The following is a 144,179-nucleotide window of genomic DNA, read 5'->3' as shown; positions in this document are numbered from 1 at the left end:
TTTAAACAATTGTTTGGACTAGGTCAAATCACTTTCAATTGAACATAAATATCCCAAAGATGTTTTCAAAATGCGTTACTTTCCTCTCGGCTTTCTGGGTAGCTCCTCCTTTTTACTTCACCTTGAAAGCTTGAACGTGGGCTTTGTCGCACTTCCTTAAAGCAAAGCTCTCATTACCACCTAGTTTTTTTCTGTTGAGAACAATGTTTTTTGACTTCTTGTTTGTGATCTGAAATGAACCTCGTTTTAAATATTTCCTATTTCCTGCACCCTAAGCAAGTTACAGAAGAGACAAATGCACAAAAACGAAAGTTCACGAACCAAAAGAAAAAAGGATGTGAAATCGTACTCGTGAAGGAACATAATTTTAAAAGCACGCCCCCTGCTGGAGAAGTGGGGACATGACATCTGGAAAGGAATAAAATTAGAACCAAAGAACCGTTCAGTCATATTGACTGCAATCTGACACCCAGAAGGCTCCAATATCACTTAAAGACCCCTAAAATTAGAGTCTTGCTGCCTGTTCCAATTAACCTCAGTCACAATCTCAGTCCAGAAAATTCAGAGTTCAAGAGTAAGATAACACACTGTTGAGTCCTCTGTAGATAGAAAAGTCCATATTAGACCAAGGGATTTTTCTTTCACATACTATTTATGAGAACACTTTAGAAGCAAATAAAAAATTTACCTCTTGAAAAGTTTTAAATAACATTTAGAAACAGAAAGCCTACTAGCTGAAATATTGAAAAATATCATCTTCCTCCTCCTTCCTTCTGTAGCTTGAGAACTCCTATGTGTCTCTCAAGACCCAGCTCACGTGTCGTCTTCTTTGTAAGCTTAATCGTACCCTCTTAAAGAGGATTAGCCATCTTCTTTTCTGTGCTCCTATAAATAAATTTTGCATTTATCATACTAGAGTGAGATCGTTTATGTATCTTTCTCCCCAAAGCAACTCCAGAGACATTAAACAAGAACTACAAAAATTATATAGAGTTCTCCTTACAACTGAATTTCACACAGTATTTTAGAAAATTATGGATTATTAGAATGAGAAAGTATCTGAGAGTTTGCTCATTAAAATATACATCTTCCCCAAGCTTTCCCTCCCATTTTCATTATCTAGATGAAGAAACAGAGTCTATCAAATATCATTCTATCAAAATAAGATAACTACACCCATTCCCTCACCCAAGAATTAGCAAATTAAAGCTATTATCCCTGTCTTTTGATTCCAATCAGTGTTCTTTCTGCTTCAACACAACCACCTCCTCTCTACGTGATCCCACAATAATACATCCTGCCAAGCTCTTCAGGGGTACTTAATTTCATGTCCTTGAATTTCCTAAAATTATGTGCAAAATCTGTATGCATATATTTTAAGGTCTGCCTGTAGAAGAGAGGCCTTCCGTCTGTAAACATGCATGCATGCATAATTCATGCATTCAGTCAACAAATATTTGTCAAAGACACTATGTGTGATCCTCAACAAAATACAAGCAAACTGAAACCAGCAACAAATAAAAAGGATTATATATCATAACTAAATATGATTTTTTTCTAGGAATGCATGATTGATTCAACATCCGAAAATCAATCTCATAATATACCATATTGCTCTAATCAAAGTCAGAAAATAATATGATCCTCTTTTTGTAGACACTGGCAAACTGATCCCAAAATTCATGTGGATATTCAAGGGACCCACAACAGTCAAAATGATCTTGCAACAGAAGGACAAAGCTGGAGAACTCAGACTTTGTTGTTTCAAAACCCACTATCAAACTACAGTATGGACCTAGCATAAGGGTTGACAAAACGGATCAATGGAACAGGATTGAAAATCCAGAAATAAACCATCCCACTTATGGTCAATTGCTTTTTGACCAGGGTGCCAAGACCATTCACTGGAGAAAAGATAATCTCTTCAACAAATGGTCCTGGAACAATTAGATAACCGCACACAAAACAATGAATTTGGAGCCTCTACTTTACACCATATACAAAAATTAACTCAAAATGGATCCAGGACCAAAATGAAAATGCTAAAACTGTAAAACTTTAGGAAGAAAATATAGAAGTAAATCGTTGTTGGATTACGCAATGGTTTCTTAGTTACAACGCCTAAATCACAAGTAATAAAAGAAAAATAAACAAAGTGGACTTTGTATAAATTAAAATTTCTTGCGTTTCAAAGGACACCATCAAAAAAGTGAAAAGACAATCCATAGAATGGGAGAAAATATTTACAAGTCATAAGGGACTTAGATCTAGAATATACCATAAAGAATTTGTATTTAGAATATATACTTACAATTAAACAATAAGAACATAAATAACCAGTTTTAAAATGGACAAGGGATTTAAATAGGACTTTCTCCAAAAAAGGTATACAAATGGCCAATAAGAACATAAAACAATACTCAACATCATTCATTAATAAGGAAATACATATCAAAACCACAATGAGGGGGGCGCCTGAGTGGCTCTGTGGGTTTAGCCTCTGCCTTCAGCTCAGTTAATGACCTCAGGGTCCTGGGATCAAGCCCCGCATTGGGCTCTCTGCTCAGCAGGGAGCCTGCTTCCCCCTCTTTCTCCGCCTGCCTCTCTGCCTATTTATGATCTCTCTCTCTGTCAAATAAATAAATAAAATCTTAAGAAAAAAAAAAACACGATGAGGGGCACCTGGTTGACTCAGTCTGTAGAGCATGTGACTCTTGATCTCAGGGTTTTGAGTTTGAGCCCCCCATTGGGTGTAGAGATTAGTTAAAAAAAAGAGAGAGAGAGAGAGAGAGAGAGAGAGAGAGAAAGACACACAAGATACCATCTCACACCTATAGGGTAGCTAGAAGAAGAAGACAACAGCAAGCATTGAAGACGATGTGGAGAAATAGAGACTCTTGTACATTGCTGGTGGGAATGTAAAATGGTGCAGCTACTTGGAAAAATAATCTGGAGGTCAGGCATAGTTGAAAGAATTTTGTTCATGGCTCCTCCACTAAGTAGTTTAAACTCACACCTGGCCTGAGGGCTGCACTTTGAAGTGGGGTCTATGCTTTGGTAGCCCCCAGTGCCAGACACAGTGCCTGGCATTTAGTGAGACTCATTCAGTATTGGGGAGGTGGGGGTTGAATGCTGAGACACCCATTAGAATGTGACTTAGCTAGAGCAAAGCTGAGTCTCAGAAAGGGCAGCTTTACCCCATTCCCCCATTCCCAGCTCTCCGAAGATGTTATGTGTACCTTGGGTTGATCAAACCTTCTCTAAGTCTGGGGAAGTTTGGGGAACCCCTTAAGATACAGTCCTTGTTCATGTAAGACCTTTCCTGTTCATTACTCTTCTACTTCTCCTTGCCCATCCAACCCTCGAAGAGACTACTCAAATATCCCTGTTTGGCTGAGGTCCAACAGTCCCAGGGGAAGAACATGAACTTTCCCACAACTGAAGTTCACGCACACTTGTGTAGCAGGAGGTTAAAATTCAAATTGCGAAAGACGTTAAGATGTAATAGCTTTGCATGTCCAGTGTGAGGCACTAAATTACCATGCACGGAATCTTAAAGGCAATGAATAAGAACTTGCTACGTGATCATCACAATCTCACACCACTCTAAGGACGCGAAGGGTATGCAAAAGGCCCCAGGATAGTGGGGAAGGGACTAGGTGAAGATGCTCTCTTTGGAGAGAGCTGGACTAGGAGCCCCATTTCCTCATGAATCTAGAGTGGGAATGGATTCTTCAGTGGAAAATCTCAGAAGGTCTGAGATGCTTCTCTGGGGAGTTGAGGGTCTGACTCTTGCCTGGGTCATTCAGTGGGTGAGAGAAAAATTGTTTAACTGCTTTGATGACCATGCTGGGAGAAGTCTGAAGCACTGGTTGGGAACGCCAAACGGTTTCAGTTTCTTGGGTCAGTGGATAAATGGGTGCCTTCTACGGGCCAGAGGTGGGCCATGTAGCACCTGGAGCTGGAAAAGGTCATCTTGGGCCTGATTGGAGTGCCAGGAGAAGGAGAAGGTCTGCAGCATCAGGAGGCTAGGGCAAATGCTGGGGCCTGAAAAAGTCACAAGTCATATGTGGAACAAGCTGCATCTGCCCAGGCTCAGGGCACTCGGGAAGGGGGCAACAGCATGAGGGGGAACATCTTGAAAGCAGATCCTCCAGCCCCGGGCAAGACAATGACGGCCCTGGCAGACATTCTGAAGTTACCCGAACTAAAATCACTCAGCTAAGCTGCTCTTGGATTCCTGATCCACAGAAAGTATGTGAGATAACAAATGTTTATTAGTGTTTTAGGCCACTAAATTTTGAGTTAATTTGTCAGGCCATAGTAGCTAGCAAATACAGAGTAAAAAAAAATGGGCAGTAGCTCTGGGTACAGGAGAGATACCAGCCAGCAGAGGGAGCACGTTCTCTCCCTGCCACATGGTGGCTACTGACCCAGTCCACAGCCAGACAAACTGAGGAAGTGCCCTCACCTGGGGCAGCCTTGCAACAGCCAGCCGTAAGCAGTAATGTTGACTGGAGACCCTGATGAGCTCAGGACAAAATAGGGAAGTAGATCAGGTTTTTTTCCCAAAACTATCTTTAGAATCTTCCTACTGATTTATAACTCCCCCTCCAGGACCCCCATCCTGACATCTCCCCGCAGCACGGCTCCCACCCTTCTTTCACTATCTCGTTTTATAAACCACCTCAAATCAGCACATACTGAGAGTCGGCTCTATGCAAAGCCCTCAGAAATGAATAAACCACTGTCCCTCTCCTTATGGAGACTTCTGTGTATAGACTACTTGGTGTTAGAAACATGTTTTTTTGCTTCTAATGTCAGTGGTGGGTGTTAAATTGCAGAGACTGATGCAGTAGGTCTGAGATGAGGCTCGAGAGTCTGGATTTCCAGGAAGCTCCCAGGTAAGGTCACTACTGCGGGTCCTGGGACCCTGCTCCGAAGCCCAAGGCTCTGATGCACTCGGCATGCGGAGAGATGGAAGACAGCACAGAGCACCCAGCACGTGCATGAACTCTCAGAAGCCCTCGCTGCCTGCAAATCAAAGCACATGTACAGCTCTTGTTCCTTATGAAGAGGTACAGGTTGGTCTGGTCTTGTGTGTTTCTTGTATAGGAGGTCTTCACTAAGAAATAAGCAGGGCACTACAAGAACAAAAGCATTTTATTTGTTTGGTTCCTAAGTCAAGACCTCTAGGTTGGCAAGGACCTTCACAGTCCTCTTCAATCACCCAACCTGTGGCCAAACCCACTCCATGTCATCCCTACCAAATTACTGTCTGAGCTATATTTGGATACCTCTAGTGATGGCAAGCTCGCCACTCCCAAGACAGTCTACTTCCCCTCAGGGCAGCTCTGATTTTAGAAAATTCTACAGAATGAACCAAAATATTTTGTCTCCGAGTTTCCAACCACTGTCTGAATTTTACTTGTAAAGTCATTTAAAACAAGTCTTCATACAGGCAGAGAGAGCTCCCTGATCTGTGTCAAATGTCCCCTTCTCCACGTTAGAATATCTTCAGTTTTTTTACTTGGTGCTTTTGGGCCATGCTGCTGGATTTTAGTTGATTCTTAGATGATTCCACTGAACATTCTTCAGCATGTTTCCATTTGGAAACAATGACAGGGTCCATGTAAAATAACAAAAGAAGAAATTCTGGAAGAGGGAAGAAAAGTGAGAGTTGAAGGCAATTTTTAAAAAAGATTTTATTTATTCATTTGAGAGAGAGAGAGAGCATGAGCAGGGGCAGAGGCAGAGGCAGAGAAGCAGACTCCCCACTGAGCTGGGAGCCGGAATACTCGGGCCCAGACTGCGGCTTCTCCCAGGTCACGGTTTCTCAAGGCAGTGTCCTCAGAACACCTGGATTAGAATGACCTCAGGGGCCTGTTTCAATATGCTGATTCATATGCCTCATCTGCGTCCGACGAAATCAACGTTTTTGGGGTAGGGGCCCAGGAAGCTGCGTTTTAAACCAATTGTCCAGCTGATTCTGAGGAGCATGGTTTGGAAACCATTGCTCCAGGCCCGACCCTGATGGCTCTTTGTTGCACCAACTAACGGAAAATAACAAAGGGCAGGCCTCCAAAGAAAAAGGTCAAACACTGCAAGCCTTCTGAGAGAGGGAGAGACTGGGAGAGACTGTGACAGAAGTCAAAACTCGAACTCCTTTTCGTATAGCCCATGATCTTCCTGCCCTTAAACTCCACCCAGAGTCAGCACACCTGTCTGGGTTGCCATCAAGGGCCTCCGGCTCCCTCTAGAGGCCAATTGGCATAAGGGCAGGGAGAAGAGAGGTAACTGAAAGTGCTTGGAACAGAGCGCGAAACCCGGGAGAGGTTAGTAACTAACCATAACTAATCCATCTGGCACTCACATCCCCTACAGCCTTCTAGCACAACAGTTCTCAAAGTGCTGTCCAGGGACCCCCAGGGGGTCTACCAAGTCAAAACTTTCATAATAGTACAAAAATTTGCCTTTTTTATTCTCATTCTTGCATGGCTATGAAGAGATTTTCAGAAGCCACAAGACATGCTGGAATCACAAGAGATTGCCTATAGATGCAGCTTTAAGAATCCAACTGTCTTTCATTAAGCCAGACATTAAAGAGACTGGAAAATGTATGTAAAACAATACCATTTCTAAATTTTTTATTTTGAAAAATACAGCTGTTTTTCATAAAATTATTTATATTACTATACCATGGGTTTATTACCACTGTTTTTAAGTGAATTAATCATTCTTTTTCTGTTTTGACAGCTCATCTACTAAGTATCTATAGAGATGATGCACGTAAACAGAAACTCTTCGGGGTCCCCGATAATTCTGAAGAATGAGAAGCTTCTGAGGTTGAAACACTTGAGAATCCCTGCGCTCAACCTCGGCTGTCTGCTGCGATCAGCCTAGGAAGCTGGAAACGAATACTGATGCCTGGGTTCTATGCCCAGAAGTCCTTATGCAACGAGTCTGGTGTGTGGCCAAGGTATTGGGAATTTAAAAAATCGCAGGCAATCCTAATGAACAGCCGAGGTTGAGGACTGCTGCTCTAAGCTTCAGGCTTTTACTGGATGTCGAAACAAGCTTGGCCATGACCCAGTAACAGAAAAGCAAATACAATCCTCAAAGGCAATCTGGGGAAGAAAAGCAGGAAACAGCAGAGCTTTTGAGTTTCTCCCCCCAAAAGAACAACAGGAAAGGGAGATATTGTGTGCCTCTCTTTACCCATCGGAGTTTTTCTCTGGCCAAAGATGTTGGGTTTATTCATAGATCACTGTGTCACTGGATGGGACAAAAGAGGATACATTAAAATGTGACCCAGGTGAGGATTAGAGCAGCTTTTGGGGACATAAGGTAGTAAAATCTATCCACAGAGCTGTCTCCAAAGAATAGGAATCAAGACAAATCAAAACGAAACACGACGGATCATCAGAATGCTATTCTGATTGGGAAAAAGCCAGGAAGCAGCTGGGGGTGTGGAGAAGGAGATTTAGGCCCCATAAGGAAATACATTCTCCATCGCCTGATGGAGACAGGCGAGTTTTCACAAGCTCCAGCAGCTCTCAGGTGACCCACTACTTAACATGACCAGGGTGATTCGAGGAGAGGCAGAAGGTGTAGCTAAGCCCTCGGGAGCAGGGGTGGTGTGAACTGGATGGCTGGCTATGAACAGAGTGATAATCATACTTTATGGCTCTTAAACTGGGAGGACTCTCGGGGTTTCAGGCAACCTGCTGCTCTTACTTACCTTTTGCATTGGTTATTCAATTCAGGTAGAGAGCCGCCTCAAACTCTTTCCATAATACGGCCCCTAATAAATATAAATTATAAGTATACAGCTGCTACGGGGGGCACCTGGGTGGCTCAGTCAGTTAAGCATCTGCCTTCAGCTCAGGTCATGATCCCGGGTCCTGGGATTGAGTCGCACATTGGGGTCCCTGCTTCTCCCTCTCCCTTTATCAAATAAATAAATAAAATCTTTTTTTTTTTTAAGTACACAGCTGCTCTGAAGATGGTCTGCTATTGAGTAGAAGGAAGAAAAAGGAAGAAAGAAGTTCATAATAATAGGAGTAACTAGTATTTATTGAGCATTTACTATTCCGGGCAAAATATTAAGAACTTCATATGCATTATCTAGTTTACTATTCTCAACAACCCTTTGAGATAGTCCTATAATGATTCCTGTTGATAAAGAAACTGAGGCTAAGTGGAAGTCAGTTTCCAGATGACCCCCAATAATCCTCCCCCCTGGAATTCCCATCATGTAGACTTTCCCACATTGAATCAGGACTGGTCTGTGTGCCAACAGCACACAGAGGAAGAAACAGTGTTGACTTTAAAGGTGACCTAATGAAATGCAATGCACATTCCATCTTGGCCTTTTGGATCACTTGATTTGGGGAAGCCAGCTGCTATGCTGTGAGGGCTGTATGAAGGGAGCTGAGGATAACTTGCCACTTGAGAGTGAGTCAGTCCTCTTAGAGAAGAACCCTCCAGCCCTAGACAAGCCTTTGGATGACTACGCTTCAAGATAAGGTCTACCGGCAACCTTATGAAAGACCCACAATCCAGAACTGCCAAGCCAAGCTCTTCCCAAATTCCTGATCCACAGAAACTGTATACTTTTCAGTGTTCCCAGCAGGAATGAGCTCATGGCCGTAACCTTGATAGTGCACCTTTATACTGGCTTTTCTTCCCTCTCTGTCTCTCTCACTCACACTCTTGGGTCCCTCACTCCTGCCTGTGGGGACCACCTTTCAAAAAACTACCTACATTCAAGTTCTTCTCTCAGGCTAAGTTTTTAGGGAGATCCCAAGTGAACACAAACATCATGCTAAGTGGGCTTTTTCACAGGTCCAAATGATGTTCTATTAAAAAATGTATTGGGAAAGGAGTTTAAAGAACAAGTTCATGCCACCCCCACAAAAGGTTGGTTTTTTGTTGTTGTTGTTGTTGTTGTTGTTTTGTTTTTCTGGTTCCCAAGAAAATAGATTCAGGAATTCCTGAAAGTAGAGAGCTTCGCCCAAACTGACTTGCAGGACTCAAAAGACTTCGAGTTTTGTTTCATTAATGTCCGTTAATTTTCAACCCTGAGCCTTACCGATCTGCAGAGTTGACCTTGAAATGTTGTTGGTGACAACATTTCCCACAAGATTCCAAGGGCAGCTGCCCTGCCGACCGGGCTCCTGGCCAGCATGGTCTCACCGGCCTGTTTGGAGTGAATTTTGACCATGAACCAGAAATTATCAAATGTTTAACAAGAAATCTCTAAAGAAAAACTCTAGCCATGGCTTGGCTCTTTTTGTGGGCCACTATAAAATATTTCTTTGACTCAGCCAAGACACATCTTCTCTTAATACCTTCGGTATCCTAGGTTTAGTCTATATAAAATGTTCCTGAACATTAAGAGTCCGGTGAAGCCATCAGAAAATCATATTAACATCCCTACATCTGCGGACTTACAAGCCAGATCCCTCTGAGCAGGTGGGTCAAATACTTTCCAACAGGATGTCTCCAGAGATTGTAATCCCTGAGTTGACTTGAAATCAATTGTTTGAAGAATGTATTTCCCCACAAAAACAGTTATGCCTAAGGTAATCAACTCACCGTGGTTACTGAGGACTTTCCCAGTTTCAGAACTGATTGTTCAACATCCCAGAAACACCCTCAGCCCAGAAAACCAACAGTCCTGGCAAACCAAGACAGAAGGTCACCCTATTTATTTCAGATGGTTATGTTTGGGGTTCGTTGATAGAAGCCTGTTCAACCCTTGGTCTGACTGAAATTTAGTCCTGATCGTAAGTTCTGAATAATGGACAAGATAAGGCAAGGCACATCAAATAAACAAACAAAAAACCCCCGAAATCTTGACATGGGCAACAATGTGGATGGAACTAGAGGGTATTATGCTGAGCAAAATAAGTCAATCAGAGAAAGACATTTATCATATGATCTCATTGATATGAGGAGTTTGAGAAACAAGACAGAGGAACACAGGGGAAGGGATGGAAAAATAAGACGAAACCAGAGAGGGAGACAAACCATAAGAGAATTTTTAAAAATTTTATTTTTTCAGTGTTGCAAGATTGTTTATGTACCACACCCAGTGCTCCATACAATACGTGCCCTCCTTAATACCCTTCATCTCAGAAAACAAATTGAGGGTTGCTGGGGAGTCGGGGTGGGAGGGATGGGGTGACTGGGTGATGGGCCGTTCAGGAGGGTACGTGCTATGGTGAGCGCTGTGAATTGTGTAAGACTGATGAATCACAAACCTGTAGCCCTGAAACAAATAATACATTATGTTAATTTAAAAAAAAAAGGAAAGAAAATAAAGAGATAAGGCAAGGTGCCATGGTGCATTGGAGAATTTCAGGGCTGATACAGGAAAAAACAGGACCAGGAGATGGCAGTATGGCACAGCATGCTTCTCCGGCAGTGGTAGGATGGGCTTGCTTGAGAAAGGACGTCCCTCTCTGCTGGAGATCTTCCAGATACTGCGGGGAGGGGCCGCCCCCCCGAAAGGGTACTAAGGCCAGGGAACTCTCAGGAGAAGGGGCTGTGTGTCTAGGCAATGCCATTCAGCTGTAAGGTGGGAGGCTCTGATTCAGAGTCCTGGAGGGCAGCGGCAATTTGGGGTCTTGTAGAGCCTACGGGGTTTATCTTGCGCATGGCTTGCTGTTGCTGGGTGCAGTTCCCTGAGGTATGCACACCTGGCAGGATCTAGATCCTAAAAATATACTTGTTTGGGCTATATTTAAAGCAATTGGCTGTGTAAGGATTCGGGGTTCTTGTCGGCAGGCTCTGGGCTAACAGTCCAATATACAGAGCTCATCTCTGCATCCAGACTTCTAACTGTGGGTATCAGAACACATAGCACTCCTGCTGCAGCCTTGGCCGTGAGAACAAAAAGTCTCCTCTGCAGATGGCCTTCTGCCTCCTCCTCCTCCCATCCTGGGCTTCCTTCTGCAAAGACCAGCCATGCCTGGCTCTCAGACTTGGAGGGAAAGCTCCAATGGGAAGGGGGAGGGGATGGCAGTGGGGAGCATCCCCCACTGATGGATCAGGAGCACTGGGACGAAATAATGGGACGAGTGCAGACAGGATGTAAGGAACACGAGTGTTGATCTGGGACGTGAGAGGAACTGTCAGGGGACCTACAATTCAGAATCTGCCTGCACCCCAGGGATGAACATTGTAAACAGTTGTTATCTTTATCCTGACTGTCCTCTGACCCACCACTTTTTTAATTTTCAGGAATACCCCACTCTGTGAGGTGTCCATGGAATGTGGTACCCCACCCCATCCCTGAGGAATGTCTGGATGAGGTCTTCCTATTTCAGGGAATCCAGGGGCCCAGGATGCCCGCGGATCATCAGATGGCCAGGAACCAAAGTGGAATAGCAATTAGAATCATTCCCCAAGGCAGTGTTCTCTGATGGCCCTGGTGGTCACACTGGCAGTGTCCCCTGAAAGTGGTGTCCACAGAGCGCTGAGCACACCATTCCTGTAGCCTGATCTTCGCTGTGGTTCCAGCCAGTCAGCTTCACATTGGATCATGCCTAATTTCTGTGATGAATTTGTCAGCTATCCTTCAATTAGTTGGGGTCATTCTGTTGTTTACAATCAAGAAACCTGATCAATACAAGTGCCAAGGCCTCTTTCCCACCCAGAAGTTGTAGATTTCTATGTCTCTAGGCTAGTCCAGATCTGTCCTCTAAGTCTTAAAACAAAGATCACATTTTTTTCCCCTGAAAGACAAATTCTTTTGATCAGTCCGCAAAATGTAATGAACAATTTCCATTATAGTAAGTAGATAGGATATGTATCAAACTCTTCTTTTGATGGATAGGAAAAAGATCAATTAATTAGCAAATGTGAAAACATTTTTATTGACCTGAAGATACAGCAATTTGAGAAAAGCAAAATAGTTGACATTGTTTTCAATTATTGTCACAGCAAGATGCCTATAAAATTCATGTAATTGGATTGAGTGGCACTGTTAATGACTCTTCGGATATGTACACACCCAGTCATATACTTTAGAATTTGCAGAGGCAAATCAATTTAATATGCCTTATTCACTTTCTGGGTTGGGTACTGGGTTATATCTCACTTGAATAAAACATCAGATGGGCTCTAGTTTGCATTTTTGACCACTAACATACTTTCCAATTATGCCTTTTTTCCCATCGTTATTTAGCACTGTGATTGTGTCAGTCATTTTTTTTTTAATTTCATTTATTTATTTGACAGAGCACAAGTAGGCAGAGCAGCAGGCAGAGGGAGAGGGAAAAGCAGGTTCTCCACTGAGCAGCAAGCCTGATGTGGAGCTCCATCCCAGGACCTCAGGATCATGACCTGAGCCAAAAGCAGAGGCTTAATTGACTGAGCCACCCAGGCACCCATGTCAGTCATTTCTGAGACAGGACATTAATCACATTCATTACCAGCTAAATTATTTTATTCAAAGGGCAGTAACAAATCACCCTCAACCTAGACAACTGAGTATCAAACCCTTTTTTTTTTAAGAATTTTTTTTTTATTTGACAGAGATCACAGAGAGAGAGAGAGAGGAGGAGGAAGCAGGCTCCCTGCTGAGCAGAGAGCCCGATGTGGGGCTCGATTCCAGGACCCTGGGATCATGACCTGAGCCGAAGGCAGAGGCTTTAACCCACTGAGCCACCCAGACGCCCAAGTATCAAACCCTTTTAACTGTGGTCTACCTAGGTTGGCTGAAAGAATGTTGGCCCAGCTACCCTAGCTGCTCCTCCCTTCCAAGGAACAGCGTCTCAGCGGCATTGTCAAGTTTGACTCCACACTCTCTCTACTGTTTTGCTAGTAGCTACGGAGGGTTATGCATGTGTGAGAGGATGTGGATTATTTGTTCTCCTGGTGAACAGCTTATATATGATCATCAAAACAAAAATCTACAGGAATGTGTGTCAGTGTCAAAGGCAAATTGTGGGTCAGTTTGAAGGCCAAATCACAGGGAATTCACTGTTGCCAACCAGGAGTTCAACAGCAGAGAAGTACAATTCCATGACCAACCTCTCTTCCCTTCAATCGTCCCCCCTTGAAGAAAATATTAAATATATATATTTAATATATATTTTATAATTTCTACGTATGTATTTAATATATATGGTGCCCAAGTGTGAAGAAAGCTTTGTCCCACAGGCCTCTAGCAATCATCCAAGCACTGGAAAGGAGTTGCTCTCCCCAACCTAGTGCAGAGCCCCCTGGAACCCTTCCTCTTGGACTGTCTTTCTAGCGCCCTCTAAGGATGAAGCTTAACACGGTGCCAGAAAAAGGAAGAACATTTAAAGGGACAGGGTCACTTTTTCCATAGATAAGGTAACAAACCATGAATTTGAAATTAAGAGGTCATAAATTGAAAACTGCTGGGATGCCTGGGTGGCTCAGTCATTTAAGCATCCGACTCTTGCTTTCAGCTCAGGTCATGATCTCAGGGTCATGGGATGGGGATGGGGCCCTGGGTCAGGCTCTGCATTCTGTGTGGAGTCTGCTTGTCCCTCTCCCTCTGATCCTCCCCCAGCTCATGCTCTTACTCTTGCTATAATAAATAAGTTAAAATCTTTTAAAAAAATTAGTAACTGCCATAACACTGTATATATTGCTCCAACCATTTAAGTCTAACTATTGGACTAGAAAAAAAAAATCCCTAGTCGAGTGCTTTAAAATAACCACTGTATGATTTTCTCTCATGGGTCCACAGATTCCTGGGGCCAGCTGGGCCATTCTCGTCTCCACATTATTACCTCTGGGGCTGTGGTCTTCTGGAGGCTCAGCTGGGCTAGAAGAGCCAAGGTAGTTTGCTTCCATAGGTTACATCACCCAGAGATGACTGGAAGGCCGGACTCAGCTGAGATGCTGGAAAAGCTGAGTCTCTGTCTCCATACAACCTCAGACCTTTTTCATCTCCATGTGCCTTCTCCATACGGTCACTCCACATGGTCTCTTTAATAGGTCTTTTTAGCCAGACTTCTTAAATTGTGGTCTGAGAATGGAAAGAGCTTTGGGACATAGCCTTGAGCTCCCTATCACTCCCCAGGCTTAAAGGAGGTTGAATATTCATTGCTGGAGATTTTAAAGAAGGGATTCAAGCGTCAGCCAGCTGGCCAGAATGAAGGCCCTTCCAAAGCTGAGATTCAAGATTTCTAAGACTTGACATTCTTCATCGGACTATGACAACACCAACGTCCCAATTTCCCGGCTAATGATTTCACTGGACTAATTCTAGCAGAGGACACGGTGCCTGCCAGTTGGTAATTGGTTTGCATAAGCTAGATTAAGCTGTATTTGAATCATGCATGTATCTGCAGAAATTGAAAATAATTGACCAAACCACAAGCGGTGTTGTTGAATTTCGTATTTGGTGAATATGTAAGACAGTTTGCATTGCATTCTCACTTCTTAAGCCACATTTAACATACCCATGGAAATTTGTCATTGTGAAGTATTTCCACATGCATGATTCCTTTCTGATGGACACATCTTTGCCTTTTATCTTCTAGGAACTGAGGTGACTGAATTAAGCAAGCCTCATTTGAGATTTTATAATTTTGTTTCATGTTCTCCCTTGTGAAACGATCTTCACTAAGGATGGCGAGTAAATGACATCTGTTTGCATTGAGAATACGGTTTTCCTTATGTCTGGTCTATTATCAAGTCTAAGAGATTATTCGACCTAAGAGATTATTCAGTGTTTGCAAAGGAAAAGAGTATGTCCTGCTTGCTGCTAGAAAAACACTCTCCCAGATTTTACTGTATTGTCTCAGTCTTTTATGAAAATTGTGCAATTGTGTCCTGCTGGGTGTCAATGTAAAATTAATTCGGTCTTTTTCTCCCTCTGCATCTTGACTTTTTGGTGGGAGACCTTGGTTGTTGCCCAGAGCAGTTTGTTCAAGTTTTGGCCACTAGGTGGTGCACTCAGTAAACATCTCCACCTCCTGGGACCGCTTGCAATCTCACCTCTTGTTCTCAAAATGCCCATTTTCTATCTTGGGCCAGAGGGCCAGTTTCATTTCACTATGAAATAATTATATTTATCTCAGCATTTAAGCCACAGCGAACTATAATTTCTTTCAACCCGATACATCCCCTTCGAATTCATCTATGTGGTCATAGAATGAAATTGAGCTGCTTAAAATGAGTTCCTCATCATTGGAGGTACGCAAGCAAAGGCAGGAAAGCCATCTGGTGGAGCCAAGTTGGAAACACGATGACACTTTATCTCTGAATACTTTTAAGTGTATTTTCAGGTCATGATCCTGGGGCCGGATCGTTTCCACCACACTGTAGGGGCTATTGTGTCATGGAACCTGGACTGGATCCTGACGGAAGATCCGAGAGGCACTGGGAGACTTTGGAGGTTTATTTAATACGGGGGGGGGGGGGGTGAGGGGCGCCTGGGTGGCTCAGTGATTAAGCCTCTGCCTTCGGCTCAGGTCATGATCTCAGGGTCCTGGGATCGAGTCCCGCGTCGGGCTCTCTGCTCAGTGGGGAGCCTGCTGCCCCCCCGCCCCGCTGCCTACTTGTGATCTCTGTCAAATAAATAAATAAAATCTTCTTTTAAAAAAAAAAATACGGGGGGCGAGGTGAGGGTGGTGGTGGCAGGGGGTTGAGAGGAGACTGTTCTCCAAAGTTCTGAGCCCCGAGCACAAGCAGGGAGGGTAATTTATACCCTTCTACTTCCACATACTTGGTGCTTTTGGTGCGTGTGGGCAATGGGGTAGGAAAGAAGACCCCGGAAGGGCTCTGAGACAGGGACTGGAATTCCCGTGCTGGTTTGGCTGGCCGTCTTAGAGTACAGTTTTTTCCTTATCATTCCTCTTCGATGCCCCTTTAAACACCTAGTTTAGAGGGCCATCATTATCATCTACTATGGGCTGATAGCCCTGCACGGCTAGTATCTGGGCAGCTGCTTGTCTGGTATGAGTGCTTTCTGTGAACTTAGCAATCCACCTTAAGGTTCCCAAGGTTGCCCAATAAGCAATACCAAGTTTCTGGGAGAAAGTCCAGCCAGAGGGGCAGCGGCGTAAAGTCCAACTCCTGAGGTGAGGGATACTGCACCAATGATAGCCAGGGACCATAGCAAACAGATGTCCATCTGTCGGTGGGTCTCACCGAAGGTCAGCTGGGGCGGGTCCATGGGTTTGGTTGGGCTTTCCACTGGTGTGATTTGTCCGACTGGTGACCCTTCTTTACTCTAGAGTGGGGTACCCACTGGTTGACACCTGAGACCTTGAGGGTAGTAGGCGTGGTCAGAACAACAGTGTGGGGCCCTGTCCACTGTGGGTTTGGGTTTTGAGGGTGTCCTTTCTAAAACTTCTCAGGAGATGCACCTTAGAGTTTTTCCCAGGGTTTGGAGTTGTTGGGACACTTCTAAGCTTCCAATCTGTTCGAGGTCTCCTCTAAGCCTGCTTATTACGGGCGGTGGCCTGCATGGAGCCTTTGAGGTGAATTATAGCTGCGGCAATCTTTTAAATCCCGTTGACTAGAATAAACAGTATCAATGACCTCCAACAGTCATGCTGTACAGAAGTATGACGTTCAGGTCCAGCCATAAGGGTAGCTGGGTTTCAAGTCTGACAGGTTTTAGGTATTATTTCAGGTGTATCTGCAAGCGTAGCCTGGTATTTAATAAGCCAGCCTCCATCATCCATGATGGCCTTTGGTTTCTAAAACAAACCTGGACCTCATGTGAAGTCATTACACTCAGGGACTGTCCCACAGTGAGCTTTGAGCATTCTTTTACCAGAAGGGCTGTTGTATAGCTTAGCCAAAGCCTTTGTTTGCAATTGTACCTCAATAGAGGTGGCTTCTAGGATAAATATGAATAAAAATTTTAATACCATTAAGAAGACCTCTTTGAGGTAAAGCGTTAATCTAATTACAGAGAATCACTGGCGAGTGGGAGAAAACTTATCTCAGGATATAAGGGCATCCCCAAGTGCATCATCCAATCCAAGCACAGAGAAAGTGGGGCCATCCATTATCTCCACAAGTCTGTAGTTAACCCTATGGAGTGAGGCATGCTCTGGCTTTTAGGGAATGATTTCATCATTCCAAACACACAGAATTGGTCAAAGTGCTAGTTGAGTTATACAATTGTTGGAAAATTAATCCCATTTTCCAGCTGCTTAAATAATTATGTGCTCATGGGATTCTGTTATTATCCCCACAGAATAACAAGCAAGAAGATTGTCTAAATGAGCTATTGTGCAACTTCCCTGAAGTTTACCTCAAGTTCTCTAGCTCAGGTAAACAACAAACATTTGAAGAATCAAATCTAGGGGCACCTGGGTGTTTCAGTGGGTTAAGCCTCTGCCTTTGGCTCAGGTAGTGATCTCAGGGTCCTGGGATCAAGCCCCACACTGGGCTCTCTATTCAGTGGGGAGCCTGCTTCCCCCCCACCCCTGCTCTCTCTGCCTGCCTCTCTGCCTACTTGTAATCTGTCTGTCAAATAAATAAATAAAATCTTTAAAAAAATAAAGAATCAAATCTAGAATTTAACATCCACAAAGGTGGGTTATTTAAATGTAATTTTTCTAAGATAACCCTTATTTCCAGAGATAGCCAAATTAGGACTTATTTATTTGAAAAACAAGTCCAGGGGCACCTGGGTGGCTTAGTGGATTAAGCCTCTGCCTTTGGCTCAGGTCATATCTCGGGATCCTGGGATCGAGTCCCACATCAGGCTTTCTGCTTGGCAGAGAGCCTGCTTCCTCCTCTCTCTCTCTCTCTCTCTCTCTCTGCCTGCCTCTCTGCCTACTTGTGATCTCTGTCAAATAAATAAATAAAATCTTTTTTTTTAAATGAAAAACAAGTCCAGTTTTAACAAACTTGACCTAATTATTTACATAAGCTCAGCAAGAATAGTGAGTGATCATATAGATCTTTTAGAATCTGCTTTGCTAGAACTTTTATAAGGAATCTCTAGGTTGAACTTTTAGGAGCCTCTCCAAGGCAGAAACCAGGCCAAGTACTTGTCATCAGACATGCCTGCAGTACCTGTAAGATTTGGGCAGATTTTTCTTCACAAGGTCCCCAAAGTATCCTGAGGTTCCTGCACCCACCAGGAAGTGACATTCTTTACTCAGCTGGTGAGGCTGCTGGGAGCTCTGTAAGCAAGGTACCAGGCCAACATTTCCAAGGGGCTTTATGGCTCCAGGTTTCAGAAAGCTGTTTCATAAAGCTGTTCATATAGCTGTCCATTCCTTAAAGCTGTTTGGTCCTATCTGAGTCTATGCATGTCTCTCTCAAATATAACATTCCAGTCAAAGACTTGGTAAAATAACCAATGTTTCCAATGGTGTCCTGTTACATGGAGAATAGATTCTTAATGAACTTATGCAAATGACTAGGACTACCATGGAAGAAGGACTACTTAGGGAGACTTTTGAGTTTCAGAGAGTTCAGATAGAAAAGTTGAATGCTTTAATTTGCTTACAAATGATTATTTCATCATGTTTCTGTAAGTCATAGAAATCCTAACTTTCCTTAATCAGGAAGCGCGAACATTAAGGAACCAGCAATGTTTTTCGAACAAGGATCACAAAACTACAATCGCATTTTTAATTCATTCAGTCCCCATCACTGATTCTTGTTCAGTCTGAATGCAGCTTTTACTTAGTTCTAGAAATTCTTTATTCATTTCAGTTCTGGTCTTAAAGATACTGGGTAACTGCATTGTCCTAAAAGTCCTTTATATTAACCTCCTTGAAAGATGAAACTCATTTTGCAAGACATTAAGAACAATTATAAATGACAAAAAACTCAGAAGTGAACATTGTTAATGATCTGACAGGAGATTCCACTATGATACAATTGACAAGGAAACTCAGTTATTCTGTGATACGTAACCCTTCAACAGCCAGAACCAGACGGCTATAAACCAACCAAGCAAGCCTAATTAGTCGACAAGACTTTTTTCAGGATTTAAATCTTGGGGAAGTTTGTTAAAACCTTAGAAAGTTTTAAAGCACCTAAATAAGATTAGGGATGTGAAAGACCTAATAAACTTTAAAGACAGAGAAACTGGTTTTTCTAGGCAGGCAGAGAGAAAACAACTACTTGCATTTTCTTACCAAGAGCAGACCAACAATTGGAGAATACTTTCTTTTTGAACCGAGAGAAAGCAAACTTTCAATCTTATACCAATGCACTTTAAAATCCATTCATTTCAAGCTTGGTCCATCCCGACTACATCTAAAATTCCATTCCAAAGTTTTCCCTCCATAAATCCTCTACAACTTTCCTTTGCATTCAGATTTTGTCCCAAGCCATTTGTTTCCAAACAAACATCTCATTTAGGACAAAATTACCTTCTTTTACCTTCATCAAAAATGCATTCCCATTCCTCATTTTTCTTATGTATCTCCTACTTTTCCATGTACAGAGTTGGTTCCCTTCTTTCCTATCAGTCTTAGCAGAATTTTACACTCCTTAGAGACCTTTATCTCCAGTGAAGACTAAGGAGTAACCAACTGTAAATTGTTACACCAGAATTCTTTAGATGGCAAATCTGTGAATCGGTTAGGCACAAAACACGTTTACCAACAGATTTAAATATCCTTAGTTTCTTTCTTTTTTCTTTTAAGATTTTATTTGACAGAGAGAGACAGCCAGAGAAGGAACAGGGGAACAGGAGAGAGAGAAGCAGGCCTCTCGCTGAGCAGAGAGCCTGATACGGGGCTCGATCCCAGGACCCCAGGATCATGACCTGAGCTGAAGGCAGACGCTTAACGACTGAGCCACCCAGGCATCCCAATATCCTTAGTTTCTTTGCAGTAGGAATTCAAATCACAAATCTATGTCCAGTATTTAATGATTTAGCACTTTATCCTATTTGGGAAAGACCTAAATGTCCAATGAATTCAATTCCCATTTATCATCCAAGCAAAACTTTAAAGTTTCAGTTTACCAAAGACTTTGAAAGCTATTTCAATTATGCAAGAAAACTTCAAGACCATTCACCACCAGGGTAGTCATCCTTTTGCTAACAAATTCCAACAGAGATAACACGAGGTTATTTCACCTTCAGTAACCTTTGACAGGATAAAAGTTTCACATTTACTGCTGATAACTGCAAAGACACGTCTATCTTAATTAAACCAACAAACTTGAACACTTAATTATGTTCCACCTGGATCCTCCCCACGATCAGTTTTCACCTGAGACATGTGGGGAAATCTGGAGAGGGTGGTGTCAGGTCCAGGGGGCGCTCTTCTTACTCCTAGACCATGAAGGGAGGAACCGTGGCGCCTGAGGCATGGAGGACGGTTCCTTCCTTCACCGTCTAGGAGCTGATGAACTCCTGAATGGGGAACCCTTTCTCTGCCCTCTGGCAGCACCTCATCTCTTCTGCCTCCCCATGCCCCGTCTCCCAGTTCTGCACCACCTTGGGTGCGGCTTGCACTACTTTGGTCCTTCCTACTAGCACAGAATTGGACCCATGGGGGCAGAGTTTGGGCTACCTGAAGCCAGGAATCAATATATGGGAATTGGGCAGGGTGTCCGGGAGTCCCAACCATAATTCTGTAAATGACCTGGACAGTGGGTGGGTCTCCGGGCACCCTCAGAGGGCCAGTCGACCCCAAAGGTGGCCCATTCCAGTTCACATAATGTGCCTAATTTTCCAGGACACGTTTTGATCCCATAGTCTCCTGAGAAACCCTTCTTAAAATTTTCGAGCATACAGTCTAAGACTGTAGGTTTTAAAGAGCTTCCACCCATGATGAGCAGGGGCTCTCTCGTCCACCCTGGTGTGTGCCCTCCCTGTGTCGTTGGCGCAGAGACAAAGGGTGGGTGTCCCTCCAGAGGACAGACCAGTCAGATGCCTGCCCGTCCGCCCTCCCAGGGGACACCTGGGTGCCTCCTGGAGTTAGCGAGTCCGTATAAACTCTGGACTGGAGCCCCAGGGGCTCGCCTTAGACCTTATGAGGTCACCACGGAAACAGGTTAGGGCCCACTCCTTAGGCTTCTGGGGACCCTAAAGGTGTCCGCCCGTGGAGCCACAGAGTCAGTCCGCCTGACAAGCCAGGTCAAACTGCACATGCGTTCCCGCATTCACTCCAGAAGTTTTTACAGTTCCTCCCGCCCTGGGAGGCCCTGACCTGTGGCATTCCTTGTGGAAATTCCTTCCTGTCCCCACCTTTGGAGGGGGGGGGGTGAGTTCCTGACCCGAGGGATCTACCCCTCTCCCTGGCAGGCCCTACCTGTGACACCTCTAAGAGGTCTCTGGGAAGTAATCGGTTTCCCCTTCCACCCTGACTGGCCGGGAGCCGCGGGGAGCGCTGACTGATCCTGGGGGTCCCAGGCCTTACCAGAATCCAACGTGGGGACCAGGTCCTCAGAGGCCAAGTCTCCTTTGAGTCTGGGTGGGAACAGCGGGGCGGGGCCGTGCGCGGGCGACCCGGCGGGAGACTGCCGGAAATCAGCCCGGGCACGCCTTCTCCTTTACGACCCTCGTTCCGTCACCACTCGGCCGTGGCCCCAAAGCAGTGGCAAGCAGGGGCCAGTGCAGTTGGGTTACCAGGTTAGGGAGCCGGACGTTATGGAACCTGGACTGGATCCTGGAGGACGAACTAAATGGCCCTCAGAGACCTTGGAGGATCGGAGGTTTACTTAACACCGGTGGGCTCAGAGTAGGCTGTTCTCCAAAGGTCTGAGCCCCAAGCACAAGCAGGGAGGGGGGATTTCTACTCTTATACTTCCGCACACTTGGTGCTCTTGGCACACATAGGGGAAACGGGGTAGGAAAGAAGAACCTGGAAGGGCTTTGAGACCTGGAATTCCCGTGCTGGTTTGGTCGGCCATCTTAGAGAGCAGCTTTTCCCTTGATCAGTTGTAGCTACCGATGCTTTCAAATAATTGAGAACTACCTAACAAGTGAAATTTACATGAAGTTCTAATTTTAGTGCTGCAGAGAGAGAGTTGAGTAGTTGTGACAGAGACTTCTGAGGGGCTCTCATTGCTGGCCCACAGAGCCCCAAGTGCCTACTCTCTGGCCCTTCCCAAAGACAGTTTGCAGACTCCTGATCTAATCTGCAAACATTATTCACATCTTGTCAATTATCCCACCAGCGTCCTTTACCAGGCCTTGAATTGTTGGGTCCCTAGTCAAAGGAGCAAGACTGCTAAAAAGCGAAGGTCAAGCAAAGCTTTATTTTGCACCAAGCATTAAGAATCAAACCCACTGTCAAACAGACCAGTTGAGGCTGCCCGGTACAGAGAGGGCGACCCCTCCCTGCCTCACAGACTAACTTTTATAGAGCAAAGGCCATGTGGTTGGGCCTGGCCACACACAGGTGGTGAATAAGATTGTAACACAGAGAAAGTTGCATAGTTATGCTAGGTCACACATGGGTGGCCAATTGAATTACAATTTACCCTATAGTAGCTATTTGAACTAGCCTATCACCTTGGTCAGAATTGGCGCCCAAAAGGCGGGGCCCACTCTCCTTGGTAGCTAGGGAGACAGTATGAGCCCCCCACTGATTGGATGTCTCCACCTGACCCAACTCATCCCTGCATTCTGGCTGTTATCTCCACCTGACCTGACCCACCCTTGTATTTGGGCTTTGTTACCTGGGACTGGTTTCCCAGACTTGCTTTAAAGTAAGTTCCGGGTGTGGGGGGGGCAGGGTCAGTTTAAGTTTTACTGCATAAACAACAAAATGGCTGTTCAACCGAGGTGGGGCCCCTCTGGCTAAATAGGCCCTTACAGAATCTGACCCTGTTATTTAATTTTGGGGGGGCCTCAATCTCTGTTGTGAAAGTAAGACGATTATGGTCCCTTCCCGTTAGGTTCTTGTGAAGATCGAGTGGCTTCAGTATGAATCAGTTGGAACAGTGTGTGGCATAAAATAAGTTCGCCTCTCATTACATCAATCTTAGTTTACTTCTCATCTTTTAAAGAAAAGTAAGACGTCAGGAAATTCTGTTCCTTTTCACAGAATGGGGGGGTGCCCCTCGTTGGGTTGTCCTCCCTCTCGGGTATTTGTGTCACCCCCCCCCAAGGACTGCAGAGTCCTGCATGACTCACATGTCCCCTCCTCTTAGAAGCTAAGAGACATTCTCTCCTGTCCAGAGTGTAGCTGAGAAGCCCGCAGGACAGAGCAGCTACTTAAATGCAAAGGATTAATTTCACAGGTGGGAAGTGCAAACGTAAAGAATTTCATCTGCTAGCCAAACCAACTACGGTCTGTGTTTCACCTCATCAAAGAAGAATCCTAATCTAACTTGTGTGACTGTCAGAATGGCAGAAGATAGACCCCCACGCCTGCCTCAAGGCGATGGAGTGTTATTAAGCGAGGATACAGAGAAAGCTCTCAGGAGTGAGAAGGGGTCCCAACTGGTTGCTGTTACTGAGAACTGGCCCAGAAACATGTGGCCCTTAAATTCCCATGGCATGGGTTGTTTTGTTTTGTTTTGTTTTGAATAAGGATTCATGAATGGTTAACTTCTCCTTTGAGGCCTGGTCATTTTTTGTTTTCTATGGTCACAAGTGTAATTATTAGGAAAACACTTGAACCCTAGCAGTTGGGACAGGGTGGTCTGGTTTTTCCTCCTCGTCTTTGTTTTTGTTCTATCTTGGTGTCTGCATACCTGAAATACCTTCTGAGCCTACTGAGGGACCTCTTACCTCTCCGTCTACACCTGGACCCTTTTCCAGCTCAAGTTCAGCTGCATTTGCCAGGGTGATAAGAAAGGATCACAGTGTTGCATTTAATGGCATATAGGTCTTTATGTAAGAGTTGTAGGATTACCCAAAAAAAAAGAAAGAAAGAAAAGAAAGGAGAACGGGTGTAGAGGATTTAATACAATAAATCTTTTGGGACCTGCAACAAGGAAGCACATAGAGATCTTTTGGGAGTATTTTTTTTTTTTAAGATTTTATTTATTTATTTATTTGTGAGAGAGCACGTGCGTGCATGCACACATAAGCAGGGGACCAGAGGCAGAGGGAGAAGCAGACTCCCCACTGAGCAAGCAGCCCAACACAGGGCTCAGTCCCAGGACCCCAGGATCATGACCTGAGCTGAAGGCAGATGCTCAATGGACTGAGCCACCCAGGTGCTCCCTTGGGGATCTTAATTGGGGCCAAAAAAAAACCCCCAAAATTACCAGAGATCCAACACAGCTTCTCTTCTCTGCTTCTCAGCACAGGCCTGCCCTGGGGTCCTATTTTTCTCTGCTGGCCTAACCTACTTACACATCTGGCACACCCACGGTTTGTAAGAGCCAAACCCAGAGGGAAACACACCCTCGGCCTCTGAATACAACTGTCATTAAGGATCCTGCCCTATAACCTAGTGTTAAGTTTATTTTGGCCCTGAATCCTAATTCCAGGAAAACAGCATTGGGTTGGCCTAGGTTGGATCAAGTACAAGGACTAATCATCTGTGATGGTGGGGGATAGGGTGTCCTAGGAAGGCATCCTGAGTGGAGAAATGACCCTAACCCTTTTAGGATAGACGGTTCAGCATTGGCTGCCTGCACTCAAGAGAGCACATGCCTTCCCCCCTCCCCACAAATGAGCCTTTTTTGACTGCATAAAATTTGAGATGTTTAAACAGCAAAGAATATCCTTAACAGGATAATTAGGGCTAAAAAAGCATTACAAAAGGAACAAGTACTTGCAAAATATCAACTCCTCCAAAATAACATAAATTTAGGATAAAACTAATAAAAATATTCCTATGTTTAGCTGGGAGTGTGGTTATTTGAGGGTTTTGGGCATTGTATTTAAAACTTATTGATATAAATATTTAGTAACTTCTTAGGTTTCTGATAAAAACTCACAGCATATACACATTATCTTTATTGTTTTAAACATCTTTATCCAGTCATGTCAAACCTCTCTCAATTTTGGGTTAGTGTAGTGGACTTTTTATTTCAATCAAAATAAAGTACTTATACTATCTTAGAGAAGACAGAATTGAAGTGGAAATAATATAGTCATAAGAATTGGGGCCCCTGGGTGGCTCAGTGGGTTAAAGCCTCTGCTTTCGGCTCAGGTCATGATCCCAGGGTCTTGGGATCGAGCCCCGCATCGGGCTCTCTGCTCAGCAAGGAGCCTGCTTTCCTTCCTCTCTCTCTGCCTGCCTCTCTGCCTACCTGTGATCTCTGTCAAATAAATTTAAAAAAAAATTTAATATAGTAATAAGAATTATAATAAAACCATCTATATTGGGGGTGTTGTTACTTTAAGAGAGAGAGGGAGCTTTGGCGGGGAGGGGCAGATGGAAAGAGAGAATCCCAAGCAGACTCCATGCCCCAGTGTGGAACCTGGTGCAGGGCCGATCCCATAACCCCGAGATCATGACCCGAGCCAAAATCAAGAGTCAGACACCCAACCTACTGAGCCACCCAGGCGTCCCTAAAACCATCTATATTTGAAAAACACTGCCTTTGGCAATAAGAACAAATGTAACACTGATTAAATAACTGCAGTCAAACTCGAAAAGAGCAGAATCAGAGTTATTCCTAAAGAGAGAAATCAGGTGATTGCAGATGTTCCGGGTGACCTGTTGCACACCTGACCAAACCCACAGGTGACCCAGATCCTGGCCTAATGCTGCCTTGGGGACCTGATGATCCAGGAGATTCTCTGACACAGGGCCTCTGCCTTTGGCTTCCTGCGGAGTTGCAGGGAGTCATGAGGGAAAGAGCTGGAATCTAAACTCAGCTTCAGCCAGTTTGTGTCTTTTGGGACCATGTTCTTTGCTAGGTCATTGAGCTTTCTCTCATGGACAGAGCTGCCCACCAACTATCTCTGGGGGCAGGACGTGGTTCTTTCCAGTCCTTTCTCCGAGGCTTCTGCCATCTGCCAGTAGGGGGCGCACTTCTGAGGGCAGTGGCTGATGTTTTCACACACCGTGAAAAGTTTCTCCTCTCTCCAGCGGTTACTCCCTCCTCAACTGGTTTTCTGTCAAGTTGCGTTACATTCTTGAGGCAGTTGAGGCAGTATTTCAAGGCTTAGCGGAAACTCTTGAATCTCACTTCCGAGGTGTGACTATTTACCCTGTAAACATACTTGCCCAGACTGCTGACTTTTTCTTTGATTTCTGGGCTCCTTATTCCGTTGGCTTTCTTCACGTAATTCTTCACTATGTCTTTGTTTTTCTCGTTCAAGTCTTTTAAGTGAACAGCGTCAATGAGTTTCTTCACATCAACTTCTGCTTCACAGACCAAGCGACCTCCACTTTCTGATTTATTCTGTCTATTGTCAAGTTGCCATCATGTAATGTTTTCTGGAAAGAACAGGCAAACTTACCATCTTCAGTGCAGTTTTGAGTATTTGACCAGTGCTCGTCATGTACCCCCTTGCTTCCTCCTCAAACATTTGCTTCTGCCCCTGCGGTTCCTGCACCGCCCCTTCTCGGAGCTTCCCTACTTGGGTAAGTTTTGGGCTTCCCTGAAAATGAGTGTTTTCAGCCAGAACATCCATAATTTCCCTCAAAAGTTGTTCTACGTTCTTCTGAGATGCTCCTAAAATAATGTTGCCATCAGTCACTAGGGGGCGACGGGATTTTGATGCATTTTCAAGTGATTTTGTCTGTCCTTGAAGTCAAGCTTTTCTGTTCTTTTTGGACAAGGTATACCCTGTCCTCCGGAGAAGATGCTACCTGTTGGGATATGCACTGACTGCTGCTGGACTCAACGTGGGTGATTCAGAGGACTGGCCTCCTCCCGGATGACTCTGCGGCTCCAGCAGCCTCTTGTGGAATTTTTAGTATCCTTCAAACCGAGCAGAGAATCTCTTACTAGCTCTTTTCTCTCCTTAAAGTGAGTTGATTCTTTTCTGGAACAAAAATCATGGCAGCTTAGACCAGAGTCTCTGAGAGAGACCCGAGGACACTCAGGCCTGACCCAAGCATTTCTCCACCAGGGCACTGAGCAGCGCCCCAGGGCTGGCTGGGGAGATGGCACATGGCCTTCGTCAGGCCCTCTGTGACTCCAAAGGGGCCGCGGCTCTGTCTCTGGTTGCCAGTATCCTGTGGGCCACCACTGACCCACGTAGGTGCCTGGCAGACAGGAGAGGCCATCGGGGGGCTGGAGGTCAGGCTCTGTTAGAACGTGCTCTCTGATGTATGCCTGCTTCCTGCACAAACAGAAAGTGATCTTCTTTGTCCACTGCCATTTGCACTCGTGGAAAACACTGATTGGTGCCAGAGGAGTCCAGCCGTGAGCTCCGAGCACTCCAGACCTGACCTAAAGTTGCGGGACGCTGGGGAGGTCAAAGCAGTGCCATGTCATTACCCATTCTCCACCCAGGAGAAGGGCAGGGCATAATGACAGGGCACACAGCCGTAGAGATTCCTGGCCCCACACCCAGGGGTGAGGCTCACTCTCCTGAGTGCAAGTTTCCTTTGGCAACAGGGATGCCTGACCCTGTCTACCAAGGTCACAGGGGTCTCCCTCCCCTGGAAGCTTCCCACCTGGTTTTTTGGTCAGTCCAGCTGGGTAGGGGCAGAGCCCTGAAAGGCCTCAACACAAGTATTAACTCACAGCCCTGGATTTCAGTGTCAGAACAGCTGTGTGTCAACAGCTGGTGAATTTTCAGTGGGGCCAGTGTTCTCCTTTACATCCATGGATTTCTGGATCAGGGGTGCTCCACTGGGAACTTGAGCCAGGCCACTTCCATCATGTGGCTGTACGATCTTTAGCTCTGACTCCCAAGGTTGTCCCCCAATTTTCCTCCACTCTGTGAAGTCCCTTTTGGAGAGGGAACAGGTTCTTGTTTTGGCTACACTTGCTGCCATTTACTTCTTTAAGCAGAATCTGACTCTGCTGGTATCCCACCTGGGACTCTGCCAGGAGCAACTTGTCCCTAGTTCCTTTATTGGAGTGAAGCTAGAGAACCATGAGTGGAGGCTGGTCTGGGGTCCCAGAGGGCACCAGGTTCAGGCCCCGGGGGCCCCTATGGATGTGGAGGAGAGAGAGCCTCTGAGCAGGCTTGGGCTGTGGACATGGCCAGATTCCTTGTGAAGTGATCGTTTCTTTGTTTATCCTTCAGTCCTTTCTTTAAGAAGAAAGTTTATAACCTGTTCCTGAAGAATTCAGCCATATGAGGGGCAAAGAGATTAGAGGGATGTTAGTCTCGGCTCTTTGATTTGCAAGTGGCAGAAACAAATCTGGCAGGAGCATGAGCCCCCGGAGGACAACGACGTAGCCCACAAAATGGCAAAGCATTGGGAGCCCCAGTAGCCCTGGGGTCTCTGGTTGGGTCAGGCAGCACAGGAGCTCCTCAGTCTCCAGTCCCAGAGTCAGGAACAGGCATCTGGATGATTATGGGCAGCGTTCACCCTATCAGGTTTCTCCTTGTGGCAGGAACATGGCCGCCGGCATCTCTCTCCCTACCCGCTGGGGTGCAGGTCTGTCTGTACTGTGAGCTCATCACGTATTTGCCTAGTGAACAGGTAAAGGACCCTTGTTGCACACAAGGCTCCTAGTTCTGGACTCAGTGGCTGACACGTCTTCTCTCTTCGCTTTTCACGCCTCTGATCCCATCTGGTCCTTGTCTTCACCAGGATGACCCTTGTCACTACAGCGGCTTCCTGTCCTCACCAAGGTACTTTTTCGTAATAGAGTTTGGAGGCTATAGTCCAGACCCACTGAATCAGAGTTTCTAGGATGAAGGACCTGGAAAACTTCGCTTTGAATCAACACCCCTGGTGACCTTTATGGTCAATGGATTGATTAGTCCACCTCAACCTTATCTTACTTTTTTTAGAGGTCAAGCTCGTGGTGACTGCTGTTGCTAATGCCAAATGCTCCTTTGGGAATACTGTTTGGAGAATCTTCACATAGAAAAGTTCCTGTTCTTCACAGCTCAGACACTGTTTCCTCTGTGACACCTTCACCACTAGACTTTGCCCTCTGTTTTCCCTGTCCACCATATACACAACAGGCCCTAGCTTGCCCCTCTGAGCACTCCATACCTCTGTCATTGACTTCTCTACATCTCTCACCTACCATTCCAGGTTGACTTCCTCAAAGAGGTGGATGTTGTTTTTAACCCTCAGCACTGGGCCATGTGCCTAGTATGTGGTGTGTATTTACTAAAACATCGCTTGAATGAACATGGTCTAAAAGGTACCAACTTCATGATCAGCAAATTAAACATTACTTGATAGGCTGTTATTTATGCTTCCTACAGATACGGATTTCTGTCTTTTTTAAAAGAAGCAACTCATTAATCTTCAGTATTCAGTTTTACCAACACATGAAAGGCCTAGGAGAACAGCTATGTACATTTCAGGGCAATTTGACTTATTATCTGCAATTTCTGTTAGAAGCCATCATGCCGTGAGACATGGCCTGTAGTACCACAAACTAATGAAGTCTTGCACATATATGTTGATTTCTCTCTCATTCTATCTGTGCAGTAATTTTACAAGGAACATGAGGATTTTGTACAAGTTATACATAATGGGTTCTTTTCCCCCTATAGGTTATAATAAAGGACCCACTTGTGAGAGAGGGCACAGTTGTCCTGGGCATCAAAAAAAAAAAAAAAGGAAATAGGTGTCCCCGAGCTGAACAGAACAGCAAACCCCCCAAAACCCCACAGCTTCTCTTTCCCACCCATACGCCTGAGTCATCACTGTGTGGTTTTACTTGGATGCAGACATCCCAGACATGTTCACGATGCTGGAGGGTTGGTGGTGCTTACATAAATTAATCCAGAATATGTAATTGGTCAAGCCTGATTCATCTGTCACAGCTCTGCCTGGAGAAAAATGTACATGAATTTTGAAAGAAGTGTGCGCACTGCTTTTTCTGAGCCTCTGAAATTCTCCTTTGAAATAGCAAAATTCTCTCATTTCCTTATCTATGGGTTTGGTTTCCGTGACTCAGTAGAGATTTCAAAGTGCTTTCCAAGCACAAAGCCGTCCCTTGATTTGTTCTCAAGTTCAGGTGGCAAAGCAATCAACTTTTGCAGGAAAACAAAAAACAAAAGCCACCACCAAAGCTGCTTACAGCCTCTCAAATGCTCCAGGAAGCAAATTGAGCCATTACAACACAAGAGTCAAACTCTTCCTTGGAATACTCACGTACGCACTGTGGCTTTGTTGGACAGAAGTAAAACACAAGTCTGATTTGGAGACCGTCCAAAGTTAGAACAGAAATTAATTTCACAGTGAAGCTACAAGTTTCAGTCTTCAAGCAGATATGAGAACCTTTTTTTTTTTTCAAAGATTTTATTTACTTATTTGACAGACAGAGATCACAAGTAGGCAGAGAGGCAGGCAGAGAGAGGGGGTTGGGGAAGCAGGCTCCCTGCCGAGCAGAGAGCCTGATGCGATGTGGGGCCGATCCCAGGATCCTGAGATCATGACTTGAGCCGAAGACAGAGGCTTAAACCACTGAGCCACCCAGTGCCCTTGTGAGAAACTTTTATCATCAAACTGAATGATAAATCTTTCCAGGGACTTTATTTCTTGTATGTTGGCTTTTTCTGCCATGACTCTGAGCTCTCTTCCTACAAGAGAAGAGCGAATGTTTGTTGACTTCCCTGTAAGGATGGGCAGAGTCCAGGCAATCGAGGAGGGCTCAAGGGGCCTACAAAACTCCATGTCAGCTTTTCATATTTTCTTGATCACTTTTTATGTTTAGGCAAAAATGCTTTTTTTCTGAGTTTCTGTGGAAAAATTGCCCACTAAAGGTTTTCCCATATATATATATATATTTTTTTTTAGCAACCTCTCTTCCCACCCGGAAATACAGACTCAACCAATGCAGAAGCATGGAAAAACCCAAGAAGTATGACAGATCTAAGGTAATTTTACAGTGATGGTGGAGGTAGGCTTGATCGTAAGAGGGGATGAGTCTGAATTCATGAAAAAGTTGAATTATACTCTAAAAGAATGTTCTATCGCTTTAAAGAACAGAATACTTGGGGCGCCTGGGTGGCTCAGTGGGTTAAAGCCTCTGCCTTCGGCTCAGGTCATGATCTCAGGGTCCTGGGATCGAGTCCTACATTGGGTTCTCTGCTCAGCAGGGAGCCTGATGTCTCAGGATCCTGGGATCGGCCCCGCATCGCATCATCGGGCTCTCTGCTCAGCAGGGAGCCTGCTTCCCTTCCTCTCTCTCTGCCTGCCTCTCTGCCTACTTGTGATCTCTCTCTGTCAAATAAATAAATAAAATCTAAAAAAAAAAAAAAAAAGAACAGAATACTTTCCTTAACTCATTTAATTTTTTTCTCTTATCCCATTTTAAAGCAGGATTTTTTTTAAAAAGATTTTATTTATTTATTTGACAGATAGAGATCACAGGTAGGCAGCGAGGCAGGCAGAGAGAGAGAGGAGGAAGCAGGTTCCCTGCTGAGAAGAGAGCCCAATGTGGGGCTCGATCCCAGGACCCTGGGATCATGACCTGAGCCGAAGGCAGAGGCTTTAACCCACTGAGCCACCCAGGTGCCCCTTAAAGCAGGATTAATAAAAAAGCCCCAAAATCCAAAACCTGCTCTTATTGGTGACAATACTTAAGGGTCCTTTTCCTCTAAATGAGTGGCCTCTACATGTGGTCCTGAAAACACCCTAGTACAGGTCCTACTGACAAGTATTTTTATATCTAAACCTTACTTCATTTAAATGACTAATTTAGTACCATGCAATAATTTGTGCACGCCTGTTGATTAACTATTTACAGAACTCTGTGCCCAGTTACAAATTTGGTGTACTTTTTTTTTAGATTACTCACCTGAGAATTCTGAGTATTTTTTTTTAAGATTTTATTTATTTATTTGACACAGAGAGAGAGAGAGTGAGAGAGAGAGCACAAGCATGGGGAGCAGTAGGCAGGCAGGCAGGCAGAGGGAGAGGGAGAAACAGAATCCTGCTGAGCAGAGAGCCTGATGCGGGGCTCGATCTCAGGACCTGGGATCATGACCTGAGCTGAAAGCAGATGCTTAACCGACTGAGCCACCCAGATGCTCCTGTGTGAACTAATTCTTGACGTTAATGTGCATTTCTTACTCTGTTGTGACTTTAGAAAATATGAAATTTAACTATGCTGAAATCAAAAGCAACAGCAATCTAAACGGCTGACTTTCTATAGCTTAATTTTTAAAAGTTATGTATGTTGTCTATCGTAAAATGGAAGATACACGTTGGCCCACAGCTACATATTCTATTCTATTTTTAAAAACTCATGTTAAAAGGAGAAACACATTGCAAGATTAATCTCCCTCTGTCAGAGCTATAGAACTCACCACAACAGAAAAATGTAAACACAAAATCTCATTTATTTTTGTCTGAAGCACAAAGGAGCTCACTCAGCACATGAACGGGGAAGCAAATCACACAAATACGGAGTAAAAACGTCCTCATGAATACACGCATACATGTCCTTAAGAGCAGCAGTCCAGAGTTTGACATATAATGTAAGGTGGTTTTTGATAGAGAATGCTTTCTGACAGGCTCCTGAACAGGAAATAAACAGGCAACTCAGTGCCCCATGACGTCTGTTCCCCATGGACGCTGAAAGCTGTCTTAGAATTTACACGAGTTCCGACAACAAACAATAAATAAAACTTGTAATTGGAAAAAAAAAAAAGGAATTTACACAAGTTCCATCACTGGTCTCTCAAGTTTTGCATTTCAGTAAATTTGGACTAGATTTACAGACTAACCCCTCAGCTCTCACTCTCTCACCTTTGGGACTGTGGGCGGGAAAGGGAGAGGCTGGGTGTGAAAATACGCATGGGGTCCAATGTTCGGTCTTTCCAGTAGTGTCTGTTCATCTGTGTACTTCTTTACACACTTTCCTTTACAGACACTGAAAAGGGTCAGGGCCCAAAATCATACTGAAAGGGGCTGGGTAGATCTGAAGTTGCAAATATCTCTTCTAAGACTCACCAAAAAACCCAAAAACTTAAAAATTCATAACAATCCATTTAATTTGAGAATTATTTCAAGACATCGCCATGACACATTTCTTAGTCTACCTTTTAAAAATTCAGAATGCTCCTTTTAGACATGTGAATATGTCCAGCAGCATCAACAACCTTAAAAAATGGACAACAATGAAAAGATGTCCACTAGGGTACAAAAGCGTCCAGGTCTGGATATCTTCCGTGTATGCTCAAGGTAGAACTGATACAATATGCCTTCCAGCTTGCCTTGAAAGCTTTCCATATGTCTGGTTCTGAGGTGAAAAGATTAAAAATAGGAAGAGTCTGGAAGGGAATGAAGATTCAGAATACACTGCTGGATCTCACATCCACTGTGTTACCTCTGTGACATCCCAGCTGTAGTTGCCAACAGGGACACTCCAGGATCAACTCAAGATCACCTAAGTGTAACAGGAAAGTTTCCAACCACTTTCCTCCCTTTGCTATGCAGAATTCTCAGGGAAGTGAAAAAGAGATTCTGTGGGGTTCAGTGCTCACAATAGTAACTTAGAAAGACTTCCTCCTGGCATGAAGGGAGCTAGGTCCAAGATATTCTCTTGGATTCTAGAACCTTCGACAATGAAATCAGAGAAAGAACCAAAGAAGGGAGCCGATTCTTAGTCTCAGGTTACGATTACCAGGACAACTTCTCAGTCCTAATCCCATGTTTCATTCCCTTTTGGAAATTCACCTTACCCGATCAGCCCCCTTTTGTTTCTGTTGTAGAAAATATCTTTCAAACGCAGGACTGTCAGCACTATTAACTCAGTTTTTACCTGTTAAAGTGTATTCCATTAACAAATGCCATGAAACCCGAGGCAACCAGTACAGGGTGAGGGGAGGGGGCTGATAAGAAGCCTTCATTTTTTCTTTCCTGTCAGAGAGCAAAATATTCAAACATAAAGTGACAAATAGGGTTGGCTTGAAAAACCGCCTCTCCACAATTCAGAAAGTCAAGCCACATGAGGCCAAGCTAACATTTCAAGGTGTAGAGCCTGTGACCACATGTACGGCCAATGTCTGCCATATTGCACAAAGCCTACGCCACATTCAGGACCACTGTGCTGGGAGCCACGAAAACACAGAAGTTCTAAGAAGAGATGCAGGGAGAGCGAACTACATGTAAACATTTCAACATATCCTATTTTTACCAGAAAAGATAGTCAGGTCTTAATATACTCCTGGGGCTAAATGGAATGTTTGACAGATCGGTTGTAGATGGCCACTCTTCTTGCTGCTGAGGTCACACCTGTTTATATACAGAATCCTTCATCTAAGTGAAAGCTGATGCTGGACATCAACACATACCTCCTTAAGGAAGTTACACGTGTAGGATCTTGCAAAGGCTGGGAATGTAGCTGCTGCCTATGAGAGGATCTTACACATCTGATCCAAATTCTTAAGTCCACTCCTGTGGGTTAGACACCAGGGAACCATGTTCCTTTGGCCACTGGAAGCTGAATTTACGGAGTCACTTAATATCCCACAACACAAACTGCTTGTGTGTTTTAAATAAGATCAAATTGTGTGTCAGCTATATTCAAATAAGAGAAATTCTTTAAAAAATGAAAATAAGGCCAAAATTGTGTTCCGTCATTAGATGTTGTGTGTACACAATCAAATCTAAAAGTGTTTTCAGCAGGAAAAGCAGAAAACACAATGTGGGCAAATGACTGCTGATTTAGTAAAACTAACTGAGGATCAAATTTATAATACAAGAGGGGGAATTTTGTTCTTAGGTCTGTAAGAACCTAATATAATATAACTATATTATATTCTCTACTCTAAGGTAAATTATAAGGAGTCACACTTAAGTCCTAGGTGTGAGTGTGAAGATACAGTAAGAAAATCTATTCCTTTTCCGTGTTGATTCATAGTTTTTGAAATTAAATGAGAAAACTGTAGTATTTAAATGACGTTCACATCAATACTTCTTCAGAGTTTATAAAAAAATTTGCTTTTAATTATAGATTATGGAAAAGTACACTGTACTAGGAAGCATAAAAATACTTTTTGTTTTGTGTAATGTTCCTAGATGTCTAGTGCAGGTTAGTCCTATTACTATAAACCTTAAGTGGGGCATGTATTTTAATTATCCTAAAATTCAAATGTCCCCAAAATTATTAGGAATTAAAAAGGCAACAGGATAAAATGGAAAAATCCAGTGCTTTCAGTAAGCAGGGTTTAAAGATTTTTAATAATGTATTTAACTGAGTTTGTCTTTCATTTTAAAGTACTACCAGACTGAGATCTGAGGATTAAATATTCAGCAACCATGGCATACCTCTTGGGGAGACCCCACCATTGCCGTGAAACCCTTCCTTTTAGTATTGGTAGCTCCTTACTGCCCAGCACGTGACCCAGTTTATGAAGACTCCAGTCTACACAACAGTGGAGTATGGAATTTGTTTATTTTCTAATAACACTGAAGCAATAATAGCATCACACATTTATACATTAAGGTGATTTTAAAGTACACAAAAATACCACTATTTGTACCCTGTAGTTATATGAATAATATTCCTAAGAGACTTTAAATCTTTAACCTCTGTCAAACACTCTGCAGCACAGAACTATATGAAGAAAGCATGTGGCATTCAATTTCTGACATTTCATCCCCAAAGAAGGCAAAGCACAACAATAACATGTCTCTGAAATGCAAATTCCATCAAGTGCAAATTTCCAGAACACAAGGTCAATCTAGAAACACATTTTAAAATTCAACAAGTTCTCCTCTGAAATTAATATGCTCAGTACATAATTTTCAATCATAATCTGAAGTGTTTTTCCAATGCATGTTTATAGTCTAACTTTTTCTCCCTCATAAAAATATATTTACTAGTTCATTTTCCATTTTCTGATTTTTCACATTTATTAGCTCAGCATATCTAGCCTTACAGGAATACCTTTTCTCTCCACATTTCCAAATATGAAATCGATTTGACTTAAATCTCACAATAAGAACCCCACCAGGAATAACATTCCCTTATATTTGAGCTTAAAGTAAATCCAAACAGCTCAAAAGGGAGAGATTTTGAATCCTCCCAGCCGGAGGGCTGGGAATTAGCACGACCCCCTTCAAACGATTTGTCAAGTGAGTACTGTAACTAGACACAGAAAGAGAGAGTCATCCCAAGAACAAGATACTATTTTTGGACTTTCTAACTCGGCCTGGGCACCAGGGAGATGCAGAACCACGTGATCCCAGGAGAATTTGTAGAGGCCGAGGGTCTTACACTGAGCTTGAAAAGGGGACCACCTGTTTTCCGCCCACATAAACCTCCTCAATATTCCGGTCATCTCCTGAAAGAAAAATGAAGGAATCATTCATAAAGTGTTTTTATGTCAATAGGTATTTTTAAAAAAGATTTATTGATTCGAGACAGAGAGAGAGTGTGTGAGTGTGGGGGGAGGGGAAGGGCAGAGAATGGCGAGAAGCAGACACCCCACTGAGTGTGGAGCCCGACCTGGGGCTCAATGCCATGACCAACCAGAGATCATGACCTGAGCTGGAACCAGGAGTCCCAGGAGCCCAATGGACTGAGCCACCCAGGCACTCCTATGTCAGTAAGTATTTTAATTGCCACAGGGAGGGATTTAAAAACAAATACCACTTCTAAGAGGGAAAATACAAAAAGCTACATTTTTTTTTCCTCTCGGACTGTTCATAATCTGGACAAGGGGACATGACCAAGACAAGGGGCTCCATTGAACTGGAGGATTAGGGTCTGAATTCTGCACCAAAGGCAGAAATCCCGGAAAGTTGAGTTCACTTTCTGCGGCAGCCCTGTCGGCTGGAGCGGTTTGCATTTCCAGCCCTGACGGTAAAGGAAATGCTTATCTTTACAGGCCAGAATCATCCTCAGCATGGGGAGACGCGGAGGGCCTCCAGGAGCAGAGCTCTGGAAATGGTACCTGCATCTCTCTTCTCAAGTTCACCCAGTACTCACAGCTCCCCAGACCAAGCGGGGACCAAAGTAGAATCTCCCGTACTATTTATTTCTCTCAGTGAACGGAATCAAATGTGAGTACGCGTTAAAACAAAACAAAATACACACACACCAAACCTAGGTGGTGAGACTCCACCACAAACTTATCACAAATAGAACATGGTAGGAAAGACTGGGCGGGTGTTCAGAGTGAACGGGGAGGAAGGGACCCAACGGCCTCTTCCCTGAACCTGCCGCTCCTCAGCTTTGGATTTATCTTCCAGAGGAACACGGGCATTTCAGATAATGCCCTGAAATGAGCTTGATGCTGAGGAATGTTAAAATAATAAATGAAATGGTCACGCATAGAGTTTAACCTATGGGGCCACACATGCAGGGAGCCATACCCAAGAAAGACCAGGAAAGATTTTATTTAGCACAGAGACATATATCCACCTACCTAGGTAGAGGAACTTCTGGATTACAGCCTAAAATGCAAAATGAAGTAATAATAAGAAAAAATATTCTGTGCATTTAGAAGACTAAATTCATAGTCAACAGGGGTTGGTAAAGCGCAGACATATAAATTTATTTCTCAGAGGCAAAAATCTACTTCCGTTAATGAAAAAGAAATGGACTTATTGTAGTCAAATAGATTCAAATATACAAATATATTCAAAGTACAAGTTTTTGTCAGTACCATTATTCTTAATATTACACTGACAAATTGAAAAGGATCTACTTTCCCTTTTAAGATTCCCCTGTATTCCCTTAAAATATTTCCATTTCTATTTTTTTTTCCTCCGGAAGACATGAAAAAGATGCCTTTTGACGAAATTTGTTTTACTTACTTCAGATATATCACCAGCCAGATCCCCAGAAAATAAGTCAATGGGAGAGTCAGATGCTTTGGGGTTGATCAGGAGGGCATCAAATTCCTTGCCCACTTCAAAGTTTCCAATCTCTTTATCTAGCCCCAGGGCTACAGAGTGGAATAAATTAGTAAACAGTCAGTATTTGGAGCCATCAGATGGTGAAAATGTCCCCATTTGCAAGGACAGAGTCTGTCTTTGCAGACTATCACTAGAAAAAAACTATCTTAATGGGAAGGAGAGAAGCTCTCATTCTAAGAAATCCTAAAACATTGACACACAGGAAGCAGAAGCAGCATGTGGAAAGCAAAATCTGAGAATAAAAACAGGTCTCCTTATCACCACAATCCCTAATTCAGATGGTGTCTGTCTGTTTCAGCTCTATTAGCGCCCTTCACAGTCCAGCTGGCCTATGATTTCCACTCATCCCTCTAAGAAACATGACGATTGACATAATGTCTTCTTCTCCCCTCCTGTTCTCCCCCGACACTCCAACTCTTGCCCTTTTTGTTCTGTGAAACAGCTGACGGGATCTATTTTCATGGCAGTGAAATGAACCTCAAATAAATAAGTATCCTTTTGCATCTTCGTCAACGCAGGCCTGCCCACCCTAAGTTCCTTAGTTTAAATCCACTGAATGGAGAAAATTGACTTCTGAAAGTAAGTATGTCCTCCTAACTCAAGAGTGCCAATGCTTTAGAAAGCAGACCAATTTCTCGGTAACCTCAAGGACTTTCTGGTTGCCAGGGAAGAATGGTTTTCTAAAATAGGTCAGTACTATCTATTGACTTGATCCATCTCATAACGAGAATTCACGTTCCATGAATATCAGATGTCAAGGAGGAACATCTGTCATTTTTATGATTTAGTTTCAGAAGATGGGAGTAGTTGGCTTTCCGAGTCAATAAAGATATTAATTCTAAAGCTCCTTAAAGCCTGTAATCTGAGTGCACGCTGAGCTACGAAGGGGAAGCGTGCACAGACGAAGGCCAGCTGGAGGGCTCCATTGTTTATTTGAATTTTTGCATGTGTTGGCTGAATTCTGTCCCATCAAGATAGAGTCCGATGTGAAAATATTGGATCAGGTACCTCCATTAGACACAATCTGGTACATTCTCTTTCTCTGTATGGATATCCAGCAGACTTTTTGGCAGTTCCCTAAGCACTGATTAAGAAACCCTACTTGTTCTTAAAAGATTGTTTAAAGGGTAACTCTTTTATTCTCAGAAAAGAGCAAGATTGTATAGCTAATGAACTCTTACAGGCAGACAGGGGTGCAAAAGTAATTAGAAAATGTGAAAGGCAGTTAGGTGACTCCTACTAACTGTGTGGGAAGTACTGAATATAGTAGAACATCATTGGATATTCTCTCCTCCTTTGCCAATTACAATCTTTTTGCCTTTGATAAAGAAGCTTAACAAAATAGAAGTTTTTAATGACTGTATTCAACATAAAATTGTTGTGTGTTTAATAGGTCAGATGACCAGCTTCATTTGCCAGAGTTTTGATGGTACGTGTACGTATAAACTAACCGAGTGGATTGTTCAGACCTGGAAGGTCAGGCATGTGCTAACCCAAAAAAGGCACAACTGCTTTTACAAATGTGTAAATTGGTCTAAATTCAGATTATTACAGAGAGGCCCAGGAGGGCTGGTAAGCAGCTCAGACGCATTTCAGGAAATGCAGTCTCGCTGCCTTGGAGCACAAGTGCCTGTGAAGGGGATTTAGGCACATCTTGGTCTTGAGAGTGAAGGAAAAGGTTGTGACAAGCTGGGGAGATGCCACAATTTAAACAGTGATCCAGTCATCTCATTTTACTCAGAGTCTCACAGAGACACACACTTAGGAGAAGAAGTTCCATCACAGTAAGCTCAGGGCCCAGAAAATAGATCTAAAAGCTACACAGCAAGATAGACATGGTTTGGTAAGCACCCCGTGCCAGCTTGATCTCGTACAGGACCCCGATGAAGCACCTCGCAGAGAGCCTAGAATACAGAAGGCACTTAAGCAACAGCCCACTGGCACCATGAAAATCAGATGGTGGGCCAACAATACCAACAGGGAGGGGGAATTTAAAAAAAAAAATGGATGATTTAAAACTTGGAACTTTAGAAAACAAAATCATAAGACTTAAGAAAATGCAAAGAGCATGACCTCTGCTTGTTTCCCCTGAAATGTTCTTTATGGCATTCATCATAGCCCAGAACATCCAAAGAGCCAGAAGGTTTCTCTTCCCAGGACACTCTCAGCTTCTATCATCCTCCATTTTCTAAGACCCCGGGTATCTTTCATAAATCTCTCTCTATATCTACACTGTCTCTGTTTTGATGTTTCCATTTCCTAATAGCTACCTGAGTTTCATGCTGTGTTCACCATCATCCATCCAGATCACACTAAAATACGGAAGTGACTAAAAGCAATACAATTACCAATTTCTATTTTTTCCCTAAAAATACGGTTACAGGTGAGAACTGGAAAAAGCTGGTAAGCAGTCTTTACATATCAATCAATTGCACTTTTACATCTTTTTCCTTTTAAAGAGCTTTGGGTAATTAGTGTCCTTAAATATACCAACAAAATGCAGAGTTGAAGCTGGAATTTCCAGAGGAAAAGTAGGAACCTGCACTCTGGCACCAGATTTTCTGGATTCAAATCAGGGCACTCTGTAGCTTGACAACCGTGTACACCTCACTCAGATGCCTCGCTGGTCGGGGGGAATTAGCAGCGGTTGTGAGGTTGAAGTCACAACAGAAAGCATGACGCACACTGCCTCTTACCTGGTAAGAGTTAAGTCTGGGCTATTATTTTTACTATTATTATGAATATGATTACTCTCATCCCTCAGGCCAAAAGAGAATGTTTTACTTGACTCAGTGGGAAAAAGCTGATGATTTTCAAGAACTCACCCCCATGCGACCATTGCAAATATCCATCAAAGCATTAATATAATTGTGTGTTGAACATGTCCCCTGCCAAAGACAGGGGACTTGCTGAAGAAAGGATACCTCCACCACATGTCTGAACATTACGCACTAAATCTGGGGTCTGGTACATGAGACACAACATCGGGGTATGAATAAGGGGTGCCTGCTGACGCCACTCTCGTAAGCCCTCATACTGTTTCCAAGGACACAGACTGGCGCGGTTGTACACTGCTCAAGAAAGAGACAAAATGGTCATTACCTTGGCTGCCTCCAAGAGTAGCTAGTCTGAAGACCTCTTTGAGGGTAAGGCTTTTCTCGTTGATCTTATTAATTAAAAGGATATTGGAAACCATCACTGCTCTTCTGATCGCATCCAGCATGGAGGCTGAATAACCACCAGCCACATCTACGGGAGATGAAATAAAGCCACAAGAGTAACCTCCTTCGATAAATGGGATCGTAGGTATATGACGTTGGTTTTTGGGTTTTAGTGAGTGATACTCTGTCTGGAATATACTTCCAAGAAAAGATCTTATCTAGACACAGAACAGACACAGACTAACTGTTGAAAGAATTCAAAACCTGCAATTGGTATCTAATGCATATCAAATGTATTCATTTCCTAGGGTCCTTACAAAAAATCACTGCAGATGTGGCAGCTTAAAATAGTAGAAATCTATTCTTTCACAGTTTTGGAGGACAGAAGTGTTAAATCCGAGTGCTGGCAAGGCCGTGATCCCTACAGAGCTTCCAGGGAGGAATCCTTCCTTGCTGCTTTCAGTTTGAGGCTCCTGCAACGGTTCCTTGGCTTACCGCAGTATGATACTGGTACAACATCTGCTCCTGCCTTCCAATGGCCTTCTTCTCTGTCTTTACGTGTCATTCATTTTCTCTTGTGAGACAGTCATCATTGCATCCAGGGCCTACCCTAATTCAGAATGACTTCATCTTGAAATCTCTACCTTAATTGTAACTGCAAAGACCTTTATTGCAAGTAAGGTCACGTTTTGTTCGGTAGACATCTTTGAGGATGGGGGGCGGGGTAAGGAGTGCACAGTTCGACCCAGTGCAATGCCCAAATGGCTAATAAAGCTAAGAGAAGAAACTCTTATCTGGACATTCCCTGCACTCTCACAGAAATACGCCTGCATGGTTACGAAGATAATTTGGATAACATGAAACTTAAAACAAGCTCACAGTTCTATACCCTTAAAAACTCATCCTAGCTCTATTCTAATACAGATGAGAACTTTGGGAATTAAAAGCTACTTCTTTATGATAATTTTTCAGGGAGAGCTTTTAGAGGGAATTGTGTTTATATTTGTTGTTGTTAACTGACTTTATTTTTTGAGAGCAGTTTAAGGCTCACAGCCGGCTAACTTTTTTAAGGTATTACTTTAATACTGTACATATGCTCTCTTAAGATACATTTTTGATTTTTGCTTTCATTTTTTAAACTCTTTTATAACTTTTTATATCTTATTTCTGTTTTAACGGACCTCCCTGATATGCTGTTGTCCCTTCATTTCCCTTGACCTTGGCCCATTGTTTTGTCTCATAACTCACTGAATGCTGTAGATTTTCAAGTAATTTTTTCCAAGAGTTCATGGGGAGCATATTTTCCAAGACTTTGTATATTGGAGAATTTTGTTGCCTTTGCAAATAAAGGAGGATCTCGTCAACATAATATTCTTGGGAAACAATGATTTGGCTCCAAACTCTTTCTTGACCTTGCTATTTTTCATGCCAGCAAAAACACCCGAAACCAAACTGATTTTTAATTGTTTTATTGATAACTGACTTTTTTCCCTGCCTCACTGTTTTCAGATTTTTTTTTCCTTTTTCTTTGTAATTCCAATGTCTTAGCAATCAGTTACGATTTAGCGTAGAACAGGGTAAGTTCTTTGAATATGACACATGGTTCTTTCTTAAGCTCGGAAAAGATTTATCCTTCACAACTTCTGTTCGATTTGCTCTGGGTCCTGGGTCAGGAAAAGCCCCACTGTGTTGTTATTCTTTCTATGCTCCATGTGGATCATTCTCAAAACACCCACTTTGATCTTTGATCGCTGTTGTTTTCCACATCATTGATTTAATTTTCTGCAATAGTTCTACTCATAGCTTCCTACACTGTTCGTTATTTTTAAATTGAGTTATAATTAAGACAGCATAAAATGCATAGAACTTAGGTGTCTAGCTTGACGAATGCTAACAATTATACTAGCCATTTAACTACCTTTCAGAAAGACAAGATGTTAAACATTTCCATCGCTCCAGCAAGCTCTCTCTCAGTCCTTTCCGGTCATTTGCGCTCCCTGCCCCCATCCCCAATCCTTGGCAACCACTGTCTGATTTCTATCAACATAATGTTAGCTCCACTGGTTCCTAGGTTTCATGCATATGGAAACATACAGCATGTGGTCTTTTGTGCCTGGCTTTTTTCACTTAACAAAATATTTGTGGATTTACCTTTGTTTCACATCGATCAGTGGTTTCTACTTTCCTGAAAGCCGAGCGGCATTCCACTCTAAGAATACACCACAGTTTGCTTATCCATTCCCCAGTCCACGGGATTTTGGATTGTTTCCTGCTTAGGGCTATTACAAATACAGCTGGTATAAACATTCATGTACAACTCTTTCTGCAAACATATGTGCTCATTTCTCTAGGGTAAATACCCCAAAACGGAATTACTGGGTCATATGTTGATGTATATTTAACTTTATGGGAAATAGCCAAACAGTTTTCCAAAGTGGTTGTAAAATTTACCCTCCCTTCAGTCATGTAGGATTGTCTACATGCTCCTCACTCTTTTTTCCCCCCTAGTTTTCTTCTTTCATTTAAAAAATTTCTTTTTCCATCACAACTTGTGGTCTTTTCATAGTACCATGTCTTTTTGTACTCCAAGGATGATGGCAATCATCATCCTGAGATTTTTCTTCTAAATCCTGATGTAGGTCAGTTTCAGAGATAAGATCATCTTCTCATTGTTTTTTTTGTTTTTATTTTTGAGAGAGAGAGCATGTGCACGTGCACATGAGTGGAGAGGAGGGCAGCGGAAGAGGGAGACAGAGAATCTTAAGCAGCTTCCATACCCAGTGTGGAGCTTAATGTGGGCCTCGATGCCAGGACCCTGAGATCATGACCTGAACTGAAATCAAGAGTCGGATCCACCCAGGCACATCTCATTCTTTTTGATATGACTTTCTCTGATTTTGCAATACTTTTGTTAAGCTTCATGTGAGTTTCTCCTATCTAATAATTGAGAAAGTCCAGATCTGCCTCTACTTATTGTAGAAAGAGTGAACAAACCACTTTTGGACCTACTCCCGGCCCACAGTATAGGGTTAAATGATCTTCTGAAGCCTACAGGAGACAGCCAGGTTGATATTTAAAGGTCATGTTTCAGTGGAATGCAGTGGGGCTATTGCAACAGAAACCATGTAAAATGCAGCAGCATTCTCCCAGTTCATAAGTGAATATGTCATATTTAATCAAACCTTTGGTCAATACACCAGCATTGCTCCTTCCCTTTAAACCAATCTTGATTGACTAGTGCAATGTGTCAAGTACGTGCTAATAACCATTCTGTATGCACTTTTTTCTCATTAAGCCTCAAAATAAGCTTATAAGATAGACATAGTTGTAACTATTGTTATTGTTACAGAAATTAGAGAAATGAAGTCTTAGAAAATTAAGGAAATTTGCTCCAAGTCTTACGGCTAATAAGTGACAAAGATTTACCTAAACATTGCATCCACCACTGTACAACCCAAAGTCAAGAACTGGAAGTCATGTGATGAACTTAAGTCAGGGGGACAAAATCCTAGAAAACTGGAAAGAAATCCCTACCTGATTTTTGGCTATCTACAAAATTTTTCATTAATAGACTAGTGTGTAACAAAAATTCTTGGCCATGTTTTTTCTTATTCATTAAAGCTTTTCTCTGACCATAAAATAACTACCTTAACACCTGTGACTATATCCAAGTATTACCATGATCTCAATGATTGGCGTCTTACATGAGAATTTTTTAAAAATCATAATTCTTTTGACTCACATAAAATTGGAGTGAACATCTAATCTAGCACACCTCCTTAAAAATATTAATAAGTCACTTCATTTTATTGTATATCTTCCCGACATTGCTGGTATAAAACTGACGTGTGAGTTATTGCAAGAAATGATGACAACCATCTTCACCATTATGCAAACATCTCAATGCTCTTAAGTATCAGGAAGGTAAATGCATCAAGAATGAAAATAAATCCTTGTGCCCCATACCCATTTAAAAAATTTTTTTAGTTATTCATACACAGAAATAAAAGGTTCACAGAGGATATGCCTACGCATTTGGGCCTGTCTCATACTTTCAAAGTGAGCAGCACTGCACACACTCAGGAAAAACAATTAAAATGTATTGTGGGGGGAAAAAAAGGCACCACTAATTCATCAGCCACCTAGGATGTCCTTGATCCAGCAAACAACAGACGGCCTGTGGGAGTTGGAATCTCATTTTGTTAAACACAGATCAAAAGCGAAGCAATTCTTAATATATCTTCAAATTCTCAATGCTGGCATGGACCGAATCTCTGCTCCCTATGGCAAGGTCAAATAATTTTCTTTTGAGATGGTATCTGTAATGACAGAGTTACGGAAAACTAAGACCATACGAATCCAAACCATCAAAACCTAGCCAGAAGGACCAAATGAAAGGGGGGGAAAAATCAAGGACTTAACAACAACAACAAAACCGAAAACAATAAAACTCTACAACACCTTAGAAGGACTTACCCTTTGTCAAGCAATCCCTGATGGCCCTCAGGAGGTTAGCATCATCAAAACCTCTCCCTTTCCATATAGTTTCTTCCTGCTGCCATCCCACCATTTTATTAGCTCAAGATAGGACTACCAGATAAGAAAACTAAGTTCTTTAAACTGTTACCTGGAAATTAGTCACATCATAAAGTTATGCTCAACCACTTTGCCCATATCCAAATGGCAAACTACTGACCTGTACCCAGCCCTATTTTCACTTCATGTTTCAAGACTTCGAGCACATTGAGAAAGCCGCTGCTGAGCCTGTAGAAAGAGGAAATAGTCAGGACAAGGAGACGCATGTGTTTCCAACAAAAAAAGGACACCAACAATAATGATGGTGATTTCACTAAAATTGTGTTTCCCGTCATAACAGCTCTCATGTTGACACAAACACATTAGTCAAATCAGATCATCTGAGTCCCAAAGTAAAAAAAAACAATCATAAAGGAGCTCTGCTTATTGGGTTGAGCTTAATCTCAGGAGGGTATAAAGCAGCAAGAAACAGAAGGAAAATGGGATCATTTGTAAGGAAAAATAAATGAAGGAATTCAATCTTGCCATTCATGCAAAAATCTACTGGTCTTCAGTGTTTTTTGTTTCTGTTTTTGTTTTTAATAAACTCATCCTTCTATGTTCAAAAGTAGAAATTGCAAAACATTGTCTTTCCTCTGTGTCTGGGATACTTTGTTACCCTGAATGAGTAGTGACTTGCAAAATCAAAGAAGGAGGGTACTCTGGGAAAGGGGGTGCAGGCTGATGAGTCAGGACCTGACAGGTCGCAGGCTGCAGCTGAGGACCGCAACAGCTAGGAGAGAAGGTTCCAGACTGAATTCCGGACGTTATGACCCTGAGCTTACTAGATGTGCCGCCTTTCTATAGAAACAAAGGAAAACCAAAGCGTTTCTTAGAAGTCTGAGAAGAGGCAAAGGTCACAGTGGTCTCCTTGAAGATGCACGTAAATACCACTGTCAAATCCCCAGTGCACATGCAATAAATCAAAGTTGTTGGAGAAAGAATAGCAGCGACCATCTAAACAGAAACGTACCCATGAGGAAATTGAACCTCCAACCTCAATTTGCAAAACTGGATTATATTTTAATTTGGATATCGTGTAACTAACCCCTGGAAATGTTAAATCCTTTCCCTATCTGGTCCCCAGACTGTAATTATGGTCACTAGCCATACATAGGCCAGATTCCCTGTCATGTGTGACCACATAATGTCTGAAAACCAGAAGGCTCTGGAACCTCTCAAAAACGCACCAGAAATATAGCTCTGTGGCTCTCATGTCTTTCCTATGCTTCTATCTGACATACATCTCTTTTTGCTGGCCAACTCCCTACACTTCCAACTGCCAGCGCCTCTGACTCTACCTCGGGGCTCTTTCCCCATCACAGAGCCTGCTCTGCCCTTGTTCCCGGCAGGTCAGGAGTTCCAGGGAATTCGTACCTCTTCACCTCACCCAGCAGCCTTCCACAAATAACTGATAGGTATGTGGGAATAACTATCCCCGCTTCCTCACCCCGAGGGCAGAATGACTTTGAGGTATGTTTTGTACATTGCTTCCCTGAGGTTTCTGGAAGAATTAAACTCCAGGAGCCCACCGTGGTAAGCTGCTTGATGACGCGCTCTTACTGACCCCCTTGCCTTCTCCGTCTTACCCATGGACATCCTGAGATCACCTCCACATAAACTACTTGTACATGAATGGTCTCATGGTCCGCTTCTGCAAGAACTCAAAAGAACAGAGGATACAAAGTAACCCTCAAAAAACCTAAAACCTAGCAGAAGCGAAATAAATTTGCTGAATGAATATATGAATGATCTATCTCAACCTGCTTCCAAGTGGAAGGAACTCTATTCTGAATCAATTAGCACTGGAAGTGAGATCCTTTCTGTATTGAATCCTGGAGCATGGGTTCTTAACCTGGCACCCATGGATCAGCATCATGGGATCTATGAATTCCCTGAAAGGAGATGTAATGTTTCTGTATCTGTGAGCTTTCTTCTGAAAATACAGGCCATCATTTCCATCTGGCTCATGGATCTATGACCTTTCAAAGGGTTGAAAACTAGTTATAAATAAAGCTTCGTATTCCAGGGAATTACAACAGGACACAGTCCCTCCTATGTGAACTGGTGTCCTGTTGGATCCGGCAGCACGGTATACACTGTCGGATGCTGGCTTGTGGCACCTTCTCCTGACCGCAGAGCATGCCAAGTAATGGGAAGTCAGTACCCTCTCCCTGGAACACCTGGCTGGCATATGCGTTCTTGCGGTCCTTAGTTGCAAACCCTGAAATGCTGGAGGTTTTGAACTCTTTCTGTTATATTTCCTATTGTCCCATTTTGGGCAAACGCAGAAATTTTAAGAGATGCTGTGTTCTTCAAACGCATACTCTGCAAAAAATATCCTCTACTGAGTGCTCTTTCTCCCCACTGAGGCAGAGGTTGGCCTCAATGCATCTACCTGGTTCCTGTCCCAATTAAACAGAACTCTTGAAGGGGGGACCCTGGAGGCAGGGCTGAGAAAACCGAAGGTATCCGGGCTGCTAATTCGTAACCCAAACACTCACCATTGACAGACTGATGATTGTCTACTTACGATAAGTTAGAATTGGGGCAATGGGCGATGGCTGCTCCCCGCTCCTTGAACACCTGCAGCTCTTCTGCTGAAAGGTAGCAGCCATGAGCCATCACTGTCTGGAGAGAAGAGTGTCCTGTGTGGAGTTTGCCACTTAAAAAATGTTTCCCTTAGTCTCGACTCCCAGCAAGATGTCACAGGTGCAGACTGAAGCTGTGACTTATCTGTGAGCCTCTTCCCAAGAGCACTTATGATTACTTGTATGTTGAAAATCCCTGTGTACAAGTTACCCCTCCAAAAAGGCCTATAAAATCACAAGGGTCCAGGGGATCTACAGGCTGGGATAGCCATCCAGCTCAAAGATACATTGTTGCCTCCAGGCATGCCACTTTATTTCCTAATTCTACATGGCCAGCAGCTGGTGGGGCTGTGTTTGCTCCTATCTTAATCAGAACTTTCTAGAAGTAAGCTTTTCTTTGTCAGCACATGGAAGCTGTGGGTGTAATCCTGGAAAGAGCTGTTCTCATTTCTGCTCCTAGTGAAATACAGGCACCGACGCTCTTGATACACAAAAGCAAATAATCTTTTTTTTTAAAGATTTTATTTATTTATTTGACAGACAGAGATCACAATTAGGCAGAGAGGCAGGCAGAGAGAGAGGAGGAAGCAGGCTTCCTGCTGAGCAGAGAGCCCGACGCGGGGCTCGATCCCAGGACCCCGGGATCATGACCCAAGCTGAAGGCAGAGGCTTTAACCCACTGAGCCACCAGGTGCCCCAAAAAGCAAATAATCTTTATTTATCTATTTTTTAGGTCTTTTTTTAATTGGAATATAGTTGACACAACCAAATAAACTGTTTTACCACCCATATTTATATTTCCACAAAAATTAGGAAATATAATATTTTATATGCATTAATTTGGAAGATGAAATTGATCCAAGAAGGCAGGCACTGCCCACATATAACACTTCTCTGTTTAGTCCTGATGATATTTGTGGGTTTTCCTGAATAGGATTTAAGTCTTTCTTGTGGTATAAATACAGTGTAATATTACTCAGCAATAACAAAACATGAGATCATGCCATTTGCAACAACATGGATGGACCTTGTGGGCATTATGCTAAGTTATTAGGCTAAGTGAAATAAGTCAGAGAAAGACAAATACCACATGATTTCTCTTATATGTGGAATCTAAAACAAAGAAAAATTAACAAGCAAACAGAATCAGATCTGTAAACACGGAAAACAAACAGATGCAGAAGGGAAGGTGTGGAGGGATGTGCAAAATGGGCGAAGGGGAGTGGGAGACATGGGCTTCCGGTGATGGAATGAATACGTTATGGGACTAAAAGGAACAGCCTAGGAAATAGAGTCGATGGTGATAGGTTGTGCAGTGACAGATGGTAGCGAACTTGTCATGAGCATAGCATAACATAGAAAAGTTAAGTCACTATGTTGTACACTGGAAACTCATGTACCATTGTGTGTCAACTCTACTCAAATGAAAATAATTAAAATTTTTTAAAAAAGGCTTTACTCTTTCAAAATTCTTCTTCTTTCAGCATAAAACTTGTTTCTAATAGCTTTCTCCTTTGGGAGGCATAGTTCAGTGACCAAAGAATTATTAATAAAATAAAATTTTCCTGGAGCACCTGGGTGGCTCAGTGGGTTAAAGCCTCTACCTTCGGCTCAGGTCATGATCCCAGGGTCCCGGGATGGAGCCCCGCATCAGGCTCTCTGCTCAGCAGGGAGCTGCTTCCCCCCTGCCCCTCTGCCTGCCTCTCTACCTACTTGTGATCTCTGTCAAATAAATAAATAAAATCTTAAAAACTAAGTAAGTAAATAAATAAAATTTTCCCAAGCTCTGTGCAAATAAAATTAATATGCAAATGGAAGGTTGATTTATTAATCACATGGAAATATACGTAGAGAAGGCTGAAAATTACAGTGTAGCATTTACAAGATCTATGTAGAGTATTAACCTTTCAAATTAGTCATATTCAGCCCTCCCTTCACAGTCTCGAAGAATTTATTTGCTCCAGTAGATTCAACTCTCCATGCAGTTTGTACAAGTCATTGAAGGCCAAGACCCAAGGCCAAGGGGTATATTGTTATAACAAAGGGTCTCCCCACTATATTAACTTTAATTAATATGAAATTATTTAATTATGAAAGTACTATACACTCATTTTTTTTTTTAAGCATCACCACAGTGTCTAAAAATAAAGACTAACTAGTCCCATTTTCTCCCTCAGGTGGATCACATTTAATAGTCAATGTTTGTATTCCAGATAATTTTTTTTTTTAAGAGACGAGAGAGAGGGAAAGAGTGTGTAAGTGGGGAGGAGCAGAGGGAAAAGGAGAGGGAGAATCCCAAGCAGGCTTCATACTCAGCACAGAGCTGGAGGCGGGGCTTGATCCCTGGACCTGGAGACCAGGACCTGAGCCCAAATCAATAGTCAGATGCTTGACCAACGGAGCCACCCAGCACCCCAGATACAGCTTTCTAAGTGAGCATGTACCCACACATCCATACACACACAGCAAACAATACCCTGTAAACATTCTTCCTTGCAAGCCCGTATACATCGCTCTTGTGAATGCCGGATAAAATTTTAATCACGAATGCTCTGTAAACTAAACAATCCCCCACTGATAGACACTTCCTAACTTCCACATGAGTTAACATTCCTATTCATATTCCTTACAGAACACATCCTTAGAAATGCATCTGCTAAGTCAAGGGAATGTGCATTTACATTCTAATGGATACTGACAAAACGTCCTTGGACCAAGAGACAAGCTCACCCTCAAAGAAGCCTTGAGAGTTATTTACTGGGATGAAACGGCAGGCCAATTTTTAACTGTACACCCATGCATGCGCATCCTCTGGGCTTTAGTTTGGGAAATGCGTACATATTGGAAAAACCTGAGGATTACCATTGAGATTTTATTTATTATTTCATTTTGTTTCCCGCTACCCCCCGAATACTGAGATTTACTGAGATTTTAAAACATAGATAACTTCCCCCTCCATGATACAGATTATGTCATGATATACAACGTACCTTGTTTGTCAGAAGATTGTTCCTATCGTACACATCTGTGTAGTTTTTATAATCTTGAAATAAGTTCTTCACAGCTTCAACCTCACAGACAGTTTCACTTATATGGCTCTACAAGAAAAGAAGTAATATTTTCAATTTTCTAATATGAAATACCATTAGAAATTATATTTCCTACCCCAAAAATGGTATGGATGGTGTCTGCTTGCAAGGTAACACAACAAAGATGCTACGTGGGTTTTACTGAAAACAATTATATGTATTATATACATACCACCTCTATATGAAAAAGAAACTATGAATGTCAACATGATAATTACATGAATATGTAATGTTCTAGCCCTAAACTTAACCCATGTTACATTCTTTCTATAGCTAGTGGGAATAAAAATAAGAAGTACTTGAAGAGAGTACTTGAACCTAGCTATTTATGAGAACTTGCCTCTTCCCATTTGGCCATTTAAGAAAAAGAGTTTCGTGGCCATAAAAGGACAGATAGCATGGTTCACTCATAAGAAACTTAGAATTTGAACAAGGAGAGCTGAATGTTAGCCCAAGTTCTGAGCCTGGTTATGGGTCTTAGGGTGAGTCAGTGCTTTCCTTTGGGTCTTTATATTCTCACATCTCAAATATAAGGGTTGGTTTAAAGGAGTAATTTTCTAAACTCTTCTAGCCTTGAGTATGTTATCCATATAAAAATTTATAGAAATACAATATGTAAAAGGCATAAACAGGTTTCCTCTCAGGAAGAAGCAAAAATTGGGACTCTAGAGCCCTGTCCTCATTCTGTCCCCTTCATCTGCCTCCAGAATGAGTTCTTCTACAGAAAATGGTTTAGAAAATAACAGCTAGACAATCCTGCCATCACCAAAAAAAGAATCCATAAAAATCCACATCCAGTCAAAACAAATGAGTCCTGGCTCCCACACCAACCTTTCCTGAGAGCACCATAAAGCCTCAGAAGGCAGAAAGTACTTTGGAGACACAACACTTAAGTTTAACCACCCCACACCCTTGCCTAAAACAAAAATCCTTCCAGACCAACTGGTAATGAGTACATATAATGGGAAAAAACTCGTGAGCAAGTTGCCACTTCCAAGAACGGCAATGCCATTTCCTCTTTTCCATGACGTAAAGTGTGCGCCAAAGAAATCAGAGAAAAAAACAGTAATGTTCTGAACACAGAGTGTTCCACCTAGAAGGTGAGTTCTGTTCTCGCCTGGAGGAAATCTAGACCACTGAAGAAATGCATGGGCAACTGAAGAGAAAAAAGGACAGCCAGATGATTCTTTTCACTTTGATAGATTTGAGCCAATGTAGGCACACACGCTTATACCCCCAGCACTCGATTTTGTTTTGTGTTCACAGAGTTCTGGACACACAGCCTCCAAACATGGCACCAGGGCACAATGCATATTTTCAGCTGAAGGAAAATAGCTGAAGGTCATTCCGACCTTCCCCCACCCCTCCTCCCTGAAACAGATCATAAAGCTGTTACATGAGGGGGGACCACCCTATCCTTGAAGGAAAGGAGCATCCTTATCTCCTAAGACAAAGGGATGCCCCAAAGAATCCAAACAATTATATTCCTCCATGACTGGGCACTTGTCACCAAACCTAACCTACAAATGCTCCTATCTCTTTCTTTGGGTCTTCATTTCCTTATGAAGGCTCCTTATCATGTAAAACTTTTATTAAATACATTTGTATGCTTTTCTCCTATGGTCTTTGTCAAGTTAGTGTTCGGACCCAGCCAGCGACTCTAAGTAAGTCAGGAAAACTTTTTCCTCCCCAATGACTGTGTGGGATTGAATAAAAAATACAAATGTTGGGACGTCTGGGTGGCTCAGCCAGTTAGGCGTCTGCCTTCTGCTCAGGTCATGGTCCTATGGTGCTGGGATCCAGTCCCACATCAGGTTCCCTGCTTGGCCGGAGCCTGCTTCTCCCTCTCCCTCTGCCTGCTGTTTCCCCTGCTTGTGCTCTCTCTCTGAGAAATAAACAAATAAAGTCTTACAAAAAAACACAACAAATGTCACAGGACCCCCAAAAGGGAGGAGGGGATGACGAGAATAGTTAATGAGCCCCAACAAAATAAATCTTATCAAGAAAACAAAACAAAATACCCTCCATCATGATAAAGAATCAATGTGTTGCCTTTCCCCTAACTTGCCCTTTGTTGTAAGATAGTCAACTCTTAAGAGGGAAAATTTTAGTTCAGTCCGTCATGAAACTTGGGTGGGGAAAGGGGAGCCTGCAACTTCCAATTTTAAACCAGCTGGAAGCTTTAAAAAGTGTTTCAGTCCCAAATCGCAACCGTTTAATGACAAAGTAAGATATACTTTCTTGTTCCTGATTTTTAAATTAAGGAACTCAGAACAAAAGGGTTTTTAAATGCATTTCTGTAAGGTAGAAATTAGGTTCTTTTTGCTTTTCAAATAATAGGTGGTTCCTCCAAAAATGAAAGACTAGAACACTGAGGAAAGGATCAAATAAAAGAGAGAAGTAGGAAAGAAACGAATTAAATTTATCCCACGGAGAACAGGTAACCAGTGCGTTACCGATCTGGCTTTGTTACAGATGACGTCCTTGTCTTGTCTCTCTAAGTCTGATCAGAGAGGTGCGGGGGGTTGGAGGGGGGAGGCGGCGGTGTTAAAGGAACTTTAAATTTCTTATCTGAGAAATTAAAGAAGTGGATTTAGGTGACGTCTGTAAGAACTCTTCCTATCTTACGATGTTATTTCTCTAGGAAATCTCAGAAGAAGAACTAGAGAGGACTGACAGAATTTGGGGTACTAAAAAGTCTTACAGGCCTGGACAGGGGCACAAACAGGAGAAAAACACCCACCTGAATATGCAAATTATGAGTCTTCGCCATGTTTCCCAGTTTACCCAACAAAGTGTCGGAGCAGGAAAGGGAAAAACGTGGTGTCACTATGGGCTTCACTCTAGAATACTGGAAATAATTTAAAGAAAAAACTGATAAGGAAACTATAGCTATCGTGAATGTGTGACATACCCCAACGTGCAAATCATACAACATGATAATTTCATATCTTCATTTAGGGAGATAGTCCCCCATTCTAAGAGTGGGTGGAAGCAGTGGGTTTCATGGAAACAGTTCCTGGCTGAGGACAAGAGAGAGAATATTCTACAGCACCAAGTTCAATGGAAGAAGATCCTGTCTCAAATGACAGATAGTCCCAGTCCTACATCCACGTAAGGTTCAGATGAGGCCTTGACTTGGTGGCCTTCCTGGAGAGAAATGGGAAGCAGAAGAACTTCTAAAGGGGGCTGATATGGGGAGACTCAGAGAGAAGTGGTGTCCTATTCCCCATCTACATCTTGGGGAGGAGTGCTGGCCATGGCCTCCTTCAGGATGTTTGGTGGTAGCACTGGCTCTAGTGTCACCCAAGATGAAGGTTTAGCAGGACAGAAGGGCTCAAAAGAGGGGTGGTGAGCATGAGGACCCACAAAGCTTCACCTAGTTCTCCTGAGATTAGACTGAAAGTAATAGGGTTCTCACAATTTCCAATGAGACTTCAAAAAAGGTGGTAAGGGAAGGGTCTGGCTTGCAAATCTAAGAGATTGCACAATGGAGCTACAAACTGGCCTGCTGGGAATGGGGGGAGGAATCAGTAGTGCCTCCGTAGGCTCACCAACACCAGGGCAATGCAGAGAGGAGTGGCTGGCTGAGTGTCTGCGGGCCATGTGACATACCACACATTAGGGACCAAGGCGGCCAACGCCTGGGGCATCACGGTGGACACCACGTGTGCTCTAGACCATATCAGGATGTACAAGAGGCCAGAGCCAATGCTGATGTAGCCAACTTCCCATTGCTCCCAATCTGTCTACATCTGTGAAGGCCTCTCTCACCTCCCCAGGGACCAGTCCTGTGTGATTAGAAGGTTCCAGAGAAAAGGAAGGGAAAAACCACTGAAGCCTGATCGCACAGAGCTGAGTTGATGGGTCCACTGTAAAAATAGTCGAAGGCTCCGGGGAAATATTTCTGCATGCATGGAGTAAGCCAAACATACATGGACTAATCTTTACCAAACACCTTAATGGCCAATCTTACAAACGACACAAAAGCAATCCAAAACCAAGCTGGGAACAAGCTTACTTACATTCTTTTGGAGCATCCGTGACACAAATCTGAAATAAAGCAACAAATGGCTAAGACAGAAAATTTTGGCATTTTTAAATAGATTTTTTAAAAGGGTGAAAACATGATCCTTACATATCTTAATTTCCATGCAAACATTTCTAACGCCATACATGTTTCCCCAGCACTAATTAAAGATTAACAAGTAGTAATTACTCTGCTTTCTCATTTGCAGCCAGAGAGATAGAGTGCAAAATCACAGGGAAATGCAATTTTACCCCCTAACATCAGCTGGGCTGTTCATGAGTATTCCCATATCACTCAAGGCATTCCACTGGTTTAAGTTCTATTTGGGGAAATACTGCAGGACGCTCTGTGGATATTGGATCACTGGCATCCTATGCACCTGGAGGCATTTCGAAGCGTAGGGCTCTATGAGTACAGATGATGGAGTAAGGCTGTTGGAAGAGGCCAGAGACGGCTGTGAAATGGAGAGGGCAGGTCGGGGGAAGGGGGGGGTGTTGAGGAATGAGACCAGATGGGATGGGGGTGGCAATCAGGGATGGTGGTATCCCCAGAGCATATGAAACGGCGGTTTGTGCCCCAACCGAAAACATTTACTAGCTAGCTTTCTGCTTTGTGGTGGTCCTTTGTTTCAGAATAAAATGTGGATTAAGGCTTGCTATGACCACAAGATGCTATGACCACACATCCATAGTCAGGTTCAGCATGTGGCCAACGGTAAGTGGAAGGTGATGCTTCCGTCCTTCTGTGAGCACATGGTGGTTCCTAAGCCATCCTTTCCAGAGGACACAGTTAAGGTGAAGGAAGTTTGGAACTGTAGAAAGTTGGGCTTCCAAAAGTTGCATCAGGATAGGGTAGGTCTTGGAGAAGATTTACAACTAAAGAATGTTCTTCTATAACTCTTGGGTGTCAAATGTCAGACAATGCAATTCCTTGTCAAATCAAATGCTCAGGGGACTATGGAAAAGCCATTAAATAAAGGAAATTAAAGCCATTAAAGAAAAAGAAATGTAGATAAGGTACTTTTGGAATCCACAGACTGTCCCAATGTAACCTAAAAAAATATAACAGAAGCTCAAGATCTCAGGCAAGAGGATGATCCCGCCACCAAAAGGAATCTGAAGCACAGACCATACACTTAAAGCAAGTTCAATTTGGGTGCCTGGGTGACTCAGTGGGTTAAAGCCTCTGCCTTTGGCTCAGGTCATGATCCCAGGGTCCTGGGATCAAGTCCCGCATTGGGCTCTCTGCTTAGCAGGGAGCCTGCTTCCTCCTCTCTCTTTGCCTGCCTCTCTGCCTCCTTGTGATCTCTGTCAAATAAATAAATAAAATCTTAAAAAAAAAAAAGCAAGTTCAATTTGCAGGAAAAGCCTCCATCTGTAATAAAGGAGAGGGAAGTGGTAAATCATTAACTTTTAAAAAGAATCCTTCATTTCATGAAGGGATTCACCATAGGACTCCTATAGCAAGTTCCCAGAGGCTTCGAAATGGTATTGACATGCACCATTTTCTTTAGGACCAGACCACCTGCATAAAGAAGGGGAAACCCACACAGTGCCTATGTGCCTATGGGCCCGGTTCACAGAGTTGCCTCTCTCTGTCTCACTCCATCAGTGCCTCAGAGGGACCGCCCACAAGACCACTCCAGATGCATGTACCTCTCCATTTCCTTGATTGACTCCTCAGTGGTTTCCCTGTACTCTGGAACAGTAGCATTCATATCCATGCAGACCTTGCCCACAAGCGCCCGTTGCCCAAATTTATCTGTGAGAGGCCACACAAAGAGAATGTGAAGTTATGTTTTTTCCCCCAACAGTATATCCCTCCCGAGCCTTTAGAAAACACACTTAAATTGAAATCATCACGAAAACACAAGTGCAAATGTAAAAGGTCCTCACACCATAAAAGAACAGAAACAACGACAACAAACCACACCAAATTCTGTAAGTAGGTCAAGGTTTTCCACTGACTATTCCTTGGGTTACTACCAGGATGATGATAATATTTGATTAAGGTCTAAACCCGTATGTGCCCAGCGTCCTCTGTTATGTGTAAGGTTATGAGGAATACACCCAATAATGTCTATAAAATGTCTGGCACATAGGGCTTAGAAAAGATAGCGCTACTTTTCTTAATGGTAGCAAGGCCAATATTATCATAGGTGGGGAATTTGACTTAGTCCCCTAGCAGCTCTCGGCACTAAGGAACCGGTCCTCACTAGAGGTCCTAGAAAAATTTTATTTCTGCTAGAACATTGAAGATACCGTCTGTCTGATGTCATAAGACTCTTGCAAAGAAAGATCTTTTTCCTCTCTCTTTCCCCTGTAATTCACTGTGATACCTGGCCACTAGATGACTCTTCCTGAACCACCACCTTCACCATAATCTTTGAGTATCTGGTGCATATTCAAACCTCTCCATGGTCTGAACCATCCCATCTGCCCAACCTCCTCTCCCGTCCCACCACGCGGTGAATCCTGTCCTCCGGTTCAGCTTTTCTGTTCCTTGCTTCCTCTATCCACTCTGGACGTCCCTGTCCCCATACCTTTGTCCATGTCATTTCCCCTGCCGGGAAGACATTTTCCTCCCCCAATTTGATGTTCCTGTATAGTCCCGTTCAAAGGCCCCTCTCTGAATTCTTTCCAGATGATCTGATTCTGAGTCTTCTCTGTCTCCTCCAAAAATAGCAATACATATTCTCAGCCTCGGGCAGAAGCTACCTTGGCCAGCGAGCAGAAGTATCAGCACATCAGCCAGTGGTATTTACTGAGCATCTGCGACGTTCTGGGCGCTGTGCGAAGTTCGAGTTTTGGAATTACTAATCTAAAGCCAGTCTCGGATCTGCTTACTAGCCGTGTGACTTGGGCATTATGACCTCTGAGCATCAGTTTATCCATCTGTAACACGAGGGCATGAATGCCTACTTCCAACGGCTGCTTGCAACTGAGCTGAGATAATCCACGGTGAGTGCTCTGGGCGAAGCCAGGCATCTAGCAAGAGCACAGCCGCTGTTAATACAGTTATTAATCAAGGTGTGTGGTAATTAATCGTTAATCCCGTCTGGCTCCTCAAGGGCAGAACTATTTTCTATTTCATTGTGTTCCCAGCATCTAGCACAGTGCCCTGAGCCCAGCCAACAGCCAAGACATGTCTGCAGATTATAATATAATAAACTGTTACCACAGTGAGAATTAGTAAACCTGCTCCCAAGCGCCCTAAACTAAGACACAAAATTCACACCCGTACGCGTCATTCTGGAACCAAAACCATAAATAAATAATCAAATTATGTACACAATAAAAAGCATTCAAGGGCCATACACATACACCTAATTACTCACAAGAAACGTGGCGCTCAAATTCTAGCAATTAAAAGGCAGGACAGCCCACACGTGTAAGTCACTGCCGGGCACGGTCTGACTGTCTTGGCTTGATGTGCCCATAAATCACGCTTTCGTTTCCTCACCTGTAATTTCTGCAAGGAGCAGAGATGAGTCAGTGTGAATTGTTCCAAAGTAACAAGCTGTGGTTGTTCCATTCTTCAGTGTTCTCCTCTAAAAATAAATCACAAAAAACCATGAATCGCGTGTGCCCAGAAAAGTCACATGGCAAATAAAGATGAAATAGAATTCTAGTTTTTAATTTAAAAATGTTTTTATTTAACGGTATGCCATCTTGATATGAAATACGGTTAAGGTAAATGGCAAAAGTATTTATATTCCGGAAGTGTGAGCTGGAGAAGAAGCTGGTGCTTCTGATTTCCTAGATTTCACACTGTTCCGTGCTGCAGAATTCACAAAATGTGATACTAATTAATTCCTTGGTTTTTCTGGGATTATTTAAGGATATCCAAACTTTATTGTATCAAGGGATGAGTAAATGAGAATTTTTTTCCATTTTCTACAAGAGGGCAAAATTATTCAGCCAGATTTCTAGTTTAACCTAGCAGGTTAGTAGCACATTTCCACTAACCTAACAGTATAGGAGTATAAAATGTATTAACCAAGAAGAAAGAGACATGAGCAAGGGAAGCAATTCTTCATCCTCTTAGAAGACAAAAAAAAAAAAAAAAAAAAAAAAAAAGATGAAAACCTGGAGGTGACTCTAGAAGGAGAGAAAGAAGTGTAGAGCTGTTAATAGAGAATTGGCTAGCCTTCTGTATACAGATGATTAAACCTGGCAAGACCCTTCTCCTCCTTGCTGAAATCAGCCAACCACCCCAACCAGATACTTGCAGAAGAGAACTGCTCTTGCAGAAACTTGCAGTCGTATTTGAAGACTGGACACCCACTATGGCAAGGTATGGCAGAGACTGGAAGGAGTTTTAAGTGGATAATCTGGCTGGCCCTCTGGATCCTTGGTCACTTTTTCCCCAAAATGTCACATATGCAAGTCCCACCACTCCTGGCAGGACTCAGGAACTCTTTCCTAGAGAAGATGAATGGTTCTAGAAGGAAGATACCTCACAACGGCATTTGGGGCCCCGAGTTGAGAGGGCTGTTCACTGCCATCACTGTTTATCCTATAATGAAGTTCCCTCGTCAACAAGTGCCACCCCAACTAGACTTCCAATCAGTATTTTAGAGCATCACACTTAAATATGAAATGTATGCTCAAGGATTGGAGGAAAGGTAGTATAAAAAAGAGGAGGGGAAAAAAGAATCTGGAGAAAAAAAATCTCAGAGGAAAGAGGCAATCTGTAAGGCTAGAAGGAAGCTTGATTAAAAAAAAAAAAATCTATGGGGGCACCTGGGTGGCTCAGCTAAGTGTTCAACCATTGATTTCAGCTCAGGTCATGATCTCAGGGTCATGAGATGGAGTCCCAAGTCAGGCTGCGTGCCCTAACCAGACTAAAGTGAACTCAAAATTAAAACAGAAGTGTAATCTAACGTTTTCTATACTCTCAAAATTTTACACACATCGTAGCTTGAAGATGAACTCAAAATAGAAAGAAGGACAACGGAAGCGCCACACAGACAAGGACATTAAGTCTTTCTAAGGCAGGGGAGGATGGTTGTTTTTACTAGATGAGAATTGCACTTTCACGTTGGACTGTGATAAAATAGAAAGTTCAAGAATCTGCCCAAATTATAGTTAAAGAACAGGACAGAGAGAAACCACAGAGAAAAAAAGGGCAAACAAAGGAGGGAGAGGAGAAAGGAAAGAATCCCCAAGCTACTCTTACTGGTTCCCACTGAGTTCAGCCCCTTTAACAAAGCGGCTACATGTGTGCGACTTACGTAATTGCAAGAAGAGTTTGTCTTTAAACCCTAACTGAGGAGGCCACCTAATATACAGCCGCTTCCCTTCTTCGTTTGTTCTATATTTGGGCATCCTGGACCCAATGCCACCCTAGTTTCTCACAAGCTTTCAAGAGGGCTCTTCCGTTAGTGATGAGTTTGTATCTTTCCCATTTATAAGAATCTACCAAGAACATCAGGCTGTGGGTAGTGTTTCTCAATCCTTCCCCAGCCTTCAGTTCTTGACAAGAAAGGTTTTGAGACCAAGCTTTTTGAGCTCAAAATAGATGCCAAACATGGGATGACTACAAACTTCGAGACGAGTAGCGCTGGCTTCTTAACAGAGTAGATGATCTGCATTTCCACTGGGCTGAAAGAGGGAGCAAAGAGTGGCCTATTTTCTTTCGATGCATCTTATACCTCCATGGTTTGACAGCTCTCTGGAATTAGCTGGATTCATCAGTTGAATTTTTGACAACCCCATAGAGTAAGCACATTCCTTCTGTCACCCAGAATATTCGCAACCAGTTTATCTTGGCACCTTTACCAGGGATCTCACTCTCCAATCCCTCGACTGCAAATGATATGATGTATAGATTCCTGAGCCTTTAGTGTCTTTAGTTTATTCCAGTGTAATTGGAAACTGTAATTTCCCATCCATTTGCAATGTTTTTTTTTTTTTAAGATTTTATTTCTTTGACACAGAGAGAGAGAGCACAATTAGGCAGAGAGGCAGGCAGAGAGAGAGGAGGAAGGAGGCTCCCCGCTGAGCAGAGAGCCTAATGCAGGGCCTGATCCCAGGACTCTGAGATCATGACCTGAGCTGAAGGCAGAGGCTTAACCCACTGAGCCACCCAGGCGCCCAGCAGTTTGCAATGCTTAAAGGAGGATAATCCAGGCTTGCTTTACTGGGATTTTTTTCCTAAGTAATCTCGGGAGATGTTTGCTAATATATACTTTAAATTGCTTGCATAGTAAATGATCAACATCATCTATGGCACAAAACTCTAGGGTCTTGATTTACCCATTTGCTGAAGTATAGATCTAGAACTGTTTTATGAGGGAGAAAATAAAACAAACAAACAAAAATGGCTTGGATCTCTTCATACGTATGGTTTTAGCATCCCTGAGCCGTCTTCAGTCTAAGGACGGGTTCTAGTTAACAAATCTCAACTTCTACAGATTTCAGCAATATCATCAGCTCATCTGACTATTAAAGTATGCAGGCCTACCTGCTCGTCACCAGAAACACAGGAGTAGGCAATGCAAGTGTCTGTCAAGAATAAAATCTATTTTGTACTCACTGACATTAAATACTTAACTCTCTGTTACAAGAAGTAGTGTTTATGGAGTACTGCCTGAAGGATATATGGTACTAGATACTCTAAATGTCTAAACAAAACAGTAATATATTTGTTTTTTTTAAATACTATAGCACCTTAATAACATATATTTTGACAACATAGCATGCATCTATATGAAATATTATTGAAACTAATTTTTAAGAAAATCAGTATAAGGAATAGAAATGCTTTGCCTTAACAAATATCTTCTTTTTTATCATATACACAGTGCAAATTACATCACTGATTTTCCTCCCTGGGTCAGCGGCTAGAAACTTAAAGCTGAACTTGTGGCAAATTCTAACAATTGCATGGACCCCCATGGTAAAACCCCTCTCAGTTTTATTTTCCTTTCCCCCTTTTTCCCTCTGCCATGCTTTCGTGACTCATTTGCTTCCACTGTGTACTATGCTATTTTAAGGTATCTCTAACCCTTTTAAGAACAATGAGAGGGATAAACAAATTTTGAGAAAAGATCTGGTGTGGTTAACACAATTCATTGCCCAGCAATTTCATGCACTGTGTTAGTCCTTCTCAGTTTTTCTGGTGTCATGTGGATGCAGGCTAAATAGGTAAGAACCACCATTACACTGAATTTATGATTAAAGAAGTCAAGTATACACAGGATAGCCCTCGCTTATACTCCTCAAAGCTTGAATGATACGAGGGGAAATGGCAGAATGGTTAGGTAACCGTATAAGGCTTATAATACTGTCACCATCACACAGCCTTCACACATCACACCATCACACATCACACATCACACATCACACAGCCAACACTTTAGAAGAAAAACCCTCTATGGGTCCAACAACAATGCAGAAATATTTAGACTAAGCGCACTGCATGACAAAGGGTAGGGGTCAGATAAGAAGGTATTTGCAAAAGGTATTCTCCATTGCAGAAGCTATTTCTGGTTGCTGAGTGGATTTGGAACAGGGTTTAGGGTAGAAAGAAGGATTTCCCTGAGAGAGTGGAACTAAGGACATCTTCTGAGCCCTCACTATACAGTTGGGGAACTCAGCAGTCACTGGTCAATGACTTGAACCAGCTCCATCGCTCTCTCTAGTGGTGTTAATGCTCATCACATTCCCAAGTACCCCGCTATAGGAAACCATCCTATTTTCCCTCCTTTGGGAAGCTACTAAAATAACGTGAAACCCTGTTAACTGTAATTTACAGTTAACTGTAATTTTAACTTTTAATTTTAAATTTCCTTACATTTTTTAAGGCAAACATATACAATGCTTACCATGTGTCAGGCACTATTCTGAGAACTTCACAAATATTAACTTATCATAACAATCCTATGAAGTAGTTATTATCATGATCTCTACTTTATATTACAGATGGGGAAAATGAGTCACGGAACTTTCCAAAGGTTACACAGCTATTCCATATGGTCCCCAGAACAGCACTGTGGATTGGCAGGAGTAAGGGAACACACACGTGCATGGAACTCAAATTTAGTAACTTGAAACACAAGAAGTAACAGATCGAGAGTCAAGAGAGCCCACCGGATAGGGGATTTGAGGACTTGGATTCAAGTTTTCTCTCTGCTAGGGGTTAGCTTGTGAAGAAGACATAGATGGTCCACACACCCCTGGGGCTGTGAAAAAAACTGAAAATGTCTCCACAGTCCACTCTAGCCCCAACTGCCTGTGCTTTGTAACTAAAATATGCCCCAAGAAATGGACGTGTCTACAGGGGATTTGGTCGTAACACACTGCTACTCACAAGCAATATACTTACGACAACTCTGGTATATACTTCTTCCGCGAAGTCAATGTTCTGGAATTTGAGTTCTGTAGGAAATGTGTACGTGGTCAGCCAGTCCAAAAGTGGCAGGTCCACATTACTCCCAGCAAAAGAATACTGAGGGGCATGGATATGTGTATCAACCAGCCCGGGCATGAAGAACTCACTGGAAATAAATACAAGGGGAAAAGAATTTAATAACATCTTCAATCATTTTCCATATCTTTAAATCCCATTTTCTCTCCACAGTGATTTAATTGTTCACCCCAGGTAGGTTACAGCTAACGCAATCAGATGACTGTAAATTCTCCTCTTATCTAGGGATCAAGAAACAGAAGTGAAGCTCGCTGGGAGACCTACGGCTCACACACTGGAACGGCGGAATGGCTGGTGTGAGGTTAACCAAAGATGATCGAGGCAGGCAGAAGCACCACGTGGAGAAGAAGCAAAGCAGTCATGGAACAAGACATCCGATGACTTTGTTCTCATAACTGGCGGTTGTAGGATGGAGAGCAAAGATGAGAAAAAGGGTCTTTAAAGGTTTTAGAGCCATGCTGAGGAATTACTCCCAAGTCATTAAGGATGATGGGCAATGATAAACAGTGGCCGCAGTGCTAGACTCACGGGTCCTCTAGACCTTGGCTGACTCCTTTCCCCTGTGAGGTAGGGACTGGGTTCTGAAATGAAGCAGCAGGAGCAAACTGAGGCTGGTTGGCGACAGGCCATCTTGGGAGATGAGACTGCCCCTGGGTGGGGGTGTCGGATGGGTAAGTGAAGACACGGCCCCCGGGCTCGGACAGCCTTCTGCAGGTGCTGCTGATCCCTTCTGCTCATCCCTTGGACCACCAACTAATTTTCATATTTCCACGGATTCTTGTAACAGAAAGTCCTGGAAAGATGTTTTGAAGGGTTTTCAGGGGCACTACCCACAGATTCGAGGCAGCCCCCAAACTAACAGACACTTAGAACGAATCCAGTTCACTGGTGTCTGTTAAGTGTCTACACACATCCAAACAGATATCTGTCAGAAGACTGCATGTACCACCACCAGCACCCCCTGAGAAAATATTAATTATATTTTAACATGAAGAACTTGAGCTCAAAAGTTGACATAACAAAGAATCCCTTATGCTATCAATTCAAATGTATACCGCCTCAGTGAAAGGCAAACAAAGCCTGGGGTATCTATAAAATGCCTTATGTTTAAAGAAATGGGAACCAGGAATGGTGGCCATAATGTTATTGGTGGCCACAGTGGATAATGCTTACTGAAGAGGTACGTGTACTGGGCACGCCATCCGTGTGTGTTGCGGGAGGCAGTCTTTTACAGGGGTTAAGTATATGCATTCTTGGGGCGCCTGGGTGGCTCAGATGGTTAGGCACCTGCTTTCAGCTCAGGTATGATCCCAGGGTCCTGGGATGGAGCCCCAGATCCGGCTCCCTGCTCGACAGGGAATCTGCTTCTCCCTCTGTCCATTGTCCACCCTGCTTGTGCTCTCTCACTCTCTCTGTGAAATAAATAAATAAAATCTTAAAAAAAAAAAGAGAGAGAGAGAGAGAGGTGCCTGGGTGGTTCAGTGGGTTAAAGCCTCTGCCTTCAGCTCAGGTCATGGTCTCAGGGTCCTGAGTTTGGGACCTGCATCGGGCTCTGTGCTCGGGGGGAGCCTGCTTCCCCTTGTCTCTCTGCCTGCTTCTCTGCCTACCTGTGATCTCTCTCTGTCAAAATAAATAAATAAAAGTTAAAAATAAAAAGAGAGAGATGGAGCGATTCACAGACCTGTACCCCTGGGGATAAAAATATATTATATGTTTATAAAAAATAAAATTAAAAAAAGAGAGAGAGAGACTTAAAAAAAAAAGTATATACATTCTTGACTCAAACTGCTTGATTTTGAATTCAGACCCCACCATCAACAAACAGTGGGATCATCGACATGCTATTTAACTTCCCTGTGACTCAGTGTCCCCTTATGTACAACAGAGATAGGAGTTACACCACAGGGCTGTTGTGAGGATTGTTAGCAAGTGTAAAAACAGTGCCTGGATAATAAAAAGCACTCAAAAAAAAAAATAGTAGTTATGATGATGTAATGCTCACAATAAACTTAGGAAGTAAGTTATCCTCATTGACAGAAGAGAAAACTGAAGCTCAGGAAATGTAAGTAATTAAAAAAAAAAAATCACTCAACTAGTCAGCTTTGGAGCCTAGATTCCAATCCAGCCAGTTTGTCTGTAGGCTCAGTACTCTCGGTCACTACCCTTCAGAGGACAGAGTTCGTCCTCCGTTTTGGCCGGGAAAAGCCGTGACAAGCTCTATGGCAAGAAGGTGGCGTTAAGTGAGCCTACAATGTGGGGGGCGCGCAGCACGGGGGGGTGAACTATGGATTCCTCTCAGGCGGGAGTTGCTGACCTCTCAGGACACCTCAGTCCTGGGGCTTTTCCTGTCTCCAACACCACGAAATGAAAGGGCCGAGTGATTTGTTCATGTTGTTGTATTGTTCAAACAAATAAAATTTCCAAAATATCTGGTAAATTTTTAAAACTTTCCTAAACCTTGTGGGAGGTCCCAAGAGAAATAAGACATCTTCAAAGAGATTATAATCTAGTTGAGCAGATTAGGGGTGGGTGAGGCTATGTTTGGGGGAGGGTGGGGAGACAGAAGAGAGGGAGATAGAAAAGCAGATCTGGTCAAAATATAAAGGATCTTAGTGGGCAATTTCACTCCTAGTGGTTTACCCAACTGAAATAAACAGACACTTACGAAAAAGCACCGTACAAAAATATTTAGAGCAGGTTTATGTATTCTAGCCTCGAACTGGAAACAGTTCAAATATCACAGGAAAACAGATAAACGAATTGTGATATTTCAACACAATGGGATACTATTTGGCAATAAAAAAGAAAGAACTACTGGTATAAACAACAAAATGGATGATTCTCAGAAACATTATGAAGAATGAAGAATCCAGACACAGGAATTACTGATTTATTCCAGTCATATGACACTTAAAAACAGGCAGAAGTAATCTATGTGATAGAAAAAAATTGAACAAGGGATGAGGGGCTGGAAGGGGCACAAAGGAAATTTCTAGGCTGATAGGAATGTATCATATCTTGACTGGTATATATTGGGTCACATAGTTACATGTGTCTGTCAAAATTTACCAATGTATACATCTAAGATCTGTGCACTTTACTACATTAAAAAAAGTTTCAAAACAACAGCCTCCGCACCCCCCCCAAAAAAAACCATCTTAGAAAGGGTCTTGAATAATCAGCTCAGTGAGTTAACTGGTATTGGCTATTCTCTAGCCAGGAGGGAGGGGATGGTGAGGATACTTGTTACTTTGTTTTTTCTTCTCTTTTGCAGAGCTGTGACACACTGAACCTCGGCTGTAGGATATGAATTTGGCCGTGGCAGGGATGTGCTGGGAGACTCCTTCCATGTATGTCCCAAGCATGACATTTCTGAATAAAGATTATGGTGATAAGAACAGAAAGGAAAAGATGAATGCAAAAGAAAAAGCTTGATATTTTATTAGCTCTGGGCAGCAAAGGAGAGGAATGAGTCCAAAAGAGAGCTTTTGAGCATGTGAAGCTGACTATAAGACATGATGTGCAGGGAATGTAGGAGGAAATCCCACGTTGAGGGCGGGGTGATGTTATTAAGTCTAGAGTCTGCGTGATCTCCAACGGTCCAAAGAGCATCAGAAACATGGGATAAGAGGTGACAGATTCAGGTCTGAGAGTCCACTCTGTGGAGGTAAGCCTTGTGTTTGGTGGTGCCAGCGATTTCTGTGGATAAAGAACAAAACTGAATCTTGAGCAGTACCGTCCACTTATAAGAGTAAGAATGAGGAACACAAGGCCATGCTCATTCTGGGCAGAGCTGTCAGGAGGACTGAGGGAGACCCAGGAAAGAGGGGTATCAAGGACAGCAGTGAAGGGAAAGGAGTACAGGACAGAGATTGTCAAGGGCAAGGGTGAAGGGCAAGTGGTCTCAGGCAATGAGAGCCCTCATTTCTAGCAGTGACTGGGGAGACACCTGATTTCATGTGGATTCAGTCCCATACCGTAGAATACTTACCAGATCTCTAGAATGGTTTAGTTACTGTCCTACATGTGGAAAAGAAACCCATGAACACGAAAGATCAGTGTTTAGAGAAAGTACCGGGCAGAGGGAGAAATCCCTTTAAAAATATTCGGTAGTGGAAGAATGGGAAGGTAGGGGGAAAGGGAAAGTCATGTTTTGTTGAGGATTTTGTTAAGGAAGCAGAGATGAAGGAACTCTTTTCAATTTTGCTCACTCACTAGCTTCATTGCCTTAGAAAAGCTCAACTTCCCCATGGATCAATATCATTAATTTCATATTCTAGACCTGCAGTGTTGGCCAGTCTGTATCTGAATCTGAGGACAAAGAAGACGGTTTGCCCCAAATACACTTATCAAAACACCCACTCATATTTTAACAAGTGGACAATGTTCACGAAAGCTCTACCATCAAAACATATGACAATCTAGAAGGTTCTGAGGTGCCCAAGCTGTTTGCTCAACATCGTCAACCCTCATTCACCTGCCAGCCAGGAGGTGTGATGGTCTTGTGGGCTTGGGAACCCCAGGCTCTTTGAAAATGACCATTTACTTGTCCAACAGTGCAGGGGTGTAAAACAATAACATCCTGTATTTACTTAAAATTTTGGTATTTTGTCCATTATGGATTTTTTGCATTAATTTTGATTTTTAAAAATGGTGCATCCAACTATTATTTATCTTGATTCATGAGCTTTTCCCCTTCCCGACTACCTTCAAATTCCTTGCCCAATGTGAATGCCTCACTTCTTTCAGCCTAATCCTGGCCCTGCCACCCTCTCTATGGTCCATGGTCACAATCTGATCTACTTCCATTAAAGCTCTGCTCAGAGTGCTCCGGTCGTAATTTTCATTTAAGAAAATCCACATCCCGGGCCGCCTGGGTGGCTCAGTCAGTTGAGTCTGCCTTCAGTTCAGGTCACAATCCCAGGGTCCTGGGATCAAGCCCCACATCAGGCTCCTGGTTCAGCGGGGAGTCTGCTTCTCCCTCTGGCCCTCCCCTTGTTTGTGCTTGCACATGCACTCTCTCCAATAAATAAAATCTTAAAAAAAGAAAAGAAAAAGAAAATCCACATCATGCTGAAATAGACCTGCAGGTACAATTAAACACACTATCAGAGACACCATCTTCTGTGGTATCTTCATTGTGACTTACAGAAATTCAAGTGCGCATATCTGTGTGTTTGGTATGAGGTTTTCTACAAAGACCTCAGTCTTCCACCAAGGTATATGTTTTTTCTTACCTTACCACTTCTCTGTGTGTGGTGCCTACAGAGGCCCCAGAATCTCTATTTGTCTGATGGACATTCCTGCAAAAGCAGCCTCAGGAAGAGGGGCCAAAGGATGTGAAGACCCACAGCAGTGTTCGCCCCTCCCCCCACCCTCAACCACTCCACCTCTTACCCTCAGCTCATCTACTCCCCCAGCTTCTGCCCCCTTATCCTGAAGGCCTGCTGGCAGGAGACCAAATGTCAGTCACTCCTTAACATACATCCTCGTACCAATCTAGCAAGAGGAAGCAGACAATAACACAGAAGTGGCTAGAATTAGCTCCCTGCCCACTGGATTCACTTCCGGGCCCGCTGCCCAAGACCTCCCAAGCCCAGAGAGGCAGCAGGTAGGAAACCTGAACATAAACACAGGTGCACCAAACTTCATTATGAACAGTCACCCCATCTGTCAGGACTGGGGCCAGCCCCTCTGCCTCCAAGCCTTATGGGTCACCCCAGTTCACAGAGCTGCTGCAGGGTCCTTAGGAGGCAACCACCATCGCTGAGGACAATTATTTTGCTAACAGCCTGGGAGACGGGCTCAGAGAAGGGAAGTGCCTTGCTTTCAAGCTGCAGCGAGAGGATTCAAGCCAGATGTTCCGGTTCCTAGTTCACTGGAACGTCACTCTCTGAAGTCACTTCCCAAGTTATAACAATGCCTGTGGGGGTGCCTGGGTGGCTCAGTGGGTTAAGCCTCTGCCTTTGGCTCAGGTCATGATCTCCAAGTCCTGGAATGGAGCCCTGCTCAGCGGGGAGTCTGCTGCTTTCTCTCTCTTCCTCTGCCCCTTCCCCCTGCCTATTCTCTCTCCCTCCTCTGTCTCTCTCTTACTCAAATAAATGAATAAAATTTTTTTCAAAACCCATAATATAAAACCACAGCTCAAATGCACTTGGGGGATGGGTGTTCCCTAACTGCGCTGTCACTTGCTGCTCCCCAAGCCTCCATCTCCCCTCACCCCTGGCAGTTTCTCTCCCTCCCTCTTTATTTCCTTTCTTCCTTCCTATATACCTTCACGGAAGGTAGCACAACCTATCACTGGCGTGCCTCCCTATCTGCGTACCTGCTTGCTCTCTGAGATCCCCGTGGGTTGTAAACCCTGCGAGGGCGAAGACTTTACACATCATTTTCTCCAGATCCTGGTTGTCGCACACAGTAAACTCCACAAAGATCTGCTGGAGAATTAAACGGATGATGGCAGCCTCCTGTTCTCAAAGCGTCCATCCTTCAGCTTCCTGTTCTCAAATTCCCTTCTCGTTCTCACCTCGCCCCACAAGGAAAAAAATAAAACCTCTCCGTCTCCGAGGCAGGTCTATAATCACCTGAGACTAGTGAAGGGCATTATTTAACAGCAAAAGGGAAGACGTTGGCTGTACTTACTGGTTGCTTAGTTCTCTTACTTCACACGGCTTAAAGCACCATTCTTTGGCCAGCTTTTCTTGTTGGGATGCCTCTTCTAAAAACACTATCTTTAAAAGAAAGAAAGAAGAATCACAAATCAATAAGCCATAGGCATTTGTTGTAGTTAAATATCTAAATTTTAAAAGGTGTTCGATAACCAAATGGGATAGAGTTCAGAGACAAAAGGACAGGGGTTTGCCTTTGCTTGACCAAGGAAGCAAACTGCATGAAATTTCTTTTTTGCCTTTCTACAGATACACATAAGACTTCAAAAATTCTAATTTGAAAACACAGGGTGTTAAAAATGGCTAATTGATATCTATTTTTCCCCACATCCCAAAATGATTAAAGGAAACAATTATTTATAGAAAGTGTACCTCACTGAAGATGAATAAAAGACTTTTGTTAAGCTGTTAAAGGAGACTCATGTCCAGAGTATGGTAGTAGTATATCATGGGGAAAGTTATTAACACTGAATATAATTGCACATAATAATTGCCCGACAATCAAATCTTAGCATGAATTATGTTGATGCTCTGGTTCTGGCCATCTGCCATAAAGAAGTCTGCTATATTTTTCTAGTACTGTGGATGAGAGGCTAACAGAGCAATCTCTTATGCTAACAGAGTCCTAACAACATGCGCAACAGCGGGGGAACTTTGGAGGGAACTCTTAATTCTCTCTTGGTCTGGGTTCCCCATCTGCACCCTGGGGATAACATCAGTACATACTTCACAGGGTTACTGTCAAGACTCAATATGGTAACTGTGGTAAAGATGTTAGCACATCCCCAGAATATATTAAACGCTAGACACATTGTATCTATTGCTGATTCTTTTTTAAATACAGTATTACTGTCTTCTCTATAAAAGCGGACTACTGCAAAGCCAGAAAAAACAAGGGACAATGGAATATATATGCAGGAAATATCCTGTATTTCATTTATCAATGTAATATTGGGAGAATAAATGTTTTATGGTACATAAAATATTGAAAAAAGACTGCTAAATAAAATGTATCTAATTAATTAGAAGCAAGGCACTATACTGTGCAAAAAAACAGTGGAACTGAAAATAAAGTAAAATATGTTGATTTCTTTATTCATTGATGATACACTTTTTTTTAAATGGGATTTTTTTTTAAAGATTTTATTTATTTATCTGAGAGACCGAGATCATAAGTAGGCAGAGAGGCAGGCAGAGAGAGAGAGGGGGAAGCGGGCTCCCCGCTGAGCAGAGAGCCTGATGTGGGGCTCGATCCCAGGACCCCGGGATCATGATCTAAGCTGAAGGCAGAGGCTTTAACCCACTGAGCCACCCAGGTGCCCCTAAATGGGATTTTTTTAATCTCAGAAAAGAAAATGAAAATGTAATTCCTACAAATGAGAAAATATAATATATATATATATCAATATATAATAATATAATCCTGAAAACAGACTGGAATCAATAAGTATCAAAGCATATCCATAATTAATTTTAAAAACACAAAAACAATTTATCTCTATAATTCAGAGGCAATTTACCGTTAAACACATAAATACATACACACATACCTACATAAAAATAGTTTGTAAAGCACCTGTATTCACACATTTGAATATATATTTGAAATAAGTGTTTTTTGAGGAAAATATAAATGATCAAAAAACTTATTCTGGAGAGACAGGGAAACTGAAGGAACTAGTAACTCTGGAAGAAACTGAGTAAGTTTATTTGTTGTTTCTTTTGGGGGGGGTTGTTGTTGTCTTTTTAAGAGAGAGAGTGCGAGCAGGTGTGGAGGGGCAGAGGCAGAAGGAGAGAATCTCAAGTACACTCCTGCCGAGCTCAGAGCCTGATGCAGGACTCGATCTCATGACCGTGAGATCATGACCTGAGCCAAAATCAAGAGTCATTCGCTTAACTGACCGAGCCACTCAGGCACTCCATGAAGAAGTTTTACTAACACATTAAGTAAGCTTGTGGTTCAGAAACACGCTGTCTAATAGAACTAAAATCCCTGTCACAAATACAAATTCCTCCCTTCTAATAATTGAGGCTCTCCCCTGAGGACATGGTTTTCCCTGTGCTTCTCAAATGGCAGGTGTTCACGCATCAGAGTCAGGGAATGAATTGGTTCCTTCCATATCCACCACAATCCTTTCCAAACCATTTCTCCTGAAGCTCCTTGTAAACTAAATTCTTTTAAGACCTGCTCCTTCCAGCTTCCAAGAGCCCCTTTCTCTCATTTTCTAGATTTGTTGATGTCTGGCTCGTATTCTTTCTCTCCACTCTAAGCCCTGCCTTCATTCCTTTGAAAATCACTGTGGACTTTTTGACACCATGACAACCCACTTCCATAAATTCATTTTCAGTGATTTTTGCATAAACAAATGAAAAAATGAAGTTCAAGAACTTCATATCACAGTCATAGCTCGGACAAGTTCATGACCCACAACTGCTCCACCTCCAAAACTCCTGCATCACACGTCAGACAACAATGACCTCTCTTTCCAGTTTGCTATTTCAAGTACTCCAACCAATCTCCCACCTGGAAAAGCCCTCCTTTTACCCTCTCCTCTCCACTCTTCCCCAGTCCATCAGTGGTCTTCTTCCACGGTGTCCTTGTCTGGCTCAGATTCTGCCTCCCTATTATTTTATATTTCTTATGTCTTAGTCAACACACATCTGGTAGAAATTCAGCCTTAACTGAATCCAACTCTCCTCCTCTCTGGGCTACACCTGTGGACCCAGACAGTGCTGGAGCAAAGCACGTGACATGATAGAGGGAATATCCATAATCATCAAGGTCAAGTGTGCTCCTACCAATGCCTGTGCCTGGCACCCTAAGACATCTCTCTAGCACTGCGGTCTTTACTCTCAGTAAAACTTACAGAAAACATAATTGTATAGACACCAAGAGATCATTAAAAATGTTTTTTCAGTAATAGATTTATGTTATCAAATAACTCAGAAGGAATTCAAAGAATTGAGAGATATTGCTGTAAAAAAAGATCCTCTCAGTCACATCTACTTGATTTATGTGAAAATGTTTCTCAGCACTTACATCTACAAAAATGGAAAATAAGAAAAAAATTGATGGTGCTCCTATTTCATTCTACCAACAAGTAACACTTGTCCATACATATATTATCTAGTTGGAGGAAAAAACAGCTTTTTGTATTTTACATTTCACAAATTACCATATGGTCCCAGGAAATTTTAAATACATTTATCCACATAAATTTGATGGCAATGCTTGATTAATAAAAGACTTTCCAATATAAAACTATATTGCATTAGCATAGACCCTGTAAGGAAAGTAGAATAGAGTTAGTAGTTCAAGAAGAAAAAGGGACTATATAGTATTTTAGATCATTAAAGAGAAGCTAGTTCATGAGTTTTTAAAAAATAGATTAAGGTATATATCAAGTCACTATATTTTTATTCTATCAGATAGATTTTAAAAAGTAATGTCACAGTTCAATTTTAACAGGTACATATTTACAATCTGCCAAAAATTATGAGCTTTAAATGTATTTAAATTTAATAAAAACTATGCATATCAACTTTTAAAAGTGTAAAAGCAAATATATTTTTTAAAATTCCTTTAAGAGGCACACTAGTTTAAAAAGAAAAATGTAAACAGCCTTTCTCTAGTCAACTCATTCCAGCCCTCCATCATGAAGATTTGAAAGCTATCCTCTCTTCGAGTTTCTCACCGCACTTACCCCCAAAAGCATACATCACACATGCACAAGAGTGAAAAACTGAAAACAATTTCAAAGTCAGTCAATAAGAGGTTGGTTAAATACAATGCAACAAAAACTAAGAGCGAAGGGGTGCCTGGGAGGCTTAGTTGGTTGAGTGTCTGCCTCTTGGTTTGGCTCAGCTCATGATCTCATGGGTCGCGGGAGTAAACCCTGCATTAGGCTCCGAGCTCAGCAGGGAGTCTGCTTGAAAGATTCTCTCCTTCTCTTTCTCTCTCATCAATAAATAGATCTTAAAAAAAAAAAAAAGTTACAATGAAGGCTTAATATCTACCTAATGGAATATTATCCCTGATATGATCTTATGGTGTTTTTAAAAATGCAGGTTACTAGATAACATGTATGGTATAGTCACATTTTAAAAAATATTTTGTTTTTCTTTACTAGTCTCTCCCTCCCACCTCCCTGCTCTTTAATCACATTTTTTGGTAAGAATATGGTGTGTGTGTTGGCATATCTGAATGTTGATAGTAGTGATCATTTCCTTAAAATACATTCTTTGGGATTCAAAATTGTTAATAAATGGTTTCTTGTAACAAAATCATCAAAGTTAATTCCATTTTAATTGTACATGAAAATGTAAAGTAAAAAAAAAAAATAGAATACATAAATGTAATCTCCACTCATGGAGCCTATGGTTGGGGAACTAAGATTCACAAAGACAGATGATACGTGAGATAAGGAAGGGATAAAGAGAGAGCGCAGTGCCCTGGGGTTCAGATGGACAGACAGGGGGTGTGTTCAGTGAAGGTTTCAAAGTCAGAACTCTGGCCAGAGTATCTGGGGTTGGAAAGAAAAGGATGGAAAGGGTAAATAATGACAGGAACAGAAGCACAGAGGCAAAAAACTGCAAGACGTAGCGTAGACAGGAGTCTTCTTTAAATACCATTGCAACACTGGGTTGGAGAGAACTTGAATCCACAAATCAAGTACTTATTAGATGGTTTTCTTGCTCTAGCTCATGTATTCACTCAACAATTACTGTCTGCATGTCAAACACTACTCCAGGGAGTAGAAACAATTAAATCGATAGGTGAATATGAGATATATTGCTTGTATTAGTGAGCGCTGTGATGAAAGATAAAGCAAGGTAAATGGATGAGATAAAATGTGGTACGTGATAGATCTCTCTGAGCAATGACGCTTGAGCACAGACTTGCATAAAGGAAGGTAGTAAAACGCTTGCATATTCTGGGAGGAATAGTCCAGGCAGAGGGAATAAATCAGGACAAAGGCTCTGACACGTCTACTTAAATTTAAATTAATGCTTGGCAAGTTTTGAGACACCAGGGATGCCAGTTAGGGGTATGGTACAAGGACTAGAAGAACCGAGATGGTAGCCAGGGGCTTTGTAGATCATGGTACAGCCTTGAGATTTATTTTTAAGGAATCTCTAAAATTATTTTAGAAAATGAATACGGCAAAATTTTAATATATCACTGATATTCTCTTTATGGGGCAATGGCTCTTTGATCCTGAGTTTCTCTGGGCTTATGGGGCCATTCATTCCCATCTTTCCATCTTTCACCATTTCATGGTACCTGTTATAACTCACGACCTTTCTCCACAAGCCACAGTTTAGGTGGGCTGTCTGGCACATAAAGAAATCATTAAAAACCAGGTTTCATAAAATCATAAAATCAGACATGGTGCCAGCTGACCAGAACCTTCTCATCTGAGTTCCTTGTTTTCCAGATGAGGAAACTGAATCCCTTCTGTTAAAGAAACCACTCCAAGTGCTCTCTCACTTGAAACTGTGCTGTTTAGGATGAGCAGTACTGAGAATGTCAGCAATACTAAAGCCAAAATCAGATGAGTAATGACTGTCAGCTAATGAAAAAACTCTCTGCAAGATAGAGGCTTCAAACACCAGATGGCAAATTTGGGCAAGATGTTTGTTGTTATGAAGAGTAAACTGCTCTTTGGGTCACTGCAAAATAGCTGGGTCATCCAACAAAATAAGTTTGCCAAACTCTGCTACAGACTCCTAAAAAGACTCATGTAAGTTAAAACTTTATAATTTGAAAACCACCCCAGTGGCTTACACAAACGTCCAAAAAGCTTTATCCTATTTATGACTGGTTTTTTGATTGGCAATAGCTTTTAATAATTATTCCTTTTAACTTTAGAGTTTAATAAAATAATCTTGGAGGGGTGCCTGGGTGGCTCAGTGGGTTAAAGCCTCTGCCTTCGACTCAGGTTATGATCCAGGATCCTGGGATCCAGCCCCACGTAAGGCTCTCTGCTCAGCAGGGAGCCTGCTTCCTCCTCTCTCTCTTTTTGCCTGCCTCTCTGCCTACTTGAGATCTCTGTCAAATAAATAAATAAAATCTTAAAAAAAAATACTCTTGGAAAAGTGTAGTATTTTTGGCTGTCTTATTTTTTTTTTTCCTGGCTGTCTTATAAAACCTTATTTTGCTATAGAAAAAATGTGTTTCTTGATAGATAAAAAAGTAATTTTAGTAATTCTTCTGATCTAATGACATCACTGGTGATTCATGGGCATTTAGTAACTTTTTATTAGAAAAATAAAACACGTTCTAAAATGATGGGACATCTGATAATAATAATAATAAATATTATTAAATGTACTTATTGTATGCAGACACTGTCCTACACATTTTACATGTGTTAACTCATTTAACCTCACAAGAATCCTTCTGAGGTAGGTAGTATCACTAAACTCATTTTACAGATGAGAAAACTGCAGCACAGATATATTAAGCATTTTTCCTAAGATTACGCAGCTGGTAGGTATCTAAAATTCGAACTATAGTCATTGTCCAGGCTGAGGGCTATTAAACACTATACATTTTTAGAAATTGTCTTTCATGCAAAACTTTTAAAGAGAGTTCCCCCTATAATTTCTTTTTTCTTTATAATATATTTCTTGGTCCCTTCCCTTTCCTTTCCCTTCCCTTAATACATCTCAGGCTGGTGAGCGAGGCCAGGAACATAAAAGCAGTTGGGGTTAAAGGGATCATCAAAGCTGAGAAGGCTAACCGGGCCACAGGGACTGGGGGTGAAGAAGTACAGAGTCAAGGAGGCAGGTTAAGTGGGCAGGGATGGTGAGGAGGCAGCCACCAGGGTCAAGAGATTGATTCCACACAGGGTATCCAGCAAGTATGTAAATATATACGTGGTTAGTGATAGTCTTCTCAGAGGTGAGCTACAAATATGGAAAGGAAGGACTAGCATATGGTGGTACTGGATTTGACTTGGAGGTACTGGGGTCAACTCATAGTTTTAATTTAGACAGATCAATAAAGAATGAATGAATATATATGTATACACATACATACTTACATACATATCCACATGCATACCTAAATCCTAACTCTATCTGCTAAGAGGCATAGAAACAAGGATACCATAACAATTAGCACCCATAATGCTCAGATCATGATTTCTATATACTATTCCCCACTACAAAGAAGCCGATTGACTCCAGGGCTGGAGCAAAGCACAAGATAAATTGGGAATGTAACTCTGTACCAAAAAGGAGGCACAAAAAAAAAAAAAAATAGCCAAAGACTGGTAAAAAGCACAAAGGGACCACCTTGAAGAAGTTCCAGCTAGCAAAATATGGATCAATTTGAACATCAAATAATAATAATTTTATTATTTACAATTATTTATTTATAATTTGTTACTATGATTGTGAATTAAGTCCCAATGAATAAAAGATGTATTCCTGAATCCACATGAATGAATGAATGAATGAATGAATGAGGGAGAGTTTTTCCTTACAGTAAAACACCAAATAACACATGTGGAAGGAATGATAGAAAGTTAGCACTTGGCAACCATCATTGTAATAAATGACTCATGCAAAAATTATCAATGAATATGGTGCATAAACAATGAATTCTGGAACACCGAAAAGAAATAAAATAAAATAAAATGGAAAAAAAAAACTAGTGAGTGAAAATTTTTGTAGGAGAACAGGATATTTATATAAATTCAAAATATCTCCCCACAAAATTTATTTTACATAGAAAATAATAACTTCTCAGTGGAAAAATCTGGCAATCACTACCTGAACCAAGTGAACAAAGTTAACATTAAGAATAATGGGATTAAAAAAAAAAGAATAATGGGATAAACCAGTATCATGCATCTGGGCTATGATGCACCAAGAGCACAGCTCCAGTTTCTGTGGTATTCCTGCCAAAAAATGCAGAATCTGAGTCTAATCATGAGGAAACATCGGTGAAGCCAAACTGGAAGACATCCTAAAACAAAACAAACAAACTGTCCTGTCTTCTTGGAACTTACTCAGGACAGTTAAATCTTGAAGACCCAAAAAAACAAAACAAAGCAAAAAAAACCCCAAACAAACAAAAAAACCAAACAAGGGTACCTGGGTGGCTCAGTGGGTTAAAGCCTCTGCCTTTGGCTCAGGTCATGATCTCAGGGTCCTGGGATCGAGCCCTACATTGGGTTCTCTGCTCAGCAGGAAGCCTGCTTCCTCCTCTCTCTCTGCCTGCCTCTCTGCCTACTTGTGATCTCTGTCTGTCAAATAAACAAATAAACAAATAAAATCTTTAAAACAAACAAACTTGAAGACCTGTCCCAGGTGAAAGGCAACTAAAAATTCATGGTAAGTATATACAACTTGTAAAGTTAGTGGGCATCCTGACCCAGAAGGAGGAAAAAGCTATCAGGGACATTACTGGGTCAGTAGGCAGGGTTTGAAGGGATCTGTGGACAATATGGCAGATTTAGATCTACATTAATTTCCTGATATAGATGATTGTACGTGATTATGTAAGACAGCATCCTCATTGTTTTTGTTTTGTTTTGTTTGGAAATACATACCGAAGTATTTAGACTAGAACAGGATGTTTGTAACTTACCCTCAGTTAGTTCAGAATAAAAATATGTATATATACATACAAATATATATACACATATAAAACATGTATATATACGTATTGGGGCGGGGGAGAACCATGAGACAATGTGGTAAAATGTTCACGGTAGGGAACCTGGGGGAAGGCTATATGAGAGTTAGAGTATTCTTGTAGCTTTTTAAAAGAATTATGCAATGATTTAAAAATAAAGAAATCTTTAAAAAAAATTTTTGTCTATTTATTTGTCAGAGAGAGAGAGCATAAGCAGTGAGAGAGGCAGGCAGAGGGAGAAGCAAGGAGCCAGATGTGGAGCTCAATTCCAGGACCCTGGGATCATGACCTGAGCTGAAGGCAGAGGCTTAGCCAACTCAGCCACCCGGGCGCCCCTAAAATCTTAACTACAAAGCAAACAGTGTACTGCTTAGAAATACAAATATTCAAATGAAAGTATAATCACAAGTAAGGACATGATAAACAAAAAATTTAGGATAATGGCTCCCTTAGACGGGGAAGGGAAGGGAATGGGATGGAAAGGGCATCTGGGAGGCTTCAAAGAAAGCTGATGGTTCATCGTGTCTTCATTCATACCCCACACACAGGCATTACAACTTTTCTTTTTTATGTGAGCAAATATACAAACAAAAACAAATTCTCTGCTCATAATAAATGTTATTTTTTAACGTTGAATCTTATAGAAACTGTTCATGCTTAGCATCTGTGGAACACTCAAATCACCAACAGGAAACACTGCGAGCAGGGTAGAGGCAGTGGGAAAACAGAATGACACAGATCTGATATTTACAGCACCTAAACTAGCCATCTAAAGTGAAGTCATATTGGGGCACTTGTTTTGGGACTCTAGTTTTGGCTGAGGTCATGACCTCAGGGTCCAGGGATCAAGCCCCATGTCAAGCTCTACACTCAGCAGGGAATCTTCTTGAGGACTCAATCTCTCTCTCTCTCTATCTCTATCCCTCTCCCACTCACACTTTCTCTCTCTTTCTAAAATTAAAAAAATAATAATAAATCTTTTTAAAAATTTAAAAAAGAATTAAGTGAGATAATATATGTCTCTTTAAGCAGTCAGTAACATGGTAGACGATCTCTACATGCCCCTGATAGTTTGTGAATGGCTTTTGGATACAAATTGTTACACCCTAAATTCAAAATCCCTTGAGGCCTTAATCAGTTTCTGGAATAGGGGTACAACTGTCATCAAAATTGAGTCGAATTCACCCCAAATATCAAAACTAAGGTTAAACAACACATTTGGATCATTAACCCATTAAACAACCCAATAATTTCATGTCTCACAAAAGACATCTTCAGAAACAAATTCAGCAAGTGGACACCTGAGCATGAATTTAGGAAAAGCATTCATTTTCTCTTTTGAAAACTGAAAGGTGAAAGCAATAGTCTACAAAGTTTATTTCAACAGACTGTAGCAGGCACATAAATACTGATAAGAAAATGCTGGCATGCACGAAAGTACTGGCCACACAAATTTACTCCTTTGTTTTTTTTAAACATGAAATCTGCTTAGGGACATGTTATAGGTTGGAGTCAGTCTCCCTAAAATTCATAAGTTGAAGTCCTAAACCTCCAGTACCTCAGAATGTGACTGTATTTGGAAATAAGGTCTTTACAGAGGTAATCAAGTTAAAATTAAGGTCATGAGGATGGGCCTGAATTCAATAGGAACTGTGTCCTTATACAAAGGGAAAAAACACAGGAGGGCATCTGTGTGGCTCAGTTGTTAAGGATCTGCCTTTGGCTCAGGTCACGATCCCAGGGTACTGGGACTGGGCCCCATATAGGGCTCTCTGGTCAGTGGGAAGCCTACTTCTCCCTCTCCCACTCCCCCTGCTTGTGTTCCCTCTCTCCCTGTGTCTCTCTCTGTCAAATAAATAATATTTAAAACAAAAGCAAAAACAAAAACAGGGAGAAGATGCCATCAACGAGCCAGAGAGAGAGGCTTAGAACAGATGCTTCCCTCACATCTCTCAGAAAGAACCAACTCTGTTGATACTTTGATCTCAGACTTTCTTTCTTTCTTTTTTTTTTTTATAAACATATAATGTATTATTGGCCCCAGGGGTACAGGTCTGTGAATCACCAGGTTTACACACTTCATAGCATTCACCATAGCACATACCCTCCCCAATGTCCATAACCCTCTCCCTGGCTCCCCTCAGTTTGTTTTGTGACATTAAGAGTCTCTTGTGGTTTCTCTCCCTCCCGATCCCATCTTGTTTCATTTATTCTTTTCCTACCCCCCAACCTCCAACGTTGCAATCTCCACTTCCTCATATCAGGGTGATTTCAGACTTTCAGTCTCTAGACTAGGAGACAATGAATTTCTGTTGTTTAAACCAACTGGTTTGTAGTACTTTGTTCCAGTACTCCTAGTAAACTGGTACCAGACTCTATAGGAGGAACGACTGGAAGACTAATCTAATCAGTAAAGGAAAAACACTGCAGAGACTCTCTTTATTTTCCTTAGGCACCTCATCTGAGAAGTTTGAGGTAGTTAAAAAAAATACTAGGGTGCCTGGGTGGTTCAGTGAGTCAAGCATTGGGCTCCTGATTTCAGCTCAGATCATGATCTCAGGGTCATGAGACTGAGCCTTGACTTAGGCTCCATGCCCAGCAGGGAGCTGCTTGAGATTCTCTCTCTCCTTCTCCCTCTTCTGCTCCCCAACTAAAATAAATAAATAAATAAATCTCTTTTTTTTTTAGAAAAATAACACTATACTGAAGAATCGAGATTCTGCTATTTAGGAGTTCTGTGAAAACAGGCAAATCCCGTACCCTTTCTGACTTACTGCTCTCAAAAATGTGGTAATAATATGTGCCACATTTTTCGACCTTAAAAGACAAAATAGTTTTAAATGGATATATATAAAACACTCCATGAAGTGTTAAAGCTCTCTGTAAACATCAGGTATTGTCAGTAGTGTTAATTTTGGACACAGTAACCAGAGTAGTATTTCAGGAGACAACTGCTGACACAGTGTGCCTTGATTTCAGAAAGGCATCTGATGGCCCCAGTTAGCTTTGTTGGACAAGACTGAGAAAGGCAACTGGGTGACAACAGAGTTGGAGATTTCATATCTGGTTATATATTTCTACTCAAAGAGTTGATTAATACAATGACCAACGCATGTCTGGAGATCTCAAGAAACATCACTGAGCTTCACCCCAGCTGTGTTCTTTTTCACAGCTTAGATGTGAAAAGGATAACAACTTGGAAGGGATAATTTATTCCCCAGATAGCAAAATCAAGTTTTAACAAGACATCCATAGGCTAACACTAAAAGGAGAAAGCTTAACCAGAATGTAAGTAGAATCTGACATTTATATTTAAGAAAAATCAAATGCACAAGGTAAAGATGTTTGAGACTAGATAACCACAAGGACCAGGAGTTCAAAATAAGCAGTGTGGAATAACTGCCCATAAAAACAGATTCTAACTAAGGTCAGATATGTAGAAATATAGGCAACCCTTGCTTTGCATGGATCTGATACACATCAATTTCAGATAACACAGTTTAGTTAAACAACAGCAGCTCCCCAACGATGTGGTTCAAATAGCAGTTACTATGGTCTATCATCTGTTACTCAGTTCACACACAGACAGCAAAGTGTGCAGTTGTGTTCCCTCCTTGACGTCTAGCAATAAACTCATGTGGCATTTTACAAAAATAAGAATCGAAAGAGTGAACTGACTAACACAGATGAAAGTTCAGCAGAGAAGTGAAAAGCAAAAGCACAAGTGAAATTTGGATCTAACACAAATGGAGTTAGAGAAGAAATAGCTGAGTACGGGAATTTTGACGGTAACAACATTTGAAAAATTCTAGATCTACAGCCAGAGGAAATTAGCAGAGTGGATGTACCAATGAAAAGGAGAATAGTGATTGTCTTAGAAGAAGTGATACCAGCAAAAGCTTCCCATTAAAGGAACTCTTAGAGAAGTATCTCCGAGAAATTTCATAATACTGAGAGTTCAAGAGATAAAATCTTGGAAGCTGATCTAGAAGTTGGATGACAGCTTGCCAAGGCAAACGAAAGACATCCACTCTGTGTAGTAAATTATAAAATTAGATGAAAAACATAAGCACTGTCCAAACTACTCTTGCTAACTGCTTTTTAATGAAGAAATAAAACATTGTAATTCCCTATATCTAATGTTTTAAATTAGAGTGTACTAAATAAATACTAGTTTTACTGTTGTTTTTTTTTTAATTTCCCCATGTATTCAGATTGGAAAGAAAATCTTTCAGGTTTTAACAAAAGCTTTTAAAGATCTCAATAATCATCATTTTCTCATTGATCTGATTCTTCTTCTTCTTCTTCTTCTTCTTTTTTTAAAGTAAGCTCCATGCTGGGCCCAACATGGGACTTGAAACTTGTAACCCTGAGATCAAGAACTGAATCAAGACCAAGAATCAGACATTTAACTGACTGAGCGAACCAAGTGTCCCTTCTCGTTGATTCTTAAGATTACTTTGCATGATTTCAGTTTTCATAGTCATTTTTTTTTCAGTCCTGCCCTATTGTGCCAGATGAGGAGAGCTTTTTTTGGCCATGTCCTTTTAAGAATGGGGTACAGAACTAGTTGCTGGTTTGCAGTTGTGGAGGAGGGATGAACTGAATTGAGATGTTTTCAGGAAGGTGACCAGATTGTGGAAAAACCCTGACATCAAAACATGAGAGGAAATTCTAAGTGGAAATGACAGTATTTCTCTGAAGAAGAAAGAAGGCGAGAAGATTAGCGTGTTTACAAAGAATGGATACACCATCACATAAATGTGTCACTCCAGAGCAGCTGAACAGCTTCAATAATAGAATATTCATCAACAGAGTTTTTCAATTACATGAATAGAAGAAACTTCTAACAATTAAAAGCGGGTATAAATGGAAGTCACTGACTCACAACACAGTGAACTTCTCCTAGTTGGAAGTGCCACACAAAGGATGACTGACCATCTGTTCGGTTTGTTGTAGCAGAAATTAATTTCTACAAAGGGTGAGAGGGGAGGCTCCCTCCACAACTCAGATATCAAACACCCATGTGGTGGCTCAAAAACATGTCCACAGATTCTTCAGCACTCTTCTCTTCAAAAGGTGGAGTCTGGTTCCCTTCCCCAACCTTACAGTGGGCCAAACTTAGTGATACACTGGGCATGAAGCATGTATGACAGTATGTGCCTTCTAGCTTTCACCTGGCTCTCTCACTCTTGGGTTGTTATTCTGGGGGAAGCCTCCAGCCATGCCATGAGTTTACTCAAGTAGCTCTAGGAGAAGCTCTTGTGTGGAATACCATGGATTGCTGCCAACCACTGTAAGCACTAGCATAGAGTAATGTAAATAAACTTGAACATTGGAAGTGGATTCTTCAGCCTGAGTCAAGCCTTTAGTCTTGGCCAACATCTTGACAGAGACCTCATGAGAGATCCTGAGGCTGAGTCTTTCAGCTGAACTGCTCCTGAATCCTTAACCCAAAGATACTGTAAGGATAATACAGTTGTTTCAAGCCCCTCCATTTTGAGGTAATCTGAGATGCAGCAATAATTAACCTAGACAATCCATTTTTGATCCGAGCACTATGGGTATGTTGCAGTCTCGAGAAACCTGCTCACACAACCTTTTCTTTCCTTTCTTTCTTTCTTTTCTTTTTTTTTTTTTTTTTGCCACTTCTCTTTTAATAGCTCCAAACCACAACTGCCAAAAATTAGTTCCTATCACTGAAGGATACATGATTATACAATGGTAATCTGTTGTAAAAGTAGAAAGTAGACAAGGAATCTAAAATTAATTCCTCCCACTCTGCCCGATTATTACCCCACATTCAAATCTGCTGAGAAAGATGAATACAGACCTCACAATTAGATCTTTAAGTTCTCTTTAGTAGGAATGAAGCCTTTCAATAGTTCATCTCTTAGGTGCAAATGGTCAGTTAAACAAATGCTGAGCCTTTTTACTCTTCATACATAAAGGAACCAAACTTAAAGGTCTAACCCAGACTTCTAAGAACTCCAGATTGATGTATCTGACATTTTACTTGATATCTCATTAGTATTTCTCACAAGGGACTTCAAAGTCAACATGTCCAAAATGGAATCCATGACCTTAGTCCCAAACCTAGTTCCTTTCCAGGGTTCCTGTTCTAGAGAATGACACCTCATCAATTCAGCATACAATGAAGAAGCTTTTCTCACATCTCTTTCTTACCCTCTGCTTAAACCCTCAATGGCTTCCCAATTCATTTAAGATGAAGAAAAGTTTATAACATGATCTACAGGGTGATGATGGATGGTTGCCTAATCCAATTTCAGCCTAATCCAGTGCCTTGTCTACACCTCCCTTACTCTCTCTGCTCCACCACACTGACTCCATTCAGACCCTGTAAGCACCGTACTCTCCCCACCACTGGGCCTTTACATAAACCTTCCCTCTGCATAAACACCTTTACTTTCCTTTCACCCAATTAACCCTACACCTCTTTCTTATTTCAGTTTAGCTGTCTTTCCTTAGGACACCTTTCCTGACTACCTCAAATTCCCCATCCCTATCCCCAATTAATGATTCTCAAAGCACCAGACACCTTTTCTTTATGGAAATACAACATTGTGACTAAATGGACAAACTATAGAACCAGTCTGCCTGGCTTAAGTCCTTTCCTGTTGCGTGACTTTTCAGCAAGTTACTGAAACTCTCTGCTGTTCTCTCATCTATAAAGTGGGGGATAATAGTTATGAACACTTTGTGACAATTAAATAAGATAATGCACATAAAGTGTTTAGCATGGTGGCCAATACATCATAGACATCATGAAAGCCTGAACTATGGTTTGATTACAGTTGCAATTTCATAATCTCACGTGTTTTCATAATTAATGTTTTATTTATATCTTTATCATAAATGGCAAATTTATCATTAAATGGCAAATTCCACAAGGGTGGAGATGTCTGTTTTTACTCGTTATCATACTTCCATTTCCTGCCACAGTCTTAGCATATGAGCAGTGATTGCTAAATCCTGGATGGATAAACACATGAATGTGATGTAGTGCCTAGACTCTGGAGAACCTTGAGATGTCACATTAAGTTTAGACTTTATGCTCTAGAAGTTTTCTTTAACAAGAGTCACATGTAAAAATTAATGGAACAATGACTGTAAGGTAAGTTGGGAGAAGAGTTTAGTGACAGAAGAAGTCTTACTCTACCCTTTGAATGGTTCATTTGGGTGAAGGCAATGGACAGTGTAGAGTAGCAGGATGTGGGCAGAATGTTAAGGGAGGACTCACACAATATGATAGTACACAGATGTGGGGGAATGGTTGAGGAAATGTGTGTGTGTGTGTGTGTGTGTGTGTGTGTATACATATACATGTATATATATACTAAAGACTCTGAATGAGAGAACGAGGACAGAAGGATAGAACTATGGAAGTATAGAAGCTAGGAGGAGATGTTGGTTTGTGGGTAGGGAGAAGAGATGGGGTGGAGGAACAAGACTTGCAGACAGAGCTGCCCCTAAAACAGGGGCGGCCACAGGACTGAAGCTCTGATGGTATCCAGGTCTGGAGACAGAGACTGGAGTCATCTGTACAGAGGTGAATGCGAACCCTGGGCAAGAGGCTGACATCTGGGAAAGACAAGATCGTGGGAAAGGATCAACAGGAGAAGCCTAGGGTTTACAGCTGATTTAATGAGCCCAGAAGGGTGAAAGAAGCCAGGAAACGAACTGTGAAAGGGAAAGCCAGAGAGACAGAACTGGGGAGTAATGACATAGAAGCTCATTTCCACCCACTCTTTTAGAATTCAGGTGAAGGGTCAACCACGTACTCCCTGCAACCTTTTTGACCTATGCCCTCAAGCAAAACAAGGTGCTCCTTTGGCACTGTTTACATGCATCTGCCGACAGCAATGTGGAGGGCTGAAAAATGGCCAGTCACAGCCAGTTCCTAATCCTTGTAACCTGTGAATGTTATCTTATATAGCAAAAGAGATTCTGCATATGTGGCTAAATTAAGAATCATAATATGGGGAAATTATTCTGGATGATCAGAGTGGGTCCTAAGTGTAATCATGGGTCCTTAGTAAAGGGGAGATAGAGATTTGACACAGAAGCAGAAGCCAAGGTGACCACTGAAGCCAGATGCTGGTTTGGAAGATGAAGCGAGGGTCCATGAACCAAGGACAGCAGGAAGGCAGCTCTGGAAACTGGGAAGGTCAAGAAAACAGATTCCTCCTTAGAACTTTCAGAGGGGACAGGGCCCTTGATTTTGGCCCAGTAAAACTAACTGCAAACTTCTGACCTCCAGAAATGTGAGAGAATCAACATGAATAGTTTTAGGCTACCAGGTCTAGCTAATTTGTTAGAGTAGCCATAGGAAATTCACACAAGCTCTTCATTCACTGCATTGTCATTTTAAGTGAGGGTATATGTCTCTCCATTAACATATAACCTCAAAAGATACTGATGCTCTCAGACCTTGGTATTCCAGGTCCAGCACCAGACACACGAAGACACTCAAATAAATATTTGGAAAATGGCTAGAAGGAAGGAAAAAGAGAATCAGAAAAAGAAGAAAAGAGAGGGAGGGGACTTCAAAATAGAGGGATGGTTGACAAAGGCCAACTTTTAAGCTTGAAACCCATAATTCAAGTGCACAGAACTTGGGCATGGTTGAGCTTCATGCCCTCCATTCCACTCCCCAGAAGCCAGGAATCCCAAAGCAAAGTGGGAGCAGGCCATCTCTAGGCAGGACATCAGGGCAGAGATCAGGTAGACACCAGTAGATCCTAAGGTGAATCCTAATCCCAGCCTTATCTCTAACCCTTGCCCTAGGCCAAAAAGACAGGCTAAGCATATCGATTACTCTGAAAACCCAAAGGTAGCATCATCTGAGTGTGCAGGCTCAGGATCCACAAAGACCTGGGTCTGCATACGAGCTCTGCTTCTTACTATTTGAAAAGCCTTAGATAAGTCACTGAACTTGTGTAAGGCTCAGTCTCTCACCTGTAAAACAAAAACGATAATTCTTCCCAAGATTAAGCGAGATGATGAATGAGAAGTGTCAAGCATGGAGTAAGAACTCAAGAAATATGACTTTCTGGCTTTCCTATTTTTATGTTTCTATCAAAGCCAGACAGCACAGAATCAGGTAAGGCCCAGTCCCATGAAAACTGGGGCTGGAAACAAGGTGAGGAACAACAGGTTCTGGTCAGAGCTCGAAGATTCCAGGGCAGGCCATGGCCCGTGCCTGCACTGGAAAGAGAACAGAGGTCCCTAGAGGTGAAAGAAGTAGGAGGTCACATTGTCTACATGGTAATCAGGGAAGTGGGAATTTGTGGTCATTATTGAAAAAAGAACCTCTCTGCTTCCAAACTCATCTCCATCTACACTCTCCTCCCTAAGGCCACAGGGACTATCCTTCGAAAAGAGAGCACTGGTCACATGTCACTCATCTACCGAAAAACGTTTCTACCAACCACATGACTGGAGGGTTAGAGTTTTCAGTCTTACACCCTGACTTCCAGGAGGCGAAAGGGGCTGGAGGTTAAAAAAACACCCATGGTCAGTGATTTAACCCATCCTGCCTACATAACGGAGCCTCCACAGAAGCCCACAGGGGTGCAGTTTGGAGAACTTCAAGACCGGAGCGCTCCACGTCCTTTCCCCACACCTCTCCTAAGTATTTCTTCCATCTGGCTGCTCTTGAGTTGTTTCCTTTTACAATAAGCCAGTAATCTAGTGAAAAATATAAGTAAATAAGTAAATCAATAAGTATGTTTCTATTCCCTCATCATTTCCAGAATATAGAACAGATGTCCAAGACAAAGCATTAACAGTACATTTAGGGTACCACTATTTGCTGGGAGAAGAAAAGAACACATATCAGTATTTTAATATATAACATATATATTAGCTTGTATGTTTTGTACATGATCTTTAGAAAAATACATAAGAAATTGGAAACAGAGGGGCATCTGGGTGGCTCAGCGGGTTAAGGCCTCTGCCTTCAGCTCAGATCATGATCCCAGGGTCCTAGGATGGAGCCCCGAGTTGGGCTCTCTGCTCAGCAGGGGACCTGCTTCCCCCCTCTCTCTGCCTGTCTCTCTGCCTACTTCTTGTGATCTGTCTGTCAAATAAACAAATAAAATCTTAAAAAAACAAACAAACAAGAAATTAGAAACAGAAACCAGTTGCCTGTTGGAAGGGGGCAATACCATACCATGTCTAGGCTACAGGAACAAGGAAGGGCACTCTCTAGTCACTACATCTCCTTTTGTGCACTGGAGATTTCCTATCATGTGTGTGGACTTTCTCTCCAGGTATATATTTTTTAAATCCCAGTTCCAACATTTATCAGCTATTTGACATTGACAACTGGTTACTTAATCTCACTAGACCTTTGTTTCTACCATAAAATGACAATAAAACTACCTCCCTCATAAAGTAGGCATGAGCATCGGATGAGATAACACAAGTAAAATGCTCCAAAGAGTGCCTGGTATAAAGTAACATCAGTGCTACCGGTTTCCATAAATCCACTGGGCAAGACACTCTCCCATCCAAGGACTAACCAGGCCCAACCCTGCTTAGCTTCCGAGATCAGATGGGATCGGGTGCATTCAGGGTGGAATGGCCATAGACTGGGCAAGATACTCCAAAGGGCCCTCCAGTTACAAAATAATTATATGTTGCCTAAGACCTTTTAAGTAGTGCTTTTAGGTAGCACTTGTAGGACAGAGGGGAAGCATCAGGGTCTTTTTTTCTAGTCTGAAAGAGGAGCAGTGAGCAGCAAGCTCAGATGAAATGCACAGCAGCCCCAGAGGTCCCCAGTTCCCAAAAGAAGAAAATAAAAATCCTTTCGAGAGGACCACATCCCTGTACCCATTTCACAGAGAAGACACATGAAGAATACTGACTAGCCCATGATCACACAATCGTCTGAATAACAGAATCCCTTCTCCAGTTCAGGTATCCTAACTTCTAGACTAATACATTTCCCCATAATATTGAGTTTATAAAGTCCCCTTTACACACAGCTCCACAAAAGTCCAATTCTTAAGGTTTGAAAAAGATCTGTACTGGACGAAGACAAAAATGAGCTTATTTTTTCTCAGACTTTATGTATATTCCTTGCCTCTTGCTGTATCCTTTATATAGTTCCAGGAGAGTCATTTTTGCTAACGAGAACTCTATCCTTAAAATTCATATGCGCAAATCCCCTCCCCCCGCCCCAAACTACTGCAACTGGTTCATTTCAAGAGATCGGGGATAATTATGTGTTTTCATGAACACAGCATCATTAGTCAAACCTGTGGGTCCAATCCAACTTTCCTGTTGTATTTTTGTGGCAACTATAGAATGGTATTTGACGTCATATTCTCTAAGTTTGAAGGGGGAAAAAAATGTATCTTTCTTTATGTTTGTTTGATTTACAATTCATCTCTCTTCATCCCATTTGCTCCCTGGATGGGACCCAGTTGTAAGAAATAATAAAGATTGCCTCCTCCTGGAGGTTCAGATGTAGGGCACCATTCCCGGGTCTCAAAGCCACATTTTTTTAAATTTCTATTTTTTTCTATCATATATAGTGAAATTGAAAACATCTTTGTTTCAGTGGTCACCTTAATCACAAAGCTTTTCCCAGTTCCCCTGGAAAACAAAATGTTTTTCAATTTCTTTTTTTGTTAGTTTGGATTTTTGAAGGTTTTTTTTTTGTGTGTGTGTGTATGCTTTGTTTTGTTTGTTTTTCAATTTCTAACGTCTGGTTGGTTGTTGTTTATTATTTGTTTGTTAATTAGAATGACTGCATGTGGAAAGTTGGATGAGAGCAGAAACGCAGTTTGGGTTGGTTCTTTCTGCCAAGACTTCCTACCTGTGATTTGGGGTAGTTCTTCAAAAAAGTCACACCAGGACAGTTGCTCCAAGGTTTGATTTGCGAAGCCTACTTACAACAAGGTCGATATGAATATGTAACAAAATTATGGTGGCATCCAGACAGCATGCATTCACAGCAACTAAATTAAGTCAAATCATGGCTCCATTGCCAAAAGAGTAGATTTAAAAAGATCAAATCTAATTCTGACAAATATTTCATGTGACTTAAAACTCTCTCCTTCATTTGCCTGTGCTCTCTTTATAGTAGCTCTAAATACACCTGACGTTAGGTTTCACATGCCCGATGTATTGTAAGCTTCTCTGGACTCCACAAACTCAACTCCCAAAGCTCATGAAAGAGACTCAGAAGTCCAGCTCCTGGCCTTACAAATTCCTCTCCTGGGTGAAGATGGATGGCGGCTATGAACCAATCCTAGTATACTTCCCACCCCTCCCAAAGCCAAACTACCCACTGTTTCTAAAGCTCTCACGTGTAACAACGCAACAGTGTTGTTGAAAACCTGGTTAAGAATTAGCTAATTGTGGATCTCGGAAAGGACACAGAATCGCTTTAGAAGGTGCACTGACAAACTGTCAGAACACCTTAGGAGTTTTCTTTTGTGTGATAAAAAGCCAAAAGCAAGCAAAAATTTTACCACAGAAACTGCTGACTATACCCTAAGCCTGCCGTGTATCCCCCCCACCCCGCAACGCCCCCGGCACAGCTGGGCAACAGCGTAGCTTTTCACTGGTGCCAGAGCGGCTCAAAGTACAGACTTAAGAACTAGACCATATGGATTTAAATCCTAACTCTGCTAGTTACCAGCTATGTGACCTTGAACAAATGTCCCTTAAATTGTTGAGACTCAGTTTCCTCACCTGCAAAATGGAGACATAATGGTACTCAAGTCCCAGAGTTGTTGCAAAGATTGAGTTAGTATGTATCAAAGACTTAGACCAGTGGCTGATACATCAGAAGTGCTATACAATCTTTTGCCTTTATTAGAAATAATCATTTTCCTGGTTATTCATTCCCCAAATATTTGCTGAGCACATTCTATTTACTAGATGAGCTTGGAGCTCATGGCAGCGGCACCACTAGTGAAAAGAAACTACTTTGATGGCGGTCCGTCTTCCTTTGCTTATCAGTTTTCTCAAGAACATTCCAACATTTTTTAAAAATGCCAAGTTTGGGTTGTTTTCCAACTGTTTCATGGGAGTTACTGCATACACACACACACACACACACACACACACACACACACACATATGCCAAGGATGGGGAATTACACTCAGGTGCGGGTGCTGACAAACCAGGGCAGCTCGTGTGCTTGCCAAGTGATACCAACCAGTAGGCCAACATGCGGCTTCTGGAATTCAGTCATAAATCTCCATAAAATCGGAGACACCTTCAGATTCATCTGTCAAAGTCACATCTGTGCATGCCCAGAGCCTGTGACTGGGCGCCTGACAATCAAATCACTACGTACAGAGTTGGGGAGGAGAAATCCCAAGATTTGGCAGGAAGTTGCTTAAAACATGTTTCTCGACCTCCCTTTTGTCACATTGTGTCATGCATTTCAACTGGTAACAATCCAAGGCAGCACACACTGTTGAAATGCACATATATGCCCATCAGACTGCTAAGGATTCTGGTATCTGTAAGAAATAATCCTCACCTTTCAAGAGTTTATCTTCTAGCTGAGGAAATAAAATATGGGTGCATATAGGAAACTGAAAACAACGCATGGTGGCATGTTTGCACGGGCCAAATTGGCATTACAGACCGAGCTGAGAAAACTCACAGAAGGGAAAAATAATCAGGGAGAACTAGAAAAATCCGGTTGTTTTTAGGGGGAGGTGATGGGTAAGGTATGCATAGGGGAGAATGAGAGATAAGAGTATTCAAGCTATGGACAAAAAGATGGGGAAGCCCAAAGACAGGACTCAATGTAACTGATGTGGGTTTTTATTGCCATTTGTCATTTTACTGTATTTCTACATCCTCTCCTCTTACTTCTTACTCTATCTGTCTAATGATTTGGCATTTTGGAAGCATCCAGTCCTCTCCAGGTTTCTGGGTATAATTCTCCTCATTCTAATTTCAACTTGCATAAATCTAGCATAAGTTTTCCTATTTTTCTCCTTCTTCTACTTGATTGTCTGGACAGAGAGAGAAAATGAGAATGATTACATAAGTCTGTGTTCACACATGAAAGGACTGCACTTCTCCTTCTTAGCATGAGTCATTTATAGTTGTTTTTCTCAGCTGGATTAAATCTTTTGTAAGCAATCCACCAGGAAGGAAGGAAGGAGTGAGGTTTTCTCAGTTGTGTTAGAGAAACTGGAAGTCCAGTTACTCTGTTACTCTGCAATCCTTGCTTACATATACATTTTTCAATGCAAATCTGATCTATCTTCCTCTACCTAATATCCTTCCCTGGCTGCCCACTGCATTGCCCTGGGATAAATGAAAAAGCCTACAATAGCCTGATGCTTCTCTCTCTGGCCTCATCTATTTCCACCAACCTTTCTTCTCCATCCTCCGCCACAAGTGTTCCCAGTTCTTTCTCCCCATTGAGTCTCTGCACAGGTTCTTCCTCTATCTTTCTTTGCCTAATGATCTCCCTTTGAACCTTCAAAACTCAACTCCAATGTCACTTCCTTAGGGTTGCATTCTTGAAGTGTCTCTTTAAAATAAGCCAAGTCCTCTGGCTTCACACTTCATGACACTCTGCAGCTTTCTCTTTTAGAAATTATATACTTTCCCATGCTCATTTGGTTTTTGACTCTGAGCGCAAATAAAGCAAAACCTGCCTCTCTTTGGCTCCCCCTTTATCCCAACCCCTTGAAGTCTTTGCTCTTTCCTCACCAGCTATCAGTTTGTATGTGCTCCAAGCGTACTAGCCCCACAGGACTGTGGAGGCCACAACAGGCTGCATCATGGAGGTTCCCATGGTCCTACTGCCCGGGGACCTAGAGTGGCTTCTCTCTGTGCTTTATACTTCCAAAAAGGGTTAAGGTTTCCATGAGACCACTTTACACATGGCAGGAGGAAAACAACTTCTAGATGAATAGTATGGAGGGAAACCTCTGCCCCATCTGTGCTCCCAAAGGAATAGGATACATAGCACAGCAGTCTGTTCTGTACTTTCTTTTATTCACAAGCGTTTACCGAATGCCAATTTGTGCTAAAACGCTAGGGACTAGGAGGAACAGGAGATGGATAATAAGAGCTATTATTCATTGAGGGCCTACCATGCTCCAAGACTATAAATTGTAGGTGGCAATTTACAAGCAATATTTTAAGAAAATTACCATTTTATGAAGAAGTGAACACTTCACAACCCACAATATAAAACCAAAGGGAATAAGCAGGTCTCTATAATCTACAATATCCCAGATCCTTAACATAGTCCGAGCTAAAGACATTTGAGAATTTTATGAGGTCTCAGAGTTCCAATTAAAACCTACTTTTCCAGGTTCTTAATTATTCACTAGGACATGAAACTAATTACAACTCCCAGTGGCCAAATACGTTGTATCAAGCGTCTAGATTAGAAAAACCCAGAGTTCTTATTCAAACAATTGGTTATTTGGAAGATATTTTTAGCTAGCTGCGCATTTTGCTGATTCCTAAAGTGAACTTTTCCAACCTGGCTATCTTGTGATGAGAAAATCCAAACACCATTTATTTATCCAACAAATATTCATCTGAGTGCCTACCGTATGCTAAGAGTTGTGGATACGAAAGTGATAAAGTCATAGCCTCTGCCTTCCACGTGAGGTTACAGGGGATATTCAAGAGATAAAATAAAAGCTATAAAAAAGTGTCAAGCAGGGGCACCTGGGCAGCTCAGTGGGTTAAGCCTCTGCCTTCAGCTCAGGTCATGATTTCAGGGTTCTGGGATCGAGCCCCACATCGGGCTGTCTGCTCAGCAGGGAGCCTGCTTCCTTCCCTCCCTCTCTCTGCCTGCCTCTCTGCCTACTTGTGATCTCTCTTTCTCTCTGTCAAAAAAAAAAAAAAAAAAAATCTTAAAAAAAAAAAAAAAGTGCCAAGCAGGGGTGCCTAGATGGCTCAGTGGGTTAAGCCTCTGCCTTCGGCTTGGGTCATGATCTCAGGGTCCTGGGATTGAGTCCCACATCAGGCTATCTGCTCGGCAGAGAGCCTGCTTCCCGCTCTCTCTCTGCCTGCCTCTCTGCCTACTTGTGATCTCAATCTCTCTCTCTCTCTCTGTCAAATAAATAAATAAAATATTTTTTTTAAAAAGGAGGGGATTGGATGCTGGGGATATGATACTGTTTTGGTAATATAGCATTTCCTACAGAATCTAAGTTTATACTTTGGGAAAAAAAAAGAAGAAGAAGTGCCAAGCAAAAAGTGGGGCACAAAGAGATTAGCTAGGCCTGGGAACAGGAGGGCTGGAGTGATAACAATGACACCACTGAGGAAGTGACACTTAAATTAGTCTTGAAGGGTATATTCATCCAACAGGTGGAAGGCGAAGGAGGAACGTAAACAAAAACACAAAAGCATAAACGATATGGAAAGTTAGGTAAATACTCAAAGAGGCCAGGTGTAGGTTGACTCCACAGTTAAGCAATGGGGAGCCATAAAAAGATTTTAAATAATAAACTCATTTTTTATTTTATTTTTTTAAGATTTATTTATTTATTTATTTATTTGCCAGAGAGAGAGAGAGAGAGAGAGAAGAGAGAGAGACTGAGCGTGCCCAAGCAGGGGGAGCAGCAGGCAGAGGGAGAGGCAGGCTCCCCACAGAGCAAGGAGCCCGATGCGGGACTCCATTCTAGGACCCTGAGATCATGACCTGAGATGAAGACAGCCACTTAACCAACTGAGCCACCCAGGTGCCCCTAAACTGGTTTTTAAAACTTGCACAAGGATAGTGGTTGTGATAGCAGTGATAGCAGAACTGTTGATGGTAGGCAAAAGGTAGAAACAATTCAAACATCCATCAACTAATGAATAAACAAAATATACCCATAGAGTAATTATTCAGCCATTAAAAGGAATGGCACTCTGACTCATGCCACAACCTGGGTGAACCTTGAAAACATTAAACCAAGTGAAAAAAGTCAGGCACAAGAGGTCACATGCTGTATGTGTCCATTTATACGCAACATCAGGAATACGCAAACCTAGAGAAAGCAAGCGAATTAGTGGTTGCTGAGGGGGGAAGGGAAGAATAGGGAGTGACTGCTCCATGGTTAATGAGTTTCCCTTAGGGGTGACAAACACGTTCTGGAGCTAGGGAAAAGATGTGGCTGCAGAACATGGGGATGGTCATAAATGACACTGAAGTGTGCACTTTAAGATCGTAAACTTTACATTAAATCATAAAAGTGAAACAAAAACAAAAAACTAATAATACAAAAAGTTATGGAGTACAACATAAAAGTTCTCCTCCACATTCCCAACTCTCCATTCCTGCCCTACAAAAGTATTATCTAGGTTTGTAATATTAAAATTGCCTTCTGGAAATGTGTTTTGTATATAAGGCTGTGGGTGCATGGGGGTGGGGGTCTGTGATCACAGGATACCCTTTTTCTGTCCATTTCAGTTATTGGGGAACACTGGGCCTTTAACATTTCTAGAGCATTATACGTAAGCCTAGAAGAAGCCTTACTTTTAATCAGTTACTGTATCATTGCTTTTCCAAGATGTTTTTTTAACTCATCAATCAGTAGCTTGTCGATAAATTGAGATAGATACAATTGGGTTTTCAGGTGCAGTTTTTTTACTGAGAAAGGTTCATTCTGTCAAAATAATTTTTAAAAACCCAGTAACATTGGGGCGCCTGGGTGGCTCAGTGGGTTAAGCCTCTGCCTTTGGCTCAGGTCATGATCTCAGGGTCCTGGGATCGAGCCCCGCATCGGGCTCTCTGCTCCACAGGAAGACTGCTTCCCCATCTCTCCACCTGCCTCTCTGCTACTTGTGATCTCTCTCTGTCAAATAAATAAATAAAATCTTAAAAAAAAAAAAAAAGTAACAGGCTGAGAAGAGATAGAGCACTGTGACTACAGAAACAGGAGTCATAAGGGCACCAAACCGAGCAGGGCCAAGAGGGGAAGAAAAGACTTGAGGGTAATTTGCGGTGAAATGGTTTCAGGTAGTAGTGCCTGAATAAATAATGCCTGGTGAAGGGGGAATCAGCATTTCACAAGCAGAAGCACCTAATACAATAGCTGAAAGGCTTTGAAAACCAGATCTCAATTAGAAGTTAAATTTAAAGTTAATGTGATTTATCGTTTAGCCTTAATAGATCAATTTAATAAGGTTAACCAAAAAATGTCTTCAAAAAGGAAAAGGATATGGCTTTTTAAAAAGTACGAAACAATGTCAAAATCATGTGTGAGGTAAGATCTTCTGGGAAATCATCACCTTTTATTGCTCACTTTTAGAAAATGATTGCTGAGAAATTCCAGGAACAGGAAATGTTAGAGACGCAGAAGGGAAGCGGACTGTTTATTCCCAGCAGTGTTTCTCTAAAGCCTCAAATAAATCCAACTTTTTAAAAATCTCTCTGGGGGGTACCTGGGTGGCTCAGGTGGTCAAGCAACTGCCTTTGGCTCAGGTCATGATCCTGGTGTCCCAGGATGGAGTCCTGCATCAGGTTCCCTGCTCAGCGAGGAGTCTGCTTCTCCCTATGACCCTCCCCACTCCAATGCTCTTTCTCTTGTCCTCTCTCATTCTCTCTCCCAAATAAATAAGATCTTTTAAAAATTTCAAAAAAAAAAAAATCTCTCCGGGATATCATTTTACACCTGTCAGGATGACTAGAGTCAAAAAGATAAGAAATAACAGGTGTTGGCAAGGACGTAGAGAAAAAGGAACCCCTGTGCATTGTTGGTGGGAATATAAACTGGTGCAATTGCTCTGGAAAACAGTATGGAGATTCTGCAAAAGGTTAAAAATAGAACCACCATACGATCCAGTAATTCTACTACTGGGTATTTACCCAAAGAAAATGAAAACACTCATTTGAAAAAGATATATGCACCCCAATGTTTACTGCAGCAATTATTTACCACAGCCAAGATATGGAAGCAACCCAAGAGTCAACAACAGTCATCAACAGACGAATGTGGTATGAATATATGACGGACTCTTACTCGACCTTAAAAAATGAATGCGATCTTGCCATTCGCGACAACATGGGTGTAACTAGAGGGTATTTATTATGTCAAGTGAAATGAGTCAGACAGAGAAAGACAAATACCATAGGATTTCACCTGTACGGGGAACTTAAAAAACGAAACAATCGAATAAGCAAACAAAAAGTAGAAACAGACCCATAAATATAGAGAACAAACTATAATTGTTGCCAGAGGACAGGAGGAAGGGGGATGGGCAAGACAGGTGAAGGAGAGTGAGAAATTCACGGGGATGAAAGGCACAGTGTAGGGCGCCTGGGTGGCTCAGTGGGTTAAGCCACTGCCTTTGGCTCGGGTCATGATCTCAGGGTCCTGGGATCGAGTCCCGCGTCGGGCTCTCTGCTCAGCAGGGAGCCTGCTTCCTCCTCTCTCTCTGCCTGCCTCTCTGCCTGCTTGTGATCTCTCTGTCAAATAAATAAATAAAATCTTAAAAAAAAAAAAAAAAGAAAGGCGCAGTGTAGGAAAGAGAGTCAATGGTATTTTAGTCACGTTGGATGGTGGCAGATGGTAGGTACGCTTATGGTGAGCACAGCATATAGACTTGTAGAATCACTGTTGTACATCTGAAATTAATGTAACATCGTGCATCGACTACACTTTCATTTGACAAAAAAAAAATCTCTGGAATTAGAAATGTCTTTCTTTTTTTACACATGACACATGAAAGTCTTTGTATGACACGTCACATTCAACACACTTACTGACCACCTAATTTTACTGAAACAATAGGACAATGCTGAGGGGCACCGGGGATGATAGAGGTTCAGCCCTCCTCATGATCAGAGGCAGTAGGAACTCCTGGACAGAGCACAGACCTTGGAAATCAGACCGGCAGGGGTGTGGATCTTGGCTTTGGCATTTCCTTGCTGTGACTGCTGTGACAGCAGCCAAGACAAAAAACCCTCTGAGCCTCCATTCTTCATTTGTAAAGGAGGGATGACGAAGAAGAAAAAGATGATGATAATGCTGTCTCATCTCAGGATTGTTGGTATTCAAAGAATCTGTCAGAGTCCAACGCACAGTATGTTACCTTCTCTCTAGCTCACCTCCCATTTGTCAAAGAACTTCACATCAACTCAGTGAGTGAGAACGTTCTATAAAGTTAAGCATGATGAAAGGTAAAAATGCAATAATTACTTTAGTGAAAGAAAAATAAGAACTGGGGCCAATATTTATTGTGCAATTGCTAGGTACCAGATGCTTTACACACACTATCTCATCTGTGCTACCCATTCCTTCAGGTGCTGCCGTTGTCCACATTTTGTAAATGAGGCTGTCACAGCTCAGCTATGATAGAAAATTCATCCAAGTAAGAGGCAGAGCTGAGATTCGGATCCACATAGTCTAACTCCAGAAGCCATGCTCCTGACTACTGGAAAGACACTGGTTTCACCATCCATGCCAACATCTATGGGAGAACGAAAGGTAACCTATTCCACCTGAAGGATGATGGCCAGGGAAACTGGAGAAGACAATATCAGAATGGCATCTTGAAGGAAAAGCAAGATTTTATTTCAACAGAGGTGGAGTAGAAAGGGGGATATAAAAAGGAGGACTATTCCAGGCTCTGAGATTGGCACCCGCAAAGGAGGCAAAAAAGAACACGATGTGCTGGAAAACAGTGAGAAATTGGCAGGGACAGACATCCCTCAGCTCATGGATACCTTGTGGTGTAAACCAGTCATGGAAATCCTCCTTCTATTTGCCAGAGAGAAGGAGGAAGTATTAGAAAAGCAGGCTAGGGCCAAATCACATCATGCCTAGGATGTCCATCAGGGGCATTTGGATCTTAGAGAGAACAGAGAGCCACAGGTAGGTTATAACAGAAGAGTATGTGATTCTACCCATGCTCTAAGAACAGAACCGTCAGGCTTGAGGAGGCAATATCGGAATGGGGGACAGCAAACAACTAGGGGGCTCCTCTGTTCATTTAACCAGAGACAACAAAAGGCTAAACAAGGTCAATGACAAGGAGAGGATTACATATACAAAAATACCCAGAGGTAAACAGACCAGGCTTGACTATGGACAGGAGTTCCTGAAAAGGCATTGACATTTTGGGTCAATAAGAAGACAGAAATGGGAAAATCAGAAGGCAGTGAGCAGTCCTTTGAAAAACAATACAATTCTTTGAAAAAGGCAGTACAGTCGTTGAAGGTACCCTGGGCTGCAATTAACAGAGGTGTAGACAAAAAAGACATTTCATTATCATGCAGAAGTCTGAGGGCAATGAGCAGCAGGAAGTTCTAGGGACAGTTAACTGTCCAGTGATGTTATTCATGGACATATCTGATGATGTTCAAAGACAGACTAGGTACGTGTCTCTGAGATTCTCTTAATGTTTTCCTCAGAATCTCAAATGATGGCAGCAGCAGCAGCTCCACTCCTCGCATGAAAGTGTCCAAGAAAGGAAGACCTTCTCTTCCCACATTTCTTAAGGAGAATAATATTTCCAAGAAGCCTCTTAGCCAACCTGCCGCATGTCAGAATGTCACCCATGGCCACCCTTCACCACCAGGAAGCTGGGAAAATGAGTGTCCCACCATATGATTCAATACAGTCACATATATCTCTCTACTCTATCATCAAATCCCGATGACTTGACCTAAGTCACTGTCAATCCCGTCCACCTCTCTCCATCTCCATTGCTGATAACCGCTGACGTCTACTGGGCATGTGCTACGTACTAGGCATAGTCAATGTACTTCACAACTATTACTTCACGTAAGCTTTCCACCCAACCGTATGAGGTGGATTACACTAAGTATTTTATACATGAGGATACTGGGAAATAGAAATGTTAAGTAACTTCATCAAATTCACATAAGTAGCAAGTGACAGAAGCATTCTTAAGAGTTCATATCTTACCTAAAACTAAGGTAACATTGTGTGTCAACCATACTCAAGGGAAGAAAGTACAAAAAGAAATTTGTATCTTGATACACTACACTGCCTCTTTTTTTTTAAAGATTTTATTTATTTGAGAGTGAGAGATAGCAGGTGAGAGAGAGCACGAGTGGGGGAAGGGACAGGAGAGGGAGAGGGAGAAGTGGACTCCCTTCCCAGCAGGGTTCAACCCCAGGACCCTGGGATCATGACCTGAACTGAAGACACGTCTCAATTTCCCCACGCATCAGTGGGAATAATGACCCAGTGGGACACTAAATATGATGTACTAGGAAATCTGTCAATAAATGCTTGTTAGCTCTTTCTTCCCAAATGCATCTTTGTGTCCCAGCCGGCCAGTGACATGAGCTCTGAGGCTTCAGACCTGAGATCTGGTGGCCCCCTCTTCCCACATAGTGCTTCGCAGACCATGACTTTCTTCTCCACTTGTTGGTCTGCAATGATGCCACCATGTGGAAATACGAAAAAAAAAAAAAAAAAAAAAGCAACAGTGAGCAAGAGGTTAAGGGTTGGCTAGTGATGTGGGAAATTAAAGGCAGAAGGAAAGGTAGATAAAATTAAATGTCCTTATAACCTACAGCTCATTGACAAATACTTGAGATAGGCAGATTGCAATATTCCTCCAGGATCCTGAGTCTTCTTTAGCAGATGAAAGTCCTTTTAGAAGTTCCCTTATCTTTACTTCTCCCAACTCCAGGGTTGCTCTCACAACCTCAGAGCAGTAGGGAATAGCAGGCAAAAGCTCTTCCTGCCCAAGGGTCCTGTCCCTGTGCTTTAATAAAACCACCATTTTGCACCAAAGACATCTCAAGAATTCCTTCTTGGCTGTTAGTGCTGGACCTCACCCCACCAACACCAACACACCAATATTCAAAAACCACATCACTAGGAGCAGAGGGAAAGAAGAGGACAGAATGAATAGGGTTGTGTTAAGTATCCACTAAGTGCCAGGCATTTTCATAAATTATCTCATTTAATACTTAGCAATAGAAAATCTGATTCTACAGATGAGGAAATGGAGGTTCAGACAGGTTAAAAGTCTCGTTCACGGTCTCGGAAAAAGTAAGTGGTGAAGATCGAGCTTGAACCCAAGCTCCATAGGACTTGCTCCTGCCACCCCAGGACACTACCCCCAAAATGAGTCTCTTCCTCGTGCTTGCTTCCAGGTTAAGTGTGCATTAAAAGACCCAAGGCGTCTTTTAGGCAAGTTTAAAGTCAACCTGATCCTGTTCTATGTGGGAAGAATCAAGTATTTGGTAATATCGGAGCACAGAGCATCTCCAGACTTAATTAAATATCTGCAAATAAATTAGACGTGCTGAAGTCTTTCTTTATAAAAGGTACATGCCTCTCAAGTAGGAAAATCTAACTCTGAATTCAAAAAGACCAACACTAAAAGGTTGACTACAGCACTTTTTAAATTAACCTAATTTTGAGTGAGCTTTAATTAATGAATTCAAAGTAGTTGGTCATTATCATGCTCTGGGTCTAAATGAAGTTACAGGACATGAGAGATGAGGTCTAAAAGGAGAGAGAGGATAGAGGAAGTCATGCCGCCTCTCTCTCACACGCAACCCCAATCGTGAGCTCCAAATGAAGAACTAGGTCCCAAGACCCCACACAACTGGTTCCAACACACAACGTATACACTGTGGTCGCCCAAAATGTAACCCACCGCTACCTGCCTCCAAATCTCCTGGGACCTTTGCTGAAATGCCATTTCCTGGGGCTCGCTCCAGGCCTATAGATTCACATTCTCCAAGGACGACCCCCCAGGAACCAGCATTTTAAAAAACACCCCCTCAATGTTTCTGATCATCTCGAGGTTTGCAAACAGCTTTAGGAGCTCAGTAAAAATGTAAACGTCACGATGACTCCACACTTATTTATCTTACGGGGAGATAATTTGATATAAGAATCTTGACATTTTTTGAAGAAATATTACCTCAACGACTATAAAGGCAAAGCATTCCCACTTTCAAAATGGGAGAAATCAAATCTTGCAATATATGGGGCAGATATATGAAGTCCACACTCAACTGCCTTGCGGCTAGAAGAGAAATCAACAGTTACCAATTCACTGATGAGAATGGTTTACAAAGCACTTGGTTAATTCACCTTTGTATCCAATTCCTAGCTAATTTTATCTTGTGAGGGAATGGCATTTTTCTAAATTTAAAACTTCAGTATGCTCCTCAGTGGGAAATAGACTCCCTGACAATGCCTTCCTTCTGTACAACCCCCAGAAGAGGTAATTTTTTTTTTTTAGATAAATTATTTCCTTTTCTGACCCCTCTCTACTGGTTGAAGACAGTCTTCAAACCCACCCTCTTGCTTGCTTTCTTACCAATTAAAGTTCTGGATATGGGAAATTAATTTTTAAAAAAAGATACCCAAGAGTTGAACAGCTCCTTGTGATAGGCAATCTTCTCTAATTTCTCCCCAGTTTAGAGGTCTCTGTTCCTTTGCTTCTTGGGACTTGCGCCAAGCCTAAGGTTCCCCCAAACTTGACGGTCAAGTACACAAGGCAATAATTAAACAGTCTGGGGGTTTACTGAAGTCTCCCCATTTGGGGGAGCTCTGAGAATTCTATCACCTTGGAAACACAGCAGCAGGCTCCCTGAATATGCACAGAGAGAATGTTTTTTAAGCACCATAAGAAAACAGGGTTCACTTATCCCCAAATGTAAGAGTCACGATTCAAAACTGTCACTGACTGGGAAGCATCTTTAGTCAGGAATAGTATCTTCAAGCTGACAAGTCACAAATAGGTGTACTTTTGCTAATCAGACTGGTAGTTGGGAAAAAGCTCAAAAATATCCTAACCTCATCTTTATTTTTTTTCTGCTAAAAATGGAATGGCTTCCACTTATCAAACCAGCCAAGCCACTGCTGATGCTATTACCACCTCCTGCACCTATCAGACAATATCAGACATCAAGTCACCTAGGTCGTTTGTGGAAATCCCGATTTTGGAAAAAGAAGTATAGAAGATACACTCATAGAAGACATTTTGAGCCTTGAAATGGAACTGCTTGCTTTGATGCAAATGGACAAATGGCTATGGGGAGGCAGGGGGCACGTGGATAATTTCTCTCAGACTACCCTTTCTAGTATCATAAGTTATCTAGCTGGAATCGTTGGTACACTGTCTGTTAAGGGAGAAAGTGAATGAAATCAGTTCTTTGCTTATTCTGTGCGCCGAAAGGGCTAACCAACATTAACCAAGTGTCCCTCTCCTCTGTTATTTCTTCCACAATAAATTCAATCAAATTTACGGAGCGCCTAGCCTGTGCCAGGCACTGTGCCAGGCGCTGGAGACACAAAGATGAATGAAGCAAAGTTCAGGTTTCTTAATGATTTCTTAAGATTTGCGAGGGCATAGCCTTGCTCCCCCTTCCACTGCAGCCTGGACGGCTGTCTAGCCCATCGTGGGAGTGCGTACTCCACAGCTCCCAGCTTCGGGGAACGTGTTACTCCCAGGCCAGCCCACGAACCTAGCGCCAGGGTTCTCCCGGCATTCTCCGAGAGTCAAACCATCAAGTTCAACTCCGGAGCCGCGACTCCCGCTCAGCGCGGAGCGAATCCCCGCTCCGCCGCGCACCGCGCGCGATTCCTTCCACCTGTCTGCGCGCCCGTCGGGGTGCGCCCGGACCCCGCGCCCGCTTACTTTGCCGCTGTCGCTCACGCCGAGGAGGTGATCCCGCAGCACCTCCATGGGGCTAGTCCAGGTGGAGTGGATGAATGTCCCTCGGAAGATGTGCGCCAGGGAGGGCATCGGGGCGGCACACATGTCAGCGGCGGAGCGCAGAGCGGGGTTCGCGAACCGGCGAGAGCGCACGGGGCGGAGGTGAGACGAGGGGTCCCTGCAACTTGCTGGCGGCTGCTGGGCGCACCTGCTCGGGCCTCGTACTGCCCCCGCGTTCCCGAGCGACAGCCTGCCCCCTGCAGGCCGCGCCCAGGGGCGGACTTCCTGCCTCCTCGACGCCAATAGGATTTTTCTCCTGTGATTTGGCTCCGCGCTCCCTCGGGGTGTGGTCTCTCTCTCCTCCCCGGTGTTAGTTTTTGATAGGTTAACTCTTTGTTTCCGAAATCACCGCTCACAACGCAGTACTTTTAACCTCGGGGGCGCAGAGTGACCGACCCAGGGGAGACAAGAGAGGGAGATAAAGGAAGGGGCAGGAGGAGCGGATGGTTCCAGCCCTGTCTGTACCTTAGCTGGTCACTAAATTTGCTATTGCTCCCTGTCCCCCAGCCTCCTCCACCACCCTTGATTGGCTTACCTAGAGTTCCGTCTGCCTGCTTTCTCTTGCCCTGCAAACTTCGGGCTATTTTGTGACCAAACCTTCTACTTTCTTAACCTATAGCACCCTCAAGTTCTGAACACGCACAAGTTTGGGAAAAGGTGGAAAGGCCCATTGGAGCTGCCTGCTTCACTGACTAGTTTCATTTTCAGTTCCTGCGGGTTGCAGAATCGGTCCTAATCTGTGGAGTTCTGAAAGCATCTCTTAACGGAATTACTAGGGGGCCCCACCGGCAGAGGCTGGACTGTACCGCAAAGTCCCTCTCTCCCAGCTTGAGGCAGTGTTTTGGCCGTTGTGTCCATCCACAACATCCACAAATAATTCCATCTCCCATCGTTCTCACACTTAAAATAAATGAATCTCGTTGATTCAATTAGACTTGCGCCAGGGGAGAAGATTAAGTTCTCCAGCCGAGCGGCTAGGAATGGCAGCGTGGCATGGCGTGCTGGAAGGAGCCCTGGGTTAGGAATCAAGACTGCGGGCAAGGCAGTGGCCTCGGAGTCTTTATCTTCATGTGCGAAAATGGCACTTAGATGGGGTGGTGGTGAAGACTGCTTCCAGTCGGGAATTCCTTCCTGCACTGCATTCCAACTTTACTAAGTTCCCCCAGGGAGATCGCCTGGTTTCCACTCATGCCTCACACATTCCCCTCCTTTTGCCCCAAATGTCCCTGTGGACCTTCACATGACTGACTCTTCTCCTCATCCGCGTGCCTCGAGTGTAGCGCTTTGGGGTAAACTTCCTCCACCACCAAACTTGTAGCAGCCCCCCAGCCCCCAAATTTCTATTCTATCCATCCATCTTTTTTCTGCCATCGTAGTTATCATATCTTTCCTCATTTATTTCATGTGTTTTCATTTATTTCTGCCTCTCTCCTCTCAAAACACACACACGTGCGCGCGCACACACATACACACAGTAAGGGAAGCGCCACAGACCAGGCTCTTGTGCCTAGAAACGTGCTTGATGTTTCATACATATTTACTGAATAAATGTATGAATCGTTTTGGTGGGGGGGAAAGAGCAATAACCTGAGCTAACTATGTTTCTGGCTCCTGCCTACAGAATAAGGGTTTCTCATTTCAGTGCATGAGCGGGCTTTCTCTGAATTGTCACCATTAGGACACAGGGCTAGTTTACATAAATGATTCATTACATTCTCAGCTCCTTACCCTCAAGGAAATGCTGCAGTCCTAGGCACACTGAGGTGGCTGGTCACCCTACCAAGGACTCAGAATTAGGAGCCCCTGAAGCTGAGAGCATTGCACTTGCCTCTTGGGGTTGCCTCATCAGCCCCTTCCCCTGTCATCTCCTCCTGATTCTGCAGACTTTGCTCCCTCCTTGTAGTCCCCACGGCCAGAACAATGAAAACATCCTCTTGACCCAGGCTTGTCTACCCACGAACCTCAGAGAGGAAAGTGAAGAAAATATGTGTCTTAGTTTTTAAAAGGAGTCAATTAAATGTTTCCAGAAGAGGTACTGGGATCCCTAAAACGATGCAGCTAAAGCTCTTTTAACAAAAGCAACCCGAGTGACCAAACAGTGGAGACTAGTTTAGTCCATTAGAACCTAGTTACTCAGTAGAGTATTATGCAGTTGTTAAAAATGGGGGAACTCTGTAGCCACGTGGGAATCCCATATAATGAAACGGTGAGTTTTTAAAAATGTCATTTATACTATGGTTAAAATCATGAAGAACCTGTAGGCATAGAGCCTAGAATTTCAAAGTGGATCCAAACAGTGGATATCATTCTGATGAAGAAATGGAATTGCTAGGGAATTTGGTTTGGATGTTTGTTGACGTTGTTATGTGTGGCTTATGCAACGAGTAATTATTATGTAGCTTTAAATAAAGTTCATCTTGGGCGCCTGGGTGGCTCAGTGGGTTAAGCCGCTGCCTTCGGCTCAGGTCATGATCTCAGGGTCCTGGGATCGAGCCCCGAATCGGGCTCTCTGCTCAGCGGGGAGCCTGCTTTCTCTCTCTGCCTGCATCTCTGCCTACTTGTGATCTCTGTCTGTCAAATAAATAAATAAAATCTTTAAAATAAATAAATAAATAAATAAGGTTGATCTTAAACAGAAGGAATGGTCCCGAGCTTCCGGGGAACATAGCATTAGCACTCCTCGGGGTTTAGCTCTTCCAAGCAGTGCTCTCTCCCACTTCAATTCCCAGCTGAGTTGTAGGCACCTCGCTTAGGATCCGGTAGCCGCAGTTTAGCCAGGTGTCAGGAAACCGTGGCTTCCCACGATTTTCGTGGAAGCCCTACTTTCGCTGGTAGCCCTACAGTTTCGACTTCCATCTTGGTATCCCCAGGGAAATGTTCTCAAGGCCACCGAAGTTTGGAGGAAGGAAGGAGTGTGGCACTTTTATATTTACCTTTGAAGCATGGCCTGAGGACATCACCAGACAGCTTCTGGTTAACAGGGTTATTCTGACTCAGCAAAGCACGTGCCAATGGTATTTACTGTGCTTCCAAAGTCTCAAGGAAATAACAGTTTCTATTCATCAGCTCTTTCTATAGCCCACATTTATAGCCATGCAATATTAGAACTGAAAGGACCTAAGAAGATAGTATTCAATGTGCATTTCCCTGCTATTTCCTAATATCCCTATTCCGTCACCACTGGCTCCTTTCAACCCTCACCAACTCAGTTTCTCAGAAGGAAACCCAACAATGGTGCTCTTTCAGTGCCCTACCCACGTATCACTTCCTTCCAAAGAAAAGACACGCTCCTGGGTACGGAGGCTTCCTGAAACCCTCACTGCTTCTTCAGGTTCTTCTCCCTCCAGTATCCCCCATACGGTGCACCTGCTTTGCTCACGATCTCTGCCGGCAGTGTCCTTCTGCCACCTGACTCCGCGCCTGCCTTATTCTACTACCCACTCTCCCCTGGCTAAATCCTTCAGCTTAATTGCCCATTCCCAACCCCTTCCAGAACATCTTTACACCTCCTCGCTCTCTCTCAGGTACTAAATGCTCCTTCTCTGAGCTTGTAGGGTGCTATAATTGTTCCTTTATTATCTGTCTCCACCAGAAGATTGTGTTCTACTTAAGAACCACGTCTCCTTCCTTTCTTTCTCTGTATCCCCTTAACACAGTGCCTGGCAAACAGGAGGTACTCAACAGACTTATATACATGTTGGACTTCAAGTGATGGCTCTCTTGAATTTTTCTCTTGTATTGAAAAATACAGATTTTAGTGATAAAAGAAATCTCTAGAGGTGTGTGCTAATGGTGATCAATTCATTAGAACTAAAAGTTAAGAAAGAGTTTCATTTCACTTAGTTTTCCAACATTTTCTTATGAAAATTTTCAAATACACAGAAAAGTTGAACAGCTTCATTTCTCAAGATCACATTTCTCCCTACTTTAGATGAAGCCAGTGGTCTCAAAACTCTACCACTACTGGTTTCTTCTTCCACTATCTTATTCTGAGCCTCACAACAATCTTATAAAGTAGAGGATATATTTTAACCATTTCAGAGATGGGAGAAACTGAGGCTCAGGGGGGGTTGGTTTGTCTATCTAGTTAGTATAGGATGGACCTGGGTCTTGACTCCAGTTGCTCTCACACATTGTCTCATCACAGTAGACTGAGAAGAATTTTCCACTCGATTTTGCCATGACTATGTCGGTGCATCATGGGCTGTCATTTACAACTTTCACATTGTACATGGTTTTTCAACAGTTGCCAGTGACACACAGATCTGCCCCAAAGTGAAACCAAAGTAGGACCAATGGACCTCAAGGAGAACAATCCAATCAGTGCAGGTCAATAAAATGATGCGGGGCACAGGTCATAACATGATGCAATGAGTAACTCGTGTTTTCATGAGGCACAGAGAGTGCGGGACAGGCAGGTTAAATGAGAAGCCACTTTGCTCTTCGAGGCAGGAGAGAAGTTGTCATTGCACAGTGAAATAAATGCCTGCCTATTTTATTTATTCTTCTTGTGTAGCTAAATCTATCAGTTTCCATGGTGCCCCACGTTCACCATGGAAACTCTGACAAGCTTGTTATGCTTTAGAGAAGAAAAAAAAAAAAGCACACCAAAAATCTGAGATGGGATAAATGCATTCCTTTTAAAACTGTGTTCTTCTGAGTAGGAAGCCTTGATGGATAGCAAATCATAATGATCGTGATTTTCCAGTTCTTAAGTGGGAACGCAGGTTTGCATTCCCATCAAAGGAGCACTCTTGTCCCCCCCCAACACTACTTTATCTGTGCAACAATAGTTATCCTGTATCTCACTTCTGCATTTCCTGGCAACAGAGAGATGGCTCAGGCCTCTTTTAGCTGATTTTTATGAGAATATTGCACTAGTCCCCTATATATTTTTTTCTGTTTGTCCATTCTACCTTTATTGGAAATCTAAGTTAGAACAGGCACTATGCTAAGCACCATTGATATGACACTGTATGAAATAGATATTGTCCTGCCCATATGTAACTTAAAAATTCTTTCATGAATTGGTGCAGGAAGATTTTTTATGCACACTCCCACCATGAAAGCAAACTCAAAGCAAATACAACTGACTGGTGTTACTTTGTCTACATTTCTGCCCTAACAGGGACTCTATTATCCAATATTTAATATCAAGGTATAAGCACTAGATAGAATTATTATCTCTGGGTCCCAATCCAGCACAGCCACTAGCCAGTGATGCCTTGGGAAAGTCATTCTACCTCTTCTGGTCTTGGTTTCTTCTTCTATAAGGTAGGAGGTCACATACTATCTCTGGTTCCATATTCTTTTAGTCTCAAGGACTCATTTTTTTTATTTCTCCTACTTACACCTTAAGTTTTATAACATTTCATCCATCAAGGTGAGATAGATAATCTAAGTAAATGTTGAGTGAATTATTTCCCCATTTTTTCATGAATTAAAGACCAATCAGAACTTCTAATCCATACGAACTGTCCAATATCACCATGTTGAGTTAATATAATTGAAACCCAAAACAGAGGTAACATTTTATTTTATTTTTTAAAGACTTTATTTATTTATTTGAGAGAGCGAGAGAGCAAGTATCAGCCGGGGAGGCACAGAGGGAGAGGGACAAGCAGACTCCCCTCTGAGTGGGGAGCCAGTCACCAGAGCTCGATGCCTGGGCCCTAGGATTATGACCTGCCTTGAAAGCAGATGCTTAACTGACTGAACCACCCAGGTGCCCCAAGATGTAACATTTTATTTAGCCCATGCAATCTATCTCAAGTTGGACAAATTCTATTAAGCTTTGTGAATTGCTATAAATAGCTTAAGAGGCACCTGGGTGGCTCAGTCAGTTAAGCATCCGACTCTCGGTTTCAGGTCGGGTCATGATCTCAGGGTCTTGAGTTGGAGGCCTGTGATGGCTCTGTGCTCAGCGCAGTCTGCTTGTCCCTCTCCCTGTTCTCTACCCCATGCTCTCTCTCTTTCTCTCAAATAAATAAAACCTTTTTAAAAGGTTTTTAAAAGGTTTTTAAAAGGTTTTTGGGTTTTGTGTTTAAGGAACACAGTTTTAAATTTGTTGAATTATCCTCCTGAGTATCCTAGGACCGTCGGTTGATAAAAACCAAAGCAGGGTAGAGACTCAAGGACATGACTTCACATGTATTTTGGAAACTAGTTGTCAATGTTTCTGCCTTAAACTATAAGAGTTTACATGTATCTAACATGCCACATCAACATGTAAGGCCCAGAGGATCATAGGGTCTCTTCTGGAGACCATGAAGAAGGATTGGCTTTCGTCAAGGATATCAAGGCACAGCTCAAGTGGCTCAAGCACGCAGTGGTTATGGAGCTGGGAAGACACTGGCTGTGGCTAACAGCATGACACCGGATATGCTAGGAACCACTGAATGCAGGCAGAGTCTATGCTCCTGGAGGCCATGCCAAATCTGAGGCCTACCCTAGCAGAAAGCCAAATGCTACCATCCTTGGGGAGCTACACAATTAAGTGCCCCCAGTCTCACAGAAATTAAAAACTAACTGAAACTCCACTTAAATGACAAAAAATGATGTTTTTTATGAAAAAAAAAAAGAAGTTTTGAGGAATTCTTATAGTATTCTTTGGATATATAATAAAAGTAAACATATTTAAGAAACCATAAATGTTAAAAATTCCTTCCTCTAAAGGGATAATTTTTAATATTATGTATAAATGAAAGAATTTATCCTTTATGGAATACTCTTCCAAATGACATACAAAAGCCACTAATAATTATATTTATGATAAAAAAGCTAGCCCTAGTGGGAGGGGGAGAAACATTTTTGCTGTTGTTTTTATAAGTTTGGTTTGTGTTTTCAGAATTCTTTGGGTAATGGCACAAAATAAGGGCTCAGTAGATATTAGATGAATTAATGTTAATTATATACACTAAAAGCCCAGTTCAGATTCATTTATTTCCTTCCTCCCAGAGCATTAAAACTGATGTAGTGTACATAATACTATAATATTCCATGAAATGAAGAAAATGTAATTTGAGTTTGGAGTATAGTTTGAATTTGGAGTATAGAACTATGAGTTGAAAGTGGTAGAAGACTAGCTTAAACAGTTTAAGCCAAAATAGAGTGTCTCACACAACCAAAAACAAACAACAAACAAACAAACAAAATAAAACCATGGTCACACTACCTTGTGGCACAGCTTAGCTGCAGATTAATCCATGTCTACTGCATCCAGTTACACTGCCCTCCTCTCTCTCTCTCATTCTCTCTCTCATTCTCTGTCTCCCTCTCTTTCTCTTCCCTCCTCCCTCCCTCCATTTTCTGGGATCTCTCTCCTCGTGGCTACAAGATGGTGGCAACAACTATAGACTTTATATTCTCTCAAATTCAGGTGAGGGAAAAACCAAGCAATGTGCTTCCCAAATTCCAGGAAAACAAAAACAAAAATTCATCGCTTTTTTTGCCCCCCACTGAACCAATGTCTTTTCCTCAAACAATCAAGGTAGCAGGCCGATATAAAATGTGGTATCATGACCTGAGTCCCATGCTCACCACGCACAAGAACTGAGAGTGGGGAAGAGGGTGTTTATCCAGACGGAGATGAAGTATCCAGAAAGAGGTGAATGGATGCTGTGTAGCAAAAACAGCAGATACTTATTAGGGTGTGATGAGTACCAGTTTCTCTATTCAGAGTTATTGACCTAACTCAGTGGAATGATAACTGCAGACGTAATTAGAAATATATCAGGCATAAATCTTGATGAAGTATAACAGAATGCATGATGTACATGAAATAATTATAACATGTTTTTTCTTTTCCCTCAACAAACTTTGTTTGTGCCTACTTCAGGGAAGATAACACGCTATGTGTTATGCAGGATATAAAAATAAGTATGATGTAGTCCCTGTTCTCACACTAAGAATCCCAAGTGTAAGGGACCTTTTAAAAATAAAGTGCATAGGGGTGCTGGCTGACTCAGTTGGAAAAGTACACAACTCTTGATCTCAGGGTTGTAAGTTCAAGCCCCATGTTGGGTGTAGAGATTACTTAAAAATAAAATCTTTTTTTTTTAAGATTTTATTTATTTACTTGACACAAAGAGAAAGATCACAAGTCGGCAGAGAGGCAGGCAGAGAGAGAGGAGGAAGCAGGCTCCCCGCTGAGCAGAGAGCCCGATGCAGGACTCGATCCCAGGACCCTGGGATCATGACCTGAGCTGAAGGCAGAGGCTTAACCCACTGAGCCACCCAGGCACCCCTAAAAATAAAATCTTTAAAAAAATAAAAAATAAAATTAAAATAAGGTATGTAGTGGAACTACTCTTTTAATTTTTATTTACAGACTGCTCTTACCTTAGAAGGACATGAACACATAGATCTGGGTCAGAGTTCAGCCAGTATGACTCAGAGAAAAGACATTTAACATTTGTGATGCCATATGGAATTTCTCAAACACATAGCATTACAATGTCAATCTCATTATTAATCTTCACAGTTTTGTTTTGTTTTGTTTTAAAGGTTTTATTTATCTACCTGACAGAGAGAGAGAGTGATCACAAGTAGGCAGAGAGGCAGGCAGAGAGAGAGGGGGAAGCAGGCTCCCTGCTTAGCAGAGATCCCGATGTAGGGCTCAATCCCAGGACCCTGAGATCATGACCTGAGCCGCAGGCAGAGGCTTAACCCACTGAGCCACCCAGGCGCCCCAATCTTCACAGTTTTTATCTATCCCTCATGCAATCCTGAAATTGGTAACAAAATCTAGTAAAGTTGCAGTTTGATCAAATGCACCAGAATTCCTGGTTCAAATGGGCCACAACAAAAAGCCCTGCTTTGATCATTTCTGAGGCTCAAAACTTTACCTGTTAATCTTAAGGTAAAGCAATAGAAAGAGGAATGGCAGGCCATTCCTGGCTCATATTTTTTTCCTATACCGAGGGGTGTTAGGATAGGCGGCTACACTCGTTAAAAACAACCTATGATGAAACTCATGAAAAGATGCCATGATATTAATGTATCAGAAACCCAACAAAAACTTAACTATATAAACTGTCCTCCACCAATCAATAAATATGGTTGATTTTGTTGTTGTTGTTCAATGTGTTGGGTAAGTTACCACTTCCTACCCTTACCCCATCCCCTACCCTCTCATTCATTAAGTCAGCAAACATTTGTTGAGCACCTACTATATTCTAGGCATTTAGCTAGGCTCTGGGAATCAAAAGATTAAAAAGATATGGTTCTCACCTTTAAGAATCTCACAAGATAATGATGGAAACAGATAAGCACATGGGTTAACTATGATAAACCCCATACAAGGCTGCTTCTTCTCCCCTCAACCCCTGGAATCCTACCCACCCATCACAGAGCTCTGTGAGGACTGGGTCTGTCTCCCTTACCACTGTAGCCACAAAGCTTAATGTGGCATCTGGCATATTGTAGATACTCAACAGATGTCTGTTAGATGCATCAAGCACAATGGTAAAAGTATGCATGAGCTATAAATATTCTGAAAACTTCTTACTGATTCCTGTCTCAGAAGAGTAAATATACAAAGAGAAGTGGTCTCAAGCAGTGATCCTCAACCAAGAGTGGTCTGCTCCCTACAGGGCATTTGGCAGTGTCTCAAGACACTTTTGGTTGCATAGTGGACAGTAGACACAGTGGGAGGTTCTGCTAACTTCTAGTGTGGGTAGAGCCCAGGAATGCTGCCAAACATCCTACAATGTACAGGACAGCGCCCCCTCCCAACAACAAAGAATTATCCAGTCCAAAATAGTTCTGAAGTTGAAAATCTTTGCCTAGAATAAAATCCTCAGCCATAGAATCTTTTTTTTTTTAATGATTTTATTTATTTATTTGTCAGAGAGAGAGAGAGAGAGAGAGAGAGCACAAACAGGGGGAGCTAAAGGCAGAAGGAGAAGCAGGTTCCCCATCGAGCAAGATGCCCAATACGGGACTCCATCCCAGGACTCTGGGATCATGACCCAAGCCAAAGGCAGATGCTTAACCAACTGAGCCACCCAGGCAACACCCAGCCATAGGATCTTAAGTGGTCTAGTGATCTTTAAGCAGTAAAAAGCATCATGGAGTCTTAGAGAATGATGGAATTGAAAATGATCTTGAAGTTCTAAAGGATCTTAGAGTTGACTCCAATCCCCCAAATAAAATCATTTCTTTAATATCAATCTTGGAAGATGGTCAGCTATCAATTCTCATGCACAGAAACTCAGTGCTTTGAGCAGTGGCAGTTTCTATAGTTAGTTTTAATATTCAAAGTGTATATCGTATGGAGCTGACAGTTGCATTTCAAAATGTCACACAATTTGTCCTACTGTGACTTCCTTGGGCAAAAGAGAAGAAATCAGTTCTGTTTTCTACATCTTAGCCCTCCAGGACTTGAAAATGCTGGTGATTGTCCCAAGCCTTTTCTCTCTACCACATTCATCATTCCACTACTCCTCAAGGCAATTACAAAGAATCGTAAAGAGTATATGAAAAAAGTACTGGATATGAGCAACTGGTGGAATGTAAGATGTCTTTACATGATGGTTCATGAGATTATTTTAGCTATCTCACGGATAGTGCATTAAACAGCTTTGAATTATGTTTAATTATAGTGAGATAATTACTTCTATTTGAATTTTTCAATCCTTAAGTCAAGGAGACCTTCTCAGTATGAAAAGGTTTAGTAACCTCAAAAATTTCTTTTTTTTAAGAGAGAGAGACTGCAAAGCCAGAAAATTCCACAGGCAACAGTAGCTAGCTGGAATCCAACACTATTAATGTCTTCATGTTTGTGGCTTCTTCTAGCTTATGGCAAGGGTGCTGGTTTCTCTTTTATAGATTTGGCTGGTTTCTCATTTATGGTTTTGTATACAGTTCTGTAGTTAAAGTTTTAAAAAGGAGACTTTAAAAAAAATAAGTGAATTACAGTACAGATTTACAAACTGGGCAAAATCAATATGGGTGCCATGTGGAGTATCTGAAGTTGAAGAAAGAATGGCCAACTACGGTCACTTAATCAAACAGATGAGTAGCCTGATCCCGATTCCACCACTTGTGTATCAGATGATCTTGGGTGAGTTATTTAGCCCTGTGAACCTCAGTTTCCTCCTATGAAAATAGGGATGTGATAACACCTATTTCATTGAGTTATTGTATTATTAATCAAGGGAATGCATGTTAAATATCTAGCAAATAGTAAATACCTAATAAATGTTAATTTACTTCTCTACTCTTACACATATCAGTGCATTCCCACCCATACGTTGTTTCCTTCAGTGGCTAGTATCCTCTAAGAGCCTGATGTAGTAGAGCGGATATGAACTTTGGAGTTATATCAATCTGAGATCAAATCTCAGCTTTACTGCAAACAACTTTTTTTTTTAAGATTTTATTTATTTATTTACAAACAGAGATCACAAGTAGGCAGAGAAGTAGGCAGAGAGGCAGGCAGAGAGAGAGGAGGAAGCAGGCTCCTCGCCAAGCAGAAAGCCCAATATGGGACTCAATCCCAAGACCCTGAGATCATGACCTGATCCGAAGGCAGAGGCTTAACCCACTGAGCCACCCAGGAACCCAATCCAAGGCTTCACATTATCTTTAATGATGATTGCCTTGTTGGTTTTAATCTAATGTGTCAGTAATTTCTTAGCATCTTATGCCATTCACAGATTTTTATGTGCCAACTAAATCAATGATCTAAGGGACTGTTAAGAGAGATGAATAGGTCAGGACTACGACAGAGCCCAGTGGCTCACCTCTCGAACTTCATGCCAGCTTGACCTTGACCATTCGTTAATAAATTTTAACATGGGGGCTCAAAAAATAATAGCAATGATACAGAGGATCAATCAATTCTGAATTCTCCACATTATACTGTCATTTACATGACATTTCTACAACTCTCCTTCAAAGATTTTATGAAACATTTCCTGATACATTACTTACACATATTCATATCCTGGGACTGAGCCCCACATTGGGCTCCTTGCTCAGCAAGAGTCTGCGTCTTCCTCTGCCCCTCCCCTCAGCTTGTGTGTGCACTCTCTCTCTCTCTCAAATAAATACATAAAATCTTTAAAAAGATCCTCAGAGTTTGGCAATTAGTCCAAGGCTCTTTCTAGCACCCCATTTGGTCTTTCATTTTTGCAAACTATTTCAGTCAAAAAGTGGTGCGTATCCCTATTTGCTGAGGCCTTTTCCCCTTTACTCTTCACGTATTTTCTTTATCACGGCCTGTCTGCTCCCTGTTATACCAATGGCATCTACTCTTGACTTGGAGTAAAGAGAGAATTTGGTAAGTTCTTATGCAATAAATAAGAAACACAGGGAGAGTCCGATGTGTGGCGCAAAGGACCAGATTGCTAAATGGTAAGCAAAACCTGGTAACACATTCCCGAACTGGACTGGGGATTGGTTTCATCCTCACAGCAGGATCGCCAGGCTTCCGTCTTGAACTTTGCACTAACACGGCACTATTTTGAGTCCCATTCATAAACTATGTCAGTGATTGATTGATAGATTGATTATAGTGGAATTTCTAGCACTGTTTGGAAGAATATTTCTAGGAAGCCAGCTAGTATAAGAAGAAATGAGGGAGCTTTCCTAAGTATCTCCTTAAATTGTAACCAGAGTCAAGATCTACCATATCCACTGGAAATCAGAATGATAGAAGGTCACAGAATTTAAAAATACAGGATCAGAGGGGCACCTGGGTGGCTCAGTGGGTTAAAGCCTCTGCCTTCAGCTCATGTCATAATCCCAGGGTCCTAGGATCAATCCCTGCATCGGCCTCTCTGATCAGCGGGGAGCCTGCTTCCCCCTCTCCCTCTGCCTGCCTCTCTGCCTACTTGTGATCTCTGTCTGTCAAATAAATAAATAAAATCTTTAAAAAAAAAAATACAAGACCAGGGACTAATTTCCATGTGGGCTAAGGTCACTTGGCTAATCTAAAAGGAAGCATTGTCAGCTCCACATTCCCAAATACAATGCTCATATAAATAAGGGATGTCCAACTAATATTCAAACTATACACCATTGCAGATTTTTAAAATAGAGCAGAATTTGTGTAAAATAGCTGATGTGCTAGAACCTGAAAATCAATAGGTAATATAGATTGAGGCCAGAAAAATGAAAGCCCAGAGATTGCTTCCTAAGCAAAAACTACTTCTTGTTATCAGAGAATAGTTCTCCTGAAATTGATTATCAGACTTTCTTTCCTCTTGTTACACTTTGTCCTTGGAAATGATAGGCCCTATCTCATCGGTGCAAATATCCAGGGCTGCCCTGCCTGATAGGGTCTCATAAGTCGGAGCCACAAATCTGGACCATGAGGTCAGGTACAGGGATACTGTTCTGGTTGGGGATGGGGTGATGAGAGGTGAGAGAACTCCAGGAGCTATAATTACTTGGGTCCAGCAGAACCATTAATGGCCCAGCAGTCTCTTGGTGTGTCTGGACTGCTGGGTCCCCATGAGACATTCTTGGGGTACTATTCCTGATATCACGTTGCATTCTCTTGATTGATTTGGACATCTCTGGAATGACACAGCAATAACAAAAAATAGACTGAGATTGCTGCCCAAGTCGTTTACCATCAAACCAGGCAAGGAAGGACAGGTGCCAAATACCTTCTTCCCTTTCTTCATTGTGTAATGCTGTCATGGCAATTCCATCACTTCTACCTCACTTAATACAGGTCAGTGCTTTTTCCACGATTCTAGCAGTCACCCCACAACATGCTTATACCCTCTCTCAGGTCCTTGCAAGGGTATTATCACAACCCGTATTGCAGAAGAATGCTCCCATATTGGTACATTCTCTTGTATCCAAATTCATCTCCCACCCACCTTTGTCAGGCCCCCTCAGAGTCCAGTCCCAGGCATACTGTCCCAGTTGGCTGGTGTTGAAACTGGACTCAAGGAGTAATAGTTCTTTTCCTCCCTTAGCCATCAAAGCAGGCCCTTGGCAGAGTTATTTCATGACTTAACCCCAGCAATTAACCTGGTGATCAGGAGGGGCTATGGGATCCTGAATAAAGTACATAATGTCTTGCAAAGGAGAGGCCTCCGGACTAAATTCAAGCAAGCATGTGTGTGTCTAGTGCTTAACAGAGAGGACGAGTGGCCCATTTGTCCATTTGTGCAGGCTCAAAGGACTCAGGGTAACCCGGAGATTTAAAATTCTTGGAGGGACAGTGGCTCCTGGGTGCCTCAGTGGCTGACTCTTGATTTTGGCTCAGGTCATGATCTCACAGTCATGGGATCACCCCACGTGGGGTCTGCTTGTCCCTCTTCCTCCCTCTCTGACCCTCCTCTGGCTCATGTGCACCTTCTCTCTCCTTCTTTTTCTCAAATGAATAAAGGAAATAAATAAATAAATAAGTGAGTAAATAAAATTACTGAAGGGACGTCAACACAGATGTACCCATACCTTCTGTCAGGGGCCCATTTGCCCAACCTTGGCATTGCAGACCGGCCTCAACTGTTCTTAAAATAAACGCTTATCCTTGGTCTTCTTTTTGAACCCTTCTCCTCCCAATTTAAGAGATGAGAGCCTCTTTGTGTGTTTCCAGGGAGGCCCTCTGGCTTTCTCACTCAGCATTTAACTGTTGATTTATTTCAGCTTTCTGCTACCTTCTTCCAGGGCATCAGCAGAGCCAGATAATTCACTGTCCTTATGATTACTGTCTCCCCCATATTTCTGCCTACCATGGACAGCATCCTCACCAGCAGCCAGGAGATGTTGGTCAGCTCCAAAATCCCATCTCAGTATTGTGCTTGTGACCCATCGAGGTGCCTACCGTCTTGGGCTGGAGTCACTAGATGCGGGTCCTGAGAAGGAGCTTCATGAGTGCTCTTGGGATCCACACCTGTGGAAGAAAACAGGCTTAGGCAAAGGAAAAGGCTGAATTTCCATTACCCATGGGAAGCTTTGGTGCTGAGATGGCCCCTCAGGTCCGAACTGGAGGTTAAGAGTCCAGTTCTTCATTCCTCCCAGAATAATAACTCATGAGATGAAGGCTGTCCCAGAAGAGTCATGACCTGAGGTGATTCTTCCAAGATGGCAGAAGGCCGCCAGCCAAGTGCTATCTTCTGAGGCATCACTTCTGAGATAGCCCTGAGAGAAGAAATCCTCTTTCTGAAGAGGAATCACAGCATCCACCAAATACAGAGCACTTGATTATTAAATCACCGTAAAAACATGCTGTAGCTTTTGTGTTTATTGTCCTGTTACTCCCAAGGAAACTGAAGCACAGAAGGGTTATATAGCTATTATCTCAACTGAAGATGAAGTTTTGGAGAGGGCTCTAAATTTGAAACAATTACGTGATTCTGCTGTAGTAACACAAAAGCAGCCACAGACGATACTTGAACAAATGAACATGGCTGTGTGCCAATAAAACTTTATTTACAAAAGCAGGTGGTGGGCTGGATTGGGCTCACAGACCGTAGTGTTCTGACCCCTGGTTTAGATGGTGCAACTAGAGCCATGGTTACGAGTGGGAATGAGAGGTGAGGATGGCGAGTGACAAAATGGGAAATCTATGGGTGTTTACCCATATTAAAGAACAAAAATTCAACTGAGCAAATTTAAAGATCTAATTGACTTTATTTAACAATTCATGAATTGGGTAGCACCCCACCTAACAAAAAAAGGGTGCTCCAAGGAGCTGTGCGAAATGGAAGGCTTTTAAAGACAGAAACTGGATGGGACAAGGAAGTTACTAGCAAAGGAAAAGACTGTTTCAGGCAAGGTTACTTCCTAGAAGATCTCATCATGCAGGTTACCTCTCTAGTACGGATCTGGAAAATTCCAGGATCATTGGCTTAAAATTCCACTGATGGAAGAGGCTGAGACTGCACTTAGGTATTAATTCTTGGTAGGGCTTAACATAAGTGACTGCATTTGGGGCCTATGGTTTCTTTTCAACACGCAGGCACTTTGGTCTCCCTGCAACATTTAGTCCTTTGCCTAAGTAAACTCTACGTTACATTACATTACATTAGTCCTTCACAACTCAATTTAAGCAAGAACCATTTTCACAGGAAAGCCTTCAAGGACCCTCTCCTCAACCTGAGCCTGGATTCAATGCCTGTTTTGTTATTCCTATAACCCTTTAGGACCTTTCGTCATATAAAATCATACCTAATCATCTGCTCACATATACGTCTGTCTCACTATCCCCGTGGTTTTCAAGTTCAGCTGTGTATTTGGAAGTAGAGTGTGGGTACTCATATATTTTAAAAGCTCTCCCATGATTCTAAACTGCAGTCAGGTTTGAGAATAACTGTATCACACTGTGAGTTCCTCCAGGGCAAAGAACCCCTCTAATTTGTCTTTTATCTGTAGCAACTAGTCCATAGTAGATGCTCAATAATGATGATGAATTAGGGAATAAGTGGAAGCTCAAGAAAGCCACAATAAGGAGTTTAGACTCCATGCGTGGAGACAATTTTAAGCCCTCCTTGACCACTCCCAATAGAATTATATTCTATTTCTACATTATCAAAGTGCCTTATACACCCTTGGATCAATGGGTATAATAAGCGGTACTAGAATTGCTTCAGAGAAGGTCTCCTCAGTTGCACTGTGGCTCCTTGAGAGCAGGAACCCTGTGCTATTCATCTGTGTGCTCTGGGTTAGGCCCACTCAATAAATGTAGAACAAAACAAAATGAGATTACCCCAGTCTCAAAAGTTATCCATTAACCAGAATCTCCAGGTCTTAGCTTCATTAACTTCCCATGGCTCTGCTTTCCCTTCCAGGACTAGATGATGAGGGTTTCGTGCTGTACAGAGCTGATGTAGTTGAAGGAGTAGAACTAACTACCAAAAGCATGGTGCTGCCAACCAATTCTCAAAAACTTGCGGAAGTGGAGATGTTTGTCATCATCCTCCCTGCCCCTTATGGCCTACCACCGGGATTCCTTTTAGGTCCACTGGGCCCTATCAATGTCTCGTTCTCAAATAAAGCTCCCCTTTCCACCTCCCTCTCTCCCAAACCAGAATTCCTTTTCCTTATTTGGTTTATAATCAACTGGGTAATAGGAGAAAAATAAGCTGTACTTAATTACGTAAAAAACTTTGGCCAAGGGTTAAGAAAGCAAGTGTGGATTTTGCCTTGGCCTCTAACCAATTGTGTGTCTTCAGCTCTGTAGGTCAGAACTCATTAAGAACTTATGTAAAGTTCTTAATCATCATTTTCTGTAAATCAAGCATTAGACCTCACCAAAAAATTACTCATTTAAGTGCACTAAGATATGAATATTAGGTAGATTTAAACCTCCTAGGAGTATCTTCTTTTTAAAACAGCTCTTACCTATATAAGTAAGCCATTAAATGGCACTGAAAGATATCTATATGGGATCTGCACCCCCCACTCACACCTCACCCCCTCTGGGTTTTTGTTTTTGTTTTTTGTTTACTTTAACATACCACCTCTATTCTCTTACTAGATGAAGAAAAGAAAATTACTCGGCATCATATTTCAGAAAAATGATCAGTTCCTAATATGAATGTAAGATTAAAATTAGGGCAACTCTGCGTCTATGTGCTTTAGGGGCTGGTATTTAACTATCTTTCTTTTAGTGCCTGCTCAGTGAAGTGGACTGAGGGAGCTGTAGGGAGGGGAAATATTTCTGGGGTCAGAGAAGAGGGAAATATTTCTAGTGTCATCCAATGTCATCTCCAAGGCAAGAAATTGCTCAGGAATTTGCCTTTTCTCATCTTGGTAGCAGATGTCCTGGTCCCAGGTTCATATAATTAGAAGAGTCAACTTGTTCGGCTAGTTCTCCTGCCCTGCTCTCATGCTTACCAAGTAACGCTCGGATGAACATTTAGCTTCTCATATAGACTTCACTAGCAGAGATACTTTCTGGCAGTTACAATTCTCATTGTCACGATTTAACTCCACATTTTCAGTTTTCCATGGAGTCTGTTGAGCTAAGTGAGCATGAATCTGTCTCCCTATATCTGGAAAGTTCTGGGACTCTAGCAATATTTGGAGCCGTAAGACTGAAGGCCAGAATATGGGATGTGAAAAATAGACCACAGCAGATGCCATGAGCCCTGAGTGGGTCCCAAGCAGGACTGTTTCTTCCATGACTCCCCAACTTCCTCCTATGTGCCAATGAGTCCTAATTTGGTCTAGAAGCAAGGAGGTGGCGATTAATGTTGCCTGAGGACTGCAGACACAGCTCGAGGATACCCAAGGGTCTGGAGGGAAAGTGAAGAAGACAAGCTCATTATGCCAGGGCCAAAATGCCAAAATGCCAAAATGCCAGGAATGAAACAATCAGTGGCGACTCCAGACATGCTTATTCATGGAAAGAGTCTGCTGGCCCATTCTTTTAAAAGCTTGAATAGTTTTTTAATCAAAAGAAAGCTAAAATTGGTATAATTTTATTTCATCTCTCATTGCCAGTCAAGGTCGTACTTCAGACACCCTAAAAGAAACTCCAATGAGACCTCACCCAGTCTGAGGAGTGGATTTATAATGCTCTGATTGTATTATTGTTCACTGTTTTGTTTTTATTACCACGTATTGCATTCCAAAAATAAGTTAGGTGCTAGGCAAAAAACTGAATCAGGCTCAAACCCTGCTTAAATTAAGATGCTGGCTGCCAGCCTGTCTCACAGGAATCCTAGGAGGGTTTAAAGCTGGCTTGAAAACTGGTAAAGAACTCCTACATAGAGTTGTCAAAATCCTAATGCAAATAACCAATCCACTCTAATCATATCAACATTGTGTGTGTGTGTGTGTGTGTGTGTGTGTGTGTGTGTATAATATATATATTTCTATCTTCCATTGTGAAGATAATGGATATAAAATACCTAGCTCATGTCAAGCAGTCAAAAGTGACAGTAATTATTTTTGAATTTTTATCATTATTACTACTACAATTAGAAAAGAGATGGCCAATATAAAGCAGATTTTTCAGAAGAATGGTAAGAAAGCCATCCAACACACATCCACTCCACCACATTCCACCACCTCAGTATCTGAAGCCCGTATTTAAGAGAACATAAAGAATGGTGAATGGGCACATTGGCCATGGGCCATTCACTTAGTTCTAGAGATAGCCTTGTAAATACATCAAAAATAATATGGTGCTAATAGGCAGTTACAGAGGTAGCCATAAATCCTCATTTATTGCACCTATTCATTTCTATGCCAATCACGTTCATCTCCTAATAATGAAATTATTTTCCATTTATCAAAAGTCCCTTTTCTGCGGGGATATGGATAACTAATGACAAAAATCCAGTAAACCACTAAATGGGAAAATCTGGAAGTCAGCTGAAACCACCAAATGAAATAGTTGAGCGAACTGAGCTAGGATTCAAAGTCCTCTCTAATACAAGGTTTACAATCCCACAGAGATAAGAAAAAGAACAGACAAGCCAGGAGCAGAAGATAAACAGATACATAAAAACTGAATGGCGAGGCGGGGGTTGGGGGGGGGGCGGGTCGCGCCTTGGTGGCTCAGTCATTAGGGCATTAAGCATCTGCCTTTGGCTCAGGTCATGATCCCAGGGCCCTGGGAATGAAGCCCGCATTGGGTTCCCTGCTCATCAGGAAGCCCGCTTCTCCCTCTCCCACTCCCCACTCCCCCTGCTTGTGTTCCGTCTCTTGCTTTGTCTCTCTCTGTCGAATAAATAAATAAAATCTAAACAAAACAAAACAAAACAAAAACTGAATGGGGAAAACCATCTAACCTCTTTTGGAAGAAATGACTTCAGAGGTCATGAAGAGTTGAGAGTGCTAACAATTTATTTTGGCGTGGAACAGTAGAACATACACGGCTCAGTCTCATACATCATCTCATTTGATCCCCACAATGACAATGTGGGCAGATTATATGAGGAATTTCCAAGCCCTAGCTGGAAAGGAAAGAATGACTGGATCTACAGACTATTGTAGATTATCCCAGGAAAGATTTACTTTCCTATCTTTTCTCAGTTTTTCTTTTTAGAAGAGATTTCTTTTCCCATCAGTTAACTTAAATTTAACAACTGGCTTTGATTCAGCCTGGTTCAAAGGCTTTTTTTTTTTTCATTTTATTTTATTTTATCTCTTTTCAGTGTTCCAGAATTCATTGTTTATACACCACACCCAGTGCTCCATGCAATACGTGCCCTCCATAATACCCACCACCAGGCTCACCCAACCCCGGACCCTCCTCCCCTCCAAAACCGTCAGGTTGTTTCTCAAATGCTTATTTTTTTAAAGGATATAATTTTATTCCACTCCAAGTTAAGCAGCCTATTGAATGTAACAAGTATCATGCTGTTTCAAAAAGATCAGGCTAAGTCAAACATAAAGACATGGAAATTCAGAATGTGACAGATTTCCTAATGATTTTGAACCATGCAGATGGCCAGTCTGAACTGTTAAGGTCACAGAGAATCTTTTTCCTGTGAAATTTCCTAGGATTGCCTTTGTATGCTCTCCTTGAATTGATTGGACTGTTTGCTCAAAGTGAGAAAAATACTCTCAGAAAAGATCAGAGGAAGAGACAAACCATGAGAGACTATGGACTCTGAGGGTTTCAGAGGGGAGGGGTGGGGGGATGGGTTAGCCTGGTGATGGGTATTAAGGAGGGCACGTATTACATGGAGCACTGGGTGTTATATGCAGACAACGAATCATGGAACACTATATCAAAAACTAATGATGTACTGTGTGGTGACTAACATAACGTAATTTTAAAAATTACACACACACACACACACACACACACACACACACACACATTCCTAGCTTCCATCCCCAGAGATTCTGATACAGTAAGTCTAGGGAGAAGCCCACATACATATATTTTAAATTTTCTGCAGTGATTCTGATGATCACTTGATTTGAGAAACACCACTCGAGTATTGTTTTCCTGAGTACAGATCTGTCTAAATGCAACCAGTCCCTGTTAGCGAATAATTTATGATTACTTTGAGTGATACCATTAATGAATAGCAATATGAGTAAAATTTTGTGAAAATTCACGACTTCTTTGCTTTTTTAAAAAATTTCAATCATTTTTCCTCTCCACTTCCTCTTTTATTTCTCTCTCTCTCTCCTTTCTTGTTTTTGCTCCATAACAAATAGGACCCTGGAATATTAAAATAAAGACTATAACCTTATTTTCTCATTTGATGAAGTGGCAGGTGGCCTGCATAATAATTATGAAAACCTGCAATAGTATAATAGTTCCTTTATTTCTATGCATTTTTTTGATATTTGTATAATTTCTCTTAAAAAGAGAAAAATTGTGTTTGTGTGTATGGTCAGTTCAGTACAGGTAAGGAAATGGAGGCCCAGAGAGAAGAAAGCCCAGAAGTACATGGTTCTAGGTAGTGGGCCAGGATTCAAGCCCAGGGGTCTGCGTCTAGATAGGAAACTCTCAACATGTCACCACCCCACTTCTGGGCCTGTGGGACATGTCAAGTCAGATGCAAACAGACTAGAGATATTTGGTCTGAAGGTCAGGATAGAGACCTGGGCTCCAGAAAGAAATGCAGGACTTGGAAGACCTTAGAGGTAAAGCCAGAGACTGGATGAAATCCCCAGGATGGTTATTTGTAATGGAAGTATTTGTATCTGTAAGAGGAAGAAGACATATATGAGGAATTTCAACACATAAGGGATAGAGAAAAAAAAAAGAAGAACTCACAACCCCAAAGACTGATTAAATGGCAGAAAAACGAGCAAAGTGGGTGTTTTATGAAAGTCCGTGGAAGAAGAATGTTACAAGGAGAGAGCTGTCAACAGAGTCAGAAGCTACTACAGTGAAGTTTAGAAGGGGGCTCAGAAGATTCTTTGGCTTTAGAAACAAGAAGGTACTTGCTAACGTTGCTTGGAGTGGCGTCAGTGATGTCAGACTCGTGCCAAGCTGCATGTGGGTTGAGGAGTGAGAGGTGGAGATAGTGAATACAAGTCTTCCAGGAAGTTTGTCTACGATGAGATAGAAATTAAGAACATACACAGAATAACAAAATGGTTAAGACCCAGTCTTGCAGGGGTGCCTGGATGGCTCAGTGGGTTAAGTCTCTGCCTTCTGTTCAGGTCATGATCAGCCCTGGGATGGAGCCCCACATCAGGCTCTCTGCTCAGCAGGGAGCCTGCTTCCCCCTCTCTCTCTGCCTGCCTCTCTGCCTACTTGTGATCTCTCTCTCTGTCAAATAAATAAATAAAATCTTTAAAAAACAAAAAAAAGACCCAGTCTTGCCATCCATAGGTTTGAACCCCTACTCTCCGCCATACACTTGTTGCATAATCTTAGCCAGTGCCTCAACTTCCAGTTCAGTTTCCTCCTTTGCACAATATGGAAAACAACACTGACCTTAAAGAGGGGCTGAAAAAAGTAAGTTAATAGATTTAGAAGCGTCTAGCCCTGTGCCTGGTACAGACGAAATGCTCAGTAGATGGGAAGTGCAGTTTTATTAATGCTCTTCATACAGCATTCAAGAGGATACTGAAATGCCCATGGTTGAACTCAGAAGCTGAAGACGTAGGAAAGGGGTCTAACTGATAGAGTGCAATTTATGGGATGGTCGGGGAAGAATCCAAAGCACAGACAGAGGAATTAACCACGAAAAAGAGAGTGGATTGGCAAGTCCTAGGGTAGGCAAGTTTGTAGCTTAAGTGGTGCCAAGTAGAGTCATTGTCTGTCTTGTGTGTTCTCTTTTTCTGAACAATGCAAGTGTTGAGGTCATGTGTGAAGGGGCGGGTGGTAGAAGCATAGGCTTGATAAAAGGGGAAAAAATTTAAATATCCACCATGGAGAACCCGGAAGTTTCTGATAAACATGGTGGACCATATAAAACCTGTTAGGGAATTTGAATCATGTCTTAGGGACGATGATTTTACACCCAATACTATGTGCCTCAAATGTGTCATGTTAAAAATGCCACATTTTATGTTCTCTGAATCACCGGATTTCTCACCAACAATGATATGGACTGATGGAAACCAAGAAAAGACCCCACTGCTTCAACAGCCGGTAATATCATTCAGTTGCATAAAGATGCCACTTCGCTTAGCATTTTTAAAGTAAATACACTGCACATCTTTGAGAAAAGCATTGCTGTTGTTCATCATTATTGACATGACTCATCCATCCTATTGGTTAAGTACGCTTGTTCTGCTCTCTAAATGGTACCGGCACAGAAAGAGAAGCAGGCAAGCAGCTCTGTAAAGCATTAAGTTGCTGTTCTTGCATATAAAATGTACAAGGTTGAAGCTTAACTTCAAATACAAGACATTAAATTCTGAGGGTCAGAACTAAAGGATGTGAGCCCACCCTTTACACAGAAATTTGTGACTCTTTTTGGTAATCTTTAAAATATCATTTAAAAACATGTATCTTTGCTGGAGGAATCACAGTGGGAAAACATCCCACAGTCTGTGCCCATTTTCTCCCACGAAAATACCAGTAAGTGGTTCTTTATGCTTAGTTTGGTTGATAAAGTGTATATACTTATCACACCACCATTACCTAAATAAAATAATGACATTTGATTGGGAATAATCAAATAGAGATCATTTTATTCAAGTTACTCACTTGAACAAAAGAACCTTTTATTCTTCTCTTCATTACTACAAAAGCAATACACGATAGCTCTAAAAAAACATTAAAAAGAATCAGGGGTATTCCCATCATAATGAAATAACCTGTTTGCATTTTCTGATATGTATTTCAAGCATTTTTTCTAACCATATGCATGTTATCTGCATTTTTAACAAGAGATCATGTTATTTTGAAATTTTGTTTGGTTTGATAATATACATTTATGTATGCACTCAATATTCTTAAATAATCTTCAGCAATTTTTTTTAAAGATTTTATTTATTTATTTGACAAAGAGAGACACAGTGAGAGGAAACACAAGCAGGGGGAGTGGGAGAGGGAAAAGCAGGCTTCCTGCCTAACAGGGAGCTGGACATGGGGCTCTATCCCAGGACCGTGGTATCATGACCGAGCCAAAGGCAGACGCTTAATGACTGAGCCACCCAGGCACCCCTCAACAATTTTTATAAAGATTTTATTTATTTATTTATTTAAGAGAGAGGAAGCAAGAGAGAGTACGAGCAGGGGGAAGGGCAGCGTGAGAGAGAGAAGCAGACTCCCCACTGAGCAGGGAGCTTGCCACGGAGCTGACCCCAGGGCCCTAGGATCATGACCCAAACAGAAGGCAGATGCTTAACCGACTAAGCCACCCAGGTGCACCCAGCAATTTTTTTATTAGCTGTTGTCATCTGAATGTGCTAACATTTAGAATCTAATCCCTTAGTGTTAAACATCATTTCTCCACTGACATTTTTTTTCTTGTTAGTGCTATCAGCTACAATGAAATAAACATGCTTATAGGTAATTCTTGGTATGTAACAGTTACTTCTTTCATATATATTCCTAGAGACTTCAATGCCAGGTTAAAAGTTATGCTTACTTTTTAAAACATCTGTTTATTAGTGCAATAGATGGTTACTATCAATAAATATTAGATACACATTTATTGAATTATTAGGTAATAGTCTGAACAACAAGAATACTGAGGAGAGCAAATATAGTTTCGGCACTCAATGGCCCTAAAATCTGGTGGAGACAGAAAGTAAACAATCCTTTGTCACATATTGTTAAAATGGCAATCAGGAAAAAAATGCACCAAGTTACAAACCCACCATCAGTATATGAGAACACCTATCTCCTTACATACACACCAACTTTTAATACTAAGCCTAAAAAAAAAGAAATGTCACTTTGACGAATGACGATGTTTGCCATGCTAATTTGCATTTCTTTGATTACTAGTGAAGTTGATCGGTTTTAAACGTATTTATACTGCTCTGACATATTTGGGGGAAAGTGCTGCCTTAAAAAAATCTGTGGAATTGTTTGGCTTTTCTATGCAGCTCCTAAAGTCTCATTTTTCATTTTATAAAATTTCTACAGCTCTGTAGAAATAGAGTTGAAATAATCAACATTGTGATAAAAACTTATATTTATGGGGTTTGACTTGATAAAGCTCGTTTATAACACCAGAAGGAAGAATGAAGGAGGAATTTTTATATTGCACATACAAGTGCACATTATCATAAATTATAAAACTATTTGATGGTTCTAAAGAAAGGAATGAGGAATCCATTTCCCTTTCGATGCCTGAATTCATATCCTTAGTATCTTTCTCCCACATGTATATTTTTACTTCTACTTATTCAACCAGTATCTTGTTCAGTAAGAAGACCCCTAAAAGCAGTCTGTGATAATGGACCGTAGTGATTGTTTATTGACAACCACTCTCCTCTCCCCCTTCTTCCATGTTTACCGAACACAATTTTGTTCTGTTTTCTACTCCTGGGGGAAGGTAACCCTTAACCCAGCTCAGTGGTACATCCTAACCAATCATGATTCCTCCATTCCATTTGCTGCAGTGATTGGCTTGGGTCAGCCTGTGACACATTTTCAGTGTCACAATGAGATGAAGGAGATGAAGGAGATGAAGAGATGAGATGAAGGAGAAATCTGCTGATAGCCTCCGAGAAAGCCTGCCTTACCTTTACAAAAGATAAGCTCAGAGAGACCATCTCCTCCCCTTTGACAAACACTGTCATGTCTGCTTATGACCATGACTGCCTCCTTGTAACCAAAGCTACCCAAATGAGAATGGCTAAGCAGGAAATAGAGAAAGAATCTGGTTCCTCGATGACATCATTGGGCCGATAAATAAATCCAACCCTATGTAGGAGCCTTTCTTCAAGACTACTTCGTATGTCTTCATTGTTTAAGACGTTTCATTTGAGTTTCCAGTTACTTCTTGTCCACAATATCCTGACTTAGGGTTGTTAATTCACCTTCTTGAGTTCAAGTTCTTCACTGAGAGAGAGAGAGAAGCAGGGAGAAAGGGAGAAAGAGCTGTTCTATATATCTCAAACCATTATTTTATAAAAGCAAGTCACTTTTTAATATTAAAAAATAGAAAAGATATGATCTCAGGGGAAAAAGTCTTGGAAGATAAATTAATTTTTTAAAAAACAGTGTTCTATCTTTATTTTCCTCATTTCTTTGTGGAGTGAAAAATTCCTCTAGATTCTGGTTGGGAAATCATTTGATAAGACAAGTCATATATCCATAAACTAAATAATGGTATGAATAAATTTTTGGTTCTTTTTTAAGATAAGAGTTCTAAAAAATCAGAGATCATGGAAAACAAGAAGACTGGAGAACTTTATTTATTTATTTTTAAAGATTTTATTTATTTATTTGACAGATAGAGATCACAAGTAGGCAGAGAGGCGGAAGCAGGCTCCCTGCCAAGCAGAGAGCCCGATGCGGGGCTCAATCCCATGACTCTGGGATCATGACCTGAGCCGAAGGCAGGGGCTTTAACCCACTGAGCCACCCAGGCACCCTGGCTGGAGAACTTTGTTAACAAAGGTGTGAGGCCATTAGCCATGGAGAAGTTAGATCAATTTCTGAAAAGAAAGAGATAGAGCATTTTAGGCACTAAGCTGCATAAACAGAAGCCCAAGGCCAGGAATAATTATGGTGAATGAATAGGCCTGGGGGAGCACTCCAGCCTGCCTAGGACGGAGATTTCGTTTATGGAGATGGATCCTAAAATTAGGACTTATGGACCTTCAGGATTGTGTATGTCTTCTCAGAGACCTTTGAGTTTTCAAAGATAATTTTTATATTTAATGTTTTCATTTCAGGGATCATCTAAAACATTAGTGTAAGTTTAGGCAGATCCCGTACGGATGGCCCCTGAAACCTAGTCACTGCTACATCATTACAGGACCTATTCTGGTATTCATATTTATGATCTGGTTCATGGAAGAACTTCTGGCTCACTAAAAAAGAGAGAGAGAGAGAGAGAGAGAGACTTTTCTTCATAATGAGAACTATTCTGCTATATGTTTTCTGTTTCCTTTTCCTTTTTCAACACATAGCTAGATTATACTTACTAGCCTCTCTTGATTTGTATGGGGCCAGGTGACTATACTGGCCACTAGAATGTGGGCAGAAGTTGTGTGTGATTTCCAGGTCAGGCCCATGAAAGAACTTACCCCACCTTTCCACCAGTGCATACAATCTTTGCTCTCTTTCCCCATCTGTCAGCTGAACATAAAGGCCACTAAGGATAAAAGGCAGGTGGGGTCACAAAATGGAAGGAATCGTGGAATGTAGAAGGCTGGATGATCAGATATTGACATGAGCGAGAAGTGAACTATACTGGGGTTGGCCACTGAAAACTCAAGGCTTACATGTTATAAGAGCTAACACTATCTTTCACTTGTACCCAAAACTTTGAAAGAGAAAAGTAGATGGAGAATTGAACCATCATATATCATCGCGATACTTTAGACTTGCTGAACCCTAGTGAAATCCACTTTCTGGAGTATAGGTTTGTGTAGCAATTAACATAATGAGAAAATATTAGTTTCACATTCCAGTGATAATTCAATTAGATATTCTTTAATGTAGTTTTCCAAAAAGGCAGAATGCTAATGTTATCTTCAAGTAAATAAGATCATTTACAGAGTTTTAAATGACTCCATTAAAATTGGCATCTGAACATTTCTCACTGCCTTGAAATTATTAATAACATTCTGAACATTATATTTATATGAACACCCCATTACTAGTAGATATTTTTTGGTATTTTTAAAACTAATCTGGGCAATTTCGTTTCAGCAAAACAAGCATCTTCTATCATGTTAATGCTACTAATTAAAATTTTATTGGCTTTTTAATTTGCTTAGTATTTAATTTGTTATCTAGTTGGACTTTAAGCTTATATAACAAATAAGAGCATAAAAGGAACATTTTGTACCTACTTAAGATTCTTATAATACAAATAATTTATGCCAACACTGTGAATCCATGTGAGGTTTTTTTTGTTTGTTTTTTTGTAAAAGACAGCTTCATCACTCAAGTTTGAGAATTGGAATAGATCAACCCTTAATTCTCTCTTAGCAGTATTAACTGGGCACTAGGAACGAAAGGGTCTGCAACTAAGCCTTTCTCAGGTTGAGCCCTGGTTCTGTTACTTACTAGCTTTTGGGTATTGGGGCAGTTGTCTAATCTCCTCAGACAATATAACTTAACTGAAAAGTTAGGATAATATTTATTGCCTCTTAGGATTATGCTGCTGGTGAAGCATGGGTATGTAATAAACAGCACCTGTTACTGTCATCTATTGAATATATTTTTTTAATTTTTTAATTTATTTTCAGCGTAACAGTATTCATTGTTTTTGCACCACACCCAGTGCAATCCGTGCCCTCTCCAATACCCACCACCTGGTTCCCCCAACCTCCCACCCCCCGCCCCTTCAAAACTCTCAGATTGTTTTTCAGAGTCCATAGTCTCTCATGGTTCACCTCCCCATCCAATTTAATATTTTCAAGCAGTTCAGCCTGGTGGAGTTGTGATTTGCATTTGTATGAATTTCTGATTTTGTCACATTTATATCACATTCAAGATCAACAACTTAGAAGAACTGCCTATGTTTTTAAAATTTGTAGTATTATCTTTTGAAGTATAAATCAGTGATCTTACTTTGGACTCACAGCTTCTACATATAAAAGCAGATTTAGGTGAATCTTGACTTGGAAATACTTTAGACTGAATTAATTCTATTTCTTAGATGCAGTTTTCACTCAAAAAATGTTCTTTCTAGTGCACTAAACTGTAATTCTGAGTTTTTATTAATTCTGGTTGATCTCCTTCATAAACAGCCTCAGCTTGTAAATCATGCAGATTGAGAAGTCTGCATTCAAAAAGTCCTGTGTTTTGTGGGATGCTTGAGTTATGTTGAATTGATAGTCTTTTTTTAACACTTTTAAAAATTTAAATTAAATTAATTAACATATGATGTATTATTGGTTTCAGAGGTATAGGTCTATGATTCATCAGTCTTATGTAATACCCAGTGCTCATCACATCACATGCCCTCCTTCATGTCCATCACCCAGTTACCCCATCCTTCTAACCCCCTCCAGCAACTCTCAGTTTGTTTCCTATGATTAAGAGTCTCTTATGGGAGATGCCTGGGTGGCTCGGTCAGTTAGGCATGTGCCTTAGGCTCTGTCATCACCTGGCATCAGATCACCCTGGGATCGTGTCTGGCACTGGGCTCTTGTTTAGTGGGAAGCCTGCTTCTCCTTCTGCTTGCTGCTCCCCCTGCTTGTGCGCTCTCTCTCTCTCTCGATCTCTCTCTCTCTCTCTCTTACAAATAAACTAATAAAATCTTTAAAAACAAAAAACAAAACAAAATGGGGATCTTTTACGGTTTGTCTCCTTCTCTGGTTTTGTCTCATTTTATTTTTCCTCTCTTCCCCTTATGATCCTATGTTTTGTTTCTTAAATTCCACATATCAGTGAGATCATATGATAATTGTCTTTCCCTGATTGACTTATTTCACTTAGCATAATACTTTCCAGTTCCATCCACATCACTGCAAATGGCAAGATTTCAATTTTTGATGGCTGAGTAATATCCCATTGTGTATATATATGCCACATCTTCTTTATCCATTCATCTGTTGATGGACATCTGGGCTCTTTCCATAGTTTGGCTATTGTGGACATTGCTGCTATAAACATTGGGGTAGACGTGCCCCTTCAGATCACATTTGTATCTTTGGGGTAAATACCCAGTAGTGCAATTGCTGGGTCATGGGGTAGCTCTATTTTCAACTTTTTTAAGAACCTCCATACTGTTTTCCAGAGTGGCTGCATCAGCTTGCATTCCCACCAACAGTGTAGGAGGGTTCCCCTCTCCCCGCATCCTTGCCAACATCTGTTGTTTCCTGACTTGGTAATTTTAGCCATTCTGACTGGTGTGAGGTGGTATCTCACTGTGGTTTTGGTTTGTATTTCCCTGATGCCAAGCGATATTGAGCATTTTTTCATGGGTCCGTTGGCCATTTAGATGTCTTTTTTCGAGAAATGTCCATTCATGACTTCTGCTCATTTCTTGATCAGATTATTTGTTTTTGATGTTGAGTTTGATAAGTTCTTTATAGATTTTGGATACTAACCATTTATCTGATATGTCATTTGCAAATATCTTCTCCCATTCTGTCAGTTATCTTTTAGTTTTGTTGACTTTGCTGTGCAAAAGCTTTTGATCTTGATGAAGTCCCAATAGTTCATTTTTGCCTTTGTTTCCCTTGCCTTTGGGGACATCTCTAGTAAGAAGTTTCTGCAGCCGAGGTCACAGAAGTTGCTGCCTGTGTTTTCTCCTACGATTTTGATGGAATCCTGTCTCATATTTAGGTCTTTCATCCATTTTGAGTCTATTTCTGTGTATGGTGAAAGGAAATGGTCCAGTTTCATTCTTCTGTATATACCTGTCCAAATTTCCCAATACTGTTTGTTGAAGAGACTGTCTTTTTTCCAACTGGCTCTTCTTTCCTGCTTTGTCACAGATTAGCTGACCATAGAGTTGAGGGTCTATTTCTGGGCTCTCTATTCTGTTCCATTGATCTATGTGTCTGTTTTTGTGCCAGTACCATACTCTCTTGATGATGACAGCTTTGTAATAGAGCTTGAAGTCCAGAATTGTGATGCCACCAGTTTTGGTTTTCTTTTTCAACACTGAACTGATATTCTATTTATATGCCAGTAATGTGTCAAATCAATCTCCTTAATCTGGGTTCTATGGAAAATAAATCCTACCATTATTGGACTGAAATTAATCAGAGACTTTTAGACACAGAGCATTGCCTTAGCTGGAGTAGGCAATCTTTAAAGGAGTTTCTGTAGATGCAGAGACATCAGGAGGCACTGAAAATAAAGAAAGTGCAAAGGAAAGGAACAAACTGTCCCCTGAGTGGTGTGGAACCCCACAAGCTCTTGTCCATCTGTAACATTCAGCTTTACATTCTAGGGACACAAGGCACTCTTTCTCAGCTAGAGGAATAATCACATGTAATTTTTCATGGACAGCATGAGTGTCCTGATGCTTAGTCCTCTTAGGAGCTTACAATGAAAAAACGACTGGCATTTGTTAAAGGCCTCATATCAGAAAAAGGTTATTACGGAGTAGCTAGGGAGCACTTTCCTTTAGAAAAGGGTGTTCAGAGCCATTAGAATGCACAGAACTAGGAGACAAATCATAAGAGACTCTTAACTATAGGAAACAAACTGAGGGTTGCTGGAAGGGGGTGGGGGGTAGGGGGTAACTGGGTGATGGGCATTAAGGAGGACACTTGATGTTATAAGCAGCTGATTAATCACTAAACTCTGCCTATGAAACTAATAATATACTAGGTGTTCATTAAATTGATTTTAAATTTAAAAAAAAGAAGAAGAAAACAGGACAGAGTCCCTGCCTCACCAGGAAACTACCAAAGTTCCTATAGAAGTAAAGTAGAATTTCATAAGAATATAATGGATGGAGAGGAGAAAACCTATGGTGGGTGTGAAGGCCCTGATGCCATGTATGTCAAATTGATATCTTCGGATGGTCATGAATTTATTGTAAAAAGAGAACATGCACTAACATCTGGAACAATAAAAGCCATGTTGAGTGGCCCAGGTCAGTTTGCTCAGAAGGAAACTAATGAAGTCAATTTTAGAGAGATCCCTTCACATGTGCTATCAAAATTATGCATGTTTTTTGCCTACAAGGTTCGCTACACTAACAGCTCCACAGAGATTCCTGAATTCCCAATTGCACCTGAAATTGCACTAGAACTGCTAATGGCTGCGAACTTCCTAGATTGTTAAATAAAATAAATTATAATAAACTGTTATTTATTTATTTTCAGTATTTAATACCTGTAGTTCGGTTAGTAATTTTTTCATATATAGCATGTTGCCTGTGTGCAGTTGAACTTTAAAGTTCATTGCAAAGCAGATTATCTTCTGCTCTTTTCCATAGCAATCAGAGTTGAAATTTGTTTGCTACATTAACAAATTAAGGACATTTTCACATTGAGAAACAACAAATATGCCAAACAAACAAACAAACAAAAGAAAGCACAGAACTTGAATAACTGAGGGCACGGAACTTCTCCCAGAGACAATAAAGTAGAAGTCGCGCTGTGCCAGATCACATTTGGCCACTGTGGAAACCAGCCCTCGGGGTTGGATTCCACCTCCCTGCATTTTACTCCGTGGTGACCCCAAGCCAGACAATAGGAGGATATTTTATATTATTTTGAACTCATCAAATGCAGGCAGCTTTCACTAGAGTCCCAAGGATCACCAGATTAGTCGGGAATATTTGGTACAGGTGTGTACTTGGCAGGACATGGAGTGAGAGATGTATTGGTCTAATCCCAACTCAGCAACTAAGAAGCTCCATGATGTTGGGTAACTTACAACCTCTCACTCAGCTTCAGGTTCCTGTCACATAAAATGCAGATGAAAATGCCTGTGTGCTCATTTGGGGAGGGGGGGATTAATTGCAGTAACAAGAAATGCAAGACATTAACAAGAAATAACCCGGTCAGTACTCAGTGATTATTCATTTCTCTCCCTCCTGCTTTTCCTCCTCCTCTAAACTCTTTCTCTACTCTGTTTCTCTCTCCTTCCCATTCTCCACCCCTTTCTTTCTCAGTATAAAACTGGTGTATTTAGGCTAATTCTCTGATCAATTTTGGGGCGTCTGCTATGTGCCAGACACCCTGCTAAGTGTGTGAGCTATACAATGTAAGTCGGGGAGAGTTTTGCGTAAATAAAGGTAGCACCATGATTTATTGATATCCTAGTGCTGTATGAAAATGGAAGAGGCAACTTGAAACTGTGTAGTATCTTCTTGACTGAAGGCTCAAAACTTGGATGTGAGTTTCTACCCGTAAAGACTAGCCTTCCTCTTCCTTCTTTGCTTTTCAAAATCCTGGCCCTGTGATACAAAAATTTAGATCGAGAAGGAAAGTGCTCCAAAGTTTGAAGGAGAGGGGAGTGGCCCAACCTGGGGGAGAGCTGGACTCCCCAAGACTATGAGGAGAGAGAGTAGGGTTCTACCAGTGTGAGGTCCTTCTTTCCACTCTTACACAAAACGGAATGTCTCCTTACTGGGTCCTTGAAAGCCACAGCCATGTCCCAGGTACTGAATAGGACAGAGAGAAAGAATATGCTTAGAGCAAAAGAGCTGTCTGCTTCTGAATGGACCAGAGCATCACAGGACTTGTCCCACACTATAGATTAGGCAAATTTGGAGTGTTTTCCTCCACAGGAAAGCGAAGGGGATGAAAGAGGAAAAACTAAATGACACTGTATGTCATACATACCAATGCTAGTTGGGGCAGACTCTGGGAAGGAAAAGCCAAAATTAATTTTATTTCAAAAATTTAAAGAAGTCTGATATCCTGCACCCGAGGTTTATGAAACAACTCAAGCCATTCTCAAATAATCATTCTCCAGTGTTTTACATGCTGTACTGTTGGGAAGATCAGAGTATCAAATTGAAGCCTATGAAACTGCCCCTCAGCAATTTCCTGTGGTTCAATCTAATACTATGGTTGCTCCAAGAAGGGCACGACTAAGGCAGAGATGGAAAACTGGTAGTTCACTCTATTGCTTGTTTTTGGTTCGGGCCTACAATATTCTGAAATATCAAAACTCTAAATACATAAAATTGGGAGATTTCCCATAAAATGATGATTCCTGGCTTCTCTGGAATAGTCAGAATATTTGGCAATGACGGGCCCATGTTCCATGATGGCAACAATTTGCTGAAGGTGAGTAGTGAATGCCCTTCTTTAGCACATGTTCTCCAGTCTGCCTGTCTCCAGGACCTCCAATTCTCTCCAAGATACTGAGGTCAATCACCAATATCACTTTTTCCCCTTATACCTGCCCTACCTCATTCATTTACCTGACAACCACAGATACTTGCCCCTGTGACTCCTGGAGCCATCAAGGAAAGCTCATAAATGGAGAACCAGGCAGACAAAGTGGGGAAGATTCTCCAGAAGGAGGGAAAGCACAAATGTGTGAGAATGCCTGTCATGGCAAGGTTAAGCTGGGGTGTATAAGAACCAGCACCTAAGGATAATGCTGGAAAGAGAGGGTGAGTCAAGACTGAGAAGAGCGTTGTTTGTGATACTAAGGAGTTTACCTATGAGGCGTGGTGGGAACTAGCAGAAATTCTTGGGCAGAAAAATTAAGCTATCATTTCTGGAATCTGAATTATTATGCAGTTGGGTGTGAAGCAGGTGGATTAGCATAAGAGGCTGGAGGCATGGAGGCCAACCTAGAGACGCTTGCTAAATTCTAATTCTAAGGTTAATAAGGCTCTGGACTGCTGGGCTTTTTCTTCATTTAAATCCTATAGAGACCAGATATTCTTGCCATTCCTATCGAGTGGAAGATTTAAAAATGAGGACGTGATCAAATGACTTTATTCCAGTGACAAACGTGTGCTACAAGTGAGGAAATGGAACAAATATAAAAACTGGGTTTAGGAATGTCAGAAAGAGTGTGGCAGACACTGTTGGTTAACAACCCAACAGAGGTTGACTCCTTTCTGGCTACCAATTTTGCTTCGGTTGTAAAGTGCTCAGCATCATCAGATGAAATCAAGACTGGCTTAAGTATGACAATCCCATACCTCTCTTACAGTGATTGGTCCAGGGGTGTGCTGGTAATCTGTTTCTAGGCATTGAAACATACGAAGTTTGCTCAGGACTTCTTGGAGATTTTCCTCCTGCTAGGAAAAGTACATGTGGATAGAGTCTTTCCTCCCAAAACCCTTTATTCTTGCTTTTTGTCATTGCTATGTGACAACATGATGCTTATAGCAGCTACAGCCATCTTGTGCTTGTGAGGGAAAAAGACAGGAGAATTGCACAGACATTCATTTGTTCACTCACTGAATATTTATTGAGCTCTTACTATTGCTGGATGTTTCAAGCTTTGGGGATACACTAGTAAATAAAACCATCTTACACTGGACATTCAACCAGAGCATATTATGAAGCAGAAGATACTAGTGTCACTATTGCTTAAGACACTGTAAATTAAATACTGTTACTTGCAGCCTGAAGTATTCTAAGCGAATAAAAGTGAAGTATTCTAAGTGGATAAAAGGTTTATTATTACTAATAGTAAAAAGTGGAGGGTGGGGCACCTGGGTGGCTCAGTCGGTTGGGCGTTACACTTAAATTGACGTTGACACTTAAATTCCTGCTTGGGTCATGATCTTGGGGTTGTGGGATCAAGCCCCACATCAGGCTCCACACTTAGCAGAGAATCTGCTTCTCTCCCTCTCCTTCTTCCTCCCCCGCCCCGACCTCATGCACTCGAGTTCTCTTTCTCTCTCGCATGTGCGTGCGCTCTCTCTCTCTAAAATAAATCTTAAAAAAAAAAAAAAAAGAAAAGTGGGGGCACCTAGCTGGCTCAAGTGGTAGAGCACATGACTCTTGTCCTCAGGGTCCTAAGTTCAAGCCCCATGTTGGGTGCAGAGCCCACTTTTAAAAATCAATCAATCAATCAATCAATTTGTAAAAATGATTGAAATATCTAAGCTGAGCATAACTTCTTCAAATCCCTAACCCCACAGATTTATTTGCATGTGTCACTCACTACGCAGGACTTATCCCCTACCTCACCCTCAAACACATACACAAAAACAAGGCACGGAGCGTTTTCATGCTCATCGGGAATAGAGAAGAGAGTGATATGGAACAGAAGGATAAAAAGTATCTGCTATCCATCCCAACTCTCAGGGGCTACCTATAGAGAAGCAGGAATTATGAGCAAAACTAAAGCGTAACGATGAAAGACTCTAAGTCATGCTGTATACTAGGTACCAAATTGCTACTTAGAGAGAAGAGCAGGTCCCCAGTGTCTGCACAGCACAGGGTGACGCTGGCAGGAATCTCAGGGCAGTCATGGAACAGACATGCCAGGAAGCAACATTCCCACCGAAGAGCCCGGCCCCAGTAGCTACACTAAAGAACAGTAATATGGTGGCTAGTAGCAATGGACTTGAGTAATGATACAAAACTAGGACATGTGTGGACTTAGTCCTGAGTACAAATGAGAATCTCATGACTTTGCCAAAAAACTGAAAATGAGCTGAGGTCCTCACACATGGTAGAGAGGGCTGTAAGGAAGCTCAGTTCGGGCCTTATTAATGTTTTTCATCCATGCCCACTGGTTGGTGAGCTGGTAATATTCAGGTTACATTGTGATATTTAAGAAAAAAAGACTGCGGCTTCTCATTCCTTCAATATTTTTTAATTTATTGATAGCTTTTTTTCTGTTCCTTAATTTAAAACTCCCTTTCCTCACCCACCCAAAAACATATATTAGTTTATCAAATTTTAGATCTTGAGAATTTCAAAAGAATTTAATCTTTTCTTAGGGAAGAGAAATAGAAGTTTCTCATCCAAAAATAGGGGACAAAGTAAATTTAGTTAAGTGAAACACACTGTTTCTTCATGGTCCAAGACCTTTATAATTTATAGAATCGGAGATCCCTTTGAGAATTTGAGGACACTCTAGGCTTCTCTGCAGATAAGGTCCATTGCCATGGATACATCTGAAGCCTGTCCATTCCCTCCAATCTTGGATGCCAAGGGATACTAAGTTAAAAGTTTGCATCAGGTCTCAGATTCTAGCACTTCTGTAGTTTCATCTGGGGTTAGAGTATAATGCCACTGAAACAAAGTCCATGAATTTGGTCTACCTGCTGCCCATTAGCAGGGTATCCCTGAACCTTTTCAAAATCCATCACATGTAGATGATTCAATACTGACGAATTATCTTTCCAATTGGGTGTTCTTCCTGGCACAGGTAATAATTTCACACTCCATTGTGTCCAATTGAGAGCCTCCACTTCCAACACAACCGATCACCACTATACCGAAGGGTTATAAAGACTGACACTTTGTACTTGTAAAAGAGTCCTAATGATAACTACCTAAATTAATAGGCACTTCAGCAAACACTTTAAAAACAATATCCCTGGTCCATCCTTACCGGAGAATGAGATTATGAATGAATGCTCCCATTTTACAGATAAGAAAACTGTAAGGTTAAGTGTCATGACCAAGGTCACCCAGGTAATAAGTGGCAAAACACATAACTATCCCAGTTTTATGATCTACACGTTTATGTACACAAATTCATATATTGAAGTCCTAACTCCCAATGCGATGGTATTAGGAGGTAGGCCTTTGTGGGGGGGGTAGTTAGGTTTGAATTAATTCATGAGGGGATAGCCCCCCCACCATGGGGTTAGTGTTATTATAAGAGGAAGAAGACATAGCAGAGCTTTTTGCCTCCACTGAACAAGCATGTAGCAAGAAGGTGGCGCTTGCAAGCCAGAAAGAGGGCCCTCACCAAAACTCAACCCTGCTGGCACTCTGATTTTGGACTTCCCTGCCTCCAGAACTATGAGAAATAAATGTTTGCTGTTTAAAGCCACCCAGTGTGTGGTATTTTGTTACAGCAGCCTGAGCTGACTAAGACACCCAGGATGGCTGAACCCATGCCTTTCACTCCTATGCTTTTCGCATTCCAACTAATATGAATGGTATACTTTGTAATCTAAGTCCCACGTGTCAACCCCAAATTAAATGAGTTCATAAAAGCTCAACATAAATACTCCTAACTCCCCTGAGATAATTTCAATTGAGTAAGACTGGCTTTTGAAAGACAATAAAATGTACTGGCATTGAAAAAAGAAAAAAAAAATGTCTTTTCACTTAATTGTTAGAATCCCCCAATCTATATCCTGCCCACATAATTCTCAACTAATAATAGCCTATTTCACTCAGTGTCAGCAGAGAATACAAAATGCTGTAATCCACATGCATGTTATTTTGCTGTGCATGCCTGCAAACTATAATTAGCAGATATCTTCTTCAAACATCAAGCCAAACATTTTTGAGTTTTTTCTTGCTTCCAGAAAAATCAGGAGCAAACAGCTTAGAAAAACATTTTTGTTAAAAAAAAATAATAAAAACAAAAGGGCAAGAAAAACAAAGCCTGTTCTTTCTTCTATCACGATTTGACTTTGAATCTATCATCACATTTGCTAATTCTTTTGAAATCACATCTGAAATCGGTGTGACTTGAAGGACAGAATAAAGCCATTATAATACGAACATCAAAGAAAACACATCAAAGAAAATGACAGCAAGGGAAGAGAACTAAAAACAGATTTTGAAATTGGACTTAAAGGCATCTTATTAAAGATCCTGGTGGTCTTGGCAAGAGTTGTTTAGTTACTGATAAATGTGGGAATAGCATACCTGCACCCAAGTCCTTGTCTTAGGCTACGCTTTTGGGGGAACACAAAAACTAAGAATGGTTACACCTGGGAATTAGAAGTGGAGAAGGGGAGACATTCACTTTTTAAGCTTCTGTGCCTGTGTTACTTTTGTCTTTTGAGTGTTTCATATCATAAATAAGAACTCAGAGTACAAAATTGCTCTCTATATAAATGACTCCTCCTAAACAAAGCAAACCAGGCTGATCATTCTTATGGCTTTGTGCCTGTAGAGAAAATGATAGAGCTTTAAAGATTAATTTTTTAAAGGTCTTAAAATTTTTTTTTTCTGCTTCTGTTGTAGGAATTCTCTGCCTTTAATGCCTGTGGTTCTTGGTCATGCCGCTTCGAAGAATGAAGAGATAGACCAGATGAAGAATGGTCATCACAACTGAGCAAAGCAAAGTTTATTGAGCAAAAGAATAAAACTCCCACAGAGGACAGGGGGCCCAAGAGGGCTGCCCTCAGAGTTTCTAAGTTGAGGGGTTTTTATGAACTCTTTTGCAGAACTTTCTTAAGCAAGCAGGGTATGATGAGTCCTGCCAATCAGGGCTTTGGTCACATATCTGTTTACTTATTAGGTCAATGTCAACATGCTGATGGCCTTTTTTTGCTGACATCTGGGGACTTAGGTCTCAACTGCCCCTTGCCCATGATATTGACAAATGTTTTGTGATTAACTGCCTTATTTTAGGACGTTTTGTAGAAGTCACTTCTGCAAAGGCTGCAAAGCAGAATGTTAGTGCGATCCTATCTGAGCTGCAAAACAGTATAATAATGGTGTTTTATTCTAGCTGTCCTGGTACCCAATTTTCTTGTTGGGGACCCTGGCCCTGACCACCTAACTTTGTCCAACTCATTCCTAACACTTCTACACATAAGTTTTCTCTTTTTTGCATATTTTTATTTACATTCCAGTTAGTTAACATACAGTGTAATATTAGTTTCATGTGTAGAATTAATGATTCACCACTTACATACAACACCCAGTGGCTCATCACAAGTGTAAAGCTCTTAAATTCTTGATCTGAGCTGAAGCTTTTGTGCTCAGGGCTGGATCCCTGAGCCCTGAATCATCTCGAGATTTTAGGTATCAGTGTTCTCCCCTCTGTATTTTGCCAAGCCTACAGTTTTTCCTCTTGTCCATCTTGACCCCTGTATTGTGCCCTCCTGGATTTACTTCCTTTCCCATTTAGTAAGACTCCATGGGACTCTGTGTTACAACCATGATATTTTGCCATCCTCTCTTATTCCCTTGTTTCTACATACCATTC

At 41.9% G+C, this 144,179-nt stretch overlaps 2 protein-coding genes across 2 annotated transcripts; one reads left to right on the top strand and one right to left on the bottom strand.

Annotated features, from left to right (window-relative positions):
- Nucleotides 1-35,571: 35,571 nt before the first annotated feature.
- On the bottom strand, nucleotides 35,572-104,881 carry GDA (guanine deaminase). The gene is made up of 14 exons (XM_032866627.1): nucleotides 104,606-104,881; nucleotides 70,327-70,415; nucleotides 63,583-63,754; nucleotides 58,714-58,801; nucleotides 56,907-57,012; nucleotides 55,247-55,274; nucleotides 53,965-54,072; nucleotides 51,123-51,230; nucleotides 48,075-48,172; nucleotides 45,663-45,730; nucleotides 40,908-41,054; nucleotides 37,704-37,834; nucleotides 37,313-37,340; nucleotides 35,572-36,226 (listed from the first exon to the last, which is right to left on the bottom strand). Exons 1-14 carry the CDS (start codon nucleotides 104,726-104,728, stop codon nucleotides 36,156-36,158), a joined length of 1,365 nt encoding a protein of 454 aa, XP_032722518.1. The 5' UTR covers nucleotides 104,729-104,881; the 3' UTR covers nucleotides 35,572-36,155.
- Nucleotides 104,882-136,052: 31,171 nt separating this feature from the next.
- LOC116873095 (elongin-C-like) lies at nucleotides 136,053-136,432 on the top strand. The gene has a single exon (XM_032866733.1). The coding sequence runs from the start codon at nucleotides 136,068-136,070 to the stop codon at nucleotides 136,404-136,406; it is 339 nt and encodes a 112-aa protein (XP_032722624.1). The 5' UTR covers nucleotides 136,053-136,067; the 3' UTR covers nucleotides 136,407-136,432.
- The last annotated feature ends 7,747 nt before the right edge of the window (nucleotides 136,433-144,179 follow it).

The sequence above is a fragment of the Lontra canadensis genome, unplaced genomic scaffold (genome assembly GCF_010015895.1).
Source record: "Lontra canadensis isolate GAN:19392208 unplaced genomic scaffold, GSC_riverotter_1.0 scaffold31, whole genome shotgun sequence".
NCBI classification, from domain to species: Eukaryota; Metazoa; Chordata; class Mammalia; order Carnivora; family Mustelidae; genus Lontra; species Lontra canadensis.
Note: the sequence above shows the minus strand (reverse complement) of the source record. Positions and strands in the feature narration are given on the sequence as shown.

What these genes read in the sequence shown, in the direction of transcription:
- GDA (XM_032866627.1), bottom strand. Translation starts at nt 104,728, where the DNA reads ATGTGTGCCGCCCCGATGCCCTCCCTGGCGCACATCTTCCGAGGGACA. An exon ending in GCTCCTTGCAGAAATTACAG is followed by an intron (nt 57,013 to 58,713) that starts GTGAGGAAACGA and finishes GGCCTCTCACAG; the next exon opens with ATAAATTTGGGCAACGGGCG. An exon ending in TACTCTTGGAGGCAGCCAAG is followed by an intron (nt 37,835 to 40,907) that starts GTAATGACCATT and finishes TCCACTCTGTAG; the next exon opens with CCCTGGGGCTAGATAAAGAG.
- LOC116873095 (XM_032866733.1), top strand. Translation starts at nt 136,068, where the DNA reads ATGGATGGAGAGGAGAAAACCTATGGTGGGTGTGAAGGCCCTGATGCC.